Below are 144,179 nucleotides of genomic sequence, written 5' to 3' on the forward strand. Positions count from 1 at the left end.
CCACAGACAGCTCACTGATATGTACACAATGTCAATACACACAAGCTCACGGACACATTCTCAAGCTCTGCCACAGACACACAAGCTCACTACATAAAACTCAGGACATACAGTTCACTGCAGAAAGCTTTTGGATACATACAAGCTCACTAAAAACAGCTCACTACACACAAGCTCACTAATATACCCAATCATGCAAGATCCCACAGTTCACTACAGACAGCTCACTGACACACACACAAAGCTCACAACATGCACACAGAAGGTCACTACACAAAGCACACTAGCACACACAAGATCACTGTCTCACCCCTTGCTGTGGTTGAAGAGCTGCAAGTTGCTCCTCGTCTCCCAGGTTGTTCCTGTCAGCATGGCCACATGGTTGAAGCTTGGGCGGAGCTTAGGTGCTACTGGATTTAGCACCTGCAGCTTGTTTAAGGGGTGCTGCGCTAAGGGAGAAGCTGACAGGGGGCTGTGTTTTATATTTGGGGGGTATGGGGGAATTTGGACAGCAGCTTCCCAGGACATTCTGAGGGCACTTGCCTTGATGTCCCCCCCTTTGGATCAGCTCCTGGTGTAAGGTATGTTTGTAAATGCTGGTGTTTGAATATGGCATGTATGGCATGTCAGTGTGTGTGAGATTGTGAGTATAGAGCAGTGTGTCAGTTTGAGTGCATGTCTGATTGTATTTGTATGAAAGTCTGGTAATTCTACTTATTTTGCAATCACCCTTTGTTTGTCTCTCACCATGCCCCAAATTCCCTCAAATTTATCCCCCTCCTCCCAAGCCCTCCTCTGGTGCCTACACTGCTATCTCTGCCCCATCTTACCTTGCATTCAAGGCTGACTCTCCGTCCTCCCCTGAGCAGCATGTCGCTGTTACAATCATAGCTGCTCCTCCCCCTTCACACATGCAGTGGGCGCTCTGTATCTGTGTAAGAGAGAGGAGGGGATGTGATGTCACTACTTATGCCCTCCTCTATTCCAACACAGAGCGCTCCGGCTGGGGAACTGGTCTCACTAACTTTGCTGCCTTGATGCTGGGCCGGTTGGGGAGATCATCTAATCTTCCCAACCCAGCAAGAGATGCCCCAGACCCCTGACTGCCACGGGCCCTCGGTCGATGACCGATGTGCCCAAGTGGTCAGTCCGCCCCTGCATGTAGTCAAATACACTCTGTCACTCTGATCTTTTCATTCTTCCTGCTCCCAACTCATGAAATGCAATAACTGACTGTTCACTTGCTGCCTTATATATCCCAACCCTGCACAGGTGCCATTGTAACAATATAATCAATATTATTCACTTCACTCGTCAGTGGTTTTAATGCTGTGGCTCTGGAACACAGTTGTAATAACTGCTCATGTATTTCTGTCTCATTCAATAAGTAAGTGGTAAAATGTGAAATGTTAAAAAAAAAGGTGTTCCAATTCATTCTTCAGTTTACCCTGCAAATGGGCTTTAGCCCAGGAGCCATTAGCAGAACATGACAATCCCATTATAATGTTTTCCTGCAAAAATACATAATTCATGAAATAGAGCTTTAGGAGGAGGGCTTGGATGGTGAATCGGATGTATGACTTCAATATACTTTAGAGATGTACATGAATTTTGAGCCAAAGGCTCAAAGTCTCAAAGTCTATCAATAGGTACTCATTGTGAGAAGTAGTTCATACAATTTCTCTCAGTGGGCACTTATTGGCTTGAGCATTCGCTTTCATCCAAATTGAGATTCGGGAAAATTTGGACTGATCAGCTGTTTGTCAACTTCCATCTCTCTGCAGTGCTATGTGCACATAAAACGAGCAAACGACAAGGTGATGCCCGAATATGTTCAGATGCTTTAGGATTAGGTGTTCTGCCCGTGGCACCAAAACAAAGTAGATGATGAAGAAAAAAAAAAAAAAAGATCATGTATGGCTGGGGAAAGTCACTAAATTATTATTTTATTCAAATTAGTAGTGATCGACAAAAAAAAAATTTAGGAGCAGTAAAAAAACAACAAATAATGGCAAAAAATTATGGGGCTTTAGTTACATTACATGATCATATATTGCATAAGCCTGCCACAACGTCAATGTACCCTATTCTTAGCAGGTCCTGCTCTAGCAGCCTAATGCTTGCTCTTATGAGATTAATCGACTTAATTGGGAAATACTTCCTTACTGGGACTCTCTGCAGGTCAAGGCTAAATAGGGTCCGGGAATGAGGCACATGTGACAAGGAGGGGTGCAAAACATAGAAGTTGGCCTGGACTCCCAAATATATAAATTAAACCAAGATGCCTGAACTTACAAGTGAGTGGAGCCCTCTTGGTTTCATTCCAGGCCAACTCCTTGATTTTGCACCCCTGAGGTGTTTTTAAATAAAACTATTACAATGTGAGATTTTAATCATTATTTAGTGAATAAGCGAGTGCTTATGGATTGTGTATTTTGTATATTTATATATATATATATATATATATATATATATATATATATATATATATATATATATATATACATATTTACACACACACAGTATCTCACAAAAGTGAGTACACCCCTCACATTTTTGTAAATATTCTATTATATCTTTTCATGTGACAACACTGAAGAAATGACACTATGCTACAATGTAAAGCAGTAAGTGTACAGCCTGTATAACTGTGTAAATTTGCTGTCCCCTCAAAATAACTCACACACAGCCATTAACCCTTTAAGACCGGAGGGCGTACTATTACGCCCTATTTTAAGCGGCTCTAAACGCCACCAGGCATAATAGTACGGCCTCCATTTTTTTTCTTACTTACCACGGCACGTCCTTCCTCCTGGGGGCCCCCCGCCATGTGAGAGTGAGGTCCTTGCGAGGACCTCACAATCACATGGCCGGGTTAGCTGGCTCAGGCATTGCCAGCAGGGGGACTAACTGTAATGACAGTCCCCCTGCTGGCTGAATTCAAATAAACTTAAATTAAAATAAGTGTAAAAAAAAACAATAATATACTTAGATCATATATATATAATATATATATATGATCTAAGTATATATATACACATATACACACACACACACATACACTGTCTAGGTGTATTTTACTATTAAAGGAACACTATAGTCACCTAAATTACTTTAGCTAAATAAAGCAGTTTTAGTGTATAGATCATTCCCCTGCAATTTCACTGCTCAATTCACTGCCATTTAGCAGTTAACCCCTTAAGGACCGCTGACGGTTCAGGACCGTCAGCGGTAAAACGTGCGTTTGGACCGCTGACGGTCCTGAACCGTCATAACGGTTTTGGGCAACTTACCTGATCGCCGTCGGTCCCACGGCGGCGATCAGCTCTCCTCCTGGTCCAGGGGGACTGCCTGTCTGCCCGGGCAGTCCCCCCTCGGCAGATCAGGACCCCACGGCCATGTGATCACTCGATCACATGACCGCAATAGGGGTCTTTGTATCTGCCTGCAGGGGGACTGTCTGTGCTGACAGGCAGTCTCCCTGCAAGTAAAAAATCATAAAATAAAGTGTAAAAAAAAAAGAAATCAGTGTAAAAAAAAAAATAATATGTGTATATATATATGATATATATACATGTATTATATCTATATATACCTATATATAATATATGTATATATATAATATATATAATGTCACACTAAGTGTATTTTTATATTTATATATACGTATATTAATATAAAAATACACTTATATTTAAATTACACACGAATATATACAATATATATAATAACTATATATATGGTATATATATATTATTATAAAATACAAATAACATGTTAATAAAAATAAATAACAAAAAATAAAAATAATTTTTAATAATTTAAAAAAAAATTATATATATATTCAATTTTATTCTAACAGTATTTTGATATTGATATATATATATTTATATCAAAATACACTTAGAATGTAATGATATATATATCTATGTATAAATAAATAAATAAAAATAATACGAAATATACATATGTCCACATACAAAATTACATTAATAATTTCATAAATATACACGTAGACGTCAAATATATAAATATGTATATATATTAAAATTCTACGTGCATATTTATGTAATATTTTTACCTAATTAAGTAATTTTAATGATTGCAATTTGAGGGACCTGCCTGCCAACCCAGGCCAAAAGTCCAGATAATTTAATTTGCTAGCACTGTGCTTAACCCTGTAACTTTCTATGACACCCTAAATACTGTACATGGGGGTACTGTTTTACTCGGGAGACTTCGCTGAACACAAATATTAGTGTTTCAAAACAGTAAAACATATCACAGCGATGATATTGTCAGTGAAAGTGAAGTTTTTTGCATTTTTCACACACAAACAGCTCTTTCACTGAGGATATTATTGCTGTGATATATTTTACTGTTCTGATACACTGATATTTGTGTTCAGCGAAGTCTCCTGAGTATAACAGTACCCCACATGTAGAGGTTTTATAGTGTTTGTGAAAGTTACAGGGTCAAATATAAGGCTTGATTTTACTTTTTTTTTTTTTATTGAAATTTGTCAGATTGGTTAGGTTGCCTTTGAGAGCGTATGGTAGCCAAGGAATGAGAATTAGCCCCATGATGGCATACCATTTGCAAAAGAAGACAACCCAAGGTATTGCAAATGGGGTATGTTCAGCCTTTTTTAGTAGCCACTTAGTCACAAACACCGGCCAAAGTTAGCGTTTTTTGCATTTTTAACACACAAACAAATATAAATGCTAACTTTGGCCAGTGTTTGTGACTAGGTGGCTACTAAAAAAGACTGGACATACCCCATTTTAAATACCCTGGGTTGTCTACTTTAAAAAATATGTACATGTTAGGTGTGTTTCGGGGATTTATGACAGATAACGGTGTAACAATGTCACTATTGATACATTTAAAATATATATATATTGAAACAGCAATTTCCTACTTGTATTTATAGGCCTATAACTTGCAAAAAAAAGCAATAAAGCATGTAAACACTGGGTGTTTTTAAACTCGGGACAAAATTTTGAATCTATTTAGCAGTTTTTTTCATTAGCTTTTGTAGATAAGTAAAAGATTTTTCAAGTAAAAGTCCAAAAACATGTTTTTTTTTTTATTTTTCACCATATTTTATTATTTTTTTTAAATACAATATATGACATAATATAAATACTGGTATGTAAAGAAAGCCCTTCTTGTCGTGAAAAAAACAATATATAACTTGTATGGGAACCGTAAATGAGAGAGCGGAAAATTACAGCTAAACACAAACACCACAAAAGTGTTAAAACTGCTCTGGTCCTTAACGTACAAACATCGCAAAAACAGGCCGGTCCTGAAGGGGTTAAATCACTTTGTTTCTGTTTATGCAGCCCTAGCCACACACCCCCCGGCTATGATTGACAGAGTCTGCATGAAAAAAAAACTGGTTTCACTTTCAAACAGATGTAATTTACCTTAAATAATTGTATCTCAATCTCTAAATTGAACTTTAATCACATACAGGAGGCTCTTGTAGGGTCTAGCAAGCTATTAACATAGCAGGGGATAAGAAAATCTTAATTAAACAGAACTTGCAATAAAGAAAGCCTAAATAGGGCTCTCTATACAGGAAGTGTTTATGTAAGGCTGTGCAAGTCACATGCAAGGAGGTGTGACTAGGGTTCATAAACAAAGGGATTTAACTCCTAAATGGCAGAGGATTGAGCAGTGAGGCTGCAGGGGCATGTTCTATACACCAAAACTGCTTCATTAAGCTGAAGTTGTTCAGGTGACTATAGTGTCCCTTTAATATATATATATTAATATCAAATTACACGTAGACTGATACTGATTAAATATATATTATATATAAAAAAATATAAAAAAAATATATAAATACGTTAAAAAATAAAATTAAAAAATAATTAAAAATATATAGATATGTGTTATTTAGTTCTAACTGTATTGGGATATTAATATATATATATCAAAATACACGTAGAACGAAATAGTATATATATCTATATACATAAAAATATACGTATATATCACTATATATACCTATATATAAATAAAAATATTTAAAAAAATTATATATATATATATATATATATATATATATATATATATATATATATATATATAATTATACACAAATATTTATGTAATATTTTTACATAATTAGGTATCTTAATTAATTACAATAAGCGGGACCTGCCTGACAACCCATGCCGAAAGTATAGGGAATTTTATTTGCTAGCACTATATGTAACCCTTTCCAAGACACCATAAAACCTGTACATGGGGGGGTACTGTTTTACTCGGGAGACTTCGCTGAACACAAATATTAGTGTTTCAAAACAGTAAAATGTATTACAACGATGATATCGCCAGTAAAAGTGAATTTTTTTGCATTTTTCACGCACAAACAGCACTTACACGGACGTTATTATTGCTGTGATACTTTTTACTGTTTTGAAACACAAATATTTGTGTTCAGCGAAGTCTCCCGAGTACAACAGTACCCCTCATGTACAGGTTTTATGGTGTTTTCAAAAGTTACAGCGTCAAATCTAAGGCTTGTTTCATTTTTTTCACATTAAAATTCGCCAGATTGCTTACGTTGCCTTTGTGACCCTATGTCCAGTCTTTTTTAGTAGCCACTTAGTCACAAACACTGGCCAAAATTGGCGTTTTTTGCATTTTTCACACACAAACAAATACTAACGCTAACTTTGGCCAGTGTTTGTGACCAAATGGCTACTAAAAAAGACTGGACATACCCCATTTGCAATACCTTTAGTTGTCTACTATTACAAATGGTATGCCATTATGGGTGTAAATTTAATTCCTGGGCTACTATACAGTCTCAAAGGCAACGTAACCAATCTGTTGAATTTCAATTTCAAATGTAATGTGCTATATTTGACCCTGTAACTTCCCAAAACACCATAAAACCTGTACATAGGGGGTACTGTTTTACATGTGAGACTTTGCTGAATACAAATACGTGTATTTTATTGCAGTAAAAGCAAACAGTATTATGACATTGACAGTTAAAATGTCATGTAGAATTAAAAAAAATACAAAAAATTCTTATTTTCTCCCATTTTTTCATATTAAATTATGTTTCATAGCTAAATATTTGATATTAAATGAAAGCCCTGTTTATCCTGAATAAAATTATATATAATAAGGGGCGGTGCATTTAATATGAAAGAGGTGAATTACGGTTGGACAGACATATAGCGCAAATGCCAGGTTTTGTTTACGTTTTGTTCTGTTCACAACGTGTACATTTGGCTCAGTCCTTAAGGGGTTAATGTCTAAACCATTGGCAACAAAAGTAAGTAGACCCCTAAGCGGAAATGTGAGATACTGTATATTTTAATTACGGTTTTTCCTTTTTTTTTCCTCTATAGGTTACTTTTTCTCCCCTTATCTGTGAACCAAATCGTACCAATGCACAATCAATGTACTATAATATATATGTATAATATTTATATTATGTATATATTTTGTAGTACTTTGTATGAACCCGTTTTGAATCCTTTTTGGTTTGTTCGAATCTTTTGCTGAGTTGTTTTTCCATGAATGACGTTTGGATGAACCGACCCTTCACATGAATGAGCGTCAGGGCTCCGGAAACCAGTTTTCAATTTCCAGTATTTTTTTTCGGCCAAACTAAAAAAAAACTGTCACGCACATGTCTAGCGCTAATTTATAGGCTCCGCTGGTGCGGTCAGCCTATCACCATTTATCCAGCTGACCCTACTTCTTAATGCACAGCAAAGAATAACGAAGCCAAGAGGCACAAGTTGGCGCTGAAGCACCAACATAGGAGTTAAACCAATGCTGGTTTAACACCTGAAGTAAAGAAGGCAAAGGCACACTGGCCCATGTATTAACTTTAGGGTCAGGCACACAAACATGTATTCCTGACCCTATAGTCTTAAAACCACCACCTGGCCTCTCTAAATATAGAAAAATCTTACTTTTATTCCAGTCTGCTTCTGCTGGCTCTGCCCTGATCTTCAGAAGTGGTGTCCAGAGCCAATCACAATGCTTTCACATAGGAAGTCAGTGAATTGGCAGACGTTGTCAATGAGGTAGGGCAGTGGCAGAGCCAGCACAAGCCAAGCCCAGCCCTGGTCAATCAGCATCTCCTCATAGAAATACATTGAATCAATGCATCTCTGTGATGAAAGTTAATTGTCTGCCATGTAGAGGTTAGAGACAATGAATGGCAGTGCTGCACAGTGTGCAGCACTGCCCAAGGAAGCAGTTGTAGCAGCCATCCGAGGAGTGGCCAGTGGAGGTATCCTTAGGTGGCAATGCAAACACTGCATTTTCTCTGAAAAAAAAATACTTTTGGGTCACCTGATGCTGCGTATTAGGCCCCCGTCGTCGTGGGAAAAGGAGCAAAGGTGGAACCTGACCCAGTACCAAGGGACATTGGTGCTGGATTCATGTAAGTGACAAAAGGGATTTTAACCATTTCTGTTGGGGGGTTGGTCACTATAGGCCAAGAATAAAATTCTGTATTCCTAGCCTATAGTTTCCCTTTATCACTTGCATGTGTATGTATGTGCATATTTCTGCTTGTGTTTTAATTTGTGAGTAAAGTGACTGGATGCAGCTGTGTAAATGTGTGCATGGTTAAAAAGAATGTTAGGGTAACATTAGGGCAACATTGGGATTTTTGTTTTTAAGAGGAGTTAAACCTAAGATATTTTATATATTAGGTAATTTTCAGACTTAGTCTTTGAGTGGTTAAAGTTGGGACTAACTAAAGGGGTTCAATTCAGAAATTTAGGCCAAGGTTAAAGAAATGTTTAGGGTGCAGCCATGTGTAGTTTGAAGGGTTATTTGCCATGTACAAGCACACCAATGATAGATAACAGAGCTGCAGTGACTGTTATACAGCGTACATCACTCAGGACTGCCCTTGGTCCTTCTGCAAGGGATTTCCTGTGTGAGAGGCTGTTGGTGGGCCTATCGGATATGAACACGTCCACTTCAGTCCATACAGACACTGGAGGAACTGGGACACCACCCAGTTTACACCATCTGCAACTCTCCTATCAAGCAAAATAAGCTGACTGGAGAGTACACTGGTCAAGGTTCCAGGTGCTTATCTCTCCCTACTAGCTCACTTAAGCTTAAAACGGAACATTATACATGCTGAAAACAGACACCCCTACAGGCCATGCACCTATAGGCAGGACCTACTTTGTCTAATGGAAAATCTGGCCCTGTTTCTGGCTGTCAGACAGCCAGGAGGTGTTTCTTCTGGATTGCTTTGCTCATGGGAGTTAAATTCAAAAGGCAGAAGCTTGTGTTTGCGTTTAAAAAAAAACAAAAACTTTTTTTTTTTTTTTTTTATCAATGGCACATGCTAGACTCTGTGCAGGGGTAGAAGAGGATGGCTTTCAATAGTAGATATTAGATCTGGGCGGGGTCTGACAAGCATGGCGGCGAGACGTGTTCTCCTCGAGCTCCCGCACACACTCGGCGAAAATAAGGCCCCCACAGGCAACTCAAGCGGCATCCCTAAACACCCTCCTGCCACCCACACCAGGGGGCACAAGAAGGGCCACCGGGAAACCCGATGGGGATCCGCCGGAACCGAGACAGGCACTGCGGCCTGGTGCGCGACGGGCGGGGGAGGCGGCCGCTCCCTCAGCCTGGAGGCGCATGGAGGATACTCGCAGCACACGGCAGCCCTGTAACCCCCCCCCCGGACCGGCGGGGGTAATCCCGGTCCACCCAGGCGAATGGAAAAACAATCTGACAAGCGAGGAACACATCAGAGGGCCGCAAGGTCCATCCAAGATGGCGGAGACCACACAACCAGCGAGCGGACACAAGGTACGACAAGCCCCCCTGTCAAGCCTGGAACTCATATTCGCAAACTTCTGGCTCAAGCTTGAGCACAGAATGAGACAGGGGACACCGCTACCACTAACCCCTAACCATCCTTCATGCCATCTACCGCCCGACCCACAGCGACAACTGGCACCTTTGAGTAGGCCCAAAACAACGAGGCCTCCGGTAGCTCAACGCAGCGCCTCCACTTCAAGCGAAGTCACTAACAAGATGGCGGTGGGGCATACGTCGCCCCCTACATCTGTGCCACATGGTGGAGACAACGACACTGCGGTTGAATGCATACTCACCCGAATCGACATAAGTTTCCAACGCTTCTGGGTATCACTGGAAAACCGCATGACCATGAAACCGGTACAATCAGAGAGGGAGAAGACGGAAGCTGGGCTGGAGACGGAGCGACTGCTCCCGGGCACAACTGCTACTCATACCGCTCCTACTTACCTTCCCAGGCTGAGGGCCCAAAGGAGGAGACCTCCACAGCATCGCCCACCTCGCAGGAAGACCGCCCGCTACTGGCGGCGGATGTCCATCCGGGTCTCTCACTGCTCCCGATACGGGAAAGCCTCGGACTCACGAAGCCACCGAGCCTGTGGTTCACAGATGCAGCCCTCCAAAAAGGCCTGGGGCCGGAAGAAGGCTCCGACACGGGAGCAGCGCTCTACCGCCTCCTGGGGCCGGACAGATCCCTCAGCCACTCTGCCAAGATTGGGCATTGGATGACATGAACTGGACTTCTAGCCAGGGATTTCAGGGCAGCCAGGTGTAACTTTCATGATTGAAACACTTATACAAATGCTTTAGCCGCTACTAGCTTGAGACGATGCAACCTTACCTGCATACATACTTAACTATCTGGCAACACCTGACTGTTCCGCTAAGCCTGTGACTACCAACCTGCTACAAGTTAACCTTGTGCGGATACTCGTGCCATTGTTAGAATTGTTAGTTTATGTGGTCGCGCTGTTGTAACACACCACGTGACTTAATAATGACAAAACTGTGCATGACTTACCTGCATACACACTTAATTATCTGGCAGCACCTGACTGTTCAGTTAAGTCTGTGACTACTAACCTGTTAAAAGTTAAAATTGTGCAGACGCTCGTGCCATTGTTAGACTTGTTAGTATATGTGAAACGTATGATCGCTAGCCTGTAATGTTTTAAGTCTTACTAACCAATTTATGGTTTAGCCTGTCTCTTTGAATCTTTAAATGGAAAACGTGCAACTGTTTCATCTGTCATGGCACTATATCACAGCATACGAATTTTCACATAATCTTACAAACCTGTCGACTATATGGTGACCCCCCCACAATAGCAATACCAACTCAGCTTGTGCCATAACGCAAATGGCGTGTTTATCTTGTACGGTATTTCACAACATGCACATACCATCACTAATCTCAAGCGCTAACCAACCGATCTGTATAAGCTTATGCCTAACCACTTGCACCGTGCGATACTTGTTAGACCTAGCTTGAATACGGAGAATCCTCCTATTAAGGTGGCATATTCGCTAAGGAGCTACTCACGTTTAATAACATCATACTCTACTTTTGTTTAGTCACGTTAATCATTATTAAGTTCTGCTTGTTACTAATATTCTGGAACGCTCAATTAATATAAAATGAGGCTGTTACTCACAGGAGATGTTAAAACTGTTATCATATCCCTATTCTGTATGAGAAACGTACGTCTCCCCTTTTTCATTCTGTACCTTTTATAAAACTTGCCTCAATAAAACAAAGAATGACAAAAAAAAAAAAAATACATAGTCAAAAAAAAAAAAAAAAAAATGATATTAGATCTGCAGCTATTGCAAGCACATATTTAACATACCTCCAAAAAATATGCAAATGAATTACATGCAAGCTTTTTGGGGAGGCTATATCTACTAAACTGTAAACAAAAAGGCGAGGGGGGGAGGGAGGGGGAGGGGATGTCCCTTTAAACCTATCCTAACTCAAAAATAACACATAACTTTTATCAAATGTTTTAATGCAATAACAATTACAAATAACATACATAAAATTAATATGCAAATGTGAATTTAGTAACAACAGGCCCAAAACTAAATTTGGCAATAAAATAACAAAATAATATAGTTTCATTTTAAATAGATTTTATTTACCATATAGTACTTTATTACATCACCAAATTAATCAAAATAAATACAATTCTTTTAAAATAAAAGGAGACATCCCTCCCTGCACAAGGCCACATGAGGTCAAGCTATTCAAGTCTCCTACTGGCATTTCAGATTATTTAGGACACGACACACCAATCCAACCACTTGCTCAGTCAAGTGAAAAATTCTTCAATTGTAATATCATCAATCCTAAAATGAACTCTCCAAATGTCTTCAATTGGCTGGGTAACACAAGGCTGCAACAGAAAAACATTAACTTGTCAAATAAGGTGTTCCCATTCTAACCTGTTCTTATTTTGGACTGAGGGTTGTTCTACGGCTTCTACATAAGTTCAAAAATTTTGCCAACCAGTGGGGGCCCTTCACCTCTGGCAAAAGTAAACAAATTAAAATAAGCTTTGTAACAAATGCCCAAAAATGGTAAAAGTAAAAAGACTGAAATGGGGAGGGAGTTGGTGTAAGTGACATTAGAAAGTCTCCCAAAAGTCCCACTTTTGGTGGGACAGTTCTGATCTCAGAGTCCTGTCCCACTAAAGTTCCTAGTGTCCTGCAGTTGGCACTAAGACCATGGTTCTGAAAGCTGGGGGTTTGATAAGGCAGCTAGCCAGTTGGTGGGCCCACCCCTTACAGGCATTGATAGTGACGCAGGTCATGTCACTGGTGATGCCCACCAGGTCCCCAAACATCCTGTTTTGATTTCCCAAACCAGATTGTTGGGAGACATGTTATGAGGGGGGAAAAGGGCAAGTGATAATGAAAAGTTTGCTAGTAACAATCAGAGTTATTCACTAAAGTGGGAATTCAAAGTGAATTTCAAATTTAAGGCCAAAGTAGCCAAATTGGGTGACTTAGAGAATATATCCAGTATTTTTACCTTAAATTTGAAATATTTTACTTTGAATTTCCAGTTTAGTGAATAATCCTAAGGGACAGGAAAAATACTCTTTAGACATGTCTGAGATAAGTAGTTTTTGCCAAACTAGTAACTTGGGACTTCAAATCTTGAGCCCCTGGTTCCACATAAATTATTTATGTGGGCAAAATTAAGTAAAGTAGAAAAAGAAATGAACACACACATTCATCTACAAAGATCCCATAGTGCTCTCTACAATACATTCTATATTCTTCTTTAATTTTAATATAAACCACTAGTGGAAAAATTAGGACTGCGTTTCTCTATAGAAAAAGGTAAAAATAAATCTACTATACCATTCAGCAACAAAATCATCTGATTTTAAACCGATGATTCTCGTTGATGAGTGCTGAACACCCCAATTTGAATATATCTCTTAAATCATGAAGCGGATTTGTTGAAATGTCAAATGTCAGAAACTGTGTTGAATTACCTGCTGTCAAAATGAGACAAAGTGTTAAGAAATAAAGATGATTATTTCTGTAAACAATTCACTTTAAACTTCAAGCCTAATGTTAACCTTACACATCAATACGTATTCCGTGCTTGGTCGTCATCATTTCCCTGGTCCCTGTTAGATACATAATGAGAGAACACAGATTTGGTAAGGATGCGGTGATTGCCACATACAGCCAATATGGCAACGGAGCAGTCTTCCCAAACGGACAGATCCAAAGTCCATGACGAACTCCATCCCGAATGTGGTGGGAAGTCCAGGATATGAACAACATCCACGGTAGGAAACACCACGAGTCTTTGAGTCTCAACAACTGCATTAGGAATTTCAGACTGAGAGCCACAATAGGGATCAATGTGGAGCAATGAAGAGGTGGTCGTTGTGGGAGGTTCAATGCAGCCTACACACACCAAAAAAATAAATAAATATATATATAAAAAAAGTTCACTCAGCCTGTGGCACAGTCATTACAATAAAATTAACATGAAAGAATAATGAAGAATTAATTCCAAGATCAAGCAACTGCTCAATAGTTGTAACAAAATTATATCACAAAAGCAACATACATGGAAGCAGATTATAGCCTTGATTTAATATTTTGAAAAATATTTTAATATTGGAATATTTTTGATAATTCTTTTATACATTATATATTTCTTGATATTTTAATATTAAAAAGAAAAAAAATGCTTACAAATATTAATAAGTCAGTTGAAAATTGTATCCAAAAATATAAAATTGAGTCCTATGTTTTCTAAATCACTAGTAACTAATAAACAAAGAAAATATACACACACACACACACACACCCTCCCCCAAACAAACCTGTAGAAGACTAAGACTAACATAACACACCGACTACATGAGGTGAAAGGGGGGAATCAGCAAACCCAAAATCTACAACATACTGCCTACAGTGTTGGGTCATAGGAAAGAGAAATGCAATATTACTATACGAGTTTACAGCAAAAATCCCCAAATACATTCAACAAACCCAAAATTTGAAAATAACAAAACACGCAAAAAAAAGCTCTCGGCATTACAAACAAATCATAGACTGCTAACAACAGTGAACATCACACAGGCAACAGTGGGACTATAATCATCTTCAAGTATAACCTGTCAATGCCTGAAAAATCAGCCCCCTCCAAAGCCTCGAAGGAACACTCTGGTCACCATAACTACCTTATCTAAATAAACTTGTTATGGTGCAAGCAGGCCACCAGGCGCTCTTTTACCATGGGGCACTAAACCATTCTCAAAAGGTTTAACCCCCAAAGGCTACCTCCAGAGCCGGATCTCCTGGTTCCAGAGTGGCAGTCACTGGCTAGAACAATCAGCTAACCATCTCAGCCTGCAGTAGCTCTCCTTTCATAGTCCACGCTTCTAATCACTCAGAAGCAAGATGCCTCTGGGGGACCTGAAGAACCGACACTGGAGGCAGCCTTTGGGGTTCAACTGTTCGAGAACGGTTTAGCTCCTTAAGGTAAGAGAGCGTCTGGGAGCTTCATGGCACCATAACAACTTAATTTAGATGATGTTGTTATGATGACCAGAGTGTTCCTTTAACATTCATTAATCTAAGCATTAAATGGACCATATTTTGTTACATTCAGAATTATTTTAAAGATGGATTTAAAGGAATTCTTCACACCACAACAATATAGGAAAACAAAACTCTACCTTTACACCTGCACAAGGGAACAACACCAAACTAGATAGCTATATTGAAAGCTTCTGTCTGAGAATAATATTCCTGTAACTACACAACAGGAAAAGAGCCTGTACAACAAGCATGTCAAACTCAAAGTCTAGCACAGGCCACATAAAAAAGGTTTAAGTTTATGTGGGCCGCAAAAAAAAAAAAAACATTACATTTTCATAGAAACGTAGGTTTATTTTGAAAATTACAGTATTAAAAAAAAAAAAATACAGCATCCCCCTCTACTAAACCACAGTGCCCCCTATACTAAATTCCAGTCCACCCCCTCTACTAAACCCCAGTTCTCCCATAATATACTAAATCCCAGTTTTTCCCCTATATACTAAATCCCAGTCCTCCCCCCATATAGTAAATCCCAGTCCTCCCCCCATATAGTAAATCCCAGTCCTCTCCCATATAGTAAATCCCAGTCCTCTCCCATATAGTAAATCCCAGTCCTCCCCCATATAGTAAATCCCAGTCCTCCCCCATATAGTAAATCCCAGTCCTCCCCCATATAGTAAATCCCAGTCCTCCCCTCCATACAGTAAATCCTAGTTCTACCCCCATATACTAAATCCCAGTCCTCCCCTCCATACACTAAATCCGAGTTCTCCCCCCATACACTAAATCCCAGTTCTCCCCCATACACTAAATCCCAGTTCTCCCCCCATACACTAAATCCCAGTCTCCCCCCCCATACACTAAATCCCAGTCCTCCCCCCCCATACACTAAATCCCAGTCCTCCCCCATACACTAAATCCCAGTCCTCCCCCATACACTAAATCCCAGTCCTCCCCCATACACTAAACCCCAGTCCTCCCCCATACACTAAACCCCAGTCCTCCCCCATATAGTAAATCCCAGTCCTCCCCCATACACTAAATCACAGTCCTCCCCCATACACTAAATCACAGTCCTCCCCCATATACTAAATCACAATTCTTCCCCATATACTAAATCACAGTCCTCCCCCCATATACTAAATGTGACGTGGCGTTGCGTGCCTCCATGCACCTCCAGTTACTCCACTGTCCAGTCGCAGCCAATGCAACACTGACACACACACACACACTCAGTGACAGACACTCACAGACAGACACTTACACACACATACTTTACTTTATTGCTCCCTACCTTTTGGAGCTAATGTGGGGCATCTACCTGGGGTCCTTCTATCTGCTCCTCATTGCACCCTCGCACAGTTTGGTGATGCCAGAATATGACATCATATTCCGACGCCCGGTTTCACTACAGATGGCGCGCAAGGGAGCAGTGAGGAGCAGGAATACTGAGCTCTCCCGCTGACTGTCTCCCCGGCCGGTTAAGTTTTAGCTGAGTAGGCACCTGCAATGTGGGAAAAGCAGGAACCTACTCTGCTATAACACCAGCATTTACTCGCGGCTCGCCGGGCCGCAAAGATGGTCCTTGTGGACCGCAAGTTTGACATGCTTGCTGTACAACCTCAATTAGGGAAGGAATGTGCTGAACAACAAAAGAAACAACTGAAACATCACCATGAAACCAGCTGACACAGATCATGAACACTCAGGTCTAAACAGGCAATTATCCCATCAAAATTTTGAGCCCTGCTGACTGTATACAAAGTATCAATAGAAATTTTAGGGCGACATTTATGTCTAGAGTAAAAGCATGTCCATTAGCGGGAAAACCACTGAATATTTATGGAACATGCGGTGTGGAGAAATAGAATATGGAAATATGGACTGTGGCTAGGCATAAAGCTACGCTGGGTTAGAGGCAGGACCTTTCGTAGGAGCAGATTACAGTGCTTTAAAATCAATTAACTTACTGATGCTAAAAATACATTCATGTTCCTTTCAACTTGTGCTTGGTATCCAAGGAAACCACCCACATGCATGGAATATTGCCCAACAACTACATATACATATTTAATTATAGTAAATATTACAGGGTTTATTCACAGAGTAGTACATTGCGGTGAATCAATACCAAATTTACTAAAATTAGAACACGTCAGAATAAATTCTGCAAATCTATTTTCCCCCAATTTATTTATGTTGTTCTCAGCTCTGTCATTTCTTTCAATTGACTCAAATAACTATTTAGTCATGAATACACGTGACATGCTTCCGTGCAAGTGCAAAGCAGACCTCATGTAATAAACAAAAGCAGAACTCAAGCATTATTGCACTATTAACAATGTAAATATTTTATAAAATATAAATGCCAGTACAACACACTTGCATTACAAAATGCAGCTCAGCACTCTAAATCAGAATGCCCACTCTTATTAAAATTAAAAAATAAATGTAAAAAACAAAAACAACAAAAAGAATACAGCCCATTTTACCCCACAGATTTACACACAGACACACACTGCATCCACTACACTAACCCAAACAGTGCATTCAATATACACACTGCATTCATTACACAAACACACACCCTACATCCACTATGCAAACTGCATCCACTACACGCTACATCCACTGCACAAGCACACACTGTATTTTTTAACATTCACATTGCATCCATTATACAAACATACACTCTGCATTCACTCCACACATACACACACACACACACACACACACACACTCCATCTTTGTGGACAGACGCAGCTGTATAAGGGGCCCCAAAAAATCTGATGGCAACCCTGGGTGTTATTAGGGACTAAACATGTTCTACCAAATAATTCAGCAGGGGAAGGACTGGAAGCAGGGGATGGCACAAAGCAAACGCAGGATCAATTATAATGGGGAGTTACATGTGAGCAGTCAAACGTAAATGCAAACCTTACAAGTGTCCCTTTTTCAGATGTTCTTTGTTGAAGCTAAAATTTCTCTCTCCATCCTTATGTCCCTCTTTTCTATGAGCTTCATATTGTTGGTGTATCTGAGTGAGCTGAGCCCCAAAGCTCACTGTCCCTCGGCGCTGGGTTGCGGCTCCACCTTCTCCTCTGTTAGGTGTTGAGCGGGTGCTAATGCACATGCATGGCTAGTGCCGTGTGCGCATTAGACCGCCCCATAAGAAAGCATTGAATCAATGCTTTCCTATGGGGAAAAATCTGATGATGGATGTCCTCAAGCAGAGCATGAGGACGTCTAGCATCAGATGCTGGACCAACGGTCCATTTGGATGCAGGAATTGCCTCCAGTGGCTGTAGACTTAGCACTCCAATGTAAACATTGCAGTTTCTCTGGCACTGCGATGTTTAACATTGCAGGACTAAGGGCAATAAGCACACTGTACCCAGACCACTTCAATGAACTTAAGTGGTCTGGGTGCCTATATGGCCCCTTTAAAGTATCCCTCTTTGTCAATTAGAACTGTTGGGCAATGTATAAATGTAATGTGGCAAAACAAACCATTTTCCTTAACAATACATTACTCTATACAGAACACAATAACTTGCCACCGACAGTGTATTTTTACAAAATAATAAATGTTGCACTATAAAAAAAAAAAAAAAACTATAACCTGATTAAACCCATTTTGTTAGAGATGAAGAATAGAAATCTAAAAATTGGAGGCAATGGCGCACACCTCGTGCTTCCTATTAGAGCTTGGAGATTAACTGCCAGTTCTATTCTTATTTCAGTTTGTATGAAAAATGTCTCAATAAAGAATAGGAGACAAAACAATCACATTACCACAGCTACATTTCAGCTCTAATTATCTCGAGCACAGAAAATGGTGCTTATCGTGCGATCACTCACAAAATAACAGCCGACGAATGGAGACAAAAAAAGGCATATTAAGGATTATGATGTCTCATTTGTGCGTAGCCTTTCTGACCTACTAACTATGCCGAGATAAGAAGGTACTTCTCAAAATCCAAGTGAGTAACTGATTTAAAAAAAAAAAAAAAAAAAAAATCCTCATATCTGCATTAAGTTACCAGGCCACCTATTCACATGTTTAGCTCCTTAACAAGAAGTTATTCTGGACTATATCTCTCATTACTCCCAATCTGTGTAGATGATCGCAATCACAAGAATAAATACCTCTTATATGTGGACAGGGAAGTGGGACGTTACATTACAGGGGAACTCCCTGATGGTCTGGTGAAATTTGGCAGGCTGCCAGGTGCTATGTAGTGAAGAGGGGACACAACCAACATGATCATAAGCTTTTGACAGCTCCTCTCTCCAACTATCATGAGTTCAGTCTGCGAGTCCTGCAGAGCGTTGCCATAGTAAACGGTGTAAACACTCTAACAGTCGGGGCTCACAGGAGTTGGAGAGAGCTTCCTGAAGCAGAAGGTTGTGTGTGCTGGTCCCCCTCTTTACTATACTGGCTGCCGAGGGCCCGCAGGAGCAGTGCTGGAACCAACGTAGAGAGTTCCTAGCACAAGGGTGGCCAAGATGTAGATCCCATCTGTTGTGCAGATATATTAAAGCAGCACTGTCAAGGCCTGGGGACTTTGCAAAGACCCCCGACAGAGACGTCGCTGCTGGGAGTCTGGACGTTGGGTCATTAGACCCGTACCTCTCATTAGGCCCCTCAAACAGCTTGTAACCATTGGGACAAATCACAAGGAGGTGGAGCCAAATGAGGGGGGGGGGGCTTATATGAGAGGCAGAGCCTAACACTGAACACCCTGCCGATCCGTCTCTATCTAGAGCGTGCACCCACCCAGGATCGGCACTACCAGGGGGCAGCAGGGAAAGGAGAGTTGGAGAAAGAGATTGGAAAAAGGTAACTACGGCATGACAGTGCTGCTTTAATCAGCCTTCATTAAAATTTATACAAAGTGGACTTTGCAACAGAGCAGAAATTTTAATGAGTCTTTATTGCATGTGCAAAAAAACATTGAGGCGTGGAAATCAGTCAAATACATCCATACATTAATTATAACTGGATTATAAACCCATTACAAACTAACACACTGACAATTATACAGCTTCCCCAGAAGCTATTAACTGCAGGAGTTTAATGCTTTCATCTGCTTATAAAGTGCCTGAATCAAGGCCCGCTGTGCAAGTTACAATTCATAAATTTCTTAAATAGATATTTGTTACAATAAATTCACTGCCAGAAGAGACTAGTGACAATTTTATGGGTTACCATGCACCCCCCAAATGCCTTTGATGCACCCCTGTTGAGCTAGGGAGCTAGAGAAAGTTTTAGTGCATGTTTGTGAGTAGGAGTATTTTTGTGTGTTAGTGTATGTGTGAGAGTGTGTATTTGTGTCTGTAACTGTGTGCGTGCATATTTATATTTGTGGGGAAAGTTATGGAGCTCTCCCTACACCCCCACATTTTAAATTCTAGAAGCACCCTTGGAAGAGACTCTAGAGCAGCGGTTCCCAAACTGTGTGATGGGCACACAGGGGAGACGCAAGTTAGTTATTTTCCCGGTGCTATGATGATAGCACCGGGAACTGTGCACTGCCCCGCAGGCTCTGCAGGATCAGAGATCTCCCTCTCCGGCCCGCTAGCACTTTGCTGACAGCCGGCAGGGAGGGAGAGAGGACCTAGGGGAGCTCTAACCTGCAGCTCCGCCGAGTTCTCCTCTCACGAGCTCGGAGCATTTCCGCGGTTACCATGGCAACACTCCGAATCTCGCGAGTGAACGCTAGCAGCTTCTGAGGCTGCTAGCGTTCACTCTCTCCACTGGGACCACCAGGGATTGCAGGAAACATCCTCCCTCCCAGACAAATTTAAGCAGGGAGGGGGGGGACATAATTTTTACTTTTAATAAAAAAAATAAAAAAAAAGTATATATTTATTAATTTGCCCTCCTACTCCCACAGACCCCACACCACACATTATCCCCCATACACACACACACACACACACTCACACTCACACACACACACTTCACCCCTATATACACACACACATTGCACCCCACACACTACTGCCCCTATCCCGGCAGACCACAGGAAAGTTGTCAAACTGTTCTTAAACCTGGGAGGGCACTACGGCACTACTGGCACCATAACCACTACAACATAATGTAGTGGTTATTGTGCCTGGATTGTTTCTTTAAATAATCTACCAGTGCCACTCCAAAGATTAGGGGCCCAGTATATGCCGCAGCACTGTACGTATATACAACCTAGAAAATAGTTTTGACTTGGGGTGCCTTGGAAAAATATTGAAATATTAAGGGCGCCTTGAGCCTAAAAAGTTTGTGAATCACTTCTCTAGAGGCTGGAGATGGTCCTTCATTTAATATACTGTACTGTGGATAATGCATTAATATTTTCAAAATAATATAACAGAGTATACTTGCCTTTGAAAGTCTCAGTATCTGCATATTTTACAATTGATACAAGGGTGTGGAAATACAAAATAAATTAAAAAAAACTACCGGGGGAGGGGGGGGGGGGGGGGCGGAGACAAAAAAAACTTTTGACAATAGGCTGGAAAACTTTTAACACCAGGAATAGGCTGAGACCACTCTGGAAATTCTGGTTACTAATGATAAAGGGACACTCCACTGCCCAAATACAAAACAAAGAAAAGTCTGTGTTTAGTAGATATATCCCAAATGAAAGTTACATGCATTTTTTCATTGGGGATATACCTAAAAGCAGCTTTCAAAACTGCAGATCTCTTGTCTGCTGCCTTTGCAAGCTCTCCCTGCAATTGCTCCCTCTTGAGGTCAGTGCAAATAAGCTAACAGAATCAGGAATTAACAGGACCAGATGTCTGGTTGACAAGCCTGGAAGGTGTCACCAGTATAATTTATAAAAGTGCCAATTTCTATTTAAATCTGCACTTTTTACAAAATGAAAAAAATAGGGCACACGCTTCCCACGCAAAGCTTTTCAGCAAGATAAAGTGCTTTGGGGTCTGGCGTGCCCTTTTAAATGAAAACACTGCTATATAGCATGAAACCATAGGCACAGCAGGGGTTTATAGCATGCATTTAGAAGCCATGTTAACAGAAGTTGCTCACTCATGAAACATATGGTGGTTTTCACTGCCTCAATTGTGAATATTTTGGGGGGGGGGGAGATATATTTCTCAGAAACACATGCATATGTTTCCAACAGGATCTTGTTTTTCTTCTAGGGAAAAAAAAAAGTTACAAATAAAAAAATACATAGAAAACCCAACATAATTTATTGTATGATGTATTTTTGTATCCATTAGGAAGTTGAATTTGCATTTGAAAGATCATTACATTTCAAGACAGGCATTGATGAAAATGGTTTAAAAAAGGAAGAAAAAATTCAATGTTGAATGGTAATTTTGGCAATGATTAATATATATTTTTTAAATGTCAAGACGTGGAACAATTGTGGATATTGATGACCACGCTGTGTTGAAAAATGTTATTGTTAACTACCAATCTAATTCTACATGGTTTGTTGTATTCTTACTGTGGAGAGAAGAACAGTGTGTCTGTAAGAGGCAGGGAGTTATACACCTTGATAATATTAGAACTACGTAAGTGCTGATCATCTGACATTGCATGATTGTTTTCAAGGGCAAAGGAAAGGGCACTAGAAGGTAAGCCGAAGGCACAAAATGGAACGAAGAGAGAATAAGACAAAACTATGGAAGAGAGAGCAGCAAAACTGAAACAAGATTTATTAATCAACAGATGTTGACGCACAAATATACACTAAATACAGACAGCCAAGAATAGCAAGACATTAAAGGGCCACTATAGTGCCAGGAAAACACTCGTTTTCCTGGCACTATAGTGTCCTTAGGGTGCCCCCACCCTCAGGGACCCCTCCCGCCAGGCTGGATGGAGAGGAAGGGGATAAACTTACCTCTTTCTCCAGCGCCGGGTGGGAAGCTCTCCTCCTTCTCTCCGCCTCTTCGGCTGAATGCACATGCGCGGCAAGAGCCGCGCGCGCATTCAGTCAGTCTCATAGGAAAGCATTTACAATGCTTTCCTATGGACGCTGGCGTCTTCTCACTGTGATTTTCACAGTGAGAAGCACGCAAGCGCCTCTAGCGGCTGTCAATGAGACAGCCACTAGAGGCTGGATTAACCCAAATATAAACATAGCAGTTTCTCTGAAACTGCTATGTTTATAGAAAAAAGGGTTAATCCTAGCTGGACCAGGCACCCAGACCACTTCAATAAGCTGAAGTGGTGTGGGTGCCTATAGTGGTCCTTTACGTAATCCTTTAAGTAAAAGATCTACTTGGACCCATAACTAGCCACTGTTTAGATTGTGTAGAAAAAAAAAAAAAAAGTTCCCAGGTATTTTAAGGGGTCTTTGGCACCAATAATTTTTTTTAAAATGTGACATAAAAAATACATTTTCAGAAGTATTCTAAATTTAACTGTAAATGCAGTGCTGCTAATAGACACAACTATTAGTCAGGCTCTATACAGTGCAATTAGAGAGCCCGTACCTCCCTTACCTTTAGTGAAAACGAACTAGCAAGGAAGAAGTGATCGAGGTCAATAACAGATGCAAAAAAGCCAGCGAGGATAACTTCATAAAAGTCACTTTTCTTCCGGAGACCAATCACAATCGCCCAGGACCACATGCCAATTACACCATGTGTGCCATTGTCAGACAGGGCTCTCAGCCAATCGTTTTGCTGGATGAAGGGAGCTTGCTGAACATTGTCTGCCAAAAAGCAGAAGACGCTCAATCCTAAACTTGAAACAACAGAAGCGGTGCTGAAAGTTTGGAGCAGGGCACTAGCCTTCTCCATCTCTGAAGCCATTGTAGATGGAAAGGCACAGTCTCTTCACCAGGGTACATCCAGCCCATCGCAACTTAACCCTGAATCATTCTGAAAAATACAACATTACAAAATATGGTGTAGTTACCATCTAATGCAGATACACAGTAATACGTTTTTATTTCTAAATTTTCCCAGCTTAGTAATATTTGCCTCAAATATGAATTCCCCTTGTAAATTCTCCATTTAGTTAAAATACCCGTGTTTCCTTACCCAGTCACAGTTTAGTATGTTCTTTATTCATTTCAGCTGAGAGGTGAAAGTATTAGAACAATAGTAACATTTATGAGCCAACTATTTCTTCTTTCAAGGAAAGCTCCCAATACATTTTATAAAAGGTTATCAATTTCTTTACTTTTAGTTGTTGTTTTTTACTCTTACAATGTCCTTACAAAAGGTTAAAAAGTACTTAGATTTTTTAGTAAATGCCTTATCAATATTTTAATAAAACACTCCATAACTGTCAGCATGCTGTAGTGCTTATGGTGCCAAGAGTGTCCTGGCATCCCCCCCCCCTACATTAGGAGTATTCAAGCTGTTTTAGAACAGCTGGTCAGGCTCTGCGCCTCCACTACCTGAGACATGAAGTCTAGGCCATTGGTCCAGAGCATCAGACAATCACTGAAAGATTGTCCATTATGTTTAGGACAGCTAACGGAAGCTCCTGCTTAGGAGTGTCTGGCTCTCTGTTGAAGGTAGTGGAGGTGGGGAGTGGCACCAGGCGAACCCAAGGCAAGAAGTCAACCCGTTCTGCAACAGTTTGGCTACTTACAATGGGGGAGCACCATGATAATGGTAATGGTGCCTGGAGTTTCAGCAGCCCGGTCTGGAGCTGTGGCCCTTTAACATCGCAACCATGACCTCTGTTTAACGGAAACCTGTGAGAAAGTGACAGCCTGTCATCTTCTCCCAGAGAGATGTGGAGCCGCGCTGGAGGGGGAGGCATAGATGAGGGACACAGGAAGACAGATGAGAAGGCTGCAGAGGAAGCGGCACAGGCTGCAAGAGCCAGCCCCCAACTCCGAACAGCCTCAGCCAGCACACTGGACACCAGGGAAGCCACCATCTGGCACCCAAAAGGTAGGAAACTGGTGGGTGTCTATAACGGTGTATATTTTGCCCTGTGTACCTGTGTATTTGTACGCATGTCAATGTATGTCTGTGTCTGCATCTGTATGTCTTTGTCTGCATCATGCTCCCTTGACAAAGGCTTTTCAGCCGAAACGTTGGGGGTTTCTTGATTGACTCTGTCCCTGCTTCTCACTGAACTTGGTATGGTTTTTTGCATTTTTTATATGTCTGGGTTTTGATTATACTAGTATTACAGTGGTCTGTTTGCATGATATTTCTTTCATTTATATATCACGCATTGCGCGTTCATATATGTCTAGAAATGTTTTTCTGGTAAATGCTTTGTAATAGCATGACTTTGTATCTTTGTTGATAATATTTAAAGAGAGACAGTCCTATAGTATATACCCATTTAATAAAGATTTTTTCATATATATATATATATATATATATATATATATATATATATATATATATATATATATATATATATATATATATATATATATATATATATATATAAAAAGATTTATGGTTGTGCTCCTTACTCTATTCACATTGTTATGTATTTGGGGTTCTTCAGGGGATAGAGCCTTATGTGGGTGAGCACATTTATTGTATTAGCTTTCTCCTGGGGCTATTTTGTCGTTTAGTCGAGTGTGCCCACCTTGTCTCATTTGCATCTGTTTGCCTGTCAGTGTGACAGTGTATCTGTATATCTGTCAGTGTGTGAATTTGTGTGTGTGTGTGTATTTTTACATGTAATTTGATACATTTACTTAGATAGTGAGGTTCTAAAAAACGATCTGTGGCCTAAAAAAAAATGTCAGCCTATTTTAATTTTGGCCCTTACCTACGGTCAAGTTGGGCAGGTCTGACCTCGAACATATTATTTTGCTGGCTTCCTATGATGGGAGTTGTAGTCTATTAAAAACCAATCAGAGGCCATGGTTGTTTTCTAGCCCTGATTAAATCCTCACGAGACAAATCATGCAGAGCCAGCTTTCAGTCTCTGATCCCAAAGAAAATCAATCCCTAAGGAGTCGCTTCAGTATGTTGGTCTGTCTGCGACCATCACTTATCCAACACTGCACTATAGTGTAGCGATTTGTCAGCCGACACATTTTTGAAAGAGCTGAATATTTCAGGATCAGGAAGGTAAACCCCTGGAGAGATTTTTGCTATGTTAGAACATTCTGGATCAGATGTATAATTAATACAATGAAAAAGAAACAGGTCACAAGAATTTTTTTTAAAGAGAAACATCTACCACTGACTCCAAATACACAGGTACTGTGGTTTAGAGTTTACCTCACTGATTTATACATTTGCTTTTAAATTTTTCACACCTCACAAATACATATTTGTTAATTATTGAGGATAAACAGAATATATATTATTTTATTAAATCAGATGCAGGATATAGAGATGTGAATATCTATATATATATAATTACATCACTAAAAGTGAGAATTAAAGTGAGTTTCAAATTTAAGGCAAGTGTAGTGGACTTAGAAATGTTTTCCAGTTTAGCTATTTTAACTGTAAATTTGAAATTCACTTTGAATTCTTACTTTTGTGAATAGCCTTATTAATGTTATAATTCACACATCAAAATATATATATTTAGAGATGCACTCTTCGGGTTGAAACGTCGATCGGATGATTGTAAACTTTTTGATGTGTTAAATATCACTTTATTTTTTCAAAGACCGAAGAGTGCATCTCTACTTTCTATATTATATATACCTTCAGCGTGGGATTGCACCAGGGCACCTACTAGGTTATTAGACTGATTGAAAGGGTGAGTGCCATCATACTTGTATGTATGTATCTATCATATAGGTGTTAACTATAGGCAATAAGTAAACAGTATTAAAAATCCTGGGAAGTGAGCGTGTGCTGTGTGATATTTAGTCAATAAATTGCACAAATAAATATAAAAATCTGGACCCAAATGTTCTCGCTGTTGACTGCATGCATAGCTTTACACTGGCGTTTAATCTGCTATTCCAGTTCTAACATTTCTCAGTCCAGCTGCTCTGTATAACATTTCTCATGAACATGCAAAATTGACTAAGTGAATTATATATAAAGTGAGATTTTTCCACTTCCAAGCTTATTTCCGGCTTGCCATAGTTCGTAGCAGCTGACATCTCAAAAGGTTGCCATCATATATGCCCCCCAAAAACGGTATGCATATATTTCAATGAAAATTATATATATATATATATATCTGTATGGAAATAAAAACTAGAAACTATAAATTGTTGGATGAGTGGATGAACAGATGGATGGCTGGGGCAAGGGGTTAATTTATAAGAATCTATTTTACTGATGATCAGGCGGACTGTACAGCATTGACAAGAACTAACTGGCATATTTACATGGCAATGTGTTTGTGCCAAAACCTCTAGCATTGAAAGGGTTATGGTTATTAGATTAAATAAATAAAGAAATCAGAAGTATAGCTTTGGGGATTCAGGCGAGCCAGCAGATTGATGTGCATATTAAAATGATAAAAAGCTACCATGCATAAGCAGTATACTGTATCCTTCCAAGGTCAGGGATAGGAGAAATCATGCAAAGCATTCAGCTGGTCTCTTCACGTCCATCGCAGACTGAGTCATTGTATGGTTACTTGTATTTGGAGCAGCCAGGATTGTTCCTTGGTTTAAATATATAATATATGTAGAGCAATATTGAACTTGGACTGATTGATTTTAGAAGAAAATATGTTAATACAGTGGAATAAATATGTTTTTATGTTGTAGCTCCACTCCGTTCTGACATTACAAATTCATTACTTACTGACACTCATTCCTTTAGCCTCATTAGATAGCGTAGCTAGTGATATTTAGATAATTACTATTTTACTGACCAATGCCTGAGATGATCCTGCATTCTAAATTACTCATGATTAACCCTAAAATATAAATATGGGATTACAGATCTATAAGATTTTACCATTTAAAGAAATTGATTTTTCAGCAATTAATTTAGATTCACATTCAAACATGCCCTGGTACAAATGAACTAGTTGAATGCCATCATGCCCCAGAGTTTACATGCCTCAATATTGATCTGATAATTGTGAATTGCTCATATTATATGTGTAGTTAGGTCTAGACTCTTGAGAGGCGAGTGGGAGGGAGCAGAAAGATTTATTTAACCTTGTATGTGACAAGGAGTGTCTGGGTCGTGTTTTATTACAAATAATTATATTAATCCACCAGTGATGGCCAGTTCTGACACTATATAGGTTTGTAAAATTAATTTCTAGTAATTCTCACCCAACCTGCAGGTAAATGTAGTTAATTAACATCTGCAGTACCAAGGATAGCCATCACTGCCCAATACATAGCAGAAACAAAATTATATAAATATCATTGCATATTGCTTATATAAGGGTCCAAACATGAATATGCTACACTCTGCAATGCCAGCTGCCCTGCTGTAGCGCTGTAAGGTTAACCAGAGCCCTTTATTGCTTTATATACTGTGCCAGCTAGAAAACCTGAATGCCAAGGGGCACAGCAAGAAAAACTGGGGGTATATATCCTGAGGACAGCTTAAATAAAACTTTAAAAGTCCCAATTCATGAAATCCCAGCAAATAGGAGAATACATGAATATATAAAAGCTGCATACTTTCCATATCAACAAGTTTCTGTTACAAAACAGAGAATAAATATTTATATATATATATATATATATATATATATATATATATATTTTTTTTTTTTTTCCTCTCTCCAGCTTGGACTAATCCCCTGGAGTCACTGTGTTAATTTAATTAGTAGCCAGGGAATCCACCCTCCATGGGAAACCTACCCACTGGGTTATAATGATGTGGAAGTGGGTGGCACTGCCAGGCTTACCTGCTGCCCTCCATGTGTTGCCAAGGGAGGGGATGGGGCTGTGTTGCCCCTGGTTACCAGTCAGTAGGTGCTGAGTGCTGGGACCCTTCCTGGCACTGAATGGGCTCAAACTGTCACAGCACCTGCAGGAGCACTCTTCCGGGAATCTCATGCACGACGCGCACGGGGATTGGATAGTCCCACCAGTAGCTGGCGATTGGCCGCCTTCCCCTTGCCTTGTGATTGGCTAAGACGCACGCAGTTGCCATGCTGCCCCGCCCACACGCCAGTCCCAGGCTGAAAGCACAGAGCATCACTGCAGAGGATGCACAGCTGGGAAAGGACTCACATTGTCTGGAGCAGAATGTCACTGTCACTTAGTCATGATTGGATTCATGATTGTAACCTGTCACTTATCTGCATGCATCTGCATGCTAATCACAGCACACTGACAGAATATCTCACTTCATCCTGATTAAAATGGGCATGAATGGCTCTTTTATATATAAACATTAGCTGAGGGAATGATAACACATCCAGTGATGATACTTTGAGCCATAGTCATCAAGGCAAAACTGCAATAATTCTGGGATGAAGAGCAACATTTCCAGGAATTTTAATAGGTTTCTATAATGGTAACCTAAAAATCATGGCTGTGCCCGCCCCAGAATTAATCATCCAGTGGCAGAGGTTAAGATAAAACATAGAAAATTAGTTAGGAGGTAATATAGGCGTACATATTATGAGTTTATGACTTATTTTGCTAGAAAGAATAAATGGATGTTTCTTCCCCTTTTAAGCATTTAAAACCATTTCCACCACCTTCATTAACGAAACATATCACAGCTATACAAACATCGTTTTTTCTTAAAGTGTTTGGAGAATTTGCAAAGACCCCCTCCCCAATGGTGACTTCGCCACTTGGTTTCTGGTGACGGCGGGGGTTAAAATGAAGGCGAGTTTTACTCTGCATACATTGACTGCTCTTTAGCTTCTGGCACTATTTATTAGCTAGGAGACCACGTCAGTGCTGTACTTTCGATACACAAAAACTCAAAATCCAGCGCACCTATCCACTAAACAGCAACTTCAATGTTGACAGATTTAAGTAGGTTTTTAAAAACACCTAATCTATGCAAAAATATAATGGGGGTTTAGTTACATTATATGATCAAACATTGCATAAGCCTGCCACAACGTCAATGTACCCCATCTTTGGCAGGTCCTACTTTAACAGCCTAGTGTCTGCTTCATGAGATACTAAAATTCCATCTGGGGTTCTCTGCAGTACTAGGCTAAATAGGGCCCTGGGATGAGGCACCTGTGACAGGGAGGGGTGCAAAACCAAGGAATTGGCTAGCTTCCCAAATATATATGAGTGCTGTATTCTCAGACCTGCGTGAGTGTATATCACTGAGATCTATGGATGACCCCACAAGAGCCTCCATAAATATTCTCTGACCCTGAAGTAACAAAATTTGACAAACGTAGCTCCATCTTTTGTCAAGCGGAGCTAAAATACATAAGGCGAAACTGCATGGTTTCATGTCTGCTTCTTTAGTAGGACTAGGATTATGAAAGGCTGCCGCCTATTCTTGGTGTCCCCAACCCCCAAATACTTTTTGTCAACCTATTCAGAGTGATTTGCAAAAAACAAAAAACGCTCTCTCCACCATGTGTAGATTGCCGTCACTTTGGCTGCCTTATTAATACAGTGTGGCAAATAAAATTGCACCCATAGATTCTGAAACATAACTGTACAGGGAGAAAAGAAATCAACAATTGAAGATGTTATGAAAAGACAAAAAAAAAAAAAATAGTATATCAGAACCAAGAAATCGCAAGTGATCACATATAAGAACCAATTTGAAATGAGCCCAAGCTAGAAACTTAACAGTCAGCTCTTAGCATCCCAACAGAAAACTGGATGTTATTATCTTCATTCATAAAACTGTACTAAGGATAGGATGAAACCATAAAGGGAAATGTAAGCACCCAAACACATTTTTTTACTGGATGTGTTAACCGTTCGAAAAATATATAGCATTTTAACAGACTGTCATAAATAGTGCAAATGTACCTAGTTTACAAATTGAGTAAAAGAAAAGCTACAGGAAATAAAATGCCATTAAAAGAGGGATAATATAACCAATCCTCTACGCATATATCAGTCTCTGTGACTACACACACTCAGAAATGGCAACTGCAATCTACAGAAAGAAAATAATAAGCATGGGAAATAAAGTAGCCGGCTACACAGGCAGAATGGAAATGACACTTATAAATGCTAGAGAGGCTAAACTGTAAAATGGGAGCTACTGCTTTTCCAGATATGAAATTCAGTTGCAGCTTTAACTCATTAATTTGAGTATTCGAAAAATGCAACTTTTAACACACAAAATATATATATATATACACTATTAATGAGTAGTTAATTAATGAGGCACTTTTAGCACCATAACCACTGCAACACACTGTAGTGATTATGGCATCAGCATGCTCCTGTCACAGTTCCACCAGTTCGATATCAAACCATTGGAGCAGTTTGATACAAACTATGGGTCACTGGCCTTCACACTTTCACGTTAGCAATATTAATTTCATCCAAATTTGGAAGACATTCACTGTTTGTAAGTGCTAGTGAATGCCACCCAAATTTGACATTGCTACTGAGAAAAGTACGAGGGGCCAGTGATGTCGACAATAGCAATATGCCAAGCAAGGGCTGGGCCACGGTCTTCTGGGGGACCCCCTGTTTGTCTCAAACTGCTAAATTGTGATACAGAATTGAGGGATGGTGACAGGGATATACTGGCAACATAACCATAAAAGTGGGCTACAGCAGCTATGGTGCTTAAAATACCTCTTCAACTGGGGGCGGGGCCGGACCGCCGAGCTGGACGGCCGCAGGCTGGAGCAGCTCCTGCGCCAAACTAAAGAATTGACTGCTAAAACACAGCTTTTCTCACCCAAAAGCAGAAAGACAGCGAGGATGCTTCTAGCAAGGGGACTGTTGGATCCAGGGAGAGGCTGGCTCATCGAGCTTCAGTCCCCTGGCGGAGAGACTCTCGGTGTCCTGACTGAGGCCTTCTCCGGCGGTGAGTGGGGCGGACGGCCGCTGCCCCACTATCCTGCTTCACGGACCCCGACCAGAGACGCAAACCCGGACGGTCCCGGCTCTGTTCCCCCCCCCTATGGACCGGGGGGGTGATCCCGGTCCTCACCCGGCGGCCTGCATCGAGATACCACAAGCGGGGCCGGAGGGCCCGAGCACTGCACTCAAGATGGCGGACGCCACGTGCGCGAGAGGCCGGGGGAAACCCTGCTCCCTCCCCGCGCTTCCAGACCATAACGCGGCTCCGGTCCTCCAGCCCGACAACACAATGAGGCGGAATAACCCTCACCTGCACCAGCAGCAACCCGGGCCAAAGGCGAGCTATGCAGGCGGCCTCAGCAAGTGGACAACGGCGGCGGCACTGAGGGGAAGGAATGCTGTGCAAAGACCACCCCCGCCTGAACTAACCAAGCCAGCCATCAAGCGACAACGGAGAGGCAAACAAACAGCTTACCCATACAGGGCGACGAAACTGCGACCACAATCAAGACGCGACATGGGCATACCTCAGGCTCCCTCTACTACAAGGGAAACTCTACCCCAGCCTACTGACTCACCCAAGCGACATCCATCACGTCCAAAGTCCCACCGCTGAGACAGAAGAGGCAACCGTGGAAGATACCAACACAACCCCAACGAGGCATCAGCTGAAGAATCTGAAGAACACTACATACCTGGGCCCACGACCAAAAGGCCGGCCGCAGCATGCTACACCTCACCGGGAAAACGACCAGCTTTCTGCAGGCAATCCTAAAGACGGACTTAAGCCTGTAACATGCAAGTACCTCTCATGCATAATGTATAACGCATTGCTACAGGCTATAGCACGCTAAATGAGGAACAATAGCTAAAGATACGCGAGGCTACACTGTTAATTTCAATGTCCCACATTGCTTTGCACTGTGTAATAATGGTTACCCCTTATTCAGTTTATGTTTTAAGCCGTTGTTTTGCAAGCCCTGATTTTATTTATTTAGCATGCATACTCTTCACAACAAGCGAGATTAAGCGAGTAAATTTAACTGTAATGCGTAACCAATAGTAATCTATGCTCTGTTCATGCTTTTCAAAAAAATTGTGCACTGTTCAAATGCCATAAATGTAACATCAATGTGAAATATCTATGCTCACTAACGCTATTGTGGCAGAGCGAGCTGTCTTGTCTAACCATGCACTCAAAAATAAAGAATTTAAAAAAATACCTCTTCAACTCACAATTTAGATGTGAATTCTCCTAAAATGTGTAATTTATGTACAGTTTGGTTTAGAAGAAATTAGTTTCTCATTTAGCACAAGCAAATTTATGTAACAAAGTTTAAAACATTCAAATATACAGAGTTAATCGCTGCTTGTGTGCAGCTGCTTGTAAGCAGTTTGTAATAGATTAATATTGTCAAGCAGTGAAAAAACTTATTCTCATTTAAGAACCACATTCACACAAAAGTTAACACACACGAACAAACATTTGCCTCTAGGACAGTGCTGGCAAATATGCGGCCCACTGAACCTATTAATCCAGCCCACAGTCTATAAGGACACCGATAGGTTAAATGTAACATCCATAATCTAAAAAATATCATTTAGTTTATTTAAATGTAATAAAACTTTTTTTTTTTTTTTAAATAAGAAAATGGAAGTTTGATAAATTGTCATTTAAACTCTAAATCATTGGTCGCACAATAGTGAGAGAGAGGCGGGTTGTGACGTCAATTCCCCACCCCTTCCAGCCCTGCTGTGTTGTGTTTAAAGTTACAATGGAAGGAAAGCTGCACAGACAACTCAACCACACAGGAATCAGACAGATACACTTGGGGTGCTAGTGGGGTGGTTTCAGCAAGTAAATGTTGAAAACAGATAATGGGGACTGGGTATAGAATTTGTGGGCAGACCTGACAATGTATACTGAGGGACACCAATATATACACTTTTACATTGCAAGTACACTGGCACAAGCACAGGAACACCAACTTATACACACACTGATGTTAGACACATACAAGATCATATACATGCAAATGTATCTTATTACAGACAGATTTGTGGTGTTTGGGTGCAGGCTCTATTCTTAATATGGGGCTGGCTAATCAGAGATGCCAACAATTCTACAGATATTACACATCACAAGAAATTACAGTGCTGATTTTTTCTCATAGAGGAACTTGAGTTGCATTCCCAGACTGAATGATTGGTCCACAGACTGTGCATAAACATCTGTTTTTCGATCATATGCCTGTTTTATTGACACACAATATTTTTGGCCCCCCTTCTCTGCAGGCCGAATCATGTTCAGTGCCTACTTACTCTAAATCTTGGTTTTCTTTTGCAGATATATGCAGGGGCCTCACATAGCATTTTTGTTACTTTAATTTACTTATGTCTTTGCTAATAGGCAACCTACTTTTACAGCATGGTTTAGTCGTTTTGCTATGTATACCCATGTATACACTGATCAGCCACATTAAAACCACTGAAGGTGAAGTGAACAAAGTTGATTATATCATAACAATTGCACATGCAGCAAGCGGTGGGTTACATTAAACAATAAGTCAACAGTCAGTTCTTGATTTTCATGTGTTAGAAGCAGTGTAAAAAAAAAAAAAAAAAGTCAAGCGAAAAGATCAGAGTGACTTTGACAAGGGCCAAATAGTGATGGCTAGATAACAGAGCATATCCACAACGGTAAGTCTTGTGGGGTGTTCCCGGTACACAGTGGGTAGTACCTACCAAAAGTGGTGCAAGGAAGGAGAACTGGTGAACCGGACCCTGGAGCAATGGAAGAACTTTGCCTGGTCTGATGAATCACGTTTTAATGTAGATCAGGTAGATGGCTGAGTGCGAGTGCGTGGTTTAACCAAGGAAGAGATGGCGGCAGGATGCAGGCGAAGGCAATGTTCTGCTGGGAAACTTTGGGTTCTGGCATTCAGATGGATGTTACTTTGACATGTACTACCTACCTAGAGATTGTTACAGACTTCTTGGCAATGGTGTTCCCTGATGGCAGTGGCCTCTTTCAGCAGAGTAATGCACCAAAATTTGTTCAGGAATGGTTTGAGGAACATGACAGAGTTCAAGGTATTGACTTAACCTTCAAATTCCCCAAATCTTAATCCAATTGAGCATCTGTGGGATATGCTGGGGCAACAAATCAAATCCATGGAAGACCAATCTTGCAACTTGCAGCACTTAATGGACCTGCTGCTAATGTCTTGGTAGTAGATACCACAGGAAACGTTCCGAAGTGGTTTTAATGCGGAGGCTGATCAGTGTATGTTCTTATAATCATGCAAAAATAAAGTTTAACAAAAAAAAAATAAAAACATTTTTATATACATATATAACACTATAACTAATAATAACTGATACAGAAGAGACCATATAAACAGAAGATTATATATAAACACTGTATAAAATTTATTACACAAATATAACATTACTACATACATATTTATCTTTGATATTCTGTTGCATGATTACCCAGTAGGATGTATACAGACATGTTTTTGCTAGCAACCAAGAACAGAAAGCAAAACATCATCTTGCAGAAAACATCCTTCATTTCTATCATAAAAACAATTTATGTCTATAAAGGGTGTTCAGTACACAGTATGAATTTCTTCATAGCCGCGAGACCTGCACCAACTTATTTACATTCCATAGTTATTACTTTCTGGAGGAAAGCAATAATTCAATATCTCGTATAGCTTTTGATGTCTTTTCCAGAACAGCCTGGATATTAATTTCAGTGGCTTTTTCTTGCAGACAGCTTTCATCAGGACCCGGCTCTTCGCTGAGATGAGTAGAACCTTTGCGGGCCATTAAGCTGCTATTCTCCAGTAAAACTGGAATTGATTGGTCAAGGAAATGTAAATCTAGCAATGAATCAATCAGGTATTCTGGCTACAGTTGTTAGTTAAAAACTAATTTTGATAAGGATGAAATAAGTTGCATTAAAATCAATTAAAATCTAAACAACAAAAACAAAATTGGATTAAATTATATGTCAATTACTAAATGAATAGTTTGCAACTCACTCTTGAAACTAGACTAGGAATACAAAGTGTTTGATTTATAGGCTCACCATTGCCTAGGGCAATAAGTGCTGTAACTATGAACAGGAGATATTGGTTTATTCCCGAAACTAGACAATTGTCAAGATTAAATGCAAAGTGTAAGCCAAAATAAATTGATTTTAATTATTTTTATTCTTTTCCGCTCTTCACAATTTCCAGTTAGGAGAATAAACCCGTATAGTTTTCCATGTCTAACAATCTACAAGTAAGTAAAAGAAAGCTTTCTATTGTACATCAGCTTTCTTGGACCCAAGCAGCCACCATATATGGTCACATCTAGCTGTATTATCCAGAAATTCTGAACAGAAAGGGTTTATTGGTGATGTAGATTTTGTGAGGTTGTGGTATATTATCAGAATTGCTATGAAAAGCTTCAGCGGCATAAGGATTGGGTAAGCTACTGCTTGGTGTGGTACGAGTCCAATATAAATGATGACTGGATATGTAGCACATAACAGGTGGGTGAACTGCAGGTAGGAGATTTAACGTTTCACATGCAAACTAGTGCTTAGGCGGGTGCCTTTGAAAGATGACTAATAGTGTAGGTTGAAAAAGTAATGGGGAACAATTTCTTTACTGTGCAGTGGGTATCTATATATAGACTGAAACTTGTTTAGTTTTTAATACAATAAAAAAAGCTAAAATCGCATTTTAATAGGATACATTGAAACCTCTGAATTTTCTGAATTTCAGCTCCTACGGACCTTAGGAAACAAAATGTAGACACAGTGATGAACACGTGCACATACAATACTTCAAATGCTATATATCTGGTTGGGAGCATTTTTTATTCACTTTTTGTTAATGTTTTGAAGCAAAACACAGGAAAATAAAGACATAAAAAGTGTAACGACACAATCCAGACAGTGTTATTCACCAATGTGTAAATTAGGGATCGACCGATTATCGGTTTTACCGATATAATCGGCCGATATTCGGTATTTTCAGCAATATCGGTATCAGCCAATAGGGATACCGATATTGCCGATAATACCTCCCAGGACCGCCAGGCTCATTACAAGCCCGGCGGTCCTGGGGGGGCGGGCAGCAAGCATTTACTCACCTCCCAGCAACTCCTCCAGCTCCCCAGTGTAAATCTCGCGAGACCCGCGGCCAGTTCTGACGGCCGCGGGTCTCGCGAGATTTACACTGGGGAGCTGGAGTTGCTGCTGGGAGGTGAGTAAACGCTTGCTGCCCGCTCCCCCCCCCCCCCCCCAGCAGCCTAAGCCAATGCCACTGACTGGACCCCCCTCCCTGGCAAGGCAAAAAACAGGGAGGGGGGACAAAAAAAATGAATTAAACATATAAAAAAAAAATATTAATTTAATATAAAAAAAGAATAAAAAATGCCCCCTCACACACATACATTCTATTATTATACACATACACTACACAAACACACTGTGTATACAATTCAGTGTTTGTATAGTGTGTGTGTGTATACAATTCAGTGTTTGTATAGTGTGTGTGTGTGTATACAATTCAGTGTGTGTTTGTATAGTGTGTGTGTGTATACAATTCAGTGTGTGTTTGTGCAGTGTGTGTTTGTGCAGTGTGTGTATATAATGCAGTGTGTATATAATGCAGTGTGTGTATATAATGCAGTGTGTGTGTATATAATGCAGTGTGTGTGTATATAATGCAGTGTGTGTGTATATAATGCAGTGTGTGTGTATATAATGCAGTGTGTGTATATAATGCAGTGTGTGTATATAATGCAGTGTGTGTATATAATGCAGTGTGTTTGCATTGTGTGTGTGTATATAATGCAGTGTGTTTGTATATACACACTATACAAACACACACTGCATTATATACACACACTATACATTATATACGCACACACTATACAAACACACACTGCATTATATATACACAGACTATACAAACACACTGCATTATACACAGACTATACAAACACACTGCATTATACACAGACTATACAAACACACTGCATTATACACACACTATACAAACACACTGCATTATACACAGACTATACAAACACACTGCATTATACACAGACTATACAAACACACTGCATTATATAAACACTGCATTATATACACAGTGTGTTTGTGTAGTGTTTATATAATTCAGTGTGTGTTTGTGTAGTGTTTATATAATGCACACTACACACGCACTCTGCATTATATACATACACTAAACAAACACACACACTCTGAATTATATAAACACACTACATTCACCATACACACACTACACATACACAAATTCTGCATTCCTTATATACACACACACACACACACACACACACACACACACTACACCAGGGGTAGGCAACCTTCGGCTCTACAGATGTTGTGGACTGTAAAAGCATTATGGGAGATGTAGTCCAAAACATCTGTAGAGCCGAAGGTTGCCTACCCCTGCACTACACAAACACACACACACTGCATTCACTTTACGCACACTACCCACACACTACACAAACACACACTGCATCCACTACACACACACACTGCATCCACTACACACACACACACTGCATCCACTACACACACACACTGCATCCACTACACACACACACTAAACAAACACTGCATCCCCTACACACACACACACACACTACACAAACATACACAGCTCCCCTGTCTAAACACACTGCATCCACTACACGTGGCATGTATATTTTGTGCATTTACCTTTAGAAAAATAGTTTTTATTTTCCAAAATGGTAAATGTACAGAATATCGGCAAATTATATCGGCTATCGGCCTGAAAGTTCACAGAATATCGGTATCGGTATCGGCTCTAAAAAATCAATATTGGTCGATCCCTAGTGTAAATTGAGAGAACTTCCAAATAAATTTCAAAGTTTGCACCACAATGAAAATGTTTCCAATGTGGCTATTTTGGTGTAAAACATAAGATTCACTTTGAATTCCCCAGTTTATCAAGAGGATCCTTGAGAGAATGAAGACTACATGCATATTACCGAATCTAAAGTAAAAAATAAATAAAAACAAAGCGTGAAGAGAGGAGACAAAAATAGGAGAGAATAATATATTAATATATATATAAAAAAAATACACACACACACACACACATATATATATATATATATATATATACACATACATACACACACATATATATACACACCTCAACTGCATATAGCTTGCGCAAGACTTTGTGGGATATCAGAATTGCTATGAAAAGCTACAGTGGTATCAGGATTGGTTAAGCTGCTGCTTGGTGTGGTAAGAGTCCAATATAACATGATGACAGGGGATATATAGCACATAATAGGAGGGTAAACTGCAGGTAGAATATTTAACTTTCAAAACAACATATATTCAAACTATGACTTGTGAAAATAAAGATGTGAAAAGAGGAATTGGGAGACAAGATTTACACACAAAAACAAGTTAGTGCCCTAGCAGCTCACACTTTGGAGTTCAGAAAGTGGTATCACAAAAAAGAGAATTTTAGGGCCCTCATAAGTTTTGTTTCTGTCCAACCATGGCAACATACCTTCCAAATTACTTTTGGATGATAAAATTAAAACCAAAACAGAAATTGAAGCCTAATGTGCATTAGTATGACAAATTACACATTTGCATACACTGGTTTTACCCAATCTTTGGTTCTCAGTTCTTGAATATTGGAAGCATGAAAAGAAGAGTTCAAGCACATTCTGCAATCTGATCTGGATTAGTAACCTGCTTTCACAAAACTAATAGAATATGAAACACCTACCCCATGTTTTACATTGGTTAGTAGAGGGTGACACCAGCATAACTACCACAACACTAAGTTAGTAGAGCCGAACACAGCCTCCGTGTTTAAGTTAGTAAAGAGTAGATTATTATTTCATAACACTTAGTCCACTGCCTGGTTGTGTTGGTGAAGGTGACCTCAATATACCCCCAAAAAAGCAGACAAACAAGTCTGCAAATATCTACATTTGAGAGCCAAATCCATGCTGGACAAACTCCAAATAAGTCCTAGGATAACCTCTGAATATCCTCAGTAAATATTCAAATGGCAACTATGGGTTAGTTAAGAAGAATATGTCAAAATAACAAAGTTGGCAGGGTTAAATGTGCTTCCCTTGCACAGAAGAAAATTAACTCTGCAAGCTGGCATCACGTATTAAATTATTTTTTCAGAACACTGATAATAGAAGCGTATGGGACAGAATAGCAAAAATGACTGTGTATGAATAAAAAGTATACAGTATAGAGTGAAATGGCAGTTGATAACTGCATCCTCTATGATCCATGCAAAAGCAGCCAAATCATTGCGTGACTGTCATTAAGTTGGTCTATGATTAAGCCCCACAGAAGTAACATTTGGTACATTTCATCTGAAAATGTATCTGCTACTAAACATGAAAAGAAATGAACCAGAGCCATAATGCCTGATAAAGCAATACTGAAACATAATTACCAATTTTCAGTCACAGTGGGAATCTGAGTTTCACTTTGAGCTTTTCCATCAAGCTGACTACACCATGAAACGGCTGTGTTGATGTAACTGGAGAGAGAGAGAGAGAGAGAGAGAAAAAAAAGGGAAGCTTAAAAAAATAAAAATAAATGATTGGTGACCTCTCTTTATTTTTAACTTTACCTTTATTTTATAATGCCCTATTGAGCACTAGTAGATCGATCCACCCCCCTTTTCTCAGTTATAAAAACCCTTACAGTAAGAATAAACTTAGTGGGAATTCAGCACCAGGTGAGGTCCTTCCATGTCCCATCTGCTATTACTCTCCAAGGGAAGCATTTCACTGGCACAATATTCAGTCTCAGAGTATATACACGTGCTCGGAGTTGAGGAAGGGAGGTAGTGTGGGGAGACAGCACTGTTCTCTGCAGGGTGTGCACCTTACATGGGTATCATTTACAACAGTGCTCCCCAACCTTTTTATCGCCGCGGACCGGTAAACGTTTGATAATTTTTCCGTGGCCCGCTTGTTATTTAATAAGACAAAAAAAAAACCAAACAGTCACATATATTAAAAAAACATGCAGACACATACATAGTCAGAAAATCACAAACACAGTCACATAAAGACATAGACTCAAAATTGTGTGTATGTGTGTGTGAGCGGTGCAGTGTGTATGTGAGGGTGGCAGTGTGTGTGAGAGTTGCAGTGTGTGTGGGGGGGCAGTGTTTGTGGGGCAGTGTGTGTAGTGTGTGTATGGGGGCAATGTTTGTGGGTCAGTGTGTGTATGGGGGCAGTGTTTGTGGGGCAGTGTGTGTAGTGTGTTTATGGGGCAATGTGTGTAGTGTGTGTATGGGGCAGTGTTTGTGGGGCAGTGTGTGTAGTGTGTGCATGGGGGCAGTGTTTGTGGGGCAGTGTGTGTAGTCTGTGTATGGGGCAGTGTGTGTAGTGTGTGTATGGGGCAATGTGTGTAGTGTGTGTATGGGGCAGTGTTTGTGGGGCAGTGTGTGTAGTGTGTGTATGGGGCAGTGTTTGTGGGGCAGTGTGTGTAGTCTGTGTATGGGGCAGTGTGTGTAGTGTGTGTATGGGGCAATGTGTGTAGTGTGTGTATGGGGCAGTGTTTGTGGGGCAGTGTGTGTAGTCTGTGTATGGGGCAGTGTGTGTAGTGTGTGTATGGGGCAATGTGTGTAGTGTGTATGGGGCAGTGTTTGTGGGGCAGTGTGTGTAGTGTGTGTATGGGGCAGTGTGTGTAGTCTGTGTATGGGGCAGTGTTTGTGGGGCAGTGTGTGTAGTTTGTTTATGGGGCAATGTGTGTAGTGTGTGTGTGGGGGCAGTGTGTGTAGTGTGTGTATGGGGCAGTGTGTGTATGGGGGGTAAGGAGGGTAGGGAGGCTTTTTTTAAATTTATTTAATTAAAATTAATATATTCATGTCCCCCCTCCCTTCTTACCTTTACTGGGAGGAGGGGGGACATATTTCGTTCCCTGGTGGTCCAGTGGTGGTGAGGTTAACTCTAGCCCAGTTACAGGGCTAGAGTTCACTCTCGCGAGATTTGGAGCGTTGCCGTGGTTACCACGGCAACGCTCCAAATCTCGCGAGAGGAGGACCCGGAGGAGCTGCAGGTAAGAGCTCCCGGGTCCTCTCTCACTCCCTCCGGGAGTCAGCAATGTGCCTGCAGACCGGGGAGGGAGATCTCTGATCTCCCCTCCGGTCCGCAGGCACATTGCAGGGCTGGCACTTAGGCAATGCCAGCCCTGCATTAGCCGGCAGGCTCGCACACCCCACACCCCTGGGCGGCCCGGTACCGTTTGATCCACGGACCGGTACCGGTCCGCGGCCCGGGGGTTGGGGAACACTGATTTACAATATGCCTTTAGTTTTTGTTTATTATCATCATCTTGACAATTACATACCTTTTATGCTCTCCTGGGAAATCCCTCTGGACTAGCAGTGATGATCCATTGGGAAAATGTAATACACACTCACCAAAATCATCACGTTTAAGAACAGGCAAAGCTTCAGCAGTTTCTGTGTTCTGACACCCAAGAAAATGAAATGTGTTTAGTGTTAAAGACAAAAGGTTAACTACACATTGATTATATTTAAAGCATTCGAATACGAGTTAAGGTGTAAAATCCTGTTAACCTGAATAGACAGTTTTTGTTAAGATGCAACTGCCAAGTATTTATGCTACTTTGTTGTTTTGAATTTTATATTTCTACCATATGTTTTGCTTAATTTGACACTTTTACTTTGGATATAAAAATCATCCTATTATCCGGTCTACTTTCACATAAAATGCTTCAGGCTTGGAACTGTGAGCTGCGGATAAAAACATAAAACTCTGGCTCCTTAACATTGACAACCGAGTGCTAGCACAGGTATTTAGAGATATCCACCGTCTGAATGCTCCTGGACCAAATTGGGCACAACCATAGGGTTCAGTACAGGACCCATTTGGATTGCATAAGCCACACACTGTTCACTCTATTTAGCAAGTCTGGCTCTAAAATGAGAGAGAATTAAATCAGGATTTCATTCTGTCTGAAAGGTGCCGAACAGCTGAAATCTAGGTACAGATCTGTATTTTTAAATATCCAAACTATTATCTGCTGGCATGACCATTCCTCCCACTTTCTATTTTTACATGTGTTTAGCACCCGGCCTTATGCCCACAAGTGCCTGGGCCTTTCCATTAATTTACTGACCCGATCCTCATGAAATGAGGCTATTTTTGTGGCTATCCATTACTCACAATTATTATTATTATTTTTTTTAACCCAGCCGTGAGTTATTAAAGTGAGTTAATGGTAAGCAACCAAAGGTTTCTCATGGTTTAGTAGATTAGCCCCCATTCACAGCATGGCATTTCTCTCTGTAGTAAGATAGGAATCATATTCATCCTCATATGCATAAAAAAATATTTTTTTTTTAAATTCTTTATTTTTTTTAAGTGCAGGGTTAAGTAGTTAAGTACATGCTTTAGTATTGATATATAGTATGGGACATAAGATGCATATATGAAAAGTCAGGATATGCTGCACTTTTTTTCCGAAAAAGAAAGATAATTGTACAGGAGAAATACATCCGTGACATGTGGAGACCAAAAAGAGGTAGACGTCATGGTAACAAAACAAGAAAGCAATCAATACTTTTATATAAGCGAGATCGTTTAGCGTCAGTCTTCCATGATGTTAACTTTAAATAGCCACGTTTGATTGCAGTGATCCTCGTTTTAATTAAAAAAAAAAAAAAGTGTGCTAAATAGGAGGTAATGAGTCATGCCAGGGCCGCCATCAGCGGGTGACAACCATGACGGTTGTCACAGGCCCGGCGGTCCTAAAGGGGCCCGGACTGCTCTGGCAGTCCCGGGCCCCACATTCCACATTCCCCTTTCCCCTTCTAATTGCCCGATCTTGGCACTTAGTTGTGCACATGTAGCGTTCATTTCAAGCACTTGTGCCGCAGTATAATCTGGTTTGATTAGTCTATTATGGACATCTTCCTCCATGGCTCGTATGTGCCTAGTCAGTGCATTCAGGTCTTCCTTAAGTACCGCCATCTTGGAGGCGAAAAAGGTCTTAAGCTCCGCCACCATGAAGGTCAGATCAGTATTGGTGGCCAGGGGTGGTTCTATTTCCCGTGGCTGCGTCTTCCATGGCTCTGTCTGCCATAGAGGGAGAACCTTGCTCCTGTATCGGTATGACAAGGCCTCCTCTAACTCCTGGTCCTCTTCCTCCGAGGGAGACATTGAGTCCGGCAGAGACGTTTACTGCGGATCCGCCATTTTGGGCCTGCATGACTGGGAGAGTAGTTGTCCAATATCACGGGTATGCTCCTCACTAAGCCCTCTAGATTTCTTAGAATGCTTCCCCAACACAATCCAAGTGTGGGGGTAACTCTTAATGGATCAACATGCAACCAAAGCACTTGAAAACAGATTAAATCAGCAAGATGTATCCGGAGCTCAGGCACCATGTGTCTTGTCTGTTTGCCGGTTAACTTTGCCCCCCCAATTATTTTATTTTTAAACAGGTTATTGGTGATTGCTAGCCAGTCTATTCCTTGTTAAATTTGTGATGCTGATATTTATATTTTTAGCAAACAGTTGATTGCATGCAAGCCCTGCCAGAGGACAAATACTCAGGGTTTTTCCTAAGTCACAAAATACCAGTCAATACCAACAGCTGCAGCCAAGCTACAGAATCTGATATTAAATATTTTTCAAATGCACTGGGCAATATGACCGCATAAAAAAAAAAAAAGCTGTTTTTAAAACCATGATTTTTACAAGGCAAAATAGGGGCCACAGAGACGTACTTTTTCAGATACACGTTACCTTAATAATTGTGAGTATAATTTCCAATGAAATAGCATTGAATTCTAAAATTAAAACAGGTCATTGCCTCCACCCCAGCACTCTATAGAATATCATTATAGAGTGATAAGACCTGCTATAGACTGCAGATGATTTGTAATTTCTTTTAAATAAATAAATAAAAAAACAAAAAAAACAACAAACATAAAATTACCTGTTCTTGCTTATTAAAGTGATCAAAATTCCAGGTCATGTGAAGATATACTCCATCCAAAAAATGTGCAAGCACTGTATTATCAGAATAAACTGTATAGGTTCCTTTGCCTGGGACAGTAGCTTTAGCCAATAGCATTGGGAATACAGTTTGGGCATTAGAACTGGAGTCCTTGAATAAAGAAAATAAAAAAAAATAAAAAAAAATAAAAACACTATCAACCACCACACTTTTGCAACCCATAGTCCAACATATGAAAACTAACAATGTTCAATTCTAGTACCAGGATGTAGACAGATATGGATAAAACATGTCTAGGAAAAATGACCTGGAGGTCGAAGGGGAGGTAAGTGCCTGTCTTCATACACAGGAAGTCTGTCCCCAAATAGCTTCCCCTGCCTTGTCTTTATTGATACCTGCTAAAGAGGGGCAAGCTCTGTATAATGTACTGCAGTATGAATGTCAGATCTTTATGTAATCTGTTCTTACTTAGTTTCAGGTAATGGCTCAGACAGTGAGTGCTTACATAAGTGGCTGCCATGAAAAGAAACCTCGAATAGCATGCAAGAACATACACAGCAACGAGTTAGACCATGGATCTGAATGAAACCGTATTAGATATGGTAACTCATATAGACAGGGAACAGGGGGGAACACACAGACACAGCTGAGTAGTAACATGACATCTCTAAATATGGAAATAATATGCCATTGTAGATTCCACTTACTATTTAATACAGTAATAAAGTATACACCACGGTTCTATTGATTTGTACGGATTTTATCTTTCCCTTAGCAGAAATGAGAATATAGATCCTTACTAACAATAAATGAAGTGTAGCCTTTACTGATAATTCAACTTACATCTCTCCAACAACACGATTCAAAAAGGGGACTTTGGGAAAGCATTGTATTGTGACACATCTTCAGAAACCTACAAACAAACAAAAATAACTACAAAGTACAACAATTACAATGGAGTTCAGAACGCAAACAATTTCAGTTATGACAGAGAAAAAGTTAGTGGCACTAATGCAGAGACCCATCACATTTGTGCACATATAAATGTGTTTATAGAATGCATGTAGCATACACTTCGCTGAAAATCTGCCTTAAGGCCTCTGATATGTATTGGAATTTTGTACATATATAAAGTAAGAAGTCTTTTTACCCACTTACTCTATAGTGATATACTAAACAAAAAGTGACTTTTACTCAAACACATTCTTGGAAAACCTCCCATCCAGTGTTGCTCAAGTGAAAAATTCTCATTTCCTTCTGAAAACCCATATATTCCACCCACCCCAAAACACTTGATCTTGCGTATTTATTCGAAAAGCAATTTTGCCTACTACAGCTGATGCTGCTGGCAATCTCTCAGTAATTCGTATAGTTGTAAGTTCACCAACGTATAACTCAAAACATTGGACTATAAGGGAATTCTATGTAAATGGATAGGTTTTGTGTACAAACTGTGCTTGGTTTAAAGAAAGGATTGAAAAAGTAGATATAGGACCAAAATAAAGACCAAATAATTATTAGTCACCTTCCACCCTGCTCGATCACAGAACGCACAGAATACCGTGCTCTAGGCATGTCTGGAGGGAGGTTGCTTGTAGTGTATAACCGGTGTTCTTTCTAGAATTCCAAATAAAAATATTACTTATACAAATTATGGTAAAAATAACAACTCACAGAAAACTAAATCTGCCTCAAGTCCCATGCTGCTAAATGAGATATCACACTGCAATACAAGCTAATTGTATTTCCCAATGTGACACAACACTGCATAAAGTGGTACCTAAATAGCATCAGACCGAAATAAAAGGTTTACACGAGAAACATTAATTAGCAATGTTGACTAGCATTTCTAAAATAAACTGCTGCAAATAAGATTTAAATTGATAATAAAGAAAGCTGTTTTAGGATCTGTGGGAGTAATTTTTATTCACTGGTTTTAATAAAATGCAAAGAAACTGGAAGGCATTTCATTCAGATCTATGTTGTATGGTTAATTACAAAACCTTGAACTTTAGCAAATACAATTTTGCTAATTTACATCACTTCAGCTGAGATGGAATTTTTCCAAGTCTATTTATTGATTTTAAATTATTTGTTTTTGCCACAGGCAGACGCGTGGTATGCAGAAAGATAAGAAACATATAGATAGTTAAGCACATGCAAACATTGTAGTTTAAGAGATACATAAGTTGTACTGTGGGTTTTTGGTTAGATGCATAGTCGTGGCTCTGTCAATAGGTAAGCAGTATCAAGTCTATTTTTGCATGCATTTTGTCACATTTGTAGAGCAACTCTACAAGTTTTTCATAGACATAGAAAATGGTTTGAAAATGTAGACATTTTAACACAGTCAATCAAAATATATACATGAGATAATGTAGGGACTACATTGTCTCATCCAATTGCCAATCTTCAGCAAAAGGCAATGCTTCCTCCACCATTTCCCATTATCCGTTGGCTGTTGGGATTGTAATTGTCTACAAAGTGCCATAGATTCCTATGACACGTTTCTGCGCATGTGCCAAGTTATCTGTGGATTATATCAAAGGATTCTCTGTAGACACCACTCAATAAGAGAGTACAGTAGTGATGAAGGCACAAGGAAGGACAGCTTAAAGGGACTATATAGGCATTGTTACTGCTTCATCTCATTGAAATGGAGATCGTGTGTAGAGATCCCTGGCGCTTTCCTTCCATTTAACATTAAACTAGTTTTAATAGTCATCCCCTCTTTAATAGTCATCCCCTCTAAGGCAAAAACCCCAAACTTGACTGTGTCACTTTAATTCCCTAAAATAGAGAGTTTAGTGAATAGCCCTGTTTAATACAGTTCAAACAAATTGTGTTAAAGAAGATTGAATATTCACTTGCATCAAGATCATTACAAATTGGGTTTTCAATTAAAACACACATTTATTTTTTCTATTTAAAAAAACAAACAAAAAAAAAAAAAAACAATTTCTAGATGTAATGACTGTTTGGATCAATAGTTTAAAAAGTGTTAAATGTATAATTTTTTGAAATTGGAACATGAAAATACATCAACACCAGTGACAAAGTAAAAAAAAAAGCATTTCTTTAAGAGGCGATAGGCAGAGCTGCAATGAAACTGTAAAAGCCAGTAGGAAAAGACAAATACAGTAGGTAAGATGTCTCCAGCTCTCTAAAACAGGGACTCGATTCTATGATGAGAGATCGGCCTGTTAATTGAATAGCAGATTTTGGAGAGCTGTTTTTCAGTTGCAGGAATTTAGTTCAAACTCTTGTAATAGGACCATGTGGCTGTAATATGTGCAATCACCAGATAATGGAGCTTCACAAATAATCGAACATCTTCAAAAAATTATGTTTTATAGATTTTTACCGGTCTTATTTTTCCATTAAGAAAGTAGTACTGGAAATATTTCCCCAGCCAACGTCCTTCTGAGATGAAAACCGATCCATCGCCTGGGTAGATTTCAATGAAATGCATTCCTTGAAAAAAGAATCTGAAAAATAAACAGTGATTATGGTACCACCTTATATTTTTTCTTACAATTTCGTAATGTATTACCAGATCTGCTAATATTACTAACTGTGATCGGAATACTGATTAATGCAAGATTAAAAGGAACAATAAGTACCAGAACCCCTACCCTTTTTTTTTTTTTTTTTTTTTTTTTTTTTTTTTAAATCAAACAGTATGAACACTTACAGCCATTGCAATAAGTTGTAGTGGTTATTTTGAAAGTTTTTTTTATTTTACAGGCTTACATTCTATGATTTGTAAAGTTCGGCTGAAAGGAGTTCCTTAATGAAAAAGTTGCATAAAATAATTATGGATGTACATTTAATGTGGCCATTGTGTATTTCATATCCTACCTGTAAAGGATGGCGTTGCACATAGCCACTTTCAATGGTAACAAGTACGAAGGTTGTTTTCTGAAATCACAGACTTTCCACCTGGGTGTGTAGGACAAGAAGAGGAAAAAAATTAGACAAGTCAATGAGGGCAAACAGTTTGCCCTATTACTGGGAAACAGACCCAGAATACCCCTGGCATCATATTCACTACAGCAGGATGTAGTGGTTATAATGTTTGAAGTTACCTTTTAAGTAAAAGATGAATCAAATAGTTAGTGCACGTACCAACATAATTTTACCTGTGTAAATGGGTTCCCCGGCAGCTCAGTGGAAGGGCTTTCGGCAATACAGAAGACTTTGCCCTTTTCAAGTTTTTTTCAAGTTCATCATCTAAACAATCAAGTCTTTCTTCGTCTGGAGACATTTTATTTTGGACATGTAGTGCCAAGGACATGGGATAAAGGAATGCTTCCGGACAACATGCAACCGAAAAGCACTGGGCCAGCCACGTGTATTGGAATGCATGCTTTGTAGAATAGAAACCAGAATCTTCTCTTTCTCGTATAACACAAGAAGAATACTTAGATGTGGTAATGCATGTATTCGTGTTGGCAATATTTGCTTCCCTTTCTGTGTCCCTTGTGCTATCGGTTTGTTGACTTAAATGGCAGTTTTTCAGATCTTTGGTAATCCCCTCATCATGGCTTTCGGAGGCATGAATTGACACTTCGACCTTGCTGCTTAGCTGGCACAAAAACTCCACAGTGAATTCTTTTTGCAGAGCAGACATGTATAAATGGCCATTGCCATCTAGAGAAGAGACCTTTACACCACCATCCTCAAGACAAGCAACATAAGTTTTACAGTGATCATCATCTTCAGAATCAGGCCACACAACTTCTGAAATCTCAGACAACAGACTCTGGAAGCACAAATAATTTGTACATTAACAATAAAAACTTAACTATTTGCTTGTGAATGGGAATATATGTTGGGTCAATACTTCCTCGGAGGAAGAGTAAAGAATAATACTAACAGTTTTATTATATAGACTGCATTATGTACAAAAAGGGTAACAGTACTGGCTAAGATTCTGAGACATGCTTGTGTCAAGAATAACTTATTACTACCAAGAAAAGCTTGTGACTTTAATTCCCATATGTTAAATAACAATGGAGGCACCATAAGCATTTAAGCTCTTGGAGTGGTAGTGGCACCATAGGATTAAAACGTACATGCGTGAGCGCCACACACAGCACAGGAAGCCTTCACTTGCTCACTAGGAGAAGCTATGGGTTCAGTGTAATCATGCTGTAAGTGCAGACCATTAATACAAAGTTGGATGAAATTGAGCCAGCAAGAAAACAGTTTCCAGCTAACTGATTGACGTGAAATGTGTGGGGCCACACCAGTTTGAAAAACAGGGTGAACTAACTGAAGTTCCACCATTAGCCCACCTTCATGGAAGTGATCCATGTCTTTTGTACGGCTTATGTTTGCCGCGACCTGGCAATGTCTGGTACAGACCCACTTGATGATCTGATGCCACGTAGACGTGTACTCAGACAGTCCGTATGTTTGCCAGGAGAGAGTGGAAGTGCAAATGTAACCCCTTAAGGACCAAACTTCTGGAATAAAAGGGAATAATGACATGTCACACATGTCATGTGTCCTTAAGGGGTTAATGGTGATTTTTACAGTTTCTAGCAATTTGACAATGTATAGATGAAAATGGAAGAGCATTTAATTTAAGGTAAATTAAACATGCCAGGACAGGTACCCTCTAAGACAAATTCTTCAAATTCTGCTACTTTGGCCTTAAAGGAACACTATAGTCACCTAAATTACTTTAGCTAAATAAAGCAGTTATAGTGTATAGATCATCCCCCTGCAATTTCACTGCTCAATTCACTGTCATTTCGGAGTTAAATCACTTTGTTTCTGTTTATGCAGCCCTAGCCACACCTCCCCTGGCTATGATTGACAGAGCCTGCATGAAAAAAAACTGGTTTCTTTTTCAAACAGATGTAATTTACCTTAAATAATTGTATCTCAATCTCTAAATTGAACTTTAATCACATACAGGAGGCTCTTGCAGGGTCTAGCAAGCTATTAGCATAGCAGGGGATAAGAAAATCCTAATTAAACAGAACTTGCAATAAAGAAAGCCTAAATAGGGCTCTCTTTACAGGAAGTGTTTATGGAAGGCTGTGCAAGTCACATGCAGGGAGGTGTGACTAGGGTTCATAAACAAAGGAATTTAACTCCTAAATGGCAGAGGATTGAGCAGTGAGGCTGCAGGGGCATGTTCTATACACGAAAACGGCTTCATTAAGCTAAAGTTGTTCAGGTGACTATAGTGTCCTTTTAAATATGAAATTCACTTTGAATTCCTGACACTTCTCACATTAGTGATGAACACTATAAAGATCTTTGAACAGTATTTCGTGCTGAAGTGCTGCACACACCGTCCTTTCATCATAACTATTTTGGTAATCTGAAGTGGTTATAGTACCTCGAATAACCCTATAATATTATTACAGCCGCTTGAATACAATCTATAAGCTATAAAATTAATACTGTTGCTCATTCTTGACAGTACATTCCGATTACTCACAACTGTTTTCTCTTTGGGAACAATACTCAATGGCAGAAATGGACGACTGGAAAAAGTGTTGCGGAAGGTCAGTATTTGGAGCACTTTATCCTACAAAAGGAGAATAAATAGGGATAGTAAAAGGACATACAATTAGCAATATATACACATCAATATAAAATAGCTAATAAGTGAGCTTACCCAATGACAGAAGTTTACAAGTATTAGTGTTATTTCGAGCACTATTTTAGAAAGTTATTTGCAGTAAGGCAAGTAAACAAAACCCTGGAAACTAAAATCAATGCAGTATTCAGATGGGCTTCGAGCCGTGAGATATTCAGAACACTGGAGGTAAGCGCGTCCATACTACAGAAAACCAACACATCAGAGTGATGTAAAGGTCATCAGCTACATTTCACACAGGGAGTATACAAGCTAAACTAATTATATACATTGAGTTAATCAGCTTTAAAGGGACACTATAGTCACCAAAACAACATTAGCTCAATGTCTCAAATTCATTTGCAAAAGATTAAGTATTTTTTAATGAGATATAGATATAGATATAGATATATATTTTACCAATGCCCATTTCCAAAATGTGTTTCTTCTTTTTTTTTTGCATAAAGTCATGGTACAGATATCACTGTTTTATATACATAGAATATTGAGAAACAACAATCTTTATGCGTCAAATACATAGAAAACAAGAATTTGTTGATAACAATTGTCTGTATGGTTTGTGAATCAAGATGTGTTTAAGTACCGTATATACTCGAGTATAAGCCGACCCGAATATAAGCCGAGGCCCCTAATTTTACCCCAAAAAACTGGGAAAACTTATTGACTCGAGTATAAGACTAGGGTGGGAAATGCAGCAGCTACTGGTAAATTTCTAAATAAAATTAGATCCTAAAAAAAATTATATTAATTGAATATTTATTTACAGTGTGTGTATATAATGAATGCAGTGTGTGCGTATGAGTGCAGTGCGTGTATGAGTATGAGTGCAGTGCGTGTATGAGTATGAGTGCAGTGCGTGTATGAGTATGAGTGCAGTGCGTGTATGAGTATGAGTGCAGTGCGTGTGTATGAGTGCAGTGCGTGTGTATGAGTGCAGTGCGTGTGTATGAGTGCAGTGCGTGTGTATGAGTGCAGTGCGTGTGTATGAGTGCAGTGCGTGTGTATGAGTGCAGTGCGTGTGTATGAGTGCAGTGCGTGTGCGTATATATTAATTGAATATTTATTTCCAGTGTGTATATAATGAGTGCAGTGTGTGTGAGTGCAGTGTGTGTGTGAGTGCAGTGTGTGTGTGAGTGCAGTGTGTGTGTGAGTGCAGTGTGTATATGAATGAAGTGTGTGTGTGTGAGTGCAGTGTGTGTGTGTGTGAGTGCAGTGTGTGTGTGTATGAGTGCAGTGTGTGTGTGTATGAGTGCAGTGTGTGTGTGTATGAGTGCAGTGTGTGTGTGTATGAGTGCAGTGTGTGTGTGTATGAGTGCAGTGTGTGTGTGTATGAGTGCAGTGTGTGTGTGTATGAGTGCAGTGTGTGTGTGTATGAGTGCAGTGTGTGTGTGTATGAGTGCAGTGTGTGTGTGTATGAGTGCAGTGTGTGTGTGTATGAGTGCAGTGTGTGTGTATGAGTGCAGTGTGTGTGTGTGTGAGTGCAGTGTGTGAGTGCAGTGTGTGTATATAAATGAAGTGTGAGTGTGTGATGCAGTGTGTGTTTGTGTATGTGTTGGTGGGGGTGGGCATTTAATATATTATTAACTATTATTATTTATTTTTTTATATATTATTATTATTTTTTTTAATTATTATTTATTATTTAATTATTAAAAAAAATTTAAATTATATTTTTTTTTCGTCCCCCCTCCCTGCTTGATACATAGCAGGGAGGGGGGCTCCTTCCCTGGTGGTCCAGTGGCATTGGCAGTTCAGTGGGGGGGGAGAGGGGTGCTGGCAGAGCTGTACTTACCTTTCCTGCAGCTCCTGTCAGCTCTCTCCTCCTCCGCGCGGTCTGTGCAGCTCCCTCTGTCAGCTCTCAGTGTAAGTCTCGCGAGAGCTTACACTGGGAGCTGACCGAGGTGCTGAACGGACGGTGCGGAGGAGGAGAGAGCTGACAGGAGCTGCAGGAAAGGTAAGTACAGCTCTGCCAGCCCCCCTCTCCCCCCAGTCTGTATTATGGCAATGCAAATTGCCATAATACAGACTATTGACTCGAGTATAAGCCGAGTTGGGGTTTTTCAGCACAAAAAAAATGTGCTGAAAAACTCGGCTTATACGGTAAATAAAAAAACAAAGATAACCCTTGTAGAATGGTATGGAGTGTATGTTGGAAGTTTTCCCCTTCGGTTGCGTGTGGGATCCCCCCCTCATGTGGAATGCTGAAGATAGGTGCACCACCAGGACTAGATAGATGTGTAAGAGTGGTATCTGTCTGAGAGGGAGTAGCAATTTCCTCCATATTCCTAGTTGTTGCCACTCTTTGGATCCAATCTCTTATGGCCAGCGGGTTTGATTTTTTCCAGTATATAGGGATCAATTGGTTTGCCGCTGTTATCAAATGTAGGAGTAGTTTAGTTTTTTTTCTTTGGGAAAGTTTGGTGGTGGGAGAAAGAAGATGAAAGAATCTGGGGTTGGGGTCAGATTTTCCCCCAGTATCGTCTGTATGAGGCTAGAAATGCGCCTCTAGTAGGTTTGTATTTCTGGGCAGGTACACCAGATGTGTGATGCTGTGCCTGAGGGGTGATGGCATCTCCAACCTAAGTTCTGAAGGTAAGAAGTGGTAGGAATTTAGGGAGTTATGAAGAGGGTTCTTTTTAATGAATAAATGCTTATATTTGTCTGCATTGCTCAAATGCATTAAAAACATATATCTTGTATTTGCATTCTGTAACATTCTCCTAAAATGTCTCTTGCATAAGAAATAGTTTATGTCATTCATTTTGCATGTTAAAGCGGTCTAGTCCTGGCTAAACGTAATATGGCTTTGTTGAAATACTTGTGATATTTTGTAATCTGATCTATAAAAGCTATGGGAATATAAAAAGACAAATTAAAGATCTGGATCTGAAGTCAATTTAGAAAAAAAAAAAATGTGATATGACCCCTCTCTCAGAGCTGTCTCTCACAGGGCGCCCCTGGCTGTCTCTCAGAGCTGTCTCTCACAGGGCGCCCCTGGCTGTCTCTCAGAGCTGTCTCTCTCAGAGCTGTCTCTCACAGGGCGCCCCTGGCTGTCTCTCAGAGCTGTCTCTCACAGGGCGCCCCTGGCTGTCTCTCAGAGCTGTCTCTCTCAGAGCTGTCTCTCACAGGGCGCCCCTGGCTGTCTCTCAGAGCTGTCTCTCTCAGAGCTGTCTCTCACAGGGCGCCCCTGGCTGTCTCTCAGAGCTGTCTCTCTCAGAGCTGTCTCTCACAGGGCGCCCCTGGCTGTCTCTCAGAGCTGTCTCTCACAGGGCGCCCCTGGCTGTCTCTCAGAGCTGTCTCTCTCAGAGCTGTCTCTCACACGGCGCCCCTGGCTGTCTCTCAGAGCTGTCTCTCTCAGAGCTGTCTCTCACACGGCGCCCCTGGCTGTCTCTCACACGGCGCCCCTGGCTGTCTCTCACACGGCGCCCCTGGCTGTCTCTCACACGGCGCCCCTGGCTGTCTCTCACACGGCGCCCCTGGCTGTCTCTCAGAGCTGTCTCTCTCAGAGCTGTCTCTCACAGGGCGCCCCTGGCTGTCTCTCAGAGCTGTCTCTCACAGGGCGCCCCTGGCTGTCTCTCAGAGCTGTCTCTCACAGGGCGCCCCTGGCTGTCTCTCAGAGCTGTCTCTCACACGGCGCCCCTGGCTGTCTCTCACACGGCGCCCCTGGCTGTCTCTCACACGGCGCCCCTGGCTGTCTCTCACACGGCGCCCCTGGCTGTCTCTCACACGGCGCCCCTGGCTGTCTCTCACACGGCGCCCCTGGCTGTCTCTCACACGGCGCCCCTGGCTGTCTCTCACACGGCGCCCCTGGCTGTCTCTCACACGGCGCCCCTGGCTGTCTCTCACACGGCGCCCCTGGCTGTCTCTCACACGGCGCCCCTGGCTGTCTCTCACACGGCGCCCCTGGCTGTCTCTCACACGGCGCCCCTGGCTGTCTCTCACACGGCGCCCCTGGCTGTCTCTCACACGGCGCCCCTGGCTGTCTCTCACACGGCGCCCCTGGCTGTCTCTCACACGGCGCCCCTGGCTGTCTCTCACACGGCGCCCCTGGCTGTCTCTCACACGGCGCCCCTGGCTGTCTCTCACACGGCGCCCCTGGCTGTCTCTCACACGGCGCCCCTGGCTGTCTCTCACACGGCGCCCCTGGCTGTCTCTCACACGGCGCCCCTGGCTGTCTCTCACACGGCGCCCCTGGCTGTCTCTCACACGGCGCCCCTGGCTGTCTCTCACACGGCGCCCCTGGCTGTCTCTCTGAGCACCCAGGCTGTCTCTCACCCGGCAGCAGCTTGTTACAAACTCAGTCCTCTGTTTCCTCCTCTCCGGTGTCCGCAGTGGGTGAGCTCCATCCTCGGACCTTTCTATCACGAACTCGGTACCGCACGGTGCCAGCCAGAGCCGGGATCCGTCCTCATACACGGCCTCCACCGAGTCATCGGAGAGTTGGATCACGGAGAGCAGCGCGGCCATCTTACTGCCACCAGCAACCAGCAACCAGCTTCAAACAGCCCGGCTACCCGTAGCCACTCCTCCAAGCTCCCGCCTATGGCTGGCTATGATTGGATGAGGCGTTGTTGTCTGGGAGACTGTGGAGGACGCTAGTATTCTAGATTGCCACCAGGTGGCACTGCAGTCAATGTGCAGTTGGTTGTACAGCTGACTCATTTCAATCACCTTATGCTGTTTTGAGTTATAACAATATTTTTTGGTCCAGATATAAAATATTCCTCCTGTTAGGAATATTAGCCATTAGCCTAAATTGGTTGCCCTCAGGGCAGGGCACAGGTCTATCTTTTGATATATGTGTTTTGAAATGTGTTTTGTCTTGTTGTTCTTATTGTGCAGTTCTGCAGAACAACTTGATATCATTTGTCCCTGTTTAAGAGTGAAAGTCTGTATTTTGGGCCTTCATCCCCCCTGTCCCTCTTTCCTATCCTAATATACTTCTTTTTGATAAGCTTCAGATATTTGGTGTGTGTGGGTGTGTAACAGAGATTCACAGCTGTAAAGCACACTGTAAAATGCACACATTAAAGCGACACTTACACCGTCTTGGGACATTACCGAATTTGTAAAGACCCCCGATGATCACATCAACGGTGGCGGTGCAGACAAAAGGAGATTTCGACTTATCTGAACTTGTCCCTTGCGGGCGCAGTCATCTTCCTCCGGACGGTCCTCTTTGGCTCCTGGTGCTTCCATACCAGGAGCTGATGTCACTGCTGTACTCTCGCTCAATTATTTCTGTTTGTTTTTTTATATATATATATATATATATAAGTTTTTATTTTTCTGCTTTCATACACGTTTTTTTAGTTTTCATTTATCTTCATATATTTTATATATGCTTATCCATGTCTCAACTTTATAAACTGCTAAATATCGGTGGAACGGCTACTGAATTGGAGTTGTTAGCTCTTTAAAGTCTGGAGGTTGCTCTTTAGCGGTAGACGGGCTCTGGAATACGTGCATTTACTGGGAGACTGTAGGAACTTGAAGTGTAACATTTCTAAGTTATTCTATTTTACAATTACATTCTACATTGGTAGTCTGTTTTTTTTTCTTTTTCTTTTTTTAATTTGGGATTTAAGTTTAAATATTGAAATTATTATATTTCTATAAGAAATACACCACAATATACATATTTAGCCATTTTTGTTTACCATGTTGCATGTGCAACCATTTTTTTTTTAAACTTATCTTAATTTTATGAGCATTTTGCATGGGTTGTGACTCACTTACATGTTCTCAAAATATCCAACTGCACACACATAATTATTCCTCTAGATACACTTAAAACTCTAAATTTTATTGAGAAACCAGTTATTTAAAATCAGTAACAGCCTGTGATTAAATGTGGTAGTACTGTACCACGAAACACATTAAAGGGACACTCCACTGCACTAACAAAAAGATAAATAAAGATCACTGTTTGGTAGATATACCCCAAATGAAAACTTGCATACATTCAATTAAGACTAAATTTCATTGGGGATATATCCAAAATCAGCTTGCAAAACCTGCAGTTCTCTGGTCTGCTGCCTTTGCAAGCTCTCCGCTTCTAACTTCGCCAAGACTGTCGGTGGCTTTCCAAACACAGACTTCCCATTGCAGCTCAATAAGAAGTCTTTGTAAGTCAGGTGCTCTGGGCAATTGCTGCCTCTTGGGGTTTGCTGCATTGAGCTAACAAAACCAGGAAGTAACATAACCTTTTGACAAGTGGGTGTAACCAGTTTAATTTATAAAAGAGCCAATTTCTATTGAAATCTGCACTTTTTGCAAAATGAAAAAAGAGGAAACACTCTTCACACTTAAAGCTTTTTAGCAAGCTAAAGTTGCTTAGGGGTCTGAAGTGACCCTTTAAGTTTTTCTTTTCACATTACCTATCTATATATGTAGGATTGTTACTTATTTTAAATAAGTTGGTTTTCAATAGGCTCCACATGTACAAACTAGCATCACATTCACATATGACTCAATTATGGGCTCTCATAGTATCCAAATGCATATAAAACATAATTCCTTCAGATATTCTTAAAATCTAATTTTTATTGAAAACCAACTTATTTAAAAGAAGTAACAATCCTACATATATAGATAGGTAAGTGCTTAAGACACACACACACAAACACTCTCACGAACAGACGCATACACACTAGCTAACAGACACACACTCAGTGACAGACATACATACACACACACTCACTGACAGACACTCACAAAACACACACTCACTGACACACTCAGTAACAGACACACAGTAACACACTCACTGACACTCTAACACACACACACTCTAACACACACTCTCACAAACAGATGCATACACACTAGCAGACATACATACACACTCACTGACAGACAGACACTCACTCACACTACACACTCACTAACACACTCAGTAACAGACACACACAGTAACACACTCTAACACTAACACACACACAAACAAACAATCTAACACACAAACACACACACGTTTTTTTGTTTTTTTTTAAATGTAATCCCCCCAGCCTCCCTACCTTTGGGAGAGCTGAGGGGATTCCCTGAGGTCCAGTGGTGTCACCCGGCGGGCAGGCTGGCTGGCTGGCGCACGCGCAAGGGAGCACTCTCCCCTGAGTGCTTCCTCTTCAGCTCCCTCTCGCGTCCCGTACTGATACAGGAGCCGGAAGATGACGTCATCTTCCAGCTCCTGTATCAGTGCGGTGCAGTGCGGTACTATCACTACTTAATTGATAACTATATCTCCCATCCTGATCTTCTGTTTTTGTTTTTCTTAAAGCTGGTATGATCATGTCATTTTATGTTCATTCCCTAAGACTCGTTGTTAATTGTTTGTTTAGCTAGTGTTACTACTCTCACTGATAATCTAGTAAATTTATGTTCATGGTTTATGACTTTCACCTATCTGATCCTTCCTATCTTTTTATCCCAAATGTTCTCTCCTTTTAGTTTTTCATCTCTAATTAATTACCTCAATAGCCCCATGTCTCCCCACCCATAATAGTGTGTTTTGTTTCTTTTTTTTTTCTAACCTCAGACCTTATATTTCAGACTGGGCCCCTTAAAACAGCATTAACACCCAGCACTCCCAAGCAACCAAGTCCTGCAAAATCTTCTGAGCAGAGGTATCATCTCTGGAAGATTGCCCACCCCACACCATGGTCAACAACTTACTTATAGATAGTGCACATCAGCTGGTTTCCTTAACACACCAATCAAGTTACCAAACCTCTCCTCACCTGAATTCATTTAACACACTGCATACTTACACTGGTTTAAACACTCATTGATATTTATGTGTGTTTGTATATATGATCTACATATCTATATAATACACATTTTCTCTAATGTTCTCCCTTCTATTTTTCACTTTAACACTAACTTCTCTGATCACTAAAATATCCCTATCCTTTCACTCACCTGTCCCTGGCAACACAATCCTCATTACTTCCACCTTACTCCCCTCCACTCTCTATTCATCCCATGCACTCTACACATACCTTTCCAGCCTATCTCCACCAACTCCTCCCAAATCTACATACATACCCTCCTACAAAACTTTCAAATCCTACTCCCACCTTCACTTCCTTTCTATCCTTCTGCTCCTAGCAGCTGGTGATGTATCTCCAAACCCCGGTCCCCTCTCAACAAACACAGCACATACTAACCCAAGGACCCACACTAATCTCATACCCATCTTATGTTCCTCTAGATCCTCCTTCAATACTGCCCTCTGGAACGCACGCTCTGTTTGCAATATAACTAAATCCACTGCTGTCCATGACTTCTTTAACTCTCGTTCAATAGATTTACTAGCCTTAACAGAAACCTGGCTCTCCCCCTCTGACACTGCCACCCCTGCATCTTTGTCCTTCGGTGGTCTCCAACTTACCCACAACCCAAGAAACTCTGAATGTAAAGGTGGTGGTGTTGGGTTTCTCCTCTCCCCTCACTGCTCTTTTAAACCTCTTCCCACCCCCCCTTCCCTCTCTTTCCCGTCATTTGAAATACACTCAATTCGCCTTTTCAAACCCTTCTCCGCTAACATTGCTGTTATTTACCGTCCCCCTGGTTCCCCTCTTCTCTTCCTTGACCACTTTGCTGCCTGGCTACCCTATTTCCTCTCTTCTAACATTCCATCCCTAATTCTCGGGGACTTCAATATTCCTATAAACCCACCTTTGACCTCTGCAGCCACTAAACTACTTTCAATGACTTCCTCCCTCGGGCTATCACAGTGGGCAAATTCTCCCACCCATGTAGCTGGCAATACCCTTGACCTAATCTTCACTTATGCATGTACAGTAACTAATATCTGCAACACTCCATATCCACTCTCTGATCACCACCTCTTATCATTTGCTCTTGCGTACCCCCTCACCCAACAACCTCAGCCTAACCCCCCTCAACTCAGGAGGGACCTTAATTCTCTGGATCTCCAACAGTTGTCAGCTGACATTGATTCACAACTGCTGTCCATCCCTTCCCTCTCCTGTCCTTCACTGGCCATCTCCATATATAACTCTACTCTTACATCTGCCTTGAACACTGCAGCGCCACTCCAAACAAGCACCTCAAGGAGGACCCGCCCCCAACCATGGCATACAAAATCAACGCGCTACCTGCAAAGATGCTCCCGTTGTGCTGAACGCTCCTGGAGGAAGTCTCGTACCCAATCAGACTTTCTCCATTATAGATTCATATTGTGTTCATACAGTGCAGCCCTTGCCCTTGCCAAACAGTTCTATTTTTCCTCTCTCATTAGTTCATGTTCCCGCAACCCCAGGCGTCTCTTTGACACCTTTAATTCTCTCCTTCGCCCTGCTGTGGCCACCCCCAAAACTAACCTTACTTCTGATAACTTTGCATGTTACTTCACTGACAAGATTGAACAGCTAAGGAAAGAATTCTCCCCTCCTTGCCTTTCTGTTTCTCAATCACACATAGATCATGCATTTCCTACCCTTCAGACATTCTCCCCAGCTACTGACCAAGAGGTGGCTGCTCTTCTTTGCTCCTCTCGCCCCACCACTTGCCCGCTCGATCCTGTCCCATCTCACCTTATCAGATCTCTCTCTCTCCACTTGTCTCGTGCCTTCTCTAACACACATCTTCAACTGCTCGCTCTCTTCTGGCATCGTCCCTGCTGACCTTAAACATGCCACTGTAGTATCTATACTAAAAAAAACATCCCTCGACTCATCCACCCTCTCTAACTACCGTCCCATATCCCTGCTCCCTTTTTCCTCAAAGCTTCTGGAAAGGCTTGTCTTTACCCGTGTGTCTCATTTCCTCAATTCCAACTCTCTCCTTGACCCCCTTCAATCTGGCTTCCGCCCTCTCCACTCTACAGAGACTGCCCTTATCAAAGTCAAAGTCACTAACGACCTAATCGCAGCTAAATCCAAAGGCCACTACTCCATACTAATTCTTCTTGAACTCTCAGCGGCCTTTGACACCGTTGATCATGCTCTCCTTCTTCAAACTCTTCAATCGCTTGATCTCTGTGACTCTGTCCTCTCGTGGTTTTCTCTTATCTCTCCCAACGCTCATTCAGTGTCTCCTTTTCTAATGATACCTCCTCCCCTCGCCCTGTCTCGGTTGGAGTTCCCCAAGGCTCCGTCCTTGGTCCCCTTCTATTTTCTCTTTAAACTTATTACCTCTTTTGGATTCCACTACCACCTGTACTCTGATGACACCCAGCTATATCTCTCCTCCCCGGACCTCTCACCTGCCGTCCTGCAACGTGTCACTGCTTGCCTTTCTTCCATCTCTGACTGGATGTCCTCCCGCTTTCTGAAACTCAATCTCTCAAAAACTGAGCTCCTTGTCTTTCCTCCTCCTAATACTGATCCTCCTCTTTCGCTCTCCCTTCAAGTTTGTGGTACCAACATCAGTCCATCCTTGCAAGCGCGCTGTCTTGGCGTCATACTTGACTCTGGTCTCACCTTTGAGCCTCACATCCAGCATGTTGCCAAATCCTGTAGATTCCATCTTAAAAACATAGCCCGCATCCGCCCCTTTCTTGCACCAGATACTACCAAGGAGCTTGTCCATGCTCTGGTAATCTCCCGCATGGATTACTGTAACCCTCTCCTGATTGGTCTTCCCAAAAGCCGTACTGCACCCCTACAGTCCATAATGAACGCTGCTGCTAGACTGATTTTCCTCTCTAGTCGTTTCTCTCACACCTCACCCCTCTGCCAGTCCTTACATTGGCTTCCTGTATGCTATAGGAGTCAATTCAAGGTACTAACTCACACCTATAAAGCACTGAACAACTCTAGCCCCTCTTATATCTCCTCACAGATCCATAGGTATGTCCCTTCTCGGTCTCTCCGCTCTGCCCGTGACCACCTCCTGTCCGTTGTCCGCACTCGTACGGCCAACTCGCGCTTGCAGGACTTCTCGCGGGCGGCTCCCTTCCTATGGAATAGCCTGCCTACTGCCATCAGACTTTCCCCTAGTCTTGCATCTTTTAAGAAGTGCCTTAAAACCCATCTCTTTAGGAAAGCATATGGCCTCCAAGACTAACCCTTACCTCACATACCTGTCTCTTGCCCTCTCCTAAGGGCAGTCCACCTTATTTGATTGCAAATTCCTGTCCTAATGTGTTTTACACCCACCTCCTATAGAATGTAAGCTCGATCGAGCAGGGTCCTCTTCAACCTATTGTTCCTGTAAGTTTATTTGTAATTGTCCTATCTATAGTTAAATCCCTTCTCATAATATTGTAAAGCGCTACGGAATCTGTTGGCGCTATATAAATTGCAATAATAATAATAATAATAATAATAATAATAATAATAAGAGAAGCATCACACAGGAAGAAGTAGTAGAGGTGTGTTTTTGGTAACTCATTAAAAGACTGGAGGCTAGGGGAGAGTCTGATGGAAAGGGGTAGGGAATTCCAAAGCAACGCGGCAGCCTTTTAAAAATCTAGCAGTGTGGGAACAACCAGATGACAGGAGAAGATGAAAGAATAAGAAGTGTATTTGCTGAGTAAAGAGGAAATGTAGTGAGAAGTGGAATAATTGAGGTATTTGTACGTGTTATCCAGATTAAGCTGGATCCTAGAGGATACAGGAAGCCAATGTAACGATTGGCGTAGTGCTAGGATGTGGGAGTAGCAGTCAGAAGTGGGGCAATGCAGGTATTTGGAAGGGCGATAAGTAATGAGTTGCAATAGTCAAGTTTGGAAATGTGGTGTATGTGAACAAATAAAAAGCAACTTCAAGATGATGGCTGTGACAGTAAATGGGACAATATAAGCAGAGAGGATGGGATCAAGAGGGCACATGGTGAAGCGAGAGGATAGAAGAACCTCTTGTGTCGGAGGGAATGAGAAAGGAATGGAGGAGGAAAGTGGGGAGACTGAATTTCTAATTTGGGTAATCTTGTCAGAAAATTTACATGTAAAATCACTAGCTGTGATGCTAGTTAATGGCAGGGTTGTAGTGGGGAGGAGAAGGGAGCTAAAAGTATTTAAAAGTTGTTTGAGATCATAAGTGTAGGTGCAGATCATAGAGGTCAAATGCTCTTGCTTGGCAACGGAGCAGGTGGAAATTTGAACATGAATTTGTATTGTAAGAAGTCAAGTGTGGCAAGACTTTCTCCAACAATGTTCAACAGTAAAGGAACATCGTTGAAGATAGTGGGTCTGCCAGGGTTGAATATACGGCTGTCACTGTGATATTTAATAGGTGCAGCCATGTTAAGAGCAGTAGACAAGACAGAATTGTATTATGAAGTAGACTGAGAAAGACAGGAGAATTGCGAGATGACAAAATGGAAACTGGAGGGAGAAAGAAAAGTGACGTAGATCAAAGGAGCTTATATTTCTAATAGTAAACAAAAAACACAATGTGTTTAGGCAGAGTTTAGGTAATATTAGCCCTTTCTGACACAAACAGTTTAAAGTGCAGCGCTAAAAAGATGCAGAGCTTACCCATGCGTTTAAAAAAAATTTTCATACACATGCCGGGAAAAGAAAGAGGGAAATATAATAGTGTAATATTGTTACAATCAACAAAATAAAAAAAATGGTTTTAAAAAGAGAATGCTCACAATTAAAGAGCCTTTTTGACGTTATAGCTCTGAACATGCTGGCTTTATGTGCATATAAGTTAGCAACAGAGACCTTCTGTCTTGTAGCCCTTTACGAACTCCAGAAGAATGTGTATATATATATATATAACAGGAAACAATGTTCAAAAGAAAATAGTTCAATAATAATATTAAAGTGTCCACAGGTTACTGCTCACCTTGATTGGGAGCCCATATGTTGCTGGCTCCAAGTTTTAGCACACACTTGCCAATTAGGAGTGGCAAGGACCCCCTTGAGAAGTAGATAGAAAGAATGCTGGTACCAGAGGAGTGTGAAGATTAAAAATAGTTTAAACTTTATTAAATTACAAACAAAAGTAAACTCCACATGGGAGATAAAAACAAAGTAAATGAAGAATAAAATATATTGCCCTCCAGGTCTCCGAGACGCATTTCGCCTGATATACAGGCTTTTTCAATCGCTAGAATTGAAGCTCGATGTAAAATGTTGAGAAAAGCTCAATGTAAAATGTTGGGTGAGAGGCAGATTGTCCGTGTACAGGTTAGAAGATGGTGGTCAGACAGAGGGAAAGGGGGTTTAGAGAAGTTAGAAACAGAGCATAGGATTGCTATGTGTGTAGGGGACATTGAGTTTTGCTAAAGGAGGAGGTGATAGAAATCTAGAGGCTATAGCATTGGTAGGTTGGTTATTAGGGATGATGAATTCACCAAAATGCGGGAAGAAATGTCAGAGTAGAGAAAGTAATAATGACAAGCACATAAATGATCAAACTAGGATAGAGGAGAGACGGGAACAGTAGGTAAAAGCAACACAGGTTGAGAATCGATTTATGAGACAGATGTAGCGGACTTCAGAAGAGGTAAAAGGGAGAGAAGGACAAAGGGGTAACGGTTGGAAGGAACAATGGTGAAACCAAAACCCCACACCACCACCCTGGTATGGTTAGGCCTGGGGAGTGAGATAAGCTCAGTCCACCATATGATAGGGAGGGGTAGAAGTGTATGAGGAGACAGTTTTCAGTCAGTGCCAAAAGGTTTAAGGAGCAGGACATGGGGTAGATTTCACAATGTTACAGACTGAGCAGGCATTCCAAAGGGCATAACAAAAAGAATGGGATGTAGTGGTTTGACAGGGTATATGCAAGAGATTCCCAGTTATCCTGGTGGAACGCTGGGTAGGGTGAGCAGCAGGTTGGGCAGGATTAGGGGACACATGCCCAGGTGCTAAAAACAAAAGGGTGGCCAGAGAATGAAAGTGGGAATGGGACTGCTATAATATTATATAATAGCAGTGCTATAATGACACTCACATTTTCAAAGTAAAAAAACGTTTCCTGAGACAGAAATGGGTATAATTATTAACCCGACAAATCATTAACCAGGGGTGTGTACATTTAAAAAGAATATACTACTTGTACTAAAGCATTTGCCCAATCTACTTGTCCTGATACAAAATATAATTTTAATCAAAACCGTATTTAAATTAGGTGTCTATTGATAGTAACTTAGGAGACAGACCTAACAATACTTAAATGCAATCAACAAATGCAAGTAGGTCGTGAACTTAATCAGAATTATTTCCGAATGAGAATTGTAGCTTACTTTATCAAAAAATATAACTATATTTAACTGAGGCAACATCATGAGGCCATTTACATCCATTGAGATGCTTGGTTACAGAAAATGCAGTGCTTACACTGCTGAGCCTACAGGGCCAATCTCTTTGCTCCAGAACACTACATTAAACTGTAATGTACAAACTGGTCTTTGGGAATAGTGTGGGTGGGATAGCTATGTAGTGTGTAAGGAACATAGTGTGAGGTGGGATTAGTGTGTATTTGTGTAGATTATGTAGTGTGTATGTGTGTGTAGGGAATATAGTGAGGCGTGGGAAAGGGATGTAGAATGTATGTATGTAGGTTATGTAGTGTGTGTAGGGAACATGGTGTGGTGCAGGATACAGATGTAATGTTTGGTTATGTGGTTATGTAGTGTGTGTGTGTGTGTAGGGTACATCGTGTGGTGTGGGATAGAGATGTAGTGTGTAGGTTATGTAGTGTGTGTATGGAACATGGTGTTGTGCGGGATATGGATGTAGGGAACACACTATAATGTGGGATAGGGATGTAGTGTGTATGTAAGTTATGTAGTGTGTGTAGGGTACATAGTGTAGTGTGGGATAGGGATGTAGTGTGTGTAGGGCACAATAAGGAGGTAGGGTGTATAGGGCACATACTGTGGGGTAGGATAGGAATGTAGTGTGGGTAGGGCACAGTGTGGTGTGGGACAGGGATGTGGTGTGGGTAGGGCACAGTGAGTGGTGGGATAGGGATGTAGTGTTTGTAGGGCACATAGTGTGGGGTGGGATAGGAATGTAGTGTGGGTAGAGCAGAGTGTGGGGTGGGACAGGGATGTGGTGTGGGTAGGGCACATAGTGTGGGGTGGGATAGGGATGTGGGTAGGGCACAGTGTGGGGTGGGATAGGGATATGGGTAGGGCACAGTGTGGGTTGAGCACATAGTGTGGGGTGGGATAGGGATGTGGGTAGGGCACAGTGTGGGTGGGATAGGGATATTGGTAGGGCACAGTGTGGGGTGGGATAGGGATGTGGTGTGGGTTGAGCACATAGTGTGGGGTGGGATAGGGAAGTAGGTGTAGGGCAGATAGTGTGGGGTGGGATAGGGATGGCAGAGTGAGGGGGTGATAGGTTGCAGAGGGAAGGAGGGGTGGCAGAGTGAGGGAGAGGGTGACAGACAGAGAAGGGAAAGGAGTGTGTGCCTGGTGGCGCTATTGAGCGTAAAACTTAAACCACAACAGGTCAATGACCCTAGGAATTTGTTTTATAGTATGGATCCCTAAATTTATAGCCACGCCTCCAAAATGGTCAAATCCAAATGTTTTGGTGGGCCATGATGTCTACAGTGTCATAAAAGGGGTTACAGTGGCCTGCATCGGAACCGCTGTGGAGAGAAGAGGGACTATGAGGATGGTTCCCCTTCATTTGGGTGATGTCCTAACAAGAACAGATACCCCGACAGTTAGGAAATTAATACAGAGCTGGAGATTTCACTGTGGTCCTCATTGGGCTGATGCAGACTATTTTATTTCTTCCTCCTATAACTGTTGGCGATCACTGCATAAGCAGAGCTTTTGAAAGTAAGACATGCAAACTGTGTGACTAGTAAGAAAGTACAGCACTTCAGCTTATCCCCAGGAAGTAACGGAAGGTGAAATAACATTCTTGGATTTAAGTCCATGTTGCTTTGGTCACATGAGCACAACTGGATTATACGACAGATTTTTTGTTTTGCCATATCTCTAGTTTAGAATTCAGAGACTATACTGGTGAGTAAGATTCTCAATCTTTGTAAATTAATTTATCCATTATGCTTGTTAATAATCTCTGTAGTGTGTGGGGCGTGACAAGTCGCATGTAATTATCTGCACTTCAAAAATAAAGAATTTAAAAAAAATAATCTCTGTAGTGTGAAAACATGGCTTAGGTAGAATAAGCATGGACTGCAGGGGAGGTCATGTAAGCCTTTTATCAATAGATAGAATACAATCAAATGTTAATAAAGTATAAGAACTTCACCAAAAGCCACAGATGGATATATTTGCAGTGTTTTAACCTAGTCTTTGTCATGTTGACAAAGACAATTCACAGTGAGATGTGGGGTTGTAAGTGGGTATATTTAGTTGCAGTATGAGGTTTGTTTCTGTTTCAATAATTCCAAACTATTCCTTTAAATTTAAAGTTGCAGGAAAGTGTGATATTTATATTGATTATTTTGCACAATATAAAAACTTCACATTGGGACTGTGAGGTTTAGCTGCTGGTGTTGAATGGTTTGCAATAAAATACACATGATTTTGAGAATTGGCTATACTGTATCTCCATGTTCCTAAATCAAAACAAGATTAGAGTGATTGTTTTCCCTTTTTGTTTTTAAAATTCAGATTTGTTGTTTATAAAATACAACACATTGTATAGAAAAGGAATAAGATGGGATAGAAACAGTCCAAAACAGCAAAACCCACAGCCACATTGTACAGCTTTTACATCTACTGGGCATTGAGAATACACTGTCAGTATAATACAGCTCTATTAGACCGCTGTCAATATGAGAAACTTAGGACGGGACACTACACAAAAATTGCTTGAAAATGTGTTTTCGTAGGTTATTTTACTTAAAAGAAGGGTTTGCCGGATATCATTTATTAAACAATCTTGACAAATACTTTTTTTTTTTTTTTTTTTAAAAGAACCTTCTAAACTCTTAGGACCTGATTCCTGTATTGCAGGTTCATAAGAGAGAAAGGCCAGTGCACATTCGGACCTAGTAAATATTACAAAACAAGTCAGAAGATGCAGATTGTCTCAGTAAAACATACTTATACCGCAAGTACTTTCCCTGTTTATTTCCACTGCATATTATTTCTAATAAAACAATGCAGCAGAATAATGCTTCTCTTTACACACTAAAAGCTATACTTCTGAAAATTATAGCATCACTGGCGTCTCCTCTCCCTCCAAGTTCTGAAAGTTGTCAGAAAAAGAAAACAGTTTATGGAAAATCCTTTATTTACTGTATTTTTACAAGGTAGAACAGAAGACTTAAATAACTTTCACAATCATGAAATGTATAAAATGTGCTTAAACGTGAAGTAGTCTAGAAGCATTTAAAGGCAAAGTATATCACTGATAAAAGCTCACTGTGAAATGCTCATCAGGTATGGAATCATGACGGTCCCTCTTTTCACAGACACTTCAGAATGTGTATACACCAAGATACTTGTTGATTGGCTGCAAGTTTATAATCCAAACTGATTAGATCATAAAATACTGGTGCTACCTGTATATAGCAAAGTAGCGTTGCTCCTCTTTTTCATTTGCAACATGCCAACGTATAATGACCAATTAACACATAGACCATAAAGATGGACTAGGAGTGAAGCCAAACACATAGCTTATAAATCATTTCACTAAAACAAATGCAGACATTGACTATGAGTGCCATGTGCTAACCTCTGGACACAACACATCAGAGTCTCACCTTGGTCTGATCCAAGTTGTTAAGTGTAGCACAGTGTGTAATTGGAAATGCAAATTGTTCTGATACCTAGTATCTTGAGCAAAAATTGTGTTGATATAGAATGGACTATAACGGTACAGCAGTAATAAGCATGCCAGGTGTTGAGAACTACATCCCTCATTATGGTTGTGTGAGAAATGTTGTGTCAAATGCTTGCCACCGACAGTACGTTGTGCTGCTGTGTGCGTATCATGAGACATGAAGAAGAAAAAAAAAAAACAGCCCTGGCAAACTATATTTACTGTATGTGTGTGCATATACATATTTATCTCTCCTCATTCCATTTTGCCTTCTACAGGATAGCTTTTGTAAATGTTATTGATATGTAATCAACAGATCGGATACCCACTATTACACTACGGTCCTGCCTTTGCCGAATCAGAAAGAAAACCATTTTTTCTCTTTTACTTTTTTTAAAGTGCCTCTCTACAGTTGGAAAAGTATGAACGACTAACTACCATGAATTAGATAAAATTCCTACTGAAGTTTAAAACAAGTCTACCTGGTGTTATTTACAGAAAGCAGACGAAAATCTGGGGAGAATTTGGAAAGCAAGGAGCATGACTTGCAGTATATGTAGTATAGGAACATTATCAGTGAAGAACAAAAAAATCCACAGTGTTAAAGAGTTTTTACTGTCTGGTGATGTCACATCAAAAGCCTGGAAATCCATGTAACAATAGTTGCTAGGTTAATGTAACATTACACTCTAAGGTCACACGGACCCAACTATTCACTATCTACACAGATTGTGCATGCTGATCACGCTAAATCTACAGCTTTTCAATAATCAATGGTGAGAGCTCTCCTAAGCAGGAGGAAAAAAAAAAAAAAAGTCTGCTGGAATTTAATACAATTGTGAATTACAAATACCTTGTGTCCCAAATTGTAATTAAATAAGGCTTTATTTTATAATACTTATCTTAAACAAACTTTGTATTTGCCTTGATAACAAGTCCACTTTTCAGATACAGATAAGTTATGGAATACAATATCTCGGTATTTGTCTTTATTACAAGCCCACATTTCAGATACAGATACGTTATGTAATACACCTATAGATCAACTCCTAGAGTGCCAAATGGTTGAGTAAATAAATGGGTTTCCTTTTACTCAAAAGGTTAACAACAAGAATAAAAATGGGAAAAAGTGCATGTTAAAGTAAATCTATATCATGGTTCACAAACGTTTCTTCCATTTTACTTTATTTTTGTAATGATACAGAATCTGTTTTTATTCTCCAACTTATGGAAAGAATGTGATTCTTACAAAACACAAGCATCTTAAATGTCAAGCTGCTATGAAAAAGTTTATGAACATGCAGAATTAAACCTTGACAACTAAACAGTGATAAAAATTTGGTTACTTTCAAACCAAAGTGGAACCACGTTAGTAAGAGCAGGCTCAAGGTTAGGAAATCTTTTTCTCAACACGATACATCTTTGAAATCAAATTTTTATTGCAGCCAAAACATACGGTTCATTTAACTGTACATAAAATAAACTATAATATATACACAAACTTTTTTTTTTTTTTTTACTTTTTTGTTTTAAAGTTACAGGGTTCAGTTTTCACTTTTTTTTGGCATTCAGTTTAACAAATAGAGTTTGCATACATTTAAGGTTTCAGATAAGCTCAATCTCAAGTAATTTGGTATAAGAACATTTCCCCTGTTTGCTAAACATCATACCGAACCTGCCTTGAAAGGCTTTCAGTGCAGTGGCTATGGATTCACTGTTTTTTTGCGCTCTGACTCCAAGCAGAACTTCTCGTATGCCTCTTCCATTTCTGGGTCCATTTCGTCATCATCAAAATCATCCAGAAAGCTGAAAATAAATAGACGATATAAGTCTCACTTATTTTTCTTCCATTAGTGTGTGGATGACAAGGTCAACATGCGTGTACTAAATAAATATAGAGCTAATCTTATATTGTGCTACTGTTATCCAAACTAGGAATTTCTATCCAGGATGCTGCAGTGGTTACATTACACTTTTGCTTGAGCAATATAAATACATATAAATTTGGACAGACTTGATTGGTTTTGTATGTCAGCTGATGTGCTCAGCTTGTCAATGCAGTAGAAAATTTGGAAGGAATGGACATTGCTTATGCAGAAGTGGAACTTCAAAGTCAGCAATACAGGAAGTTAGGATCCAGACCATGTACTATCAAACCTCCCAAAACTGGTCTGACGCTAAACCAGCAAAACGTCAAAATTAGTCTACTAGGACCATTCCTAATACAACAAACAGGAATGGTTATGGTGCTTAAAACGCCCTTTAAGGCTCTTATTTAGGGTTTGCAAAATGTGTTCATAACTGAATGTGTTTCCTAGTACATTGTGGTATATACTGACCAAGATTTTGACATGTTCAAGACTTTTTTCACCTCCATATACTTCTCACAATCTGTCCCCTTTTCTCTTCTGCTCCCATCCCAAACAAGTTAACATTTAATAAAAATATTAATTAAAAAAATACATTAAAAAAAAAGGTTGAAAAGTTCTATACATAATTTTTTTTAATATAAATATATAAATGTACACTTGTCAGAACAATAAATTAAACTTTCAACCAAAACTAAACTAAAACAAAATAATCTTGGTTATGTTAATGGCCATATTCAAGATCCAAGTCTTGTAAATCACTAATCTGAAATGAGTTCTCAAAAAATACATGTGACTGTACATCTTGATGATAGGCGTTCAGAAAGGTCATCAGATTTTTATAGTACCAAAAGGGGCGACAAGATATTTCACTTCAGGATTTGTTGGCCAATAGCAGGAAATAACCTGCAGAATTATATTTTTTTTTACCAAACTGAAATCTCTAGTTTGCCACCAATCAAGAGGGAGCTATCTGCAATTATTGTTGTGTCACCTGCTAGTTACAAATACCAGCAGGAAGAATCTGAGGATCTAAGCAAAACCAGAATGAATATACATACGCGTCTCCACTGCCAGATAAATCTGTCCCATTTTCGTCGTAGTCTGGAAAAAAGTCTTCTCTGTCTAGCAGCTCCTGGTACTTTTCCTGATATTCTACAATGCATATTGAGAAACAGCAGTAAGGATAAGCAATCAGTACTAATTACACCAGGGGTTGGCAACCTATTACACATGGGGATATATTGCATGGCACACAAGAGTTGTCAGACCCAGGTAAATCAGAGGACCTCTTGACCAGGATCACAGCACCCCTCTAAAAATTCAAGGAAGCATGTGGTTTGCATGTATAGCAGGTTACGATAGAACATGGCACACAGACTCTACCCGCTGGAGGTGCACACAACAGGCTTTAATCACCAAACTACTAGAGATCCACATAGATTGCAGGGTAAACGTGAGGTAGTGATGCACAAGATTGCGCTACCCACACCAATACTACAAAGAGACCTAAAAAGCACAGCTCCATAAGAGAGAGTCACACACACCATGACAGTCAACCTGTAAACACAGACACGCAACCCCACAAGCATCTCCCCACCCACTAACAAAGAGCCCACCCACACAATCCCACAAAGCAGCCAATGCACCTGTACATAACAATCAGAATTCAGCAACATATGCACTTAAATAAATGTAAAAATATAAATAGGGCTTGCACTACAAATTACTGCCTACCTTGGATTAGAGCCAAAAGGAACCTAAAGGAACACTACAGGCAGCCAGACCATTTTATCTAAATAAAGTGGTCTGGGTGCCATGTGCTCCCTATTTTAACCCTGCAGATGTTTTCATTGCTAACCTGCCGCTAGCAGTTGTCATACTGGCAGTACTAGAGGTGCTTGCTCCGAAGAAGATGGTCTCAGAGACCATATGATTTGTGCACTGCAGCATATGGCCGTGTATGTGTCCTCACAAGGGTACTGTACTGTTTCCTAGTACAGGAAACTTTTTAATGTAGCTAAACATGGTAGCATTAATTTGTCCCCCCCCTCTTTATTTTCTGCAAAAATGCTTTAACCCGACAACCCCTCATGGAAAGGTGTCAGAAATTTTAGAATAGTTTGGCAAACCATCCACACTTCTACAGCAGGATATCACTTTAGAACAAAGAGGGACTGATCAGCATTGTAACAAACGCTTGGTATTTCGTATGCTCCCGAAATGGTAGGAACTTAGTGATTATAGCCCGCTCAATGAAGTGGTCTGGGTGCCAGGTCCCCCAGGTTTTAACCCTGCAGCTGTAAACATAGCAGTTTCAGAGCCTTTGATTGGGAGGAATAGCCATCATAGAGGAGACAGATATATGCAAATATTTATTACAGATCCAGGCACCTAGCATCTCAGGAAAACAAAGCTAAGCCTTATTTACAACATGCTGCTTGTGTGGACCGTGAAGCCAGCATGAAGAGGAGCAGAGAAAATTGAAAAACAGGTCTGTGCTTCCCAAACTGGTGTGCAAAAGAGGAGTGTGTTACAGGAAGTGAAAAGACACCGGTGTTAACAGAGCAACGAAAATGTATTAAAAAAACCAACATGAGCTTTCAACATCATACATGGAAAATCTCACAACAGTACCAGATGGATTAAGTTAGATTAAAAGAAAACTGCAAAAAATGTTTTTAAAATAAAAAGTGTTAAAACAGACCACTTACCAGGGTCAGCTGCTGTAAAGGGGACTCCTTCTGATGTATAAAATGTGGGCTCATTCTATAAAACAAAAAAAGCAAATTATAAATACCGTTCAGTAACAGGCTTTAATATGTATGTGGGTGATATGACGAAGCATAAATATAGACTTTAAACCCTTTAGCATTTTATTTCCAAAAAAGGAAAAAGATATATAGAAATCAAAAGAATAATATGAGCTTTACACAAAGCTTAAAAGGACAATAAAAAAAAAAAAAATTGAAGTGACTTATTTTAAGCAAGCAAGATTTTTCTGGCCCAGGATCTACTTGGAACACAGTCAAAGTATACACCATAAAACAAATGAATATGCAAATACCACATCAAAAAAATTCAGTTGGGGGGGCAGGGCCTGAGCGCAGAGCTGAGCAGACGCATGCAGGCACAGCTCCCGCTCTGCATGGTGCTCAAAGCGACTAAACTGCACAATACAGCCCAGAAACGTTATAAAACGGACCACCAACAGACGGGCAAAGCTACGCTAAACGTTCTGATACCAGACATAAAGCTAACACAGCCGGATGACCGTGACTCGCTTTCAAGGCCTAGCATGGCAAGCAACCTGAATGCCGGGGGAGGCGGCCGATCCCCCGACACAGGGACAGCTACGCATGACAGCTCTCCTGTTCCCCTGCTACCCCCCCCTATGGACCGGTGGGGGATATCCCGGTCCCCGCTGGAGACTCATACTCACCCGCCAGGGGAAAGACATTGTCTGACGGCAAGCTACACAAGGCGCCCAAGATGACCGCCATGCACAATCTCGAGCAGCACACAAAGGATCTGAGGCCCCAGCAATGGAGATCGCACTTTGAGATCCGGTTCGATCAGATCTGCGAAGCATTTTGGAGCAGCCTACATCATAGACCTCCATCCCAGACCACTCAGGCGAAACGAGAGAACGCACCAGCGGCAGTCCGCCTGTCCCACTCCGGGCAGAGGACCCAAGCGGGTGAACACCCACTGCGCCACGCTTACAACCAGAAGGCTCCCTGCAAGACGCAGAACTCCGGGAGTCAGGTACACACGGGACGAAGACCTGCAGTATCTAAACCCGCTCAGCGGCACCACACAAAGCAGTGAACAACTGGGAAGAGACAGAGAAGGGCCGGACACAGCCAGCATAGGAGACGACCCAACTCTGACCCTCCATGCCAAGCGGAGACCAACCAGACAGACCTGAGCGACCACTCTCGTGAGTGGGCCACCCACCAAGCGAAGAGACCCCCCATGAAGGGGACCAGAAAGGCTAACCTGCCACCTGACTGAATCGGCTGAGCTAGTTTATGGGACTGACAACGGGCTGGACTTTCCCCTTGACGACCTGAGTAGCTCATTTTGCCTTTAAATGCCATACACCGAGTAATAGCCTGTTAACCTCATGTTCTTTTATACTTTGATTTTTCATTCCTGCTGTCTCTCCTTATGCTGTCTAATGACACAGCGGGGCAACTTGCTACTAATACTACGCCCAGGGGGGCACTAACCGGATAGCATGTCTACTCACAGTTGGGTACTGTACTCTGTTTCCTAGAAACGGGAAACTTTTTAATATAGCTAAACATGTTTGCATTCATTTACCCCCCCCTGCGACCTTCCACTACCCCCCTGTCCCACCACTACATTCGGTGCCTGAGCCGGTCTCCACAACCCCACTACATTCGGTGCCTGAGCCGGTCTCCACAACCCCACTACATTCGGTGCCTGAGCCGGTCTCCACAACCCCACTACATTCGGTGCCTGAGCCGGTCTCCACAACCCCACTACATTCGGTGCCTGAGCCGGTCTCCACAACCCCACTACATTCGGTGCCTGAGCCGGTCTCCACAACCCCACTACATTCGGTGCCTGAGCCGGTCTCCACAACCCCACTACATTCGGTGCCTGAGCCGGTCTCCACAACCCCACTACATTCGGTGCCTGAGCCGGTCTCCACAACCCCACTACATTCGGTGCCTGAGCCGGTCTCCACAACCCCACTACATTCGGTGCCTGAGCCGGTCTCCACAACCCCACTACATTCGGTGCCTGAGCCTGTCTCCACAACCCCACTACATTCGGTGCCTGAGCCTGTCTCCACAACCCCACTACATTCGGTGCCTGAGCCTGTCTCCACAACCCCACTACATTCGGTGCCTGAGCCTGTCTCCACAACCCCACTACATTCGGTGCCTGAGCCTGTCTCCACAACCCCACTACATTCGGTGCCTGAGCCTGTCTCCACAACCCCACTACATTCGGTGCCTGAGCCTGTCTCCACAACCCCACTACATTCGGTGCCTGAGCCTGTCTCCACAACCCCACTACATTCGGTGCCTGAGCCTGTCTCCACAACCCCACTACATTCGGTGCCTGAGCCTGTCTCCACAACCCCACTACATTCGGTGCCTGAGCCTGTCTCCACAACCCCACTACATTCGGTGCCTGAGCCTGTCTCCACAACACCACTACATTCGGTGCCTGAGCCTGTCTCCACAACACCACTACATTCGGTGCCTGAGCCTGTCTCCACAACACCACTACATTCGGTGCCTGAGCCTGTCTCCACAACACCACTACATTCGGTGCCTGAGCCTGTCTCCACAACACCACTACATTCGGTGCCTGAGCCTGTCTCCACAACACCACTACATTCGGTGCCTGAGCCTGTCTCCATAACACCACTACACTCTGTGCCTGAGCCTGTCTCCACAACACCACTACACTCTGTGCCTGAGCCTGTCTCCACAACACCACTACACTCTGTGCCTGAGCCTGTCTCCACAACACCACTACACTCTGTGCCTGAGCCTGTCTCCACAACACCACTACACTCTGTGCCTGGGCCTGTCTCCACAACACCACTACACTTGGTGCCTGAGCCTGTCTCCACAACACCACTACACTTGGTGCCTGAGCCTGTCTCCACAACACCACTACACTTGGTGCCTGAGCCTGTCTCCACAACACCACTACACGCTGAAATATTGGTGCTGGGGCAAAAGGTAAGACTATAGCAGCTTAAGAAAAAGTTAATTATTAACTTTAGCAAAACAGTTCTCTAAAAACAGTAAATATACATTTATCATAAAGTCACTCTTGGAACAAGAGGTTTACGTTAAAAACCCAATTCTGTACAGGTTTCATGGAAGAAACAAAAAGTATGTTTTGAAAATAATGAAAGACATCATAGATGCAAAAACAGATTATAACCAAAGTTTTTGTCATTTTTAGTAATCACCAAACTCACCATGAAATAATTGGGATCATTGTCAGGTGTTGCTTCACTGAAAGTTGAAGCTGCCTGGACTCTTCCCCAGTTACTTGATCGAAGTTCTACTAACTTCAAAAGCATCTGCTTCACATCTCTAAAATACAAAACAATATAAAAGGGAAAAAAAAAAGGAGAAAAAGAAAATATTTTATGAATTTTTTTCCACATACACAAAATGTTTTCCATATCCCTTCAACAATGTGTTCCTGAGACCCCAACGCTCAAAATTGATACAAACTGTGATGAGCTAATTGCCATTTTCAACCTGCTACAGTCTGCGTCCAGAACTACATTCTTCATTCTCTGCATCATTTCCTCCATATAAAACACTCCCTTTTCTTTCCAAGCATCTTCTAGAACAGATCCAGTTAACTGTTAAATAAACACCAAAAACTTAGTGAGTTTTGCTTGACAGTCAATGAAATCAAACAGAAAATTTTTGCAAATTTAAGCCAAAATCTCATAAATTATTTTTTAAAATTATTGGAAATACCGTCCATGGTATGACTCTTTAGTTAAAATAGTTTGTATTTTAAAATAAAAAGCAGTATTGTCTATGCTGCCTGGTTTTATACAGCCCACGAGGAAACCTGAGAAGTCCAAAATAAATTTAATACGCACTGATGTGCCCAAGGGTCCGGGTCAATATGCCAGGGGTTCTTCAAATTTCACAATGCTTGTTTAGAGAATCATATGCATGCATTAATACAAAGATAAACCGCAATTTTTAGATTTGTGTACGGTGAAGAATTTTGGCTCTGCCAAATTGTTTTTAATTTTTTTTTTTTTTTAAAGATATTGTTTCCTGGACACGTGACATTCAGTCGGATGTCAGTGTGGCCAGCCAAATGTTGATTCAGAAGCCAAAATGCATAAAAATTAAAAATTAAAAATTTTATTTTGCAATTCACTGATTGGTGCATTTTCCTGCAGCCTGGTTCTCAACTGAGAAAAAATTACCAATAGAGAGAAAAAAAGGAGGGTTTTGATAGCCAACAATCATTTTTTTTTTTTTGGTGTCAAGGGCAGAATATTGACACCCCCTCTCCTCAAACATGTTTTGGAATTGCACATTGTTCAGTTGGTCTGAAACTCTTATATATTTCAGTTCTGAATTCATGAATTACAATATGGTCTACAAAATGGTGGCTGGTCCTGAACACAATGTTTTTTTTTTTTGCTTTATTTGCTTTTTCTAGAACAGATGGATACAAGTTCTAAAGTAGGAATGAAGTACTTTGACAATGGCAAGGTGGTATGGTGATCAATAGATCTGGCTTTAGAACTCACAAATCCAAAACATTTACGTGCCCTACTGGTCCAAATGGTGGAAGAAAGTTCATTAAATGCTACTTCATGCCACCATACAACAATCAAACCTAAAGTGGTACATTGTATTCTACATATGCGTCTTGGGGTGGATCTTGAGAATTGTGTCCCTTTAATTTACAACAAACTAAATCTATAAACTGCATAAGATTATGGGAACTAAATACACAAAAGAAAGAAAAAAAAGGGTTCATTTACATATCTGGGAAAAACACACAAAAGCATACCTTCAGAAGCTTTACTGCACATATAAGGTTATCATCCACAGGGTTGGTAAACAAAGCACTTATTAATTCTTTGAGTGCATCCTGAAGAATATCTGCTCTTGTCACTTGTCCTTTTGTTGCCTTTATCTTTAGAAATAAACAATAGGAGCAGAGTATAAAGTAAATGATACAAAACAAATGTTGGCAGAGAAAGAAAAACAAACAAAAACAAAAATCCACGGATATGCACACATATTTCCATTGAATCTTTCTCTATGTTAACTTTTTACATACATACACAAAATATGTATTAACGTATACAGTGGCCAACCAGTCGATCCATATCTACTGTTGAACTGCAACACCACGGATTTTCCACCTTTGAGATTATCAAATTGTGGCGGAACCAACCTGGAGAACTGGAGAAGCCTGGTTGATAGCCTCCTGCCCTGCGACTATGGCCCTGGGGTGTACTAACCCTTTAAGAAGTGTATTTGGGCACACTGGATTTTTGTATGCTGTTCCTGGCCCTTTAAATACTTGGGAGCAGTGTTACAACTTTTAAACTGGCACTTCGAATGCAGTCGAAGTGCCGAAGTCATCGAAGTAGTTGAAGTGGCCGCCATTCGACAAATGAACACGTGGCGGCGGCCATTTTAACTTATTCGAACGCGGTCAGCGGTGTGTGCAGCCAAATCTATGGAACGGTTTGCGGCTACCCAATTGCACGAACACCGCTGACCCGTACCTTCTTCAACACCGCGGCTGGAGACTAAGTCCCGTTCGAAGATTCGAACGCTCGTTCGAATGGGACTTCGTCATTTTCACGGTGTAAAAGTGACTTATACTTATCTCCTGAACGGCTGAACGGATTCGAATGATGTTTGTATTTGGAATATGCTGATTAATAATATGTAACTGTTATTAATATTGGATGTATGGTTTTAGAGTTATGAAAGTTGGGTAAAATGTATGTTTAAACTGTACGTATAATTGGGTTACCTCTCAGGCTAAGGGGAAGGAATCTGTGGGATGTAACCAGTGTGTGATTGGGTATTGTATAATTGTATGTGGGCGTCTCCCTTGCAGGGGAGAATTGCACAAAAGCAGAGTGTGTGTCATTAAACCTGAGTTCTAACTTTACCCTCAATTTGGAGTGTCGTCTCTTATTGGGGGAATCTGCTACAAGGGATTGCTATGCTTGTTATACTCCCTTGCTGAATCACTGCTAAGCTCTGGTAAACGCTTGTTCCTGTTTTGCTCTATGGGGGAGTCTACGGTGGTTATGGTGTCTGCTGCAGTGCTTGGAGTCCTCAGGAAGCGCTAGGAGCATCCTTCAACGGAGGTACTCAGTCGGGGTGCCAGGTGATCCGTTACACAAATCATGTTCTAGGGGTGGAGATCCACATTTTGGATACTCCTGTGCTACCGAATGGCTCGCAAACGGACAGCAGCCAAATTGCAACATGTAGCCCAAGGGAAATTCAAGGAGAACTTGAGCTCAGCTCTCATACGTTCGATCCAAGATGTACAAAAAAAAAAAAAAAAAATTGCAGACAGACATAAAAATCAAATGTGGCAGGTGTGCTATAGCAACAGAGTATGCCAATCTGCACACATTCTTTATCATGTTTCCTTGTATGGTTAACCAAGGGAGCAGTATACCATGAAAAACAAATAAAATAAATAAATCATTTATAGAAAAGCAAAATTAGGCAATTCAGAATGATATTATAATTTTTGCAGCTTGACCCTTAAGTAACTAAGCAGAAGTTACCTCCAGGTTGAGATAAAGTTCCCCTAGAAATAGTACAAAGGCATGGAAATGTTTCCTCGTGGCATCATCTCCTTTTGCAGCTTGATCTCTCTTATCAAATTCTGTCTGACATCTGTAGACAATAAAGAGAAAGGGCATCACTAGATTGTTAAAGTAGATTCTGCTGTCAACAAATAAATATATCTCCTAATAAAAGTACAAAGCAGAGTAATTTTTGCTCATTTTGTGCAATTAAGTAGCCAAGGAAAAGGTTGGTAGCTGCAACATTATTTTACTTTATTGATTGTAAGTGCACAAACTGATTTTGCATCTTGAATGTATTGTCACACAAGCGGATTGGACACTTTATCTGAAGTTGTTGGTCTTAAATTTGAAATTTACTTTAAATTCTCTCTTCAGTGAATAACCCTGATAGAAATATATGGCTCCAGATTTGTTCATGAATTTATTGCTTTTATAGAAGTTGGGAATAGCATCATCAGTTGTGTCAAGAACATGAATGGATATAGTTGCTAAGTTTTCTACCTAGGAGCACTGCATAAAAAAAAATGTCTACTCTACTTCCAATTAGTCGTACACCTAATTTTATGCACTGCACACAAACTTTGAATATTCAGACAGCACTGCTCCAATAATGTATAAAATATTCATAGTGGGTTGCACTCATGTGTCTTCGGTCTGTCAGGAAGAGACCTCTATTTCTAGGTCCCTGATGCTAGGCAAAAGTGGAAGGAGAAGCCAATGGTCCAAGATTCTCATTCTAAATTATCAGCGCTTAGAGGGAAACTATACTTGACAGATTTTGGGCTGTACGCCACCCTTTCAACCCAAGCATGTCATCCACCACGGCATTCTGCTGCTTCTCTTCAAATACAAAAGGTACATATTCAAGTTCCTCTGGAATGCAGCAAATCTCTCATTCCTCTGTTTGGAAAATTTGCAGAGGCACCCACACTGCGAATGAGGCCAGATAGGATGACAGAAATGGAAGCATCTAAAGCCAAGGTGGCATTGCTACTTGGCTTGATGGAACAAAAAGATGCTAGGTTATGGTACCTATGGCAAGAATACCTGGCCAACATGCAAAGTGCACATAACTCCCCATAATTATTAAGGAAAATGAGAGAGAGGCCAATATCCTATGGCAGTCATAGTCAGGGACTAATTATCGCTATGGCATGATACTACTCCTCTGTTGCCCCTCACCCAGCTCTTATTCCATGACCAACCCTTATTTGTGCTCTTTTTCATCAGACATCTTTGCACACTCGCATCTCCTCTAGTTCCTTGAAACCACAAACATCAGCAATGGAGAAGGCTAATTTAGTTGTACACAGAGTTTTATAAATAGGATTTCTTAAAAATGTGGGGGGTTTGTTCATGGTTAAAATGACATATGCCTGTAATTACCTGATGGATTTCAATGTCTGCACAATGTAGAGTATGTGTGCAAATGTACAGGATACGGCCATGAGGCTGTACTGTCATTTTGGTGGAGCTTCTCACCAAGCTCCATTTCTTGAAAACGTGTACCTTTATGACAACCATCTGCCACAGTAACAAACCATGTGAAATTTCAGAAACTCAGACTCACAGAAGCCTTAGCAGGCCAGAGCACTGCACAAAACTATTTCATACCCTCCCCTAGTTTTCTTCTACAGGACAAAAATGTAACCTATTACACGAGGTGGGGGAAATAGAAAAAAGCACGTGGGTGCCTATCAGTTTTAAGAAACTCTTGGTTATTAAACATTATCAATAGCAAATCTTGTATAGCCATTTGGCTGTCACTGAACTTTCATTGTGAATACTGGAAGGTAATATACTTTCATGTGGGCTCTTGCAGCCGACAGAATCAAACTAAGGCAAGAGATGGCCATTTGGATTTATCCGATTCTGACATGACAAACATAAAATGTAATTACAGAGGAGCTTCTATAAATACAAACATTATCCTCGTCGGTAGCCATCACCTAATGAGAAATTGCTCATTTGGAATTCAATGGAAAGAATACATTTAAAATGCGATTTTGCCAAAATTATATCTTTTTTTTTTTTTTTTAAATTCTTTATTTTTCATCATGCAGGGGTTAACAAACTTTTGACAGTGCCACAACAGCATATTCAAGCAGATATTAAACACATTATTGGTACATTTATGGCATGGAAATAACTGCACATTTTATAGATTATTTAACAAGCTTTGACATGCGCTTTTATCTGTAGCGCTCTGTAGCATAAAATTGTGTAGATCACACAATGCAGTTTGGTGTATTCATCTTTGGTGCACAGTGATGAGGCAAGTATGAAAATGGATGTCATAGGTTATATATATATATAGATTTTTCAGTGCATTTATGTGGTCTGGCTGTGTGAGTGGTCTTAATGGGAGAGAACAGGTAGTCAGACTGTGGTTATATATACGTGAGAATGGCAGAGAAGTTGAGAGGTGGTAACAGGCTAATCCTTTTAGGAAACGCTAGTCTCTCCAGAGCCTGCAATGCTAATGTCTGGCTTATATCTTGTGCCATCGCTTGGCAGTTAGTGCTGCCTGTATATGGGAGCCCATCACTCTTCATGCTTGGCACGGCTTCGCTTCTCACCCGGCGTGTTGCTGATAGCTATGCATATGCTTCTGTGCAAGCCTTCGTTGGCAGCGCCGCCATCTTGGGTGCTCCTTGAGTGCCAGTGTCTCGGCGTTGTGTTCAGGACGTGGAGCCTGTATGTGGCAGGGTTCTTCCTCCTCCCCCTCCTGACCTGCTGTTGTGAGGTGCTCTGCCGGGGTCGTTTGTGCAGGGTCGGTTGGTGAAGTGCTCTCGTCTGCGCCATTTGACACGGTAGGCCTTGTGTGTTCCGGGTGTCTTAAGCTCTTCCCGGCTCGAACTCTCCCCCGTGGGGACCGGGATGACCCCCCCGGCCCAGAGGGGGGGGAAGCGGGACCGGCAGGCGACTCTTCCAGTCGGCTCATGGCAGTTGGAGAGGGATGCATGGTGGCGGCCGTCCACCCCGCTCCTCCTCCGAGTAGGCCGCAGCCCCAAAGTCTCGTACTGCCTCCAGGGGGACTGAAACTCCCGATCTCGGGTTCTGCCGCCTCTGCCGCGACCGTGTGGGTATCTTGTGGGTTAAGTTTGAGACGTTGGCTTCTGAGAGTAGCCTAAGAGGCCAGATTGCTCCGGAGCCTCTCCAGCATGCGACCGGTCAGCATGGCGGTCCGGCCCCGCCCCCCAAAATTATATCTTACCTACAGTCCCACACACTTTAATAGCAATATACAGTCTAAAATATTATAGACAAACTTAAAATACACTTTCTTACCTCTTTAGCAACAATTGCCTAAAACTACTGTTCTGTGGATTTAATTGAAGATTATGTGATAAGTAGTTGCACAGTCGAGCTCCAGTATAAGAGAAATTTGGGACAGATGTTGCCTTTAAAATAAGAAAAGAAGCAAGGTTATTTTTCACAAAATATTTCTAGTTAAATAGATACATTAATAAGAGACTATACAGTGTTTTTGAATGCTCAAATCTGGATTGTATTTGCAAAAGAGATGCCGTCTTTTTGGGTCTGCCTACTCTTCTCTCACTACTTTTTTTGTTTATTGCTTCCTTCTTTCTGGATGCTACACTACTCACAAAGTACAGCAAAAAGTCTCTGGGTTTTACAAGATTAAAACAAATGTTAAAACAAACTTCTACTGCCCTAAAATCCCTGCTCAGCCCATAAAACTTGCTGAAGGCAAAACAGAAATCATTTCTTTTAAAGCACTAAACACTTTCAATTCTCTTCACTAAAGTGAGAATTGCCAGGAATTTAGAGACAATTTAAAGTTTAGGACAAAATAGCCGAATTAGAAGAATTCACAAAGTCCATTCTATTTCCAGTTTGGCTATTTTTGACATAAATTCACTTTGAAATCCAAGCAATTTCTCACTTTTGTGAATAACTGCACATGTAGAACAAACAATATAACAACAAAGTCTAGCCAAAGAACAGTAAGTGTTTGGAAGATGTCCCTAATGATCTGTATACTCTTGAATAAAACAGAGAGATTCTTGACTATACACACAGACAAAAAGTCATGGTGAAATTAGTAAAAAAAGGATCGGATGGTTTTATGATGTAGTGAGAATGTTACATTAGCAAAAGTTGTCCCTAAAAACACAAGTATTGCAATTCTCTATAAAGAAAAGTAAATAAAAGAACACACATTAATATTACTCACAGGTGAAAAAAGGTTAACTTATGGTACGTCAAGGCCATTCGGTACAATTTGCAAAAGTGACTTCATACATACCTCTACATAGGGAGTAAAGAAAAGCGTTTAACAACAGGTGTATCTCTGCCCATCTATAAGCCACCAGTTGGTTGAAGAAACTGAGGGGGAAGTGAAAAGGTACTAGGGAGTGACCTTTTGGGTGTTTGATTGAGAGACTCTATGCTGTACATAAATACAGCTAATATTATTTAGTAGTGAATGTTGCTATTTGTGGAAAGGCTGAGAAGTTAATTATTCTGATTTCTGTTGAACTTATCAGGACCCAGATTTATAACTACAATCTCATAAAACTGGAGGAAAACAAAAAAGTTTGAAATTTGATATGTCGGAAGAATAAGTTACCTGCTGATAAACCAGTTCCACAAGTTCCTTTAACAGATCATCTGTGGTGACCCAGTTGTTAAGTACATCCGCAAATTGGTAGATTTCAGCCTCAAAACTGCCAGGTTGTTCAGTTAAATGGTTTAAAACATCCTGGACGTACTCAGCAAGTGTTGGTTCAGGAAGAAAAGCATAGCCACCATTTTCATCGACATAGTTCTACGAAAAAAATAAACAACAAAAGAATAAAAATCCAAAACCATTTTCTTAACCATGCTAGCAGTTATATCCAAAAGAACTCGCACATCGCAAAGCTAGGTATAGTGGTTACTTTCTTGATCAGTGAAGTGGAAATCAATCAATAAATTGATTATTTTGTGTATCTGCCCCTGGCCAAATTAAAGAAACAGTGCGTGCACGCTCCCTGAAGTAATTCACACCGGACACAAGTTTCAGGTTAATGAAAAACTTGAGGAATCTTTATTACAGGGGGTGGCATGCCCCTTATAAAGAAAAATTACATCATAAGCTTTTTCAGAGATAACATTGATTTATACATCAATAATTGGTTAGGGGTTAAGTGGTTGATTAATTGCTCGTCCTACCGTGTGTGATGTCATTGGCATCTTGCGGGTCTCCCCCAGATTCCAGCGCCATCTTGTTAGTGAGGGTGTTATTTGATGACTAAGGGAAAACTCTCTGGCCCTAGCGGCCATTTTAGGTAAATCACAAAGTGTAATAAATGCTGATCAAGAACTATATAAAGTAAATAGACATTTTACTGATTAAAAATTAGGATAATATTTCATGTCCACAACAATCAGATATGCAAAAAAAATCTCTCAATTTTAAAATCTACCCACCACAAGAACCTGCAGTTTATTATATAGTTTGTCAAGCTATCTCAAATTACTCTCTCAAATTTATAAGGCTGCACAACTGTGTAATTTGTTAATCGTTGGAGATTTTAATTATAAAGACATTGATGGCTAGAGAGACTTGTAGCACAGTTAAGAGAAACAGGGTTTTGAACACGATAAACGATAATTTCATGTCTCAATTATTAAAAACGCCAACTGGAACAGGTGCTTGTTTGGATCTTGTCATAACTAATAATGTTGACACATTTTCAAAAATTTGAGTTTGGGGAAATAGTGACCATAATATGGTAGCATTCGAGATTAACTAATTTTTTTATATGGGCTGTACAAAAATGCTAAATGCAATGGGATATGGACATCTTTACAACAAATTGACTGACTGACAGGAATTATTAACTGGCAAAAAGCACTAATTAATGTAGTGTACACAATCTGCAAAGAAAGCTTAAGGTAGACTAGATCTCCTAAAGGGAGTCTTGTGGGTACCAGCAGAAAACAGGCAATACTGCCTTGCAAACAAAATACTACAGCTGCTAAGCAAGCAGATTAGAAGATGCACATTTATTCCAATTAGGATAGTAGCAACAGCAATCAGAGCGATTATTGGTCCTTGTAGAAAGGTTAGAGAAGAACAGTTGAAAAAGTTTAGGTATAGCTATGCATTGTCAATCTTAAATGATTTCCCACTAAAAAGACTTCAAGGGAAAGTGCACTACATAGAGACAATTATTTGTCTAAATGTTTTTCCCAGTCACTAGCCTGCCAGTGAGGGGAGTTTAATTTTTGCATTGAGCTTATGCTCCATAATGAAAGTCTTCTGTTCTGTAGGTTTCCAACCAGACGTCACAACCAGCAAGCAGATAACAGAGCAAAAGGGTGTCTTGAGTATCAGATAACAGAAATCCGCTCATGTAAAGTGAGGGGGACATGTAAAAGCTATTTAATGATGTGTCAGGAAAGTGGAGTCTCGTAAAACGTATTAGCAGGGATGAGTAGTTAATGATTCTATTCCAGGTATACAGGAAGTTATTATTAGTGAACAGTGACATAATGTATACTAGGCGATACCATGAGCAGTATAAATGAATGGGAAACCATGGCATAATATCAGTTAGCCGGAGGTATTAATAGGATAGGTTGGGTGGAATGATCATGCTTCTTATAAAGCATATGTATGCCATATTTAGTTGAGCCCATTATGCCATGGATGATGTGATCGGCAACATGGTGAACAATTCTGAGCAATAAGTCCAATTTCACTACTTATGTATATTGGATGCTACTAACAGTTATATACATAAACACTTAATCGCCATCTGGTACTCAAATGGATAGTGCTGCTAAATATGACTGCCATATGGTTTAGTGCAAACAGCAAGCATTATTTTCTATAATATTCATTTTGCCTACAAAACCATAAAATTCTTAGACTGTAAGGTTTATCCACAAAATCCCAAAACTGACATTCAACCACTCAAAAAGATGATATTTGTAGGATACATTTAATACTGATTAATCTCAGGTGAAGCTGCACTGCACTGGACCTTAAGTAGATGATCTTGGTAGGATTTTACAGTGTCTGAATGTGCATTGGGATCATAAAACATAAACCACAGATTTAGTTGAAGTGTGGGACTCTGAACAAAACACTGTCGCAAAATAACTTTACTTACATTTAAATCTACAGAATAACTTGATGGGTAAAATTCTGCTGCATTAACAGAAAGGTTGGAGATGACGGATGCAGTTTCTGGTGGTTGACTTTTTGACACTGCCATAGAATTAATCTGGACAAGTTTCACAGCTGGTGGTGGAGACCTCTTCTGACTTGGCTGAGCTGAAAACACAAACAGAACCATGTTAACATCTATTAGCAAGTTTTCCACAAAACACAGCACAACTATGCCATACCATTCAAAGGTCAAATATAGGGTAAAACAAGCCACTTCTCCTTAAATGCATTGTAGTGATACAGGGTTATTCTCATTCAAGCGAAATTTGCTGGGAGGTTTTTAGCCCTGACCACAGACATGCAGACTGTGGCAACGGTAGTCAAGGCCGGCCCTTCCATAGCCGGCGGTGGATCCACGGCTCCAGGCGGCACTCTGACAGGGGCAGGCTGGCAGCTCTCTAATTAGGTGAGTTAAGTGGCCGTCTAAGACGCCATAGGGTATACTGTGTCAGGTCCTCGGTCCCTCACAGAGGACCAGACACTAGGAGGAGGACCGGCGGCTTGCCTAGTATGCCGCCGGGTGCGAGGCCCCTCCAGTCTGCCCCGAGAGCCAGCATAGTTTGCAGTTCCACCGGGTGTGAGCTGCTGACTGTGCTGTATCTCGCAATCTCTGGCCAGAGTGTTGCTGCGGGTTGCAAGTGCCAATGCTGCAATCCTCATATCGATAGTAACATAGAAACATAGTGGGTATGGCCAAAAACAAAGTCTGAGGGATTGCCACAGACCCACAGTATACATATTTACAGGAGTACCCCTGACATACTTATGTCCAAATACAGATTAAGGAGAACTTTTTTTTTTTTTTTTTTTACATTTTACAAGGCTATTAATATCTATCTCAGCAAATATGGGGATTCAGTTCCTCCATATGGTTATATTGTGTTTACGCCTCAGTACCCCAATACCGGTAGATACTACACTAATTTTAACATGAGACAAATGAATCATGTTTTTTACGTTATATAAAACACTATATTAAGTGACATTGCTATCCAAACCTCCACAAATGTATGTATGGTATCTGAAGCAGGAGGGTGGGGCGCTCAACCCAAAACAAATATGGCTTATTTTCCAAATATACATAGAAAAGGGGGAATTGGGAGCACATGCACTTACTTCTCAGCAGTAGTGCTGTTGTAGAGACCAAAATGTATACATAATACAGATAAAGGAACAGTGCACAAATAAAAATACAGTTTTAAATTTCACAAGGTTATTTAAAAATCACCTCTCAGCAAACACATATTATGAATTTAGTTCTGGACATAGAAACAAGTGGGCTACACTGGAATAAACTGAAAGGCAGCACTTGGGCACTATAAGCACAGTAACAGGCAGTCAGCACCAAATCAATGGAAGCGGGAGTCTACCACACCAGATAGGACCCAAGGTGCAAGGTGCAGACTGTGCAAAAAAGGCCTCTGAAACAATCAAGCACATAGTAGCCGGATGCAAGATGTTAGGAGGGAAAGCATACACAGATTGTGTACTGAAATATCTACACAGAATCTGAGCTGGACCTGCCTACATGCAGATGGGAGGTACCACAATGGGTAGTTGAGAAAGACAAGGCTAAGTTCCTGTGGGACTTTCAGATCCAGACAGACAAGCAAGTAGTTGCCAACTAATTCAAAATTGTTGTGGTAGACAAGGAACGGAAGACTCCAGTGGTGGTGAATGTGGCAATACCCAGGGAGCATAACACCAGGAAGAAGGAACATGATAAAGTGGACAAATGCCAATGAGTGAAAGAGGTGCTAGAAAGGATGTGGAAAGTGAAGCCATTAGTAGTCTCCGTTGTGATAGGAACACTCAGAGTTATGACCCCCAAAATGGGGTAGTGGATTCAGCAGATCCCAGAAGGTACATCTGAGATCGCTGTCCAGAATAGTAAAGTTCTAGGAACAGCCAAGATACTGCGCATAAAATTATATACAAATTTTGAGACTCGGGGGCGTGGCTTGACCGGGAACCAAGCTGGACGCATTAGTCTAGTGCTCCTCACCGATCCCTATACCAAAAGCTAACAAAAGAGATAAACCCACGAATTTCCCTCACCAATCCTACCCCTACAGTACCATGGACAAGCGTACACCAAGAAAGCCCACCAAAAAACAACCAGACGCGGCCGCCACCGTGATGGATCTCTTCACGGCTTGCCGCCAACACCGCCAAGACACTCAAGATGGCGGCGGAACAAGCCCAAAGGCCCCGGCCTCTCCAACGGGCAACGACTTACCCCAGCAACAGGGCTCGCCTACCCCGGAGACCGCACACATCCTCGCGGAATTGGCGGCAGTAAAAAGCTTTCTGGTCCGCGAAATAGAACGCAGCTCCAAGGCAGTGACGGCAGAGATGCACGCGCTGGGAGCGCGGACCTCCGAATTAGAGCAACGGGTTGAGACCACCGTGGTAGCACACAACGAGATGACCACCCACATCAATCTGCTCACCACACGACTCGAATCCACGGAGGCAGCTTTAGAAGACCTTGCAAACAGATCACGCCGCAATAACGTACGCATACGTGGCCTACCCGAGGGACCCAATGAGGGCCGCTCACAGCCGCCATCCTCAGACCCCTCCTGCCAGACATACCGGACGAACACTGGCACATCGACAGAGCTCACAGAGCCCTGCGCGCCCAGAGAGAAGAAAACACACGGCCCAGGGACATCATTGTATGGTTCCTCCATTTTCAAACAAAGGAAGCAGTGCTACGGAGAGCTCGGGACAACCCAATAAAACACGATGGCAAAGAAATATCCTTCTTCCAAGACCTGGCCCCAATTACTTTCCAGCATAGAAGGGACTGGAGGTCTGTCACGGACCTCCTCAGGGCCAGCGCAGTAAGGTATGCGTGGGGACACCCTTTTAAACTGATGGTCTTTAGACAAGGAAAACCCCATGTCCTACTACCAGGCACAGACCCAGCGCCGTTTCTGAGAGAACTGGGCATCACACCTCCCAATAACCTTGTACTGCCAACTACCACCCTACCAACCCTGCAGTCCCTACCAAGAGACTGGTATGCAGCAGCAGAATGAGAGGGGAAGGCATAACACTTCACACACCACTATACATCAATACCTATGACGAAATCACAAAAAAAAAAAATATATATATATATATATATAAAAAAAAACAAACAACAACCGAAGAAAAAGAGAAGACGAGATTGACCAAGCTCCTCAGCCCGACCTCCACGCGTCCCTCGCCGTCCGAACAATCGGACACTGCACCTTGAGATTCAGCCACCCATCACCCGCAGCAGACCCTCGCAAGCACTGGACGCCAAAAGAAGCAACCGCGAGAACGACCGGCACTACCGCCTACTATACTACTCACCGCACTCCGACCACCCTCACCGATTACACCACAGAAGGGACATCTCCCCACGAGCTATCTCCGAAGAGCCGTGCCAGCTGTTCCGGCTGAGCACACGACCGACTGAGCGCACACCCCGGGAGTGCCGGCGGCGACTACCCCACGTAGCAGATCTAGATCGGAGCACCTGGACACTGATGCACCACCTCGCACCGGAGCTCCATATAGTAGCACCAACTACTTAATGACCAGAACTGTAAAGTATACCTGTGAGGGACTGGGTGTGGGATTTAGAAGCAGCACACTCACCGGCGGGTGGCGCGGGGCGGTAGCCAGATATACTGGGGGGGGGGGGGGGGGCGGCGGGTTGGAAGAGAGTGACCACCATAGCCCAGGGGAAACGCCTTTAACATAAAGTGCCAGGCATACTGTATATACAAGCTATAACTGAGGGTGGAAGTGGTCGCTGGGCTTGCAGCATAAACTCGCCCGATGGCTCGCCGGGACCCCCTTGTGGGGTGGCGGGCGGGGGTGCGGAGCAGGGGGCGGTATGTCTAGGGGCGAGATCGACTTCCGTCCCTGCTCCGCGCACTCGCCTGCGCGCCGCGGATGCCGACCATGATTATCGGACCCACACTGGGAGAAACCACATAAAAACAGGGGAAATAGCGAGCATGCGGATAGGGTGTGCGGAGAGGCACCGCGGTATGCACCTGCAGAAAGATAGCGGTTGAAGCTGATAGATCTTTTATATTACCCTCACTGAGAGAAGACTATGAGTGGATATGAGTGTGGGCATTTGCGCTCCTAGTCCACTACACGATAAAGTTAACACCACCATAATATCATAGAGGCAGCAACCACATCACTAGTATAACAACTGGGGGGATTGGGGCTCACTAGTCAGGCACCCCATGGCAACCAGAGCGTTGGTGTGTGCTGTCTCATAATGGGTCTTACACCACATTGAGCAAGGTGCATCCTCACAACCCACCTGAGCACGTACTATACAAATACCTGTTTCATTAAATGTATATTGTGATGCCTCACAGACAAGTTACCACACGTTACTGATACCAAAAACAAACAAACAACAAAAACCAACTCAAACCCCCCCCCCCCCCCAAAAAAAAAAAACCACACACCCAAGGGCAAGTTCAGGACGCGACATACCAAAGGTAATCAATCCTGCTAAACCAGACTGGGGCCACGACCCCCATATACACATACTCGTTCACACTGACCGAACTACCACAGGGGGAAACACCCCGGCCTAGTCCCTCCCCCGCCTCACCCCACCAAATTCGTGGGCATCCACACCTGCGCTGTGCAACAGGGCCTCAGTCGCCCAACACCCATAGGGCCACGACACAGGAGGCCAACCGCCCACAACAACCCTACGCAGCCAGCTGCACATGATCCACTAACACCACCATAAGATGAATGGTATTGGGGGACCTCACCGGTGACAAGGTTCATGACCCCTGCCCCCTATCTGCAATGACTCCGACAGAGACAGGGATCCTTGCACCCCCCCCACGGCCTGGCAAGAGATAAGACCAGGCATGTACGGTACCACCGTACTCACTTATCCTACTTTCCCCCCCACCCCACAATCCCAGTTTACCCCCTACCACAGACTGTGACCACCCCTAACCCAAACCCATCTTGGTCGACCCACCGACACACTGCACCCCCTCCAACACAACCACGACTTGAGCAATAGCCAAAGAGAGCAGAGGTGGGAGAAACCACCTCACCGCCACGCAACCATGAACCAACGCCCCCAGGGCGCCCTCCGGCCCCCACAAATATATTTCCACTTGCCACAAGCTCACCCAACAATTGAACAACCATGGCCATGAAGGTGACCTCACTAAACGTCAAGGGACTTAACGCCCCACGCAAACGACGCACACTTTTTAGAGAACTAAAAAGACTGAATCCAGGGGCGGAGCTAAGCTGCCATGCTGAGAGGTTGCACATGAGATGAGCTCCGTGTAAAAACGCTCTGAATCAGCCAAAATCGTGGTAAAAACACGGCTAATCGACTGTTAGGCGACCTGGAGAAGGGAGCCCTACAACTGCAGAGCCAAGCGCCAAGCAACCCGACTGAAATCAGAGGCTCCTAACCGGGGATAGACCTGAGGCCTACCAGAGGCCTACTCTGACAAAGCGAGGGAGGCAGCCGATCCCTACGCCGACAGCAGCCACTCACCTGGAGGTCTCCCCCGCATACTCCCTCCCCCCCTGCCGGTGAGGGTCATCCCGGCAACTAAAGCCTGAGACACAGAGGCAAAACCACAGCGGTGAATGTCCCACAAAGCCGAAACAATCATGGTGGTAACCACGAGTAACACTCTGAAATGCGCCCCGTTGCCCCCCCTGGAAAAAAGGCTGGATCGCCTGTTCTCCACCTTTTGGGCTAAAATATACCAAAGGGGAGGGACAGAAGTGGAGACCCCACACCAGCAGCAACTCAAGAAGAGGCCGGGCAGAGACTCGCTGCTCCCATGCGGGGCAGCGGCAAAGCGAAAATGGCGAGAGGAAGGAAGCGGTCGACCAGACGGAAACCTCGATATCGCAGACCAAGACTAGCGCCCCTGAGACCTCCTACCCAAGAGACTGACCTGGTCCGACCACGCGGACGTCGCAATATACCTAGACGGACTACACAGCCCTACCCCGTGGATGTGGAGGCGTAACACATCCCTCCTCAAAGACCCACAGGTCGTAGACTACATCCAAAAACAGATAACCACATACTTCTCAGAAAACCTAACACCTGATGTCCCTATGACAACAGTGTGGGCAGCACACAAAGCTGTGATCCGCTGCTCCCTCATCAAAATAGCGACACACAAAAAGAAACTTAAAACCCCAAAACTCACGCAATTACTCGACACCCTCCGCACGGCGGAACAGCGACATAAAACAGACCCGACTCCACAAGCATTCCAACACCTCCACGACACACGCCTCGCCATTAGACGGCTACTAGTAGACGAAACTGCACGTGCTATGACCTGGACCAAAAGGACCAGGAATATCTAGTATCCGGATACGCAGACGACGTCCTCCTAACCGTAACCAACCCCATTCCATCCATACAAGCACTACACCCACTCCTACAGACATACGACACCCTCTCGGGTTACAAAGTAAACATGGAGAAGTCATGCGCTCTCCCACTCCACCTCTGACCACCACATTCGAGTCTCACCCAAACACCTCACATACCTTGGAATTAAACTACCGGCAGAACCATCGGCGCTACACAGACTAAACTACACACCCATGATAGCCAAACTCATATCAGACATGGAGGCCTGGGCGGACAAACCCATATCATGGATAGGGAGAATACATTCGATTAAAATGAATGTCCTGCCCCGTATCCTATTCCAAGCCCTGCCCATTCCTATAACCAAACATGACCTGGTTCCCCTACAACGAGCAATCGACCGATTTATATGGCAAAACAAGAGGCATAGAGTTTCCCGCAACATCCTATACCGACCTAAAACCAGAGGAGGCTTGGGATTACCCCACCTACACTTCTATTACATTGCAGCCCAACTCGCGCAGATAGCCCTATGGCATACGCCCCCAGAAACTAGAAGGTGGGTCGATCTAGAATCACTCCTTATGAAATCAGACCTCCCACAGTTCTATATCTGGACCCCGAAAGAGCACAGAGCACTCCCAAGAACAGCATGCCCCTCCATCACCAACTCCATCCAGGTATGGGACAGATTCGCCCTTAAGTATGAACTAACAACCACATCCTCCCCCCTCACCCCTTTATATCGCAATCGGGCCTTTTTACCAGGCATGAGACCCAGGGACTTTAGGGGCCTCGAGAGAGCTGGCCTCCAACAAGTCCACCAACTATATGTAGGGGACACAATTACCGTATTTATTTACCGTATAACGCGCACACGTGTATAACGCGCACCCCTAATTTTCGATTACAAATCGGTATAAAATTTTATACCGATTTTTAATCTAAAATTAGGGTGCTTGTTATACTCGAATAAATATTCGAGTGGGTGCTCGATAATACCGACCGCCGGGCTCATTACAAGCCCGGCGGTCCTGGGGGGGTGGGCAGCAAGCATTTACTCACCTCCGTGCAGCTCCTCCAGCTTCCCAGTGTACATCTCGCGAGACCCGCGGCCAGCTCTGACGCTCTGACGGTCTTGCTGCCCACCCCCCCAGGACCGCTGGGCTTGTAATGAGCCCGGCGGTCCTGGAAGGTATATTTATTCGAGTATAACGCGCACCCTTAATTTTAAATTAAAAATCGGTTAAAAAAAATGCGCGTTATACTCGAATAAATACGGTATCTCCTTCCCAGAACTACAAACTAGGGCGACCCTGGCCCCCACAGACTTCTTTCGCTATCTTCGACTCAGACACTATGCCACCCAAACACCGGTGAAAGCTGCCGCCAAAGCCAAACAGACCTTCTTCGAAAAAATCTGCCGAGCAGAACAATACCAAAGGGGCATGATCACCCAGCTTTACTCCCACCTCTGCTCCACCACACGAGAATGGGGCAAACTCCACTACACAGACAAGTGGGAAACTGACCAGGGGGAAACCTTAGAGGGAGTCAACTGGCAGGACATTTGGGAGACCAACTCCAAAACATCCATATGTGTTCTACAGCAGGAACAGTCGTACAAAACAATGTTCCGGTGGTATACCACCCAGTCCAACTATACCATATGAAAAAGACACCTACCGACCTATGCTGGCGAAACTGTGGAGAGAAAGGGACGTACACCCACATGTGGTGGCACTGCCCCAAAGTAAAACTTTTCTGGGTGGAAATCCAAACATTATCAGCCCAAATTCTAGCCAGACCGGAAGAACTTAATCCATGGACATTCCTACTGGCCAGACCCCGATTGGCCCAGACCAGACCAGACCAACAACTACTCAACAAAATAGCCTTAGCAGCCAGACGGGCCCTGGCCCAGACCTGGCTACAACCAAACACACCTCCAATGACCACAGTACTCAATAAAATCAAAGAATGCCACCTCATGGACAAGCTCACAGCCCTGATACGGGGCTCCACGAAGAAATTCACTAAGACTTGGGAACCCTGGGAAAATTACATTGACCAACAATGACACAGAGACAGACAGGGGAAGTGCTACCCAAAACAAAAGACCAAGACACCCCTCCCTCCCCCCACCATCCTAGTTCTTCACCAGAGGGCCGACCTAACCGGTACTCCGGCCTTTCCTCCTACTCCCAAACAAGTTCACAACGTTTTCTTTTCTTTTCTTGCTAAAAACAATGACAATGAACAGCTACAAAACAAGTGTAACAAGTATGGAATATATTGTGAGCCACTGTTTCTACTCGTATGTATAACACTGAACAACAATTGGGCTTTTGCATAAGCCACACTGTACATTATGTGATCACGATTGTCATTGCAAAATAAAGAATCATAAAAAAAAAAAAATTTTGAGACTCAAAAGGGATAGAGAATTGAAACTGGATTAGGAACGGGCCACATGCAAAATCAAAAACGGCTGATCTTTTGTCTACCTACAGAAAGTATAGTTTAACTTGGTTAATTCCAGATATTTAACCTAAACACATTGCAAGCAAAATCACCAACATATGTATAGTGTAACTTTAAAATGAAATGCTGCTTGAATCAAGGGCATGTTAAGCATTACATGTCATGTAATCCACCTAAATATCTAGATGCTAAACTTAATTTTTTATTAACACATATTACGAGAAACTGGATTTTAAAGGGTCATAATATCATAATATATATGATATATTATATATCATAATAAAAAAAAAGACAGGCTATATGTAAACATTTTCACATAAGAGCTTGCACCAAGGTGACTTAAGTCTACTTTGGGAAAGGTGCCAGAAACTAGTTTGCTGTTCGGAGTGTTGTGCTCCACTATACTTATTCTAATTCATTGTTTGTTGATGTCTAAGAGCCGCAATACATCATAAGATCCTGCATGGGAATTATGACTGTTAAAGATTCAGTGATGCCTTGATATATTGAAATAGTAATCAGAGACAAAGATGGAGGAGGTATGTGGAGGCCAGGGTAAGTTACCAACTGTGATGTTCACAGAGAGTGTGTGTAAGGGGAGGGGAGAACAGGGACCTAATGAGGTATTCCAGCACTGAAGTGTAAGGAATACATGTTTGTGTCCCTTTAACCCCTTAGTGACCAGACTGCTTTTCAATTTTCTTACTGTTTGGGACCAGGGCCGTTTACATTTCTGCTGTGTTTGTGTTTAGCTGTAACTCTTCTCTTACTCATTTACTGTATCCACACATATTATATACCGTTTTCTCACCATTAAATGGTCTTTCTAAGGATACTATTACTTTCATATAATAATTTACTATAAAAGAAATTATAAAATATGATGAAAAAAAAAAAAGTAAACAAAAGACACTTTTTTGAACTTTGACCAGGAAAATCTGTTACACATCTACAACAGCCCTAAATAGTTTCTAAATTTTGTCCAGAGTTTAGAAATGCCCAATGTTAACATGTTCTTGGCTTTTTTTTTTTGGAAGGTTATAGGACTATAAGTACAAGTAGCACTTTGCTATTTCCAAGCAATTATTTTTCAAACTGAACGCTTTACATTTTAACACTGATATTTGTCAGTAATCCCTGATTAACCCTTCACAAGTATAGATTTTTTTTAAAAGAAGACAACCCAAGGTATTAAACTAGGGGTATTTTGACTCTTTTAATGCAACCATTTTACCAACAAACTATGCCAAATTTAAAAAAATAATAATTGGTGATTTTTTTGACACATAGCAATTTATGAATACAAGTACTGAGAACTTTAAGGATACAGCAACATCTCCTGAGTACAGTGATACTACCCATGTATAGGTGTGTCGGGTTCTCTGGGGGCTAAAATACCTTATTTGACTTATTTTGAGGGTGCTCATTCCAGTTTTCCAACTTGGAATTTTCACAGCTGGTCATCATGCACCCATGTCCTATTTGAGACATTTTTGAAGCTGGCCAATGTAATTTACCCCTACCAAAACATATTTTTTTTTAAACGTAGACAATCCAGGGTATTCAATATGGGGTATGTCCAGTATTTTTTTGGAGCCAAACACTGGCCAAAGTTAGCATTTATATTTGTTTGTGTGTTAAAAATGCAAAAAACAATTATGAAAGCTATATTTGGCCAGCGTTTTTGACTAAGTTGCTACTAAAAAAGACTGAACATACCCCACTTGCAATACCGTGGGTTGTCTTAACTTGCAAATGGTATGCCATCATGGGGGCAATTCTCATTCCTGGGCTACCATTCGCTCTCAAAGGCAACATAACCAACCTGGCAATTTTCAAAGTAAAAAAAAAAATTTGACCATGTAACTTTCAAAAACATGATAAAACCTGTACATGGGGGATACTGTTATACTCTGGAGACTTTGCTGAAAACACATTCGTGTTTCAAAACAGTAAAACGTATCACAACAAATAAATCATCAGTGAAAGTGCCGTTTGTGTGTGAAAAATGCAAATAATTTCACTTTCACTGACAATATCATCGCTGTGATATGTTTTACTGTTTTGAAACACTAATATTTGTGTTCAGCGAAGTCTCCAGAGTAAAACAATACCCCCCATGTACAGGTTTTAGGGTGTCATAAAAAGTTACAGGGTTAAATACAGTGCTAGCAAATTAAATTCTCTGGACTTTCGGCCTGGGTAGTCAGGCAGGTCCGTCAAACTGCAATCAATAAAATTACTTAATTATGCAAAAATAATACATAAATACACATAGAATTTAAATATATATACATATTTATATATTTGAAGTCTACGTGTATATTTATGAAATTATTTATGTAATTTTGTATATGAATATATATATTTCGTATTATTTTGATTTATTTATATATAATTTCATTCTAAGTGTATTTTAATATAAATATATATCAATATCAAAATACAGAATAATATTTCATATATATATTTTTTACGTTTTTTAATTTACTTATTTGTATTTAATAATATATACACACTATATATATATATGTATATAACTATTATATAATTGTAATTTAATGAGTATTTTAATAATAAAATATGTATATATTAATATAAAAATACACTTAGTATGACTGTGTGTGTGTGTGTGTATATATATATATATATACACACACACACACACACATATATATATATATATATATACACACACACACATATATATATATATACACATACATATAAACACACACACACACACGCAAATTATATTTTTATTTATTAACTATTTTTAATTTTTATTTTACACATGCAGCACAGGCAGTCCCCCTGCAGGCAGATACTTGGACACCTATTGTGGCCATGTGGCCACCGCTATGTTGGCTGTCAGGCAGTCTCCCCACACCGGAAACAACGGCAGCGATCAAGTAAGTAAATAACGTTATGACGGTCGTCAAGGGGATTTTTCTGATGACGGCCCTGAACCGTCAGTGGTCGTTAAGGGGTTAAGGACCGTTTTTTGTTGGATGTACCTAATACGTCCGCGGTCGGGAAGGGGTTAAACTGGTGTTGGATTGTCATTAGTTTTTTTTTTTTTATAATTCTTATTAAAGGAACATCCCAGACTCCTAATTAATTTCAGCTTGCTGAAGTGCTTTATGCGTGAAGAATGTGTCCTCTTTTTGTTTCCTTTTAGAATAAGTAAGGATTTCACTACAAACTGCTACTTATATAAATCAATCTTCTTATAATCCCCAATTGTCTGACAACAGGTCCTGTTACTTTCTAGTTTGGTTGGCTCAGTGGTGCTAAACTAAAGCAGCAGGCAATTCCCCACAGCACCTGCCTTGCAAAGACTTCTCGTTGAGTTGTATTGAGAAGTCTGTGATTGGACAGCCACAGCAAGTCTACACTTGGTTAGAAAGGCAGAGCTTAAAAAGGCTGCAGTCATTGGATCTGGGGTGGTCCTCCCGAACGAGGACAACCCCAGAACCTCATTAGAACGTGGAACACTGAAGTGTCAAGTATGAAAACCGCAAAGGAAACACTTAATAGAATGCTCCATCTTGTCTACCGAACACAGGAAGCGCTGGTGGAGATAGACCTGCTGCCCATTCGAATTCCCGACCACCTATACGAACGATATAGGGGAGCATTCTAAACTAATCAGATTTTCTATGAACTATGTGGTTTTCGTACAAAAACCACGCGAACAGATACCGGCTCTTGACACAAATTCCCTGGAACTATTTTGGGCTTCAACCTCATGGCAGACAGGTCAAAACTTCCCCTGCGATGGCAATCCAAAACTACGGAGCAGACTGCAGTGATTTTTGGATATGATGGTCACTCAGATCACGGCTATGTGGGGTTTCCATGTATTTTGGGGGTACATTTTGAGTGTTTAAAAATGGTTATATTTTTCTGTTCTGGAGATAATTGAGTTTGTACAGTTCCTAACTCAATTATCTCTCAGGCACAGGGGAGTAGCTTTGTACATGTATAAATTCTGTGACTGTGCTTCCATTAAACACTTCGGCTCATGTGGGTGAGGGAGGTGGGGGGGGGGGGGAATATGTGATACTGGCGATATTTAAATTTAGTGTTATCTGAGCTGGGAAAAAGGAATCTGTAGCGGTGATATATTGGTGGACCGCCACAGTGATGACCCTTTTGAATTACTTTTCTTAAAGGAACACTATAGTGTCAGGAATACAAATGTGTATTCCTGACACTATAAGTTTAAAATAGGAATTTAGTTTATTTTTTTCTAAACTAATTGAAATTCGGTCTTCACTCGTTCTTTGAAATTTCTATTTATTAATTTGTCTTTCTGACGAATAGCTGAAATTCCCGCCCAACTTTCGGAAAATAACAAATGCCCAAGTGTTCAATTGGGCGTGTGCGGGAATTTTACAGTGTTATCTAGTGTGGGCAGATCACGTGTCCCACAGGGCCTTCATCTGCCTACATAAAGATTGCGGCTCCTAGGACTAAGACCGGGGCAAGAAATATAAAGGTAAAAAGGGGTTAAATGGGGGACAATAAAATGTAGTGGAGTTGGGAAGGGGGTTAATAAAAAAATAAATAAAAATTATGCAGCCGTGACAGTGCTGCTTTAAAATTGTTAGAAAATTATATACACAAAATGGAGCACAAAAAACAAAACAAAAAACACACATACCTGTTCTTATCAAACAGCCTTTTCTCTTGCAATACTATAGCATCGTGGAGATGTGTGTGCAGGCAAAAGATATAAAATCTTATACAGGATTTTTCGTCAAATCAAAGGTTAACGTTACTGACCATGTCACACAGCCATGGATACACCTACAGTACATATTCTTTGCTCACTCAATCCTTACTGTGCAAGTAAAATGACACTGTGATAAACAAATGCTGAACGTCAAGTTGGGTCCAGTTTCAGTAGCATGTGAAAGCTTTTATAACTAGACGGCTTTCACAATGCTGTCATTACTAATTTTAAGGTCTGATGCCAAGATACTTCATCACGTTAAGACCACTGACAAACTACATGTGATATTCCACTCTTCCTTGGGGGGAGGGGGAGGTGTGTGTGTTTGTGCGTGTGTGTGGTTTTTTTTTTTTGGTTTTTTTTAAAAAAGCATTCAAATCAAAAGACGAAGAACAGGACAAAACCACAAACGTAATGAAACATATGGGATTCAGAACTCCAGCACCTGAGCTCTGAGTTACTTCTGTCTTGAGTGGTTATGGTGTCTGCAGTCTGTATGTGCAACATTTCATATTTTAGATTGGTTTGATTTCTAACCTGGTGTCCATTTGGTTCCGCTCCCTGCCTCTACCATTTCCGACAGGTGAAGGGCATAATTAATTGACCAAGAGCAATCAGCTGACACTGCCTGCCAATGAGCTAGCATGGTACTGCTAGACTTAGCTCTGGAGAGTCTACAAAAGCTCCTGCTTTGAAGTTTCTAGCTCTTATAAGGAGTGAAGGTGAGGAGCAACGCCTGGCAGACCTCAGTTAAAAGGTCAATTTACTAATTTTAATGAGTAGTCCGTAGTGGTTATGGTTCTTAGAGTGTTCATTTAAACAGCCAGGGTACAGAAGCACAGTCTCCCTGGCATCTAAAGGAAAGTGAGCTTCAAAAAGATAGGACATAATATCACTACATACAATACAGTCAGAACTCAGTTTGACACTGTAAATAAAGTGGGAAAAGAAGACTCCAAACGCCAAAGATAATGGTGCAGATCTCCCATCTCATTGTCTAAATATACGTAATTGACAGAGAGAAAATATTAATTTATTAATTTATTAGTTAATATTTGTGTATGCAAAAGTAAAGAAAATGTAAACAAGCTACAATGGCTTGTTTCCCCCACAATACTCTAGATGTAATTGCAGACAAGTGTCCAGCTACAAGTCTCATAAACACCTGTTTTTGCAGCCACAGTCACACCTCACCTGGCTGTAACTCACACAGCCTTAATGAAAAAAAAAATGGTTTATACGTTTTTCTGTGAATTTTACACACAGGATGCACGGTCACCAACACCCCTGAAAATGAGTACTGTATTTCATAAAGATAAAATCTTCATGAAATACTCATGATTGTGTTGGAATTTCACTGGAATTCCAACACCGACAAGAGATATACAGAGACAAACTAGGGACTACTTGGCCTCTGTATTTCTCCTCTGCTTGACATGTCTAGACACAAGGTGGAGTCTTGCAGGATCTTTCATAGACCTTAAATGCTGTACTCTTGCGCATGCACAAGAGTACAGCAATGACGTCAGCGCCGAGGAAGAACCCGTAGGACCAAGATTGCGGCGCCCCCCCGAGGGACAGGTTCAGATAGGTAAAGTGATTTTTACCTACGCCCCCCCCCCCCCCTGGTCACCGAAACCACAGCTGCAAGGTCACTGTTGGGAGACTTTGCAAAATAAAACTTCAATGTGGAGAAATTTTAGAATTTGGTATATTTGTCTTGTAAGTTAATAGCAATCACAGAAAACAAAATTGCCACACAAAATTATATATTTATATAAAGACACTTATCCTTATATATGGATAACCTTAATATCACTTAGGGCCCCCACAAGATGCTAATGGGGGAGGGAGGGGGATTGACAATAGGTCCAGTAGCTCCCTCCTTATAATTAGAGAATGAATGAAGACCGAACTGAAATTCAGTCCTTGTTGGTCCTTTGTAATTTCTACTAGTTCATTCAACTTTTTAAATGAACGAATAGCTGAAATTCCTGTCCGAATTTTGGACAATAGCAAATGCCCACATCTGCAACTGGGCATGTGCAGGAATTTCACAGTGCCAGCGAGTGTGGCAAGATGACCTGTCCCACAGGGCCCTCATCTGCGAACATATGATGGCGCGCCTAGGAGACAGATTCAGACAAGAAATAAAGAGTGAAATGGGGGACCTAAAAGCATGTGGGAGGAGTACTTCCATGCATGTGACAGTCCTAAACACTTCCTGTAAAGTGAAATCTAATGTTTAAACTCAGTCTGTTTAATTTACAATTTCTTTACAATTTGTTTGCTTTCCTATGAGGATTCTGGTGACGCTAGAAGTCCTCATGCATAACATGAAGACTTCCAGCGTCATTTAGGCGACCAAAAGTCGCACAACGACCTGGAAATCCCTCTAGTGGATGTCTGGTAGACAGCCACTAGAGGATGAGTTAACATAAGCAGGTAATTATTGCAGTTTATTAAAAACTGAAATAATTACATGCTCAGGGTTAAGGGTGATAGGACACTGCTCCAAGACTGGGCGGCTATAGTGTCCCTTTAAGCAAATGTATCTTTAATATTTTTTAAAATGTGTATCTGCCCTATTGAATTAAAAACCATATATCAGTATATTTTCCATAATTGATTTTTGTAGCTTAAAAAGATACTCATGCCAGAATTAATCCTTAATGTTTTTTCCAATTGTATACACATAATTCACTTGTTAAAGTGGCAGTGTGCTTAATGCCTCCACCTTTAATAGAAGAGACAGCATCTGATGTGAAGTTGAGTTTTAGGACTCTTCAAATAAATCCCACATCGACTACGACACTTTAGATTTACCCCATTATTAAGTTTTTATACAATCCTCGCAAATCAGTACAGGTGTAAGGAGACAATTCAAAGCATCTTGCCCAATTTCCGATCCCAGTATTAAAACAATTGGTGCTTGCGTCATCAATTTAATGTTATAACATTACTATACATAACAAAAGTGAAAACTCACTTCTTCAGAAAAGTTTATCAATTAAACTGTTAAGAGCTTTCCCTCCCTGCACCCTAATTAGCCTCCTGCAACTGTAAAAAATAAAAAAAATAAACAGCCACCAAGCCCTCGGTGAATACTTTTCTAGCAACCTACTTTTCTAACTCTAACCTTACCCCACTCCCTCTAGCATGTAAACTCAATGAGCAGGGCCCTCAAACACTATGTTCCTGTGCGTCCAACTTGCCAGGTTACAATTACGTGTCCACCCATTGTACAGCGCTACAGAATTATTTTGGTGCTTTATAAGTAATAATAATAATATACATCTCTTGGGTCCATGTGAACAAAATAAATATTTGCACAAATAAAATGTGAAACATTCTTCTACTGAAAGTCTGAAGAAAATGTCAGGAGATGTATGGAGAACATACCCTTCAAACAGCTTATGCCTGTAATTTCACAGGGTCGTAGTAAATTAAATCACATATCTAGCTTAGAAATCTTCAACCAGTTTAAGAGCAAAATCAGTTAATTGTACTGAAAAAAAAGTGTAAATAATAAAATAACAGATGTGCTCCAGGAACAATTTTTTGTTAACTAAAGATTTGTTTATGCTAAATTTCATCTGCTTGTCAAAATACTGAAAATGAAATAAATTCAATAACAATAATAGTAATAATAATACCATGGAATCAAGGTAAAGGTATTTTCAGTCACCCTATCCTAAAGAGAATATTGAGTATTGGGTATATAAAGGAATGACCAAGGATATACTTGGCTTGTGATAAAACCAGGAATAGACCCCCATGCTGTGATGGGAATCTTTAAATCCCAGCTGTTCATGACTGTGGTTAAATAGACATTATAGTAACCAGAACAACTGCAGCCTATTGTACTTGTTCTGGTGAGTAGAATCATTCACTACAGGCTTTTTGCACTAAAAACTGGCTTTTCAGAGAAAATGCAATGCTTACATTACAGCCTAGGGATACCCCCAGTGTCCACTCCTTAGATAGCCCCTAGAGGTGCTTCCTGTGCAGCACTGCCATTCAGTGTCTACACCCTCTGCATGGAGATACGGAACTTTTGTCATAGAAATGCATTGATTCTGTGCATCTGTATGAGGAGATGCTGATTGGCTTGAGCTGGCTCTGCCAACATTACTAGCTCAGCCAACCTAATGCTTTCCTATGAGAAAGCATTGTGATTGGCTGAGATCAAGACTCTGATGATGTCAGCCAAGCAGGAAGATCATCAGCAACAGACTGGAGTAAAGGTAAGATTTTACTATATTTAGGGAGGCAAGGAAGGGCCAGAGGGGAGGGTAAGCTAGATGGTGTTTTTAACACTATAGGCTCAGGAATACATGTTTGTGTTCCTGACCCTTTAGTGTTCCTTTGTCTATTGCTTTCGTCTGTATTTGACTTGCTGGACATCATTGAATCACATCTTTCAACCAGCTAGAAGGGCACCACAGTACAGTTACGAATGGTCTCCCAGAATCCACAGCCAGTATTTAGGGTTATGGGAAAAACAAAAAAATAAATAAACAATGACCATTTATCACTGTGGGATTAATTCATGCACTACAGTATTCAGTCCAATGAAAGTTACCTGCATACTATCTTTACACCCATTTTAAACTTTCACATAACCTTTTTTTTTCTTAGAGGTTTCCAAGCACTAAACAATATAACCACTACAGCATGGTGGAGGGAGGGGGGTTTGGCACTCCTGGCATCACGAGCAATACTGCAAGTTGCAGTGGTTATACTGCTTACAGTATTTCTTAAAATTGTATGGTCATAATTTGTAAACTCACCTGACATTGTCAAGGGATGTTAGAGTAAACACTAACAAGTATTAAAAATCAAAATGCATATTAGCACAATTGTGTGAGGTTTGTTTGACAGCTTATCACACACTATACTGCGACACAGTGGCACTAAAAACCTATTTTAAAAAAAGGTGTACAGGTATCTATTTGGTGTTACTCCATTACATAATAGGATTACCATTTATGTGAGACCGCTATAAGGAAATGTAGACGTCGTATACAACAGTGTTACAACAGTGTTTTTCACTTTACAGATGAATTAAGATGACCCTTAAAATCTTGTTACTGTATCGATAACTTATTTTGTCATTATTTTTAAGAGGAACTGTTAATAAGTATAACCAAATGGATAATTAAAGGTTAGCAACTGGTTGTGCTAAATGTTTTTTAAATTTTTTGAAAAAAAAAACCCAACAAAAACATTTTTCATATTTTGTCAGCCAACATATGGTGCGGTTTGTAAATTAGTTACAATTTGCAATGCTGTACTCACGGTGCTTTTGCATGAATATAGAAAGAATTCCAAGTGTACATGTGCACATACGTTTTGTTGTCTGAGTCAGATGGAAGTGCAGTGGCACTAAATAAGGTGTCGTTTTTTTTTTTTTGTTTTGTTTTTTTACTATTTAGCCCCCATTAAACTGTAAAAATGAACTTGGGTGAAGGAACAAAGAACTGTTCCTACTCTGGAAGTGACAGTTCCTCTTTGAAGTTTTATTTAATGACTGTATAGCACAAAAAATAAATAAAAAAAAAAAAGACAATATATTTTTAAAATATATCAAGTATACTTTAAAAGGGACACTGTAGGCACCCAGCCCACTTCAGCTCATTGAGGTGGTCTGGGTGCAGTGTCCCCATTACTCTTAGTGCTGCAATGTTAAACATTGCAGTTCCAGAGAAACTGCAATGTTTACACTGCAGCACTACGTCAGTCTCTAGTGGCTGTCAATCAGACAGCCACTAGAGGGCCTCCTGGATTGAAACAAATCTTTGGTTCGATATCTGACACTGGACGTCCTCACGCTTTGCATGAAGAGCTCCAGCATCAGATTTTTCCCCATAGGAAAAGCATGGACATCGGCACTGGGGTAAGGTAAGTAAATAAAGGGTTTTTAGCCCTTTATTCACTGTGGAGGGGACACGAGTGAGGCAGGGGGAGCGATAGTGCCAGGAATACAGCTTTCTATAACCATCACAGTGAGTGTAGTGGTTATGTTGTCTATAATTTCGATGCACCAACTCTCATTTTAATACTAAACCATTTAGGAACTATTTGACGTAAGCCAGGCCTCTTTCTGGTCACCCAGGGACCCCTCCACTCATCTCAACGCCACCAATAATGCAGAAATAAATGTTTTGCATTATCAGTGTCAATTTCATCAACTATAGATAACACTGACTGAATGAGAGTGCTGGGACAACTCATCCAGGTTGCAAGAAACGGACATTGATAACTCAGAGGTACTTAAAGGACCACTTATAGGCACCCAGACTACTTCAGCTCAATGAAGTGGTCTGGGTGCCAGGTCCCTCTAGTTTCAACCCTGCAGCTAAAAACATAGTTTCAGAGAAACGGCTAAATCCAGCCTGTAGTGGCTGTCTCACTGAAAGCCGCTAGAGGCGCTTCCGTGATTCTCACTGTGAAAATCACAGTGAGAACACGTCCATAGGAAAGCATTGAGTAATGCTTTTCTTTGGGCGGTTTGAATGTGCGCGTGGCTCTTGCAGCGCATGCGCATTCGGATCTGACGTCGGCAGGGGGAGGAGAGGTCACCAGCGCCGAGGGAGCCTGGCGCTGGAGAAAGTTAAGTGGCTGAATGGGGGCCCTGAGGGTGGGGGGAACCTAATGACCCTATAGTGCCAGGAAAACGAGTTTGTTTTCCTGGCATTATAGTGGTCCTTTAAGAGATAACAAAACATTGCCATCAACAATTTAACATTTGTCAGTTAGTAGGACTCTAGGGGCTGGAAAATGTTAAAGTCTTCACATTTGGTGTCACTGAACACTTGCAATTCTTCTGCATGAGAAGCATCTGACTAGCTAAAACCACTATTTAGGTCCCTGCCCCTCTTTAATACATTATAAAATGACCTTCATTCCAGGGCCGCACTGGTCTGCCCCATATTCACCTCCTTGGCTGACATTTTCCCATAGGAGAGCATTGGACTGGCAGCACTGACCTAGGAAGTACCTCTAGTAGTCTTCTGAGTGAGCGTCACTAGAGGTGTTCCTAGGCAGCAATGTAAATACTGCCTTTTCTCTGAAAAGACAGTTTACTGCAAAAAGACTGACTATACTCGTCGATTAGGATCCTCCTCGATGTGCACATCGCAGGAGGCGAATACACACACATTGCCAAAGTACCTCGGGCCGTGAATCAGATGAGTGAAAGAAAGGATTATTTAACCTGTTCGGTGCCTAGGGGTGGGGCAGAGGAACACTTTAGTGTTACAACTAAAGCAGTGGATAAACTTTGGCACTAAAACTGTTGCAGACTGATGCCCATTACCTTAACCAGTCAAGCAATGCATACAATTAGTATTGCACAATAGCCGAGATGAACCAATTTAGCCATTACAGTGACCAAAAGCTGCAAGTCTGTGTTGTGGAAAAGGCATGAGACAAATGCTGCAGACCATTTTTTTTATTACCAACAGGAAAACGTCTAACCTAATGGGATATTCACTAAACCAGGAATTGACAAATGGTTTGCAAATTTTAGTTCAAAACTGGCAACCTACATAAATAGGAATCCGCGCCACTCCCAATTTGCAAGTTAGACAGTTTTAACTCTCCTAGTTTGGTGAACAAACCTGCTGGTATCCACAAGTGTGTTCAGTACTAGTTTTCAGGTTGTAACAATTAATGACAGCATTCTATACAGTATGGCTGCTGTAGAGTGGTTGGAGTCTGACAGGGATGGTAGGCTGGGTTGCTATGAATGGTGGGAGTCTGGGCTGCTGACAGTGTAACAGTGATGGCAGACTGGGTTGCTGAGAGTTAAGGGAGTGTGAGTGATGGCAGACTGGGTTGCTGAGAGTGATGGGAGTCTGGGCTGATGACAGCGTGAGTGGTTGCAGACAGGGTTGCTGAGTGATGGGAGTGTGACAGTGATGGCAAGCTGGGTTGCTGAGAGTAATGGGAGTGTGACAGTGATGGGAGTGTGACAGTGATGGGAGTGTGACAGTGATGGGAGACTGGGTTGCTGAGAGTGATGGGAGTGTGACAGTGATGGCAGACTGGGTTGCTGAGAGTGATGGGAGTGTGACAGTGATGGCAAGCTGGGTTGCTGAGAGTGATGGGAGTGTGACAGTGATGGCAGACTGGGTTGCTGAGAGTAATGGGAGTGTGACAGTGATGGCAAGCTGGGTTGCTGAGAGTAATGGGAGTGTGACAGTGATGGGAGTGTGACAGTGATGGGAGTGTGACAGTGATGGCAGACTGGGTTGCTGAGAGTGTGGCAGTGATGGCAGACTGGGTTGCTGAGAGTGATGGGAGTGTGACAGTGATGGCAAGCTGGGTTGCTGAGATGATGGCAGGCTGGGTTGCTGAGAGTGATGGGAGTGTGACAGTGATGGCAAGCTGGGTTGCTGAAAGTGATGGGAGTGTGACAGTGATGGCAGACTGGGTTGCTGAGAGTAATGGGAGTGTGACAGTGATGGCAAGCTGGGTTGGTGAAAGTGATGGGAGTGTGACAGTGATGGCAGACTGGGTTGCTGAGAGTGATGGGAGTGTGACAGTGATGGCAAGCTGGGTTGCTGAGAGTGATGGGAGGGTGACAGTGATGGCAAGCTGGGTTGCTGAGAGTGATCGGAGTGTGACAGTGATGGCAAGCTGGGTTGCTGAGAGTGTGACAGTGATGGCAGACTGGGTTGCTGAGAGTAATGGGAGTGTGACAGTGATGGCAAGCTGGGTTGCTGAGAGTGATGGGAGTGTGACAGTGATGGCAGACTGGGTTGCTGAGAGTGTGAGTGATGGCAGACTGGGTTGCTGAGAGTGATGGGAGTGTGACAGTGATGGCAAGCTGGGTTGCTGAGAGTGATGGGAGTGTGACAGTGATGGCAGGCTGGGTTGCTGAGAGTGATGGGAGTGTGACAGTGATGGCAGTCTGGGCTGATGACAGCGTGAGTGGTTACAGACAGGGTTGCTGAGTGATGGGAGTGTGACAGTGATGGCAAGCTGGGTTGCTGAGAGTAATGGGAGTGTGACAGTGATGGGAGTGTGACAGTGATGGGAGTGTGACAGTGATGGGAGTGTGACAGTGATGGGAGTGTGACAGTGATGGGAGACTGGGTTGCTGAGAGTGATGGGAGTGTGACAGTGATGGCAGACTGGGTTGCTGAGAGTGATGGGAGTGTGACAGTGATGGCAAGCTGGGTTGCTGAGAGTGATGGGAGTGTGACAGTGATGGCAGACTGGGTTGCTGAGAGTGTGACAGTGATGGCAGACTGGGTTGCTGAGAGTAATGGGAGTGTGACAGTGATGGCAAGCTGGGTTGCTGAGAGTGATGGGAGTGTGACAGTGATGGCAGACTGGGTTGCTGAGAGTGATGGGAGTGTGACAGTGATGGCAAGCTGGGTTGCTGAGAGTGATGGGAGTGTGACAGTGATGGCAGACTGGGTTGCTGAGAGTGATGGGAGTGTGACAGTGATGGCAAGCTGGGTTGCTGAGAGTGATGGGAGTGTGACAGTGATGGCAAGCTGGGTTGCTGAGAGTGATGGGAGTGTGACAGTGATGGCAAGCTGGGTTGCTGAGAGTGATGGGAGTGTGACAGTGATGGCAAGCTGGGTTGCTGAGAGTGATGGGAGTGTGACAGTGATGGCAAGCTGGGTTGCTGAGAGTGATGGGAGTCTGCGTTAGTGATAGTGATGGGATACGGACACAGGTTTTCCTCCCCAGTACCTGCTGCGGGATCTCCTCCCCCGGGCGGTCCAGATCGGGGTGGTCTAAGCGGCTCTTGCTGGAGGGCACCGGCCTTGTTTACCGGGGATTTCCTGGCTTCGTCTCCGCTACTCTGGGCCCTGAATCCTCCTGTCTTCCCACCGTCCGTCCCTTCAGCTCCCCGGCCGCGGCCTCTCGCTATCCCGGTGCCCGGGTTCGGAACGCCTCGCCCTCTGCCCCTGCCAGCCCCCGGGGCTCGGTCGAAGCCGTCAGACATAGCGCACAATGCCAGCAGCGGATCCGGTGCCGAGCAGGGTCAGCCCCCCGGGCCCGATTACAGTCCGGCTCCGCCCCCTGTCACCGACTACAGCGCCAAAACCGAGACAAAGCGCCACCTGCGGCATGGAAGACTGGCTCACCGCGGCCGCGTTCCAATAGAACACTGCCAACTAGCGGCCGGAGGACCTAACTGCAACCAATGGAAATCCGAAACATGGCGGCCATAACAGACTATCATAGAACACTGCCAACTAGCGGCCGGAGGACCTAAATGCAACCAATGGAAATCCGAAACATGGCGGCCATAACAGACTATCATAGAACACTGCCAACTAGCGGCCAGAGGACCTAAATGCAACCAATGGAAATCCGAAACATGGCGGCCATAACAGACTATCATAGAACACTGCCAACTAGCGGCCGGAGGACCTAACTGCAACCAATGGAAATCCTAAACATGGCGGCCATAACACACTATCATAGAACACTGCCAACTGAATCCTCCTGTCTTCCCACCGTCCGTCCCTTCAGCTCCCCGGCCGCGGCCTCTCGCTATCCCGGTGCCCGGGTTCGGAACGCCTCGCCCTCTGCCCCTGCCAGCCCCCGGGGCTCGGTCGAAGCCGTCAGACATAGCGCACAATGCCAGCAGCGGATCCGGTGCCGAGCAGGGTCAGCCCCCCGGGCCCGATTACAGTCCGGCTCTGCTCCCTGTCACCGACTACAGCGCCAAAACCGAGACAAAGCGCCACCTGCGGCATGGAAGACTGGCTCACCGCGGCCGCGTTCCAATAGAACACTGCCAACTAGCGGCCGGAGGACCTAACTGCAACCAATGGAAATCCGAAACATGGCGGCCATAACAGACTATCATAGAACACTGCCAACTAGCGGCCGGAGGACCTAAATGCAACCAATGGAAATCCGAAACATGGCGGCCATAACAGACTATCATAGAACACTGCCAACTAGCGGCCGGAGGACCTAAATGCAACCAATGGAAATCCGAAACATGGCGGCCATAACAGACTATCATAGAACACTGCCAACTAGCGGCCGGAGGACCTAACTGCAACCAATGGAAATCCTAAACATGGCGGCCATAACACACTATCATAGAACACTGCCAACTAGCGGCCGGAGGACCTAAATGCAACCAATGGAAATCCGAAACATGGCGGCCATAACAGACTATCATAGAACACTGCCAACTAGCGGCCGGAGGACCTAAATGCAACCAATGGAAATCCGAAACATGGCGGCCATAACAGACTATCATAGAACACTGCCAACTAGTGGCCGGAGGACCTAACTGCAACCAATGGAAATCCGAAACATGGTGGCTATAACAGACTATCATAGAACACTGCCAACTAGCGGCCGGAGGACCTAACTGCAACCAATGGAAATCCGAAACATGGCGGCCATAACAGACTATCATAGAACACTGCCAACTAGCGGCCGGAGGACCTAACTGCAACCAATGGAAATCCGAAACATGGTGGCGATAACAGACTATCATAGAACACTGCCAACTAGCGGCCGGAGGACCTAACTGCAACCAATGGAAATCCGAAACATGGCGGCCATAACACACTATCATAGAACACTGCCAACTAGCGGCCGGAGGACCTAACTGCAACCAATGGAAATCCGAAACATTGCCGCCATAACAGACTATCATAGAACACTGCCAACTAGCGGCCAGAGGACCTAACTGCAACCAATGGAAATCCGAAACATGGCGGCCTTAACAGACTATCATAAAACACTGCCAACTAGCGGCCGGAGGACCTAAATGCAACCAATGGAAATCCGAAACATGGCGGCCATAACAGACTATCATAGACCATTCTAACATTAAATGACAACTGTCATCATATTTTCACTTCTTGGTTTGTTTATTTTTAAGTCTATTACCTCTAATGACATTTAGTTCATCTTTTTTTTTTAATGATGAATATTTTTTTTTTCTTTTTTAGACTTCAATTTCTTTTTTAATCTGGCTGATCAGCCGTGTTGGGACAGATTCTACTGTTATCAGAGCAACTACTGCTCAATGTAACTTGCCTGCTTCTCACAGAGCAATCACATAGGAATCTACCGTATCTACAAACAGTGCCAAATTTGGAAGAACAGTAGCCATCCTTGATTTAACATAGAAACATAGAATGTGACGGCAGATAAGAACCATTCGGCCCATCTAGTCTGCCCAGTTTTCTAAATACTTTAATTAGTCCCTGGCCTTATCTTATAGTTAGGATAGCCTTATGCCTATCCCACGCATGCTTAAACTCCTTTACTGTGTTAACCTCTACCACTTCAGCTGGAAGGCTATTCCATGCATCCACTACCCTCTCAGTAAAGTAATACTTCCTGATATTATTTTTAAACCTTTGTCCCTCTAATTTAAGACTATGTCCTCTTGTTGTGGTAGTTTTTCTTCTTTTAAATAAAGTCTCCTCCTTTACTAAATTTGTTTTGTTTTTATCCTCCAGTGTTTTAAATTTCCCAGAACAAGCGCACATACTTATATGCTTTTAAAGTGGCACGCCACTTCCTAAAAACTGAAAAAATATAAATCACTGTTAACATGCATGCATTTATTATATATAGGTATATATTTTTTTCATTGGGGTTTCGTCTAAAAACAACTATAAAAAGCTGTAGATCTCCTGTTTGCAGCCATTGCAAGCCATCCCCTTCTAATTCAGCCCAGACTTTCTGTGGCTGTCCAATCACTATCTTCTCAATGCAGCTCAAAGAGAAATCTTTGCTCTGAGCAATTGCTGCCTCTTGAGTTTAGCTCCACTGTTGTATTCATATAGGTATAATTAATTTCAGTATTATTACTTTACCTTATATTTCTGCAATGGAACAACCCATGGGATTCCTAAATAAATAATATTTTAAAATGAATGTTATCTAAGTAAAGGAACTGCACTATTTTGATCTTCGCTTGACAATTATTTGCTGAAAATGTTCTGTGCAAAGTACAAAATGTAATATTTTGTAATTCATGCGCACAGTGACCTTTTACCTTGGCACAATCAAAAATATTTGAAGTAGGAATTTGCTTTCACTTTTGACACTAATGAATGACAGTCTCATTAAAACATTAAACAAAAACACTACTGTACTGGAAAATAGATATTTCTATGAACATTTAGAAATCTCTCCATAAATTCCAGCACATTAGATTAAAATACACAAATTTAATTATATCTGAAAGGGATTCTATTGGGACCAAAGCAACATTAGCTTAATTAGGCATTTTTGGTGTATATATCATGCCCCTGCAGTCTCACTGCTCAATTCTCTGCCATTTAAGAGTTAATCACTTTGTTTATACAGCCCTTGTCACATCTACCTGCATGAGACTTGAACAGCCTTCCTAAACACTTCCTGAAAATTAACCTAGATATTTTAGTTTTCTGTATTGCACATCCTCTCCTGCCCTGTTAATAGTCTCCTAAACCCTACAGGATCCTTCAATATGTGATACAAGTTTAATTTACAGAGCAGGAGATTACAAACTTCTAAAGCAAGTTAACATGTGATTAAAAATGAAACCATGGTTTTTTTTTTGTTTTTTTTTTAATGCAGGCTGTGTGAGTCACAACCAGGGAGTGTGTGGCTAGGGCTGCATAAACAGAAACAAAAATCCCTAAATATCAGATAATTGAGCAGTGAGTCTTCAGGGGCATGATCTATACACTAAAACTGATTCATAAAGCTAAATTTGTTTTGATGCCTATAGTATTCCTTTAACATAGAATTACTGTGAATTCTCACTTTAGTAAGGTAAACATTTTTTTCTGGTTTAAGCTTTGAGTCCTTAGATTTTGGAATAAGGAAATGGTTTGTTAAGCTTCTGGAGGTTAAATTTATGGTTAAAGGACCACTATAGGCACCCAGACCACTTCAGCTTAATGAAGTGGTCTAGGTGCCTGGTCCATCTAGGGTTAACCCTTTTTTCTATAAACATAGCAGTTTCAGAGAAACTGCAATGTTTATATTTGGGTTAATCCAGCCTCTAGTGGCTTTCTTATTGACAGCCGCTAGAGGCGCTTGCGTGCTTCTCACTGTGAAAATCACAGTGAGAAGACGCCAGCGTCCATAGGAAAGCATTGTAAATGCTTTCCTATGAGACTGGCTGAATGCGCGCGCGGCTCTTGCCGCGCATGCGCATTCAGGCGGAGAGGAGGAGGAGAGCTCCCTGCCCGGCGCTGAAGAAAGAGGTAAGTTTAACCCCTTCCTCTCCATCCAGCCTGGCGGGAGGGGGACCCTGAGGGTGGGAGCACCCTCAGGGCACTATAGTGCCAGGAAAAACGAGTATGTGTTCCTGGCACTAAAGTGGTCCTTTAAGGAAAATTGTGTTTAGGATATGCAGCGTTTAAAGGGATATCTGCAAAGTACTCACTCATAGGTCTTCTGTTTTAAATCACCTTCCTGTAATTCATAGCAGAGCTGCAGTAGCTGTTACACAGTGTATGTCACTCAATGCTGTACCTGCTCCTGCTGCAAGGCCCTTCCTGTGTGAGAGGCTGTTAGTCTGCAGATGGGAAGTGATCCCTTAAACTTCCTGCCCAAGCTCACACATACACTGGAGGAACTGGGACAGCACTGTGTTTTACACCCTCTAAAACTATTCCTGCAGATCAAGCATAGGAGGCTGCGTGGGCTACAGAGAACACCGTTGAAGGCTCCTTACATAGTTACATAGCTGAAAAGAGACTTGTGTCCATCAAGTTCAGAATTCCTCACATTTGTTTTTTGCTGTTGATCCAAAAGAAGGCAAAAAACAAAACAAAAACCCAGTTTGAAGCACTTCCAATTTTCCAACAAGCTAGGGAAAAAAATCCTTCTTAACCCCTAGAATGGCAGTCAGATTTATCCTTGGATCAAGCAGTTATTACCCTACATTGAAAGATTATATCCTTGAATATTCTGTTTTTGCAAGTATGCATCTAGTAGCTGTTTGAACATCTGTATGGACTCTGATAAAACCACTTCTTCAGGCAGAGAATTCCACATCCTTATTGTTCTTACAGTAAAAAAAAACTTTCCTTTGCCTTAGACAAAATCTTTTTTCTTCCAGTCTAAAAACGCATGACCTCATGTCCTATGTAAAATCCGGTTTGTGAATATTATTATTATGATATTTATATAGCGCCGTAAAATTCCGCAGCACTTTACAATGGGTGGACGGACAGACATGTAGTTGTAACCAGACAAGTTGTACACACAGGAACAGAGGGGTTGAGGGCCCTGCTCAATGAGCTTACATGCTAGAGGGAGTGGGGTAAAATGACACAAAAAGGTAAGGATAGTATTAGACTAGTGGCAGTTGCAGATGAGGAATCAGTTAGGAGCTCACACAATGGTTTGTATTGGCCCCGAATATATTTGTATAATGTTATCAGGCAACGTTTTTCTAAACTAAATAGGTTTAAATTTGCTAACCTTTCTTCATAGCTGATATGTTCTATTCCTTTTATTAATTTTGTAGCCCGTCTCTGCACTTTTTCTGGTACTTATCTGCCCATTAGACCAATTAAAGTGGCCCTGAATTTTGTTTTCTTTTGGTTTTCCTTTCCATATTCTCCCTGTATCTTAAAGGAACACTATAGGGTCAGGAACACAAACATGTATTCCTGACCTTTAGTGTTAAAAACACCATCTAGCCCCCGTGGTCCCCCTTGTCCCAATAAATATAGTAACATCTTACTTTTATTGCTGTCTGCTGGTGCTGGCTCTGCCCCTGATCTGCCAACGTGCTGACATCCTCAGAAGTGTTGATTAGAGTTGAGCGGACACCTGGATGTTCGAGTTCACCGAGTTCGGCCGAACTTTGTCAAAAAGTTTGAGTTCGGGCTCGAACTTGACCCGAACTTGACCCCAACCCGAACCCCATTGAAGTCAATGGGCACTAAAATGCCTCTAAAAAGTCCTGGAAAGGGGTAGAGGACTGCAAAAGGAAGTAAAATGGGGGTAAAAGTAGGACAAGTGCCCTGCAAACAAATGTGGATAGAGAAATAACTTAAAATAACATAAAATACATAAAAATGTAAAATAATAATCTTGAACTAGGAGGAGGAGGTGGAGGTGGAGTAGGAGGTTGAGGAGGCGGTGACCGTGGCGGTGTAGGTGGAAGAGGCAGTGGAGGAGGAGGTGGTAGCTAACACTGTTTTTTTTTTTGTTTGTTTTTTAATTGGGGTAGCCCCCAAAATATTGGGACATATAAAAAAGAAACATTTGCGGCCTGCGGTGCATTTCTTGCAGTCTAATAACGCCATCAGGTTTTTAAAACTGTCTGTCTCCACCAGACGGAATGACAGCATTTCAAAGGCCAGGAATTTTGAAATGCTGGCATTCAGGGCCAGGGATCACGGGTGGGTAGGAGGTACTTCCTCTTTCTCTCCAGTGTTTGGGAGATGGACAGCTGAACACTTCCATGGGACAGTGTGGAGATGCTTGGGGACGGTGGCGGACGTGGTGGCGTTGCTGCCACATCCTCTGTTTGCAGGGTGGAGGAAGAGGTGGAGGAAGAGGCCGAGACAGCAGCAGAAGAGGAATTAGGAGGAGCCTGAGACCTTTCTTGGTTTTTGAGGTGCTTACTCCACTGCAGCTCGTGCTTTGCATGTAGATGCCTGGTCATGCAGGTTTATGCCTCGCTTCAGGCTCAGCGTGCAAACCACATGTGTCTTGTCATCAGCACATTGTGTGAAGAACTGCCACGCCAGGGAACTCCTTGGAGCTGGCTTTGGTGTGCTCGGTCCCTGGGTGCAGTGGGCAGTAGCAGGCATACTGTCTAGGGCAGGGGTAGGCAACCTTTTAGCAGCACTGTGCCGATATAGGATTGTGATGTCCCGTAGCGTGCAGATCCTCAGGCCCGTCACTACCAGGCAAGCTAACCAAGCAATTGCTTGGGGCCCCGAGCTGGCCTGGGCCCCCAAGCAGGGCCGGCCATTTCTATAAGGCTGCAGCCGCCTGAGCGCTCTATAGAGAGCCTCAGGCGGCTGCAGCACTGCCTCTCTCGTCATCTCCCCTTCCCTGTAGCGTGGCCGAGCTCCTCTTCCTCCTGTCAGTCCGGCTGGGTACCACGCGGTACAGGAGATTTAGTTTCCTGTTCCCGGCCGGACTGACAGGAAGTGCACCCTGAGCTCGGCCACACTACAGGGAAGGGGAGGTGAGAAGAACACAGGGAATTTTCAATTGTGGAAAATGTTCAAGTTTTATGCACATTATATGCAACAGCAGTATTTGCACTGTAAACCTTTTTATTTATATAAAGTGTGGGTAAACTTAAACTGTATGGCTATGCTGTGGTTCCTGTAGGCTTTGCGTGCGGGGAGGAGGGCACCATGTCCATTTTGCATGGGGCCCCCAAATTCCTACAAACGGCCCTGCCGATCCTATTTTTTTAAATTGAGGTGTGTGTGCTGCCGTATTCTGCTTGTGTTAGTTATACTGTAATTGCTTTGTATCGTTGTATTTGTGCGTATATGAGCTATTATATTGTATATGTTCATTAGTAGTTTATGGTATCGTGTATGATACATATGAATGTGGGCTGTGTATGAGGGCTGCTTGTGGAATTGTGTGTAGATGGATATGTCACATTGTGTGTTAGGTAGTGTATGGGGGCTGTTTGGGGTTTTGCACGTGAAAGGCTGCATGTGGGATTGTGTGCATATATGTAGATTGTTAGTGGTGTTGCGTTTGTGGGGATTGTGTGTATTTTTGTTTGTGCGCTGTTCGTATTATTTGTATGAGGGGAGGCTTATTCTGCAGGTCTGTGTATATCTAGCAGTGTGGGTGGCTTCCCTGGGTTCCAGTGGGGACCAGCCTAGGCAGGTACAGGTCAAGGACAGGAGCTGCAACATCAGCTGTGGGCTGCTCTACTACAGTGTGGATTCCTATTCACAAGTGCTGGAAGGAAGTGATCTGAGATCACTTCCTCTAAGTGCTGCAATGCATAAATTGAGGATTGTCCTTCACTACCTCTTTGTATTAGCAGATATCTGAAGTTTCACTGAGACTCCTGATAGGCCAGACCCTGTTTGGCTCTAGCAGCCTTGAGTGCCGTGGAAAGACAACTCGAGTGCCGTGCATGGCACTAGTGCCGTAGGTTGCCTACCCCTGGTCTAGGGGATGGCCGCTCCGCTTTTGCACCCTGCTCCCTCTTATGCTGTGCTGGTGCCTCTGGCGACCACCGCCTCTTCCTCCAAACTGCACACGTCACTCGCATGACCTTCATTCCATGTGGGGTCTAGGACCTCGTCATCCTCCACATCATCTTCCACCCACTCCTCAACCCTGCTCTCCTTGCCGGTCTGCACACTGCAGAAAGCCACAGCAGTTGGCACCTGTGTTTTTCCAGCATGTTAACACTATAATTGGTACAGCCTGTAGGTTAGTGATAAAGATTATGGTCCCAGGTGTGTCCTGGAGCCCTCCCAGTGTAAGTAGTCAGCTTGCGATTTGACAACTTACCTGGGTTCCACTGGGTGTTGGTAGCACCTTCCTGTGCTGGCAGGTCCTGAACAGGAGCCTCAGGCACCTGGGGGCCTGCTGGTAACTTCCTCCCATGGAAAGTTGTCAAGCTGGAGTGGTAATGCTGCGAGGAGTGTTAAAGATTCAAAGTGCAAGTAATCTAAATTGTATCTCCAAATATTTCATATACAGTATAATGGCAACCTATGTAAAACTTGTGCGGTATACTTTAATAACTCATTATTCTTTTGCAGGCCAACTGAACATCCAGAATGACAAACATGCTTCAGAGTTGGGTTTTTCATTTTTTTAAGCTTGTTTTTTGATATTTATACACTTTTTAAAATATTTTTTTATTCACATTTTTAAAATCACTGAAAAATTTAAATTGTAAAGTCTGCAAAGGACATATGGAAATTGTTTTAGAATTGTATCCAGGTAACAATTTTCCCTATAAACTGACCTCTCAGTTTGACTTGTGAGGGTATTGCCCCAGAATTACAATATTGTTTAAGCACCTCTTAGCTATTGATAACTGGTTTAAATATAGCAGCTTGTTATCTGGTAGTTTCTAGTGTAGAAAATATCAATCTGTTTTCTATCACTTAGATCTGTTTAACAAGTGTTGTAGGTGTGAAACAATATTACAAGTGACCAATGTAGTAAATTCGAATCAAAGTTCCATTTGCAAAAAAAAATCTCGCCCATCTTCTGTGGGTTTTTGCATTTTTAAGATGTAGACTTATTGTATCACACTAGCCATGCACAAGTAGATTGCCTGGCACGTTGTTTTGATTTTTTTTTAACTTTGTAGTTGTGTCTTTACACATTGTCTGCTGCCTTTGCAATCTCTCCCCTTCTAACCCAGCCCAGACTTTCTGTGGCTGTCCAATCACAGACAGACCAATCACAGACACCCTAATACAGTTCAATGAAAAGTCTTTGCTGCCACTTGAGGTTATCTGCATTGATCTAATGAAACCAGGAAGTAATATTGCCTATTGTCAGCTTTAAAGTCAGGGGGTGTAACCAGTATAATTTATAAGTGTCCATTTCTATAAAATATCTGCACTTTCTGGAAACTGAAAAAGAGGGCACACTCTTCACACATAAAGTTTTTCAGCAAGGTAAAGTTTTGTCTGGAGTGACCCTTTAAGATAGCCCCCTACAGGATATGCACCTGTAGGAAGCTGCCCACTCTGCCTAACTGGATATGCAGCCCTGCTCTTGCTATATCAGCCATCTAAGGAAATGGGGTTAAATATTTACCTTTTCTATTTCTCCATTGCGGACACTATCTACCAGGGTGCTTTCTGGTGACGGTGTCGCGACTTGGTCAGTGGCACTCCTGTGAAGTCCCATTTATATGCACAGTTGTCTTAGTTGCTTACATCACTGCCATAAAAAAATGGACCAGAAAACAAATCTGACAATATAATTCAGACCCTTCAAATGATTGGAGGAAGAAAAATAAGGACTTAATGGAAGGCAGGGCTTATATAGCTTTATGACTTCCATTTTGTGATTTTATTGACTTCAGTGCAAAAGTCAGATGCATAATTGTCTGTCTTTAGCCATTTTGCTATATTTTAAATGTATTATAATAAAAGCATTGTACGCTTGAATATCTGTAATAATCAATGTACACTGTATTTTGTTTCTATATATGCCTATACCATACTTCTATCATCTGTAATTTGCTCCATGTTGTGGGAAGCTGTCCCTTTGCCTAGTCTTTGCCAGTTCAGCTCTGTGGTGCATTAACTCAGAAGAGCAGGTTCCTCTCATGCACTGCAATTTCACCCCTCCCGCAGCACACATGGAATGGTGCCAAAATTCAAGAGGAAGTACAAAGAAATATACAGACACAATGTGATGTAAACCAAGGTCAAAACAGACATTAGACTGTGCAATACTCATAAAAATGTAAATAAAATGTACTTGTGTTGAAACCCATAAAATGCATACATTTTGTACAATTAATCACCAGAATTTATCAAGGAGCCGTATGCACTTGTTTTTAAATGAATGCCAAACCCATAAAGCACTTCAATTTTATAGGTTAACACAATGCCCTTGTGACAGAGCTCCTTTACTCAGGTCAGCTTCATTGCTGCTTCCAGGAGATCCTGAAGAACTCCAGATTTCATTACCCAAGATGGGTTGGCGATCTATAGGAACTTTTTCTGCATGTATGGCTGCAATGCGTATAGCCCTTTTTCCAGAAGTTTGTTTGCCTTTTCCCACACACTTAAAGGCCCACTCTAGGCACCCAGACCACTTCAGCTTAATGAGGTGGTCTGGGTGCCAGGTCCCTCTAGGGTTAACCCTTTTTTTTTAATAAACATAGCAGTTTCAGAGAAACTGCTATGTTTATACTGAGGGTTAATCCAGCCTCCAAAACCTCTAGTGGCTGTCTCTGAAAATCACAGTGAGAAGACGCCAGCGTCCATAGGAAAGCATTGTAAATGCTTTCCTATGCGACCGGCTGAATGCGCGCGCGGCTCCTGCCGCACATGCGCATTCAGCCGATGACGTCGTGAGGAAGGAGGAGAGGAGGAGAAAAGCACCCCGCCCGGCGCTGGAGAAAGGTAAGTGTTTAACCCCTTCCTCTCTCCAGAGACCGGCGGGAGTGGGTCCCTGAGGGTGGGGGCACCCTCAGGGCACTATAGTGCCAGGAAAACTAGTATGTTTTCCTAGCACTATAGTGGTCCTTTAAGTAAAAAATTAGCTGTAAAGTGAACAATTTATTGAACACACAGCACATCTACTTATTCAGGTCAAACATTGAACTGGATTCGCCCTTACAGGGGCTGATCTGACTAGGAGTTACAAGAATTCGGCTGGGTGGTCCTGGTGTCAGGATTACTAGTTGATCCAGCACGCAGAACTGTATCACACCTAGGACTAACGTCTTACCGGGCCTTAGAATGGCCGGACTTAACGTACCAGAGAATAGTCAGAGTACTTGCTGAGGTCGGGGACACAGAATGAGACACAACAATGAGAGAAAGCCAAAAGTCAAGGATACCACCAGAATACCGGAAAGTCAATAAGCAGAAATAAATGCTCAGGAACACTCTCGGACAACCACTAAGGGAAACCACAACAGGGCAATGAGGGAAGGCAAGAAAGGAGTTTAAACAAGTCTCCTTTAAATCCGATTGGCCGTTCCCGGCCTGTGACCCCAGAACGTGTGTGTGCGTCCTTTGCGTGACGTCGTCAATACCGTGGGTGGACGTGGGGCTACAAATTGGTATGGATCCGCAGCGGTTGGCGTCTTTCAGCATGCCACTGGAGCCAGATACACTGGCACAGGGCCGCCTACCAGCATCTTCACCAATGCCAGGAAGGTAGTTATCCTCACAGACACCACAAGGTGAGGACAAACCTGGTTCTTTTAAAATGAGTTCCTGGCATATGAGTTCCTGGCATATGACGGAATATGACGTCATATTCCGGCTCCCAGCCTCACTCTGCGGCGCGCGAGGGAGCTGAGCATACAGCTCAGAGGAAGTGCTCCCTCGCCAGCCGCCCACCAGCGCCGCCCGACCGACCAGCAGCCCAGCATGTCTGTTAGCCGCAAGGCTAACAAGACATTTGCCTTGGGCATTTGGGGGCGGCTTTTTTTGCCGCCCCCTGGAAAATGCCGCCCAAGGCAAATGTCTTGTTAGCATTGCGGCTAACAGACATGCCGTGTGAGCTTTGCGGCCGCAGGGCGCCCCCTGCACCATGGCGCCCTGTGCGGCCGCACAGCTCGCACACCACTAAGGCCGGCCCTGTCTGATACCTTTCGATCATGGTCAGTATTAGGTGTTTCAGTCACTTAAGCTACAGTAGCTATTCTGTGCGATCGGACCAGATGGGCTAGTCTTTTCTCTCCACATGCATCAATAAACCATGGTCGCCCATAATCCTGACGCCGATTCACCGGTTGTCCTTCCTTGCACCACTTTTGCTAGGTTCTAACCACAGCATTCCAGGAAAACACCACAAGACTTGCTTTTTTGGAGATGCTCTGACCAAAGTCACTCAGATCGTTTCGCTTGCTCATTTTTCCTACTTCTGACACATGAAATTCAATAATTGACTGTTCATTTGCTGCCCAATATATTTCACCCCTTGACAGGTGCCATTGTAACAATATAATCAACGTTGTTACTACTCACTGATAATCTTGTAAATTTATGTTCATGGTTTATGACTTTCACCTATCTGATCCTTCCTATCTTTTTATCCCAAATGTTATCTCCTTTTAGTTTTTCATCTCGAATTAATTACCTCAATAGCCCCATGTCTCCCCACCCATAATAGTGTGTTTTATTTCTTTTTTTTCTAACCTCAGACCTTATATTTCAGACTGGGCCCCTTAAAACAGCATTAACACCCAGCACTCCCAAGCAACCAAGTCCTGCTGAATCTTCAGAGCAGAGGTATCATCTCTGGAAGATTGCCCACCCACCCCTCCCCACACCATCCCACCCCATGGTCGACAACTTACTTATAGATAGTGCACACCAGCTGGTTTCCTTAACACACCAATCAAATCACTAAACCTCTCCTCACCTGAATTTATTTAACACACTGCATCCTTACATTGGTTTAATCACTCATTGATATTTGTGTGTTTGTATATATGATCTACATATCTATATAATACACTTTTTCTAATGTTCTCCCTTCTATTTTTCACTTTAACACTAACTTCTCTCATCACTAAAATATCCCTATCCTTTCACTCACCTGTCCCTAGCAACACCATAATTATTACTTCCACCTTACTCCCCTCCCCTCTCTATTCATCCCATGCACTATACACATACCTTTCCAGCCTATCTCCACCAACTCCTCCCAAATCCTCTACATACATACCCTCCTACAAAACTTTCAAATCCTACTCCCACCTTCACTTCCTTTCTATCCTTCTGCTCCTAGCTGCTGGTGATGTCTCTCCTAACCCCGGCCCCCTCGCAACAAACTCAGCACATACTAACCCAAGGATCCACACTAATCTCATACCCATCTCATGTTCCTCTAAATCCTCCTTCAATACTGCCCTCTGGAACGCACGCTCTGTTTGCAATATAACTAAATCCACTGCTGTCCATGACTTCTTCATCTCTCGTTCTATTGATTTACTAGCCATAACAGAAACCTGGCTCTCCCCCTCTGACACTGCCACCCCTGCATCTTTATCCTTCGGTGGTCTCCAACTTACCCACAACCCTAGAAACTCTGAATGTAAAGGTGGTGGTGTTGGTTTTCTCCTCTCCCCTCACTGCTCTTTTAAACCTCTTCCCACCCCCCCTTCTCTCTCTTTCCCATCATTTGAAATACACTCAATTCGCCTTTTCAAACCCTTCTCTGCTAACATTGCTGTTATTTACCGCCCCCCTGGTTCCCCTCTTCTCTTCCTTGACCACTTTGCTGCCTGGCTACCCTATTTCCTCTCTTCTAACATTCCATCCCTAATTCTCGGGGACTTCAATATTCCTATAAACCCACCTTTGACCTCTGCAGCCACCAAACTACTTTCCATGACTTCCTCCCTCAGGCTATCGCAGTGGGCAGATTCTCCCACCCATGTAGCTGGCAATACCCTTGACCTAATCTTCACTTATGCATGTACAGTATCTAATATCTGCAACACTCCATATCCACTCTCTGATCACCACCTCTTATCATTTGCTCTCACATACCCCCTCACCCAAAAACCTCAGCCTAACCCCCCTCAACTCAGGAGGGACCTTAATTCTCTTGATCTCCAACAGTTGTCAGCTGACATTGATTCACAACTGCTGTCCATCCCTTCCCTCTCCTGTCCTTCACAGGCCATCTCCATATATAACTCTACTCTTACATCTGCCTTGAACACTGCAGCGCCACTCCAAACAAGCACCTCGAGGAGGACCCGCCCCCAACCATGGCATACTAAATCAACGCGCTACCTGCAAAGATGCTCCCGTTGTGCTGAACGCTCATGGAGGAAGTCTCGTACACAATCAGACTTTCTCCATTATAGATTCATATTGTGTTCATACAGTGCAGCCCTTGCCCTTGCCAAACAGTCCTATTTTTCCACTCTCATTAGTTCATGTTCCCGCAACCCCAGGCGTCTCTTTCACACCTTTAATTCTCTTCTTCGCCCTGCTGTGGCCACCCCCAAAACTAACCTTACTGCTGATAACTTCGCATGTTACTTCACTGACAAGATTGAACAGCTAAGGAAAGAATTCTCCCCTCCTTGCCTTTCTGTTTCTCAATCACACATAGATCATGCCTTTCCTACCCTTCAGACATTCTCCCCAGCTACTGACCAAGAGGTGGCTGCTCTTCTTTGCTCCTCTTGCCCCACCACTTGCCCGCTCGATCCTGTCCCATCTCACCTTATTAGATCTCTCTCCACTTGTCTCGTGCCTTCTCTAACACACATCTTCAACTGCTCGCTCTCCTCTGGCATCGTCCCTGCTGACCTTAAACATGCCACTGTAGTACCTATACTAAAAAAACCATCCCTCGACCCATCCACCCCCTCTAACTACCGTCCCATATCCCTGCTCCCTTTTTCCTCAAAGCTTCTGGAAAGACTTGTCTTTACCCGTGTGTCTCATTTCCTCAATTCCAATTCTCTCCTTGACCCTCTTCAATCTGGCTTCCGCCCTCTCCACTCTACAGAGACTGCCCTTATCAAAGTTACTAACGACCTAATCGCAGCTAAATCCAAAGGCCACTACTCCATACTAATTCTTCTTGACCTCTCAGCGGCCTTTGACACCGTTGATCATGCTCTCCTTCTTCAAACTCTTCAATCACTTGGTCTCTGTGACTCTGTCCTCTCATGGTTTTCCTCTTATCTCTCCCAACGCTCATTCAGTGTCTCCTTTTCTAATGATACCTCCTCCCCTTGCCCTGTCTCAGTTGGAGTTCCCCAAGGCTCCGTCCTTGGTCCCCTTCTATTTTCTCTTTATACTGCCTCTCTTGGCAAACTTATTACCTCTTTTGGATTTCACTACCACCTGTATGCTGATGACACCCAACTATATCTCTCCTCCCCGGACCTCTCCCCTGCCGTCCTGCAACGTGTCACTGCTTGCCTTTCTTCCATCTCTGACTGGATGTCCTCCCGCTTTCTGAAACTCAATCTCTCAAAAACTGAGCTCCTTGTCTTTCCTCCTCTTAATACTGATCCTCCTCTTTCGCTCTCCCTCCAAGTTTGTGGTACCAACATCAGTCCATCCTTGCAAGCGCGCTGTCTTGGCGTCATACTTGACTCTGGTCTCACCTTTGAGCCTCACATCCAGCATGTTGCCAAATCCTGTAGATTCCATCTTAAAAACATAGCCCGCATCCGCCCCTTTCTCGCACCAGATACTACCAAGGAGCTTGTCCATGCTCTAGTAATTTCCCGCATGGATTATTGTAACCCTCTCCTGATTGGTCTCCCCAATAGCCGTACTGCACCCTTACAGTCCGTAATGAATGCTGCTGCTAGATTGATTTTCCTCTCTAGTCGTTTCTCTCACACCTCACCCCTCTGCCAGTCCTTACATTGGCTTCCTGTATGCTATAGGAGTCAATTCAAGGTACTAACTCACACCTATAAAGCACTGAACAACTCTAGCCCCTCTTATATCTCCTCACAGATCCATAGGTATGTCCCTTCTCGGTCTCTCCGTTCTGCCCGTGACCACCTCCTGTCCGTTGTCCGCACTCGTACGGCCAACTCGCGCTTGCAGGACTTCTCGCGGGCGGCTCCCTTCCTATGGAATAGCCTGCCTACCGCCATCAGACTCTCCCCTAGTCTTGCATCTTTTAAGAAGTGCCTTAAAACCCATCTCTTTAGGAAAGCTTATGGCCTCCAAGACTAACCCTTACCTCACATACCTGTCTCTTGCCCTCTCCTAAAGGGCAGCCCACCTTATTTGATTGTAAATTCCTGTCCTAATGTGTTTTACACCCCACCTCCTATAGAATGTAAGCTCGTTTGAGCAGGGTCCTCTTCAACCTATTGTTCCTGTAAGTTTATTTGTAATTGTCCTATTTATAGTTAAATCCCCCTCTCATAATATTGTAAAGCGCTACGGAATCTGTTGGCGCTATATAAATGGCAATAATAAATAAATAAATAAAAATATTCCATTCACCTGTCTTTGGTTTTAATGTTGTGGCTGATCGGTGTGTGTGTGTGTGTGAATTCCTAGGTCAATGGCAATAACACCATTCAAGCCTCCAGCCATCAGGTATTCAGCTTGAATAATAACCTGGCCAAAATAAGAGTTGGCCACCATGGATGTCAAGTCCCAGGTACTACTCACTATGAATGGAGGATTCCACCTGAAATCCAACACCCATAGACTGTACAGCAGCTGGGAGGAAGGAGGTCAGGACCTGATGAGTGTCAACGCCACAGTCCTGGATGAAACCCAAAGCATCCCAAAGATGACTGCTAAGGAAATATCTGAGAAAACAGATAGTGGATGCAAAAAAGGAGGAGGTTCCATGGCAAGACAAACCTCTCCATGGGGTGTACCACCAGCAGATAGTGAATGTAGTTCACATTATGAAATCCTACCAGTGGTTGAGAAATGCAGTACTAGTCCTAGCATCACAGGAACAGGCACTCACCACCAGATCAATAGAAGCTGGGGCCTAAAACACCAAACAGGAACCAAGACTGTGCAAAGAGGCATCCGAGACAATCCAGTGTCACACCAAGAGTATATAATTCATTTTTGCACTGTAGAATATTGTAATTTAATGTGATTTGTGCAGAGCATGCATGAATTGGCTACTTGGTAGAGGTGGTATTGCCAATTTGATTGTGGAGGATAGATGTCAGAGGGGGTTAGTTTAAATCTACAAAAATAATATAAATATGGCTTGCTCAGCGTAAGCAGTTTGGGAGGAATTGCAAAGTTCTAAGTAGGAATTGTGACATTTGTATGGAATGGGAAAATGGCAACAAATTCATTGGTCTGAAACACAAGGTGGAGGTCACTTATTGTTCCTGTAGGTACGCCTTCTCCTCCACTTATACCACCTCTTGGCCAGCTTAGAAGCCTGAGATCAATACAGGAGGTATAAATCTAATTGATGGGCAAATGTTTAATGCAGTTACTAGGGACCAAGATCTAATTTTGAGTGGTTCACCATCTTTCCTTGCTGGAGACCCCCCTGGACATAAAATCCTGTTACTTTACCATCTAAGTGAGTAGTTAAGTGTTTCTGTTAATTTCTCCTTTTTAGTCTTAGTTGTTAGTGTAAATAATTTGTTTATCATTTGTTCTTTCTAATATGCACTGTGACTATCGTTTTGTTAATTATAATTACCGGTATTCCATTATTAAGTTCTGCCTTTGTCTGGTAAAGACTCACGTTACCTGATTAGATCAGGATATTATTAAGATCTGCATTTTACATCTAGCCGCAACTCCCACAACCTCCAGGCCTCATCTCACACTCCCAGTACCAACAATACTGAAGCTCTGCAGTTTACATCTAGCAGCAACTCCCACAACTTCCATGCCTCATCTCACACTCCCAGAACCAACACTCTGCATTTTACATCTAGCAGAACCTTCCATACTAATCTCAAACTAGATCTCACACTTTAGAACCAAAAATACTGCATTTTTTCTCAGCACACCTTTTGTGTCTCTTAAACCCTTTTACCTTCCTGTGTGTCTCTTAAACGACTGTCTGTGAGCTTTCTGCTCTCCTCGTAGTGTGCCCTCCATTTATACTGTCTGTAAGACAACTATAAAGTTACCCCCACCCTAATTTCCATTTTGCCCAGATCTTCTCAAATATGTTGAGTTTGTGCCGTTATATTGAAGGCCATTTGTTCGAGTGTTTTGATATTCGATACTGTCTCTCGTATTGTTTGGATTAATGGGGTTTGTGTGGATTTCCAGTTGGGCAATACCGTTTTTTGCGACTATCATAATTTGAATAATCAATGTGGTTTCCTGCTGTAGCACTCTGTGAGGGAATATTTGTAGTAGGTATTATATTTCTGGTTTTAAGGGCCATAAGATGTTGGTGGCATTGTATATTAATTGTTGGATTTGTTTCCACAAGGAGACAATCTTTTCACATTGCCAAAATATGTGGCTTAGAGATCCCTCCCCCTCCTTGCATCTTCAGCAAACAGGAGAACTGTCTGGGTACATATGTGCCAGATACTGAAGCGTTAAGTACCATCTCAGCCATAACTTGTGTGCTGCCTTTAGTTGCTGAATGCAATGTGTGGCTGCTCTGGTCAACCTCATTGCTCAACACCAGGGGTTCCCAATTAATTTTTCCTGTGACATAGTGCGCTAACAACGTGGAACCCTAAAAAGTTTTTGGTGCCGTAGCGCAGATAGTAAACAGTAGTATTTAGGAGCAGGTGTGCTTTTGTGTATACAGTTGGTGTTTGTATTTGATGTTAGCGTTTTGATACAGGGGTGTGTTTGTATGTAATGTTTGCATTTGCGTGCAGGGGGTGTGCTTGGATGTAGTGTTAGCTTTTAAATGCGAATGTACATTTGTGTGTAGTATTAGTGTTTGAGTGAAGGGTGTGTTTGAGTGTTTGTATATAAATTAGAAATTTGAATCCAGGTGTTTTTGGATGTAATGTTTGTGTTTGCAGGAGGGTGTTTGCATGTTGTGTTGGTGTTTGATTGCTGGGATGTATGCACACATACATGTTTGATTGCTGGGATGTATGCACATATGATTGCTGTACATATGCCACGTACATACATACACAAACAAATGAACACACAGACACACATAGAAAAACATTGGCACATACACACACATTCCTATACACATAGACACAAAGATACACACCTTGACACATGCACAGACCTTGATACACAGATACACACACACACACTAAGATACAAAGAGTGACACATACACAAATCTTGACACACGTACTCTTTGACAGACACACATACACTCTCACTGACAAATACACATACTCTTTGACAGACACACATATAAACACATGTACAGTCAGGATCGACACATGGATCCAATACGCAGAATGCAAATATAGAAGAACGTATAGAAGAAGCGTTAAGTACCATCTCAGCCATAACTTGTGTGCTGCCTCTATTTGCTGAATGCAATGCGTGGCTGCTCTGGTCAACCTCATTGCTCTACACCAGGGGTTCCCAATTGAATTTTCCTGTGACATAGTGCGCTAACAACGTGGAACCCTAAAAAGTTTTTGGTGCCGTAGCGCAGATAGTAAACAGTAGTATTTAGGAGCAGGTGTGCTTTTGTGTGTACAGTTGGTGTTTGTATTTAATGTTAGCGTTTTGATACAGGGGTGTGTTTGTATGTAATGTTTGCATTTGCGTGCAGGGGGTGTGCTTGGATGTAGTGTTAGCTTTTAAATGCAAATGTACATTTGTGTGTAGTATTAGTGTTTGAGTGAAGGGTGTGTTTGAGTGTTTGTTTATAAATTTGAAATTTGAATCCAGGTGTTTTTGTATGTAATGTTTGTGTTTGCAGGAGGGTGTTTGCATGTTGTGTTGGTGTTTGATTGCTGGGATGTATGCACATATGATTGCTGTACGTATGCCACGTACGTACGTACATACATACACAAACAAATTAACACACAGACACACATATAAAAACATTGGCACATACACACACATTCCTATACACATAGACACAAAGATACACACCTTGACACATGCACAGACCTTGATACACAGATACACACACACACACACACACACTCAGATACAAAGAGTGACACATACTCTTTGACAGACACACATACAAACACATGTACAGTCAGGATCGACACATGGATCCAATACGCAGAATGCAAATATAGAAGAATGTATACCGGGCCTTAGAATGGCCAGACTAACGTCAGAAAGAACGGAGAATAGTCAGGGACAAGCCGAGGTTGAGGGAGCCAGAAAACAGGTAAGCGAATAAACAAGCAGAGTCAAAGGGAAGGAGAAGAGAGAATAGTCAAAATCAGAGCCAAGTAAAATACCAAAAAAACCCAGCCAGAGTAAGCACTATAGGAACAGACAAGTTAGAACCATGACAGGGCAATGATTCATTGCAAGTGAGTACTTTTTATAGGTTGGCTCTTTAAGTGATGACCAAGACCCCAAAACATCCTAATTCGAAAGTTTTGGCGGGCTGTGACGCCATCGTAGTCATGACTTCGGTGCACATGTGTCATAAAAAGGGGCGGAGCTACCGCGGCCGGCGTCTGATGAGAGGAGGGAGTGGAAGGTGTCTCCCTATCATGTGGGAGAAGACCCACAGGCTGGATTCCTGCCACGGCAGTAACCACATGTACCCTGACAGTACCCCCCCCCCCCTTCGAGAAACACCCACCAGGTGAAAGGGACCAGGACGGGAAGAAAAGCTCGCCTGAGAAGCCCTGAGAAGACGGGGAGCATGGACATCCTCATGAGCCACCCAGGACCTCTCCTCAGGACCATAACCCCTCCAATCAATGAGGTATTGTAGTTTCCCATGGGAAATACGAGAATCAAGAACGGACTTGACTTCATATTCCTCCTGACCCTTAACCGGGACGGAGGAAGGAGGAGAAAAGAGAGTGGTATACCTGTTACAGGTCAGAGGCTACAACAAGGAGACATGAAAGGAATTGGGAATGCGCAAGGTAGAGGGAAGAGCAAGCTGATATGCCACAGGATTGATCATACGTAAGAACTTGTAAGACCCTACGTAGCGAGGAGCAAACTTCAATCGTATGTGTTTAGTACTCAACCATACCATATCACCCGGTTGATAAACAGGAGTAGCGCTTCTACATTTATCTGCATGTTTTTTTGAACAGGACAGATTTCTGTGTAAGGATTTGTTGTGTCTGATCGTCAACCATCGGTATACCCTGCAAAGGCGATATAGAAGGTAGGATGAAAACCATAATTCATGAAAAAGGGACTGTTTCGCGAAGAATCACAAACGAGATTGTTATGTGCAAAATCAGCCCAAGGAATCAGACCAACCCAATTTTCCTGTTGTTCAGAAACAAAACATTGTAGATATTGTTCAATATTTTGATTAGTACACTCGGCTGCTCCATTTGATTGAGGATGATAAGCTGATGAGAAATTCAGCATGATACCCATCTGAGAACAGAAAGCTCTCCAAAAACGTGGTGCGATCTGAGAACCCCTATCTGAGAGAATTTCTGTAGAAATCCTGTATAAACGGAAAATCTCTTTAGCAAATATATCAGCTAATTCGGGGGAAGGAAGGCAATTTGGGTACGGGAATAAAATGAGCCATTTTGGTAAATATATCAACAATGGTGAGGATTACAGTTTGCTTGTTAAATAATGGTAAATTGACAATAAATTCAATAGCTTAACTGACCCATGTTTTTTTCGGTATGTCCAAAGGTTGAAGCAAACCACACAGAAGAGTATGAATGGTTGTTTGTTTTTAGCACATATTTTACAAGACATGACACAGTCTCTTATATCCTTACACAAAGTAGGCCACCAGAATTCATTAGAAACAAGAGAATATGTTTTATTTATACCAGGGTGTACGGCTATATTACTGTAATGAAAACATAGAAGTATCTCCTTTTGGAATAGCTAGGTATTGCTTCTGCTCGATATTGGTGATAAGAGTGGAATGCACCTTATGCTAGTGTTGGCTATAATATTCTGCTTGGGAACGATAGGGGACATAGTTGTTTTGGTGAATGCAGTAGGCTCATGTTGACGTGACAAGGCAGCTGCTTTAGAATTTTTTGATCCAGGCCTGTAAATAAGTATGTAGTTAAATCGAGTAAGGAACAAGGACCAACAAGCTTGTCTGGCAGATAATCTCTTAGCCTCTCCTATATAAGACAGGTTTTTATGGTCTGTTAAAATGGTAACCGGATGTAATGTCCCTTCTAACAGATGTCTCCATTCCTTCAATGCCATTATTACTGCCAACAGCTCCCTATCTCCAATGTCATACCTTTTCTCCGTGTCGGATAATTTCTTTGAAAAGAATCCATATGGATGTGAAGGTGTATTGGAATTTTGTCTTTGAGACAAAACTGCCCCTATACTTGTTTCAGATGCGTTTACTTCAAGTAAAAAGGGTAATGTGGTGTCGGGATGAACCAATATTGGGGTTTCAAAAGCAGATAAAGCAGAGGATGACCACATCTTGGTATTCGCACCTTTTCTAGTCATGTTTGTTGTAGGTGCTACTATGGACTAAAACCCTTTAATGAAGCGCCTATAGTAATTGGAAAACCCAACAAAGCGTTCTATAGCTTTAAGTCCCCTTGGTAAAGGCCATTGTAAAATGGACTTAACCATCACTGGTGTCCGAATCTGATTTTTTACTGAAAAAGTATTCTATCGTAGCCCTGACTTATGCCTCACCCAGTTCATTATTTAATAATGCTTAGTTGAGGTGCCAGGTCCCTTTACCCCTAATCTGATAGGTAGTGTCAAATGTGGAGCACACCGGGTCATGGTCCGATCAAGTTATAGGGTCTATATGCACCTCCATCAGGGTTTGCAATGTAGTAGCATCTGTAAGACACATATCTATTCTGAAGTAATTATTGTGTACTCCCAAATAGAAGGTATAATCTCTAAGTCCCGGGTATTTCACGCTCCAGGTGTCATACAGGCCATGTGAATGTATGAGGTTTGTTATCCTGTCACTTAGTGCCATTTTCCTGGGTGTCGGTTTCCCCTTTCCCGAGATATTCAGTACGCAATTGTAATCCCCGCATACAAACAGTTTGCGCCTGTTGATTTTTTAAATTTTCTGAAATGCTTTTTGTAAAAAGCCTATCTGGTTATTGTTAGGTACATACAGGTTTCCTATTGCTATTTGTTCATCATTTAAGGAGCCTACTAAGATAATGTGACGAACCCTGCTGCATAGACCTGTATTGCTGGTTCGTCTGTTTGCATTGGATTCATGGATTTCCTGTCCGTATGCTTTTGTTCGTACGTTTTCTAAAGTACCGATTGAAACTACCGAACATCGGCCACCCAGGAGAGGAGTGTGCGGCTCATTAACACCTTGACCACAAATTAGAACGTTGTGGTTAACCGCAAACACCTCTCCATTCCATCCGTACGGGTGGTCGTCGTTCGTATGCCGAACACGAGGCGGCGGACATTTTGGACACGAGGCGAATCAGCGGAGTTCGATGCAAAACTCATGGATCTAAAAACGGACTCTTTATCTACCGAACACCGCTAGAGACGGCCGTCTCCCCTTCTATTCCCTTGGAGGCATACGAACACTGTTCCGTTCGGGAGTTTCTTTCATCCGTATGAACTTACCCAGATAGCCGTCCCATGGAGTCATTCGTATACCAAAGGACTTATGAGAGACTTTGACTCCATGGCGATTGGACTGTGTACATCGGACCTGAGCGCTATTCGGTAGGAATATGCCCTCAGATCCAGGCTATCTGGGGATACGTTGCACGAACACTATATATTCGGTACTTTTGATTTTATGTATTTTATTGCATTTTTTGTGTTTGATTTTAAAATGGCGATGGTTCCTATCCTCGGAGTTAATTAGGTTTCTCTCTAATTATCTCCGGTATAGGAAAAGATGTATTATGGGTAAAATGGGAAGGGCTTGTGTTATAGCCACTGTGATTGGCTACTGTCTCAAATGTTTTACAGTCTTCCACCAGGTCCCCTAGGGGAGTGTCTACCTGGTGGAGACCTGCATAAATACTGGGCAGGTAGCCCCCATTAAACACATTACTGCTTGACCTTCAAAACGGAGCTTTGTCTCGTTTGTGGAGGGATTGACTATTGGGACAGCGTTTTCGTTTATTTCTAGCTGTGGAAGGATTTCGGATGGATTGCTGATCGGGAGGTACCGCATTCGTATGCTCCGTTCGGGAGTTTTATGATCGGTTATACTGGAATTGCATTTCTGGAGAAAGGAGATTATCGACTAAACGGCGGCTTCATTCCCCAGGCGGTGAGTGTCGTAACAATTGGTGGCAAGCGACGGGATGAATCCCACCGCCCTGAAGGCCAGCTACACACCCCGGATTGGAAATGCAATATGAGGAATTAAGGCGTGCTACCCTTAAAGACATTTTGGAGCGCAGAGGACGATCAGCGAGCAATCTCAAGAAAAGAGAGATTATTGCTATATTGGTAGAGATGGATACGGCACAGGGAATGGAGATAGCTAATGTGCCGGGCCTGCTGGACTTAACACCCGAGGAGATAGCGTTTAACCGGGCAGTTCAGATAAGGCTGGCACACTTTGGCCCCAACCCTGCAGCGGATATTGTGGTGCAAGTACAAGCCGCAGTGACAGCACAACAGGTGCTCCAGAGGAGAGGAGCTGCAGCAGCAGAGGTACCCCATAATAATAATGGAAAGAAAAAGGTACCATTTGCTGCTTTTAGAAGTTTTATTGAGACTGAAGGAGAGATAGACGGGTTCCTGGCGGACTTTGAACGGCAGTGTGCCTTACACCAGGTGCCCGCAGAAGAATGGGTTCCTATCCTCTCTGGGAAATTATCCGGCCGGGCCAGTGAAGCTTTTCGGGCCATCCCAGAGGAGGAACTCACTAGCTACCGGGCAGTAAAAGATGCCCTTTTGGCCCGGTACGCTGTTACGCCTGAGGCGTACCGGAGGCGATTCCGGGACACTAATAAACAGGCTGGTGATTCCTATGTGGAATGGGCATGCCGGGTACACCGCACGGCAGCCCACTGGATGACAGGGTGCCGAGCGGTCACAGGGGAAGAGGTGCTGCAAGTGTTCCTGCTAGAACATTGCTTTGACAAGTTACCTGCAGGAGTTCGTGAGTGGGTCAGGGACCGTAAACCCGCTACCTTCCATGAAGCTGCTCGTCTGGCCGACGAATACACTGATGCACGTAAGCTAGATCAGACAGCAGCCAAGGTCCCTGCCCAAGTGGAGTACAAACCGGCAGCACCTCCAACCACCAATGTATATCACCCCCCAGCACAACGTACCCCCACTATGCTGCCAGCAACCAACCATGGGAAGTCAGCCCGATTCAACAACCGGGGTTACTCCAACCAGATCCAGTGCTATGGATGCAAGCAGATGGGGCATAAACGACCAGAATGCCCCTTAAACAGTGCCAACCAAGCACAGTCCTGGAGAAAACCAGCCGGCGGAGCCCAGCAGCCACCTCAGCCTTCTGCTCACTGCCTTGAGCAGGAGGAGTTTTGGGGTTTCCTTCACGAAGCAGACCCAGTACAAGCAGCTCAGCAGGACAACCGCCAACACCACAGGCAGACCGTTAAGCTGAATGGGAAAGTGGTCACTGGTCTAAGAGACACTGGAGCTACTATGACCCTGCTCCAAAAGAACCTGGTTTCGGAACACCAACATACCGGGAATACTGTAGCAGTAAGGGTGGCAGGAGGCGCCGTGTTCCGCCTGCCTGTTGCCCGGGTTCATTTGGACTGGGGAGTGGGAGCTGGACATGTGAATGTGGGGGTTATGAAGGACTTGCCTGCTGATGTTTTGCTGGGAAATGATTTGGCCCCTCTGATTTCGGCCTATGCTTCCATGGGACCTGCCGAAGCCAATCCAGTGACTACCCGTGCTCAGACCCGTGCTGCTGGAACCGGCCCACCTGCTGCTGAGACCCAGGTAAGAACCGATTCCCCGACTGACACCCCAGGGCAGACTTTAGCTAGTTGGGATTCCCCAGAGGAGTTCGGGAGGGAAACCCAGACGGATCCATCTCTCCAGAGGTATAGGGGCAGAGCAGACACTGGAGAAAAAGGAGCAGAGGGGGAGCGGTATGAGTGGGTGGGGGACAGGTTATATCGGATCCCTAAGCCGTCCCAGAAAAGTGTTGCCCCTCCGCCGAATCGACAGCTGGTAGTGCCCGCGAAATACCGGCAGGAGATTCTGCGGATAGGGCATGATGTTCCGCTAGCCGGACATCTAGGGTCCCGCCGCACAGGCCATAGGATTATGCAGAACTTTTTTTTTTTTGGCCAGGGATTAACCATGTTGTGCGGATATATTGTAGCACGTGTGACACTTGTCAATGGGTAGGGAAGCGGGGGGACCACCCAAAAGCTAGGCTTATGTCAATGCCTATTATTGGGGAGCCCTTTGCCCGCATAGCCGTTGATATTGTGGGTCCACTGGCCAGGGCTAGTCCATCTGGTAAGAAATACATTCTCACCGTGGTGGACTATGCCACTCGCTATCCAGAGGCAGTAGCGCTGTCTAACATAGAGGCAGAGACAGTTGCTGATGCCCTGGTTAGAATTTTTACCAGGGTTGGGTTCCCGAAAGAGATCCTCTCTGACCAGGGAACCCAATTTACCGCTGTGCTCACCCAGCAGCTGTGGAGGGTATGCGGCATTAAACCGATACTTAGTTCCCCATACCATCCACAGACTAACGGTCTCTGCGAGCGATTTAATGGCACCCTCAAACAGATGCTGAGGACCTTTTCTGACACTTGCCGAGACTGGGAGCGATTCCTGCCTCATCTGTTGTTTGCCTACAGAGAGGTGCCCCAGGAATCTACTGGGTTCTCCCCCTTTGAGCTGCTTTATGGGAGAAGGGTCCGCGGACCCCTAGATCTCATTAGAGGCCACTGGGAGGGGGAGACGGAGCAGGAAGGGACCCCCATAGTGCCATATGTTCTGGAACTTCGGGACCGCATGGAGAAACTGTCTCTGATGGTAAGAGAGAACCTCCAGGTGGCCCAGGGGAGACAGAGGGAATGGTACGAAATGGGTGCCCGGCAGCGAGTATTCCAGGTTGGGCAGAAGGTGCTAGTGCTCAAACCTGTGAAGGCGAACAAGATGCAGGCATCTTGGCAGGGCCCGTATAAAGTGTTAGCTCAGGTGTGTGATACTACCTACCTTATAGCCAGCTGTTCAGATGACCGGATCCAGCGATCCTTTCATGTGAACATGCTAAAGGAGTATCAGGAACGACCTGAGGATGTAGCTGCAGTATGTGCCCCCGCTGCAGACGATACCGAAAGCTTACCCTTACCCGACTTATTAGCAAGAGGTTCCCAGACGGATCTGACTAATCTTGTACAGCTAGGGGATAGGTTAAGCCCCGCAGAGAAAGGACAGGCGAAACAGCTTCTGTGGGAGAAGCAGGCGACGTTTTCCCAAGAACCCGGCTACACTACCCTAGCTATACATAAGGTAGAGACCCCTGGACAGAACCCCTTACGGCAGCCCCCTTACCGTATCCCTGAAGCAGTCCGAGAAGGAATGCGGAAGGAGATAGAGGAGATGACCCAGCTTGGGGTCATCGAGCACTCCGATAGCCCTTGGGCCTCCCCTGTAGTCCTGGTGCCTAAGAAAGATGGGACCACCCGGTTCTGTGTGGACTACAGGAGGCTCAACGAGCGGACCACCACTGACGCCTACCCGATGCCCCGGGTAGACGAGTTGTTAGACCGCATTGCCAGGGGACGCTATCTGACCACCATAGACCTGTGTAAGGGCTACTGGCAGATTCCCCTGGCCAAGGACGCTATCCCCAAGTCGGCCTTCGTCACCCCATTTGGCTTATACCAATTTAAGGTTATGCCATTTGGGATGAAGAATGCCCCAGCTACCTTCCAACGTATGGTGGACAGGCTCCTTGATGGATTCCAGGAATTTGCTTGTGCATACCTGGATGATATTGCGATCTACAGTGGGTCCTGGGAGGAACACCTGGTGCACGTAGGGGTAGTACTGGATAAAATTCGGGCCGCTGGCCTGACATTGAAGCCAGAGAAGTGTCATCTAGGCATGGCTGAGGTACAATACCTGGGTCACAGGGTGGGGTGTGGGAGCCAGAGACCAGAGCCAGCCAAGATAGAGGCAGTAGCGAACTGGCCCACACCTATCACTAAGACCCAAGTATTGGCCTTCCTAGGGACAGCAGGGTATTATAGACGCTTTGTCCCCGACTACAGCTCTATAGCTAAACCCCTGACAGACCTGACTAAGAAAAACCTCCCTAAACAGGTCCTGTGGTCTCCAGCTTGTGAAGCTGCATTTCAAGCACTTAAGCAGGCTCTCGTGAATGCCCCTGTCCTGGCTGCCCCAGTTCCTAACAAACGTTTTCTCGTCCATACAGATGCTTCCATGTATGGACTGGGGGCTGTGCTAAGCCAGGTCGGGGAGGATGGAGGAGAACACCCTGTCGCATATCTCAGTCGAAAGCTGTTACCCCGGGAAGTGAGTTATGCGGCAGTGGAGAAAGAATGTTTGGCCCTGGTCTGGGCATTGAAAAAATTGAGTCCCTATTTGTATGGACAGGAATTTTCCCTTATCACGGACCACAATCCCCTTGTCTGGCTTAACCGGGTCTCAGGAGACAATGGTAGACTGCTGCGGTGAAGTTTAGCCTTACAACCATATAACTTCACCATCAGCTACCGGTCATCCCCAAGTTGACCCGCTAAAGGGCCAAGCCGGGTCTGCCGGAGTGTTCCACAAGGGGGGAGCCGTGTGACGAACCCTGCTGCATAGACCTGTATTGTTGGTTTGTCTGTTTGCATTGGATTCATGGATTTCCTGTCCGTATGCTTTTGTTTGTACATTTTCTAAAGTACCGATTGAAACTACCGAACATCGGCCACCCAGGAGAGGAGTGTGCGGCTCATTAACACCTTGACCACAAATTAGAATGTTGTGGTTAACCGCAAACACCTCTCCATTCCATCCGTACGGGTGGTCGTCGTTCGTATGCCGAACACGAGGCGGCGGCCATTTTGGACACGAGGCGAATCAGCGGTGTTCGGTGCAAAACCCATGGATCTAAAAACGGACTCTTTATCTACCGAACACCACTAGAGACGGCCGTCTCCCCTTCTATTCCCTTGGAGGCATACGAACACTGTTCCGTTCGGGAGTTTCTTTCATCCGTATGAACTTACCCAGATAGCCGTCCCATGGAGTCATTCGTATACCGAAGGACTTATGAGAGACTTTGACTCCATGGCGATTGGACTGTGTACATCGGACCTGAGCGCTTTTCGGTAGGAATATGCCCTCAGATCCAGGCTATCTGGGGATACGTTGCACGAACACTATATATTCGGTACTTTTGATTTTATGTATTTTATTGCATTTTTTGTGTTTGATTTTAAAATGGCGATGGTTCCTATCCTCGGAGTTAATTAGGTTTCTCTCTAATTATCTCCGGGATAGGAAAAGATGTATTATGGGTAAAATGGGAAGGGCTTGTGTTATAGCCACTGTGATTTGCTACTGTCTCAAATGTTTTACAGTCTTCCACCAGGTCCCCTAGGGGAGTGTCTACCTGGTGGAGACCTGCATAAATACTGGGCAGGTAGCCCCCATTAAACACATTACTGCTTGACCTTCAAAACGGAGCTTTGTCTCGTTTGTGGAGGGATTGACTATTGGGACAGCGTTTTCGTTTATTTCTAGCTGTGGAAGGATTTCGGATGGATTGCTGATCGGGAGTTACCGCATTCGTATGCTCCGTTCGGGAGTTTTATGATCGGTTATACTGGAATTGCATTTCTGGAGAAAGGGGATTATCGACTAAACGGCGGCTTCATTCCCCAGGCGGTGAGTGTCATAACAGATAAGCAATATACTTTCCGTATCTTTATATTCCCTTTCACATTGAAATATTTATTCTGCGTGTAAAAGCGTACATGCTATGGTTCTATTCTGAGCATAAGCATAGTCAGACACCGAATATCTGGGTGATATAAAATTAGGTGGTTTATGAGAGCAAAAATGCGCTTCCTGCAAGCATACCACTGCAGCGTGGGTTGTACGCATTTGTTGGAACGCCAATCTCCTCTTATGAGGTGTATTTAGACCATTCGCCTTTAGCGTAAGTACCCAAAAGTGTTGTGCCATTATGATTTAGGTTTTAATGTACCTGCCCCCACCAAGGTGTACAACCAACACTCCCATATCCATCCGTACTATCATTCTCCCCATTCTCCTTATATAAGATCGCAGGTCAGACATAGATAAGTCTACAAAAATAATGCAAGTGCAGCCACATATAGCCAAAAACATAAACAAAAGTATATACCCAACTAAAACTTCCTTGCAGTAGAAGCCCTGCAAGCAATTGGCGGTGGTGGAATACCATTGAATCCTTTCGATTCAACCACCTGTGTGGGGGAATAAAGATGGGATGATTTTGCGGGAATTAAGCTGTTTTTGGTATATGGAAATATATTTTTCATTGGTATGCTCTCTAGAAAGTACTCTAGGCAGAAAGTTATAGTACAGTGAGCCCAAAGGGAACACATATGCCCATTCCTGCTTTCTGTGGGGTCCTGCCCACCTTGTTTCCTTAGGGCTTTATCAGACAATGTTAATCAAAAGACAACCTTTATTTTTGTTGGATTTTTCTTTTTCCTCAACTGGGTTTTTACTAATTTAACCTCTCACGTAATTTTATGACTCTGGTCGCTACTCTCTAACATTTATAACAATACCTCTTTTGTTAATCATGAGTCTGACGTGTACAGTCACTAATAAGTAAGGAACATGGTAGCGCATTAGGCCTCCACCAGAGGCAAGTCCTGCATATATTGAGCGTGTGTTACAGTCCCCTGTGGCGGGTATTCTCTGTGTCTTGAAGTGTGCTTTAGTTGCTTTTCTGTACTTTCGTCCACTCTAGTTGCAGTTTTTTTCGGCGATGGCCTCTGTGGTAATTCCTGTGAAGGTCTGTAAAGACCCCATGTTTGCATGGATCCTCGATCTTTTTCATGGTGCCATTCCTCCAAATCAACAGCTTGAGGGGAAAGTCCCATCTACAGACAAATATTTTTCTGCAGGCATTTCGTGATGTTAATAAACTCCTTTTGTCGTGCCATTGTCATGGCAAACAGAGACATGCGCATACATTTTTAGCATTTCTGCGGCCTTTCTCTGCGCTGACGGAATCGCCTCTCTGGATTTAAAGTAGTGAAGGCATAACACAATGTCTCTTAGGACATCAGGTGCTAGATTTTTGGGCTTTGGCACCCTGTGTGCCCTGTCGATCACCATTTCCTCTGGCATTAAAGAAGGCAGTATGGCTTTACATATATAAGCCAGGACTTGTGGTATGTCTGCTCCTAAGACTGATTCTAGGACTCCCCTCACACGGATGTTGTTGCGTCAGGATCTGTCCTCCAGGCCTGTCAGCTTACCCAAATAGTGCCTGTGGTCAGCCTTCATTTTGTGGAACTTGTCCATGAGTTTATTATTTGCCACACACAATTTATCTGTTCTTTTCCTCAAGAGCCAATGTCCTTGCTCCTAGTTTATGTACCTCTTTGCGGATTTCCTAAGAGATAGCGCGGTAATCAGCTTGTAGGGATGAGCAAAGGTTAGATAGCATATCTGCTAAACGCTTCTCAGATAGAGACAAGTCTTCCATCAGCAGCTGTGTTGAATCAGTGTCAGAGCCTGTTTCTGATACTTATGAGGGGGACCTCGTGCCGCCGCCATCTTGTTCTGCTTTACCTCTCTCCTTCCTCCCTTCACGGAAGAAATCATGACTCCTTGGCATTTTTGGTGATGCCATCTGCCTTTCCCTATATGAGGGCATACTGTCCTGCGTTTCTGCCAGAGTTTCTTTTCAGGCAAGTTGCTTAAATTTGTTGCTCTCGGCTTTTACGTTACAGAGCTAGTCTGACATGTGACTGCTCTGTTTCGCCGGAAGTCACGCCCCCCCCAATCCACTTTTACTTTTTGTTTTTTTGCCACTCTCCTCCCCCCTCCACCACATATGTAAAAACTACTGTTTCACATTATACACGGTTACTTAAAATCACCAGCAAACAAATATAGGAATTCAGTTCCACCATGTAAAATATGCAACATGCTACAATAAAGTGCATCCAAAGGTTTAAATATCAAGCATAACAGTCACTATCTACATGCTTAATTTTCCCAACTTTATAAAGACAACTAAATCTGTGCAGATAATGCATTTGAATAGGACCGTGAGTTTACCGATCCTCTCCTCTCCACCAGGGGACCTATAGCAATAACCGCTAAAAGGAGCAGACATGTCCAATCAATACCAAAACGCTTCACACATGTATCATTATGAAGAATACTGTATATACAATGTATACATACGCTCGTGCAATGAAATCATATAATAACCATTATTAACAAGAAATAGATATATTGTATGCCAAGAATGCGGAGTTTAGATGTATGCATATTAAACATTATAACCACCGCTGGTAAAAAAGAATGACCAAAGGAGAGTTACAAAGTAACTAGGAGAGTTCGTTGAAAACGCAGACTGCAGTCTGCGCTGTAATAAATTGTCTTTATTCTACTGCCATGAAAAAAATAATAATATAAATAGCAGCAAGAAATGTTTGCTAGGAAAGTACCTCTAGAATATATAGTATATTAATGGCTTAGAACCAAATTAATAGGCATACTCATTACTCAACATTCATATCATACTTATATAGTAGGAGTCATAAAATATTACATATAGGGGAGCTTGAAATTACATCCCTTCTTACATTTCAGATAGGCATTTTTATTATATTCATGTTGGTGTATATATTATAAACATAATAATCCATAAAATTATGCCTATATAAACAGAAACA

At 42.4% G+C, this 144,179-nt stretch overlaps 3 protein-coding genes across 7 annotated transcripts; all 3 read right to left on the reverse strand.

Annotated features, from left to right (window-relative positions):
• Positions 1–11,920: 11,920 nt before the first annotated feature.
• TMEM267 (transmembrane protein 267) lies at positions 11,921–28,831 on the reverse strand. Of its 3 annotated transcripts, none has more exons than XR_010090932.1 (4): positions 28,682–28,831; positions 23,401–23,781; positions 13,210–13,770; positions 11,921–12,236 (listed from the first exon to the last, which is right to left on the reverse strand). XR_010090932.1 is itself a non-coding variant. In XM_063456871.1 (4 exons), the coding sequence occupies exons 2-4, from the start codon at positions 23,710–23,712 to the stop codon at positions 12,149–12,151; spliced, it is 732 nt and encodes a 243-aa protein (XP_063312941.1). In that variant the 5' UTR covers positions 23,713–23,781; positions 28,682–28,831; the 3' UTR covers positions 11,921–12,148. The 3 variants fall into 3 exon arrangements, 2 of the variants coding, with proteins under 2 accessions (XP_063312941.1, XP_063312942.1); XM_063456871.1 differs by having other exon boundaries at positions 13,439–13,770; XM_063456872.1 differs by having other exon boundaries at positions 11,921–13,770.
• Positions 28,832–35,162: 6,331 nt separating this feature from the next.
• On the reverse strand, positions 35,163–55,937 carry C5H5orf34 (chromosome 5 C5orf34 homolog). Its single transcript, XM_063456873.1, has 12 exons — positions 55,709–55,937; positions 51,272–51,361; positions 48,954–49,576; positions 48,673–48,753; positions 48,176–48,299; positions 46,337–46,428; positions 45,655–45,724; positions 44,791–44,961; positions 42,172–42,293; positions 40,262–40,348; positions 36,509–36,549; positions 35,163–35,614 (listed from the first exon to the last, which is right to left on the reverse strand). Exons 1-12 carry the CDS (start codon positions 55,898–55,900, stop codon positions 35,436–35,438), a joined length of 1,872 nt encoding a protein of 623 aa, XP_063312943.1. The 5' UTR covers positions 55,901–55,937; the 3' UTR covers positions 35,163–35,435.
• Positions 55,938–68,567: 12,630 nt separating this feature from the next.
• Positions 68,568–111,259, reverse strand: PAIP1 (poly(A) binding protein interacting protein 1). Of its 3 annotated transcripts, none has more exons than XM_063454023.1 (11): positions 110,841–111,259; positions 87,452–87,615; positions 84,919–85,116; positions 83,613–83,725; positions 80,298–80,409; positions 78,542–78,667; positions 77,251–77,357; positions 76,962–77,079; positions 73,699–73,753; positions 72,046–72,139; positions 68,568–70,922 (listed from the first exon to the last, which is right to left on the reverse strand). In XM_063454023.1, exons 1-11 carry the CDS (start codon positions 111,094–111,096, stop codon positions 70,820–70,822), a joined length of 1,446 nt encoding a protein of 481 aa, XP_063310093.1. In that variant the 5' UTR covers positions 111,097–111,259; the 3' UTR covers positions 68,568–70,819. The 3 variants fall into 3 exon arrangements, with proteins under 3 accessions (XP_063310093.1, XP_063310091.1, XP_063310094.1); XM_063454021.1 differs by having other exon boundaries at positions 77,224–77,357; XM_063454024.1 differs by lacking the exon at positions 110,841–111,259 and adding an exon at positions 106,428–106,455 and having other exon boundaries at positions 77,224–77,357.
• Between the last annotated feature and the right edge of the window lie 32,920 nt (positions 111,260–144,179).

This window comes from Pelobates fuscus, chromosome 5 (genome assembly GCF_036172605.1).
Source record: "Pelobates fuscus isolate aPelFus1 chromosome 5, aPelFus1.pri, whole genome shotgun sequence".
Classification (NCBI taxonomy): Eukaryota; Metazoa; Chordata; class Amphibia; order Anura; family Pelobatidae; genus Pelobates; species Pelobates fuscus.

Bases quoted from the DNA above. Each gene is read 5' to 3' on its own strand.
- TMEM267 (XM_063456871.1), bottom strand. From the start codon at position 23,712: ATGGCTTCAGAGATGGAGAAGGCTAGTGCCCTGCTCCAAACTTTCAGC. The intron at 13,771-23,400 runs GTAAGGGAGGTA...TGGTGTGTGTAG, and splicing joins CTAGTTCGTTTTCACTAAAG to GCTGCATTGAACCTCCCACA. The intron at 12,237-13,438 runs GTAAGGTTAACA...TTTCTGTTGCAG, and splicing joins CACGGAATACGTATTGATGT to CCTTGTGTTACCCAGCCAAT.
- C5H5orf34 (XM_063456873.1), bottom strand. From the start codon at position 55,900: ATGGCCGCGCTGCTCTCCGTGATCCAACTCTCCGATGACTCGGTGGAG. The intron at 48,300-48,672 runs GTAGGATATGAA...TTTATTTTTCAG, and splicing joins TGCAACGCCATCCTTTACAG to ATTCTTTTTTCAAGGAATGC. The intron at 40,349-42,171 runs GTATGTAATTGT...CTCTCTCTCCAG, and splicing joins TTCCCAGGAGAGCATAAAAG to TTACATCAACACAGCCGTTT.
- PAIP1 (XM_063454021.1), bottom strand. From the start codon at position 111,096: ATGTCTGACGGCTTCGACCGAGCCCCGGGGGCTGGCAGGGGCAGAGGG. The intron at 85,117-87,451 runs GTAAGTAAAGTT...TTTTTTTCGTAG, and splicing joins GTTATTCTGTAGATTTAAAT to AACTATGTCGATGAAAATGG. The intron at 78,668-80,297 runs GTAACTTCTGCT...TTATTTCTAAAG, and splicing joins AACTTTATCTCAACCTGGAG to ATAAAGGCAACAAAAGGACA.